The following is a 142,032-nucleotide window of genomic DNA, read 5'->3' on the forward strand; positions in this document are numbered from 1 at the left end:
GGGCTCAGGTGTTCCCCCCTGCTCCCCTAGGATTTAGCTCCAGTTTTTCATTAGCTCCAGCTCTCCATGCTGGTATCTGAAGTCATGCAGGAACTGGCTCATGTCGGACCGTGTGTTCCAGCACCAGGGTCTGACTGCATCCATGAGAGTGGTGCGACAGGCCACTGGAGGTCTTATGTTAACTTGGAGCCATGCTTGTCAGAGCCCTTTTCTGAAACCCAGGTGATGCCCATGCTGAGCACATCCATTGTGGCCAACTTCTACCAGCATTGTTCTACCTGCCTTTCAGTGACACTGACGTTAAGATGCTTGTCCTTGGTGACTGTGGAGAACTGTGACTCCTGGCCTCCCAACACACATTGGGCAAATATGGACAACAGAAATAACCCTGAGCATCTCCAAAGGAGTTTGATCTGAATGGCTCACTATTTTCAAAGAGCTGAGATAAGCGTTACTGAGAACTCAATTTCCACTTCAGCTTGCTCTTCTACTTGTTCAGGGCAGAGTATGGAAGCAAGACTTGGGCACTTCACAGCCATCATCTGGATCAATATTTTCCAATGTGCACAAGTTTCCAAGAGTTTAAACCGCTGAGTTTTGCAGAACTTTAATTGTATCAAATGCTAAAAGAAAGGGATACTCTATCAAACTAACACATAGCTATGCACATAAAGAATTTAGAGGTTGAATTAACAGAAAATAATTCATATGCTGCAAGAATAAATTGCTGAGTCCAGTAGAAGGAACCCCCATTTCTTCTTCATCTTTTTTTTTTTTTTAATGATGCACAAGTCCTTGGAGATACAAAATCTCAGGAGAAATCTGATGGAAAGGCCATGCGGAGGTGCCATTCCTCAACACTACTCTTTAAATTATGTAGAATGTTGCAATAAATTTGAAAAACATCAAAGAACTTCTTAACTCCAACCACCTGAAACAGCTGAAGCAAGCTGAGAAGTCCACTTCACCTTGCTGAATTAAGGTGCCAAGAGCTGAGCTGCAAACACAGCTGTCACTGGAGAGCTTAGGGTGACAGTAAATCAAGCCCTTCCCGCTTGATTGTGAGGCAGACATTCATCCTTTCTCAAATTATTTAAAGCAATTAGAGGCAACAGATCCTCAGGTGGTCCACACTGTTGCATACTCCTGAAAGTCAGCATCAGCTGAGAGTGTTTCTCCTCAATGACCTGGCATATAGGAAGAGCTGCCTCTAATTAGCAGACTCTTGGTGGCAAAGCCTAGTGAGGTCTCCTGATTGTTGGTAAAGCTGCTTTTCTAAGAGGCTGTGCTGGGTGTTTGTGCCCTTCTCAGCATGGGTCCAGGAGCTGAGCTGGTTGTTTTGCAGGGGTGAGTGGTAGGGTGAAGGTCCTGCAGCGTCAGCTAAGGCTGCCTTTCTGCTTTTTGTCTTAAGCCAGTGTTTCTGCCTTGCTGCATAACTCTGGGCTTGGGATTGCTGAGGTGAAGGATGAGGCTGTCCTGATGTTAATAGGAAGTGGTTGTGATGGGATCAACCCCTTCTGTATTGCTCAGGTAGCAGGGTGAAAGCACCCCAAGGGTGAGCGTGCTGTGGGGTGGCACAGAGGATGGGAGGTGGGCATGCCGTGTCCCCATCAGTAGCCCAGCTCTTGGGCGCTCCAAGGCTATGCTAGCTTGCCCTGAGATACTATTGCCCCACACCCCCAAATTGAGCCTGCTGGCTGTTCCTGGACTGTGCAGGGCAGAGCCAGCCTGAGACCTGAACCCCTCCTTGCATCCAGCACGTGGAGAAATAAAACTGAAGGATCCACCCTCGTAAGTGAGACTTTTTGCTCAGCTCTTTGAACCTAGAAACTGCTCCTCTTTCTGCTAGTCTCAGTTGGCTGAAACAAAGATTAAAAGCCTGAATTCCTGTAAAGGTACTTCAGTGGCAGCCCAGACGGGCTCCCTAGAGAAGATTAACTATCCCCTGGACTGAGGGGAGTTTGAGCTGTAGCAAAACGGACCAATGAGAAGAACACAGCTAGTCCTGTGGAGATGAATTTGATGAAGGTGGGCAGAGCATGGCGAAGGCACGAGATGCTGATTAAGTGTTAGCTTTTACATGTAGCTGAGTTCTAGGTCTTTAGACAAGACTTAATCTTTTCTATAAACAAATAACACATTCATTTACATGAATAATCCATATTTCTTATGCAAATCACTTCCCTGCTGCTGTTTCTACTGAGGATAATATTCAGTATAATTACCACATTTATTTAGTGAATCTATTTACACAGGGTAGCTCTCTGTCCATGAGCGCTCTTCACCAGAGAAAGCCCCAAGAGCAACCTGGGAGCCCAAGCTGCCAGTCATGTGCACCCTCCGCTTTCTATTTTTGTTCTGATCAAGCATTTTGGGACAGTTTGAGATATCTTGGCAAAAGCAGAAGGATGCCAGCATCCTGCCTCCGTCCTGGGGAGAGCACCTGCTGCTAATGGAAGGCAGCTCTCCCCTGCTCGCTAGCCTGCTGTTTGAGCTCCAGCTAACTATAATGAGGCAAGGCACTTTGAATAATAACTTTCCTTTGGGTATAAGGCTATCTTAATTTTTTGTGTGTTTAAGTTGGTAATTGCCATGGAGTTTGAAAATCTTCCAGGTTTTACCACTCTTAATTACGTTCTCATGCATATGCATCGTCTGCTTGCGTGCTTGTTACTGCGAGGAGATCAGAACCCGAAATGTTGGAGCAGTTTCCTCCAATTATCTCCTGTACACAGAATTTCCTGTGAAACACCCCTCCCGCGTGGGATAGCCCAAGCTGTTTGGAGCATGTCTTGCTGTCCAGAGCATGTTCTGCTCTGTGCGGTCAAATCGAGAGGCGTCTCTTCCCTCGTGTGTCTCGCGTGGGTTGCTCCTACCTGGGATGTCCCCTTGCTGGTTGCACCAGCTGTTGAAATGCTTGTTCAGGGGAAGTGATTACGGTGCCCTAATGGGAAGTATTTCAACTTTCTAGGACCCTGATTGCCTCTTTACCTGCTCTGTTTGCATCTATTGATCATTCTGGTTCAACAAGAGCCTCTGGGACTAACAAATTCTATCAGGTTTGAATGCATTAATGAGGTGTTATGCAGGGAAGGCAAAATAATGCTGTTGGGCTTCTAACTTGTTCTTGCTCAATAACAGCAAAACAAATTGTGTGCAATTAAACATTACTTTGTTTTCTAAACAGCAGCCTTGAAATTTTGTCCTGCTAGTGGGGAAATCAAGCTGCTGCTTTGTTTTCTAACCAACAGCAATGATTTGGTGATGGGAAATGAGGTGTTAATCCCCCTGAGCATGTTCAGGATTGAGCATTATTCCCTGGTAGGTAGGCAGCATTTGTAGCACCGTGTGTTTTCCTGTGGGAGATCATAGTAGGTCCCATGGAAAGATCGATGTGGAGAAAGTATAGACCTTGAGGTTATGCCTGCTTTTAACACAGAATAACTGCTTGCTTTTAACTACTTTTCAAGCAGATATGGGGTTAGTTGTTAGCCCCTTGAAGCTTTTGCGTTGAGAGCAGGAGATTGTCTGATCAAATAGAAATCATACTGTCTTTATCATTAGAGCGTCCAATTGTATACGGAAGAAACGTCTATTCCTAGGCACTTCGCCTAAATAATGGGATTCAAATCTTAAGAAGTTAGGTGGTATGTGGCTCACTTTTCAGTTTTTTGGATCCCTCAAGAGAGAGGGGGGATGAATAGTCAAGAATTTTTTCTATGAAACATTTTCTAGGAGCAAGATGAGGGTAAAACTTTTCATCCAGCTGTGAAAGCACTCCTTGCCACAAAACGCCTGGTGCAATATTACATATTGCCAGCTGTGTTAATAGATGCCTAAATCCCAGCTGGCATTGGGCCACACTTATGTATCACAGAAGTAGAGATTTGGCTCCGAAGTCTGCTTAACACCTGCACACAAAAGGACAGAGGCATTAAAGGTGCTTTAAGGACAAAGCTTTATTTTGGCTCATGTGTTCTCTCACCCATCACCTGAGTTGTTCTTTATTCTGTTGAGTGCCACCTGTCCAAACTGCAGTATGTGCTTGAATGTGTCTAAGGGACATAGTCCTGCAGCTGGCTAAAAGGACTGATTTGGCATATTGAAAGTAACAAAAGAGTTTGGTCTAAATCCTGGTAGGGCTTTCCACTTTCTTAAAGGTGGATGGGGGTGCTCTGTTTCCCCCGTAGCGTTGCAGCAGAACTGGGGTCCCCTGGGAGTGTGGGTGCCTGCCAGAGGACTGCAGGGTGCCTAGGACCTCACAGACTCAGATGGTGCTGGTAAAGATTCATCTGCCCTGTGTTATATTTGCTTATTGATTGTTTGCTTCAACTTGGCCCATCAAGCTACCTGCTGCTTTTTGTCTCAAATATTCTTTTGTGGCTGTTTGCAGTGGCTGCCACTGGTTGCTGATGCAGTGACCCGGAGTTAGCTTCCGCCTGGCCAAAACACTGGGGGGAAAAAAAAGGCTGTGGGATCAGCAGCCGTCGCTTATCCATGGGCTTTTCCCAGAAAAAAAGCCTGTGCTGGGGATCATGAGGAAATACTATAAACCACTGGAGACAGACAGGACTCAGAGTATTGTGGCAATAAGCTACACAAAAGCAGGGCTGGTCAAAAAGCAACCGGTGAACAGTATTGAAGGTGGTTGCAGTGGAAGAGCACTGTCCAAGGGATCTGTTCTTGTGCTCCCTAATAAGTCCTACAGCCACATGCTGAAGTCAGTGTGTCTCCCTTCAAATCTCCCATTGCTCTGGCCCTTGCTCCCACACCTGCTTGTACTGGCATCACTGGGAACCTGGAAATGCTGGGAGCTAGCAGAAAGGCTGCATCTAATCCAGAAAAACCTGTGCTCCATCAAATGGAGATAAAGACTGGGGAGGATGTGAATTAAACACAGTGCAAGTGAGTGGCTGTTTGATTGCAGTTGCTAAAGATGCAAGACACAATACCTTGTGGCAGGCAAGAATTGTCCCAGCCCTCCTCCAGTCCTACTATGGAGAAGTCTCTGGATTTGTCTCAACCGTGAGGGAGCTCAGCACTGCCTCATCCATAAGTGCCACACAAGCTAGGCTGAAGGTGAGAGCTTGACTTGTAGAAACTGCAGGTGATGGTCTGGATGTGTGCTGATCCCCATCTACTCAGAGACAGCTTGTGTTCCTGCAGCTGACTTGATGAGAACTTCAATTAACAAATGCTATTAAAGGAGCTCTCCTCTTTGTTTTATTTTTTTTAATGCATAGCATTTCCTGACAGCTTAAACCCTTAATTAACTGGAGATGCCATTGAAGAAAGTTTGCTAGAGAAGAACGCTTATTGAAGAATGCTTTTGATTAAAAAGAAAGATATCCTTTACAGTTACTGAAAAGGATTTGCTTGCAACTCCAACAGTGGCAAAAAGCCTGCAGGAATTCCTCCATTTCCCTTTCTGGTTGCAGCAGTAGGTGAGGAGGTGCAGAACGATATCATCGCCCAAGTGGAGAAGGTGAGTGCTTCACAGCTTCATGTTTGACCCTCCAGGTTAGGTCTCAGATGTAGGACAAGCTACAGTTCTGTTATCTCAGTGAGGGAATGGAGACAGCCAACTATAAAGCTTTTACTTCTTCTAGAAGAAGAGCTTTAACTTAAAATTCTCCTGGTATTAGGCCAGAGCTGTCTCTAACATTTGTGGTCTTCTGTGAGGGCAGGAAGGGAGAACATTGTCCAGCATAAGCACTGCCTGTTACAGCACAAAAGCAAAGGCAAAGCTTACCTGCCACAAAAATATAGGATAATCTTCACATCATCTTCAATGGCCTTCATGGAAGCTGCTTTTTGAGACAGTAGGGGGTACCACCTGAGGTGGCAGAGAGCTCTCATTGCCATTCACAACTCTGAGGGCTGTGTGTGACAGTAGCCATGGCTAGGAGCCACTAGCTCAGGACCAAGGCACGGTGGTGATGAGTGCCGCAGAGCTGGTGGACCCCCATGGCAAAGTAACCATCTCCCCTTGCTCCTGTGCAAAGGACTTGCTGGCTTCTCCCCTTCTTCTGCCCACGTTGACTAGATTAGGAACAGACCAAGCGACCTGGAGGCTTTTTGAACAGCTGCAGATCCAAAAAGGGATTTTTGTTCCTGTATTAAATATAAACCTGGAAGAGTCACTGACGTGACTGTTCGCATTTTGAAGAACAACTCCACCTCTAGACAAGTAGTAGCACATGGTTTCTGAGTCATCCCCCGGGAGCAAGTCGGGGCTGTTGGGGTGGTTCCTGGTCCAGGGGCATGTGTTGGCTTCCTCTCCTGGAGGCCGTGCACCCAGGCTGGCACCTTGGCTGCTGGGTGACAAGGGACAGCTGGGCTTCTTGTGAAACATGCCAGTGCTCAGCACTTGCCAAACCAGCTATTTGAGAGCAGCTTGATGTGCTCTCCCTCCTCTCCTGGCCCTGTCCTCAGCGTGGTTAAATTCAGTAACTGCAGCACACCCTCTTCCATGGGTGGGAGAGAAACTTCTGTACTAGCTCCTTTCCTAAGCCTGGAGCAGGGACTACAAGGGTACTGTTGACCACTGAAAGAAATCCATCTCCCTGTGTACCCACATAGTACCGTGCTGACCCTTTCAAATGCTGATCTCTTATTTTTTGCAAACATATTCTTTATGATGTATCTGCTACTGCAAGCTGCACCTCTTCGTGGGGAAGCTGCACTTCCATAAACAGTGGTGAGAGTTGGGCTGCTCCAAACCCCTGGTTGTACCAAGCCCTCCCCTGGCAGCAGGACTTCGGGCCCTAGAACCTCCTTTTTAGCCAGAGCTCAGTGGGTTCCTCTATGTTACAATAACTTGTGATGTTCAGCTGGGACTCCCCAGCATCCCGAGTGAGGGGTAGATTTTGATCCTTTCCTCAGATCATTTTTCAAGGGTACCTGTTTATCCCCCTCCCAAATTTCCAGGAACAAACCACAAACTATTTGTGATCCTTTTGGAAAAGAAATGTGTTTTTTCTCTGTGGATGGGATCTCGGATGTGAAACAAACTCAAACCCAGGAGTAGTCTGAGTATAAACTGCACTGAAGCAGTGTCCAGCTGGTTTGTAGACCCAGTGAGATGAAATTCCTTTGGAAATGGTCTTGCTGTCCTTTACAAGTGCTCTTGAAATAGCGAGGTGAGCTACGCTTTCCCCTACCACCCTTCCTTAAAGGCAGGACCCTGAAGAGCCATTGCCTGAGGCTGTGATTGTGAAGAGTCCCCCTTCCAGTCAGAAATTATGTCCTATTTTTGCTCTCATAAAACAATTCCTTCATCAACTTTGCGAAGCTGATAGCAACAAATGCTAAATACCCACCTTCTAGACTTTTTTTCCCATCTCTGGCTGTACTGTTGGCCTTATGTTTTGCTCTCTTGGAAACAGGTAGTATGTTACTGGACCTCGCTGGCAGAGCATCTGAGATTGGCAGATGAAAAATTAGAAAAATGGGGAACATATGGGTATCAATAATACAACAGTAGTTTTTTTTTTTTATTGCCATGGTTTTAATGGAATTGCAGTAGGATTTTTGTACAAGTCTCTGAAAGTCTGTGACTTCAAATAACTCTGAACCTACGGATTTGTACTCTTGCCTCATTCTTGTTTAAATAGCTGTGACTATCACCTGCTGGATATATTATCTGTCCCAGCACACAGGCACACAGTCGGGAGGAACAGACTTTCTGGGAGATTGTATGCATCGCTAGAGCTCCTCGAATCTCCCGTCTCATCACCGGACCCCTGCAAAGAGCAGCTACGGGGCTTCAGCAGGCAGGGATTTGTACGGTGTCACTGTAGCACTGGTGGTGTCACCCTCCTCGCCGGTGTAATGGCAGTGCCAGCGGGGAAGAGTCAGGCCTTTGCCCGTTATCTCTGCTGGGCACAGCGGGTCGGGTTATGCATCACGGCGCCGGGCCCTGCCAATAAAGCTTTCCCTCAGCAGAGGGAGTTGTTTCTCAAGGTAATAAGATAGCATTATCTGATTGCATTTTTGTCAGCTCTGTCCTATTTATTACCTTACCTGTAATCTAATTTGTAATGTATTTCTCTGATATTTTCTGTATTTCCCCCCCTGTATTTTGTAATAACTTCCTCTGAAAGTCTGACCTACGAAAATGACAAGGTTTTTAATCCAGCTTTGAATGCTAACACCCAGGTGCCTTTATCTGGAAAAGCTCTCCTAGCATGGAACGAGGTCTGGTAGGAAAAGCTCAGCACCCTCTGCAAATGTATCAGGGAAACGCTTCATTACAGCAGCCGATGTTGCTTCATCCCTGCCAGGAAAACACCAGCACCTACTTTCTACTTATGGCAAGACGATCTTTTTGGTCAGAAAGCCACTCCTGTCCCAAAGGGGTTAGAGGGAGGTATGCAAGCGGCAGCAACCAGCCCATGCCAAGAAGACAACTATAAGCCATATGAAAAGCCACCATCGATGTGCCTCAGCTGCTGAAAGTTGCTCAGATGCTTCACCTTAGCTTTCAGGAGAAAGCATAAGCCAACAGTTGGAGTAAGAGAGCAACACCTGCATCCACCTGCAGGTCCTCTCTAGGTTGGTCCTCTCATGGTGGCAGAGCTGCGGTGTGATGGTTCAGCTACCCCAAGCATGGGGCTGAGGAAGGTTAATTGGTACAACAAATGATGCACACTATGGGAAGAGGTGGCATTTTTGGGCTGCCACAGGCTTTCCATGTGACGCTGGGCTGGTGGCTCACCAGGGCAAGAGGGCTTTCTGCTCTCTTCCCACCAGCTTAGTTCTGCTCCTGCTTGGCTGTGTTGCTGCCATTGTAAAAGAAAGTTCAACCTAAGCCTCCCTGCTGGACCTGGATTTCATCGTTCTGGTAAAGGCGTTTCAAAGTCAGACGGCCTTAAAACAAAGAAAGAGAAATGTCCCTTTTTGTGGATGCTAATGAATTTTTTATCTTGGCATCTTTCTGTGAATGTTGGGCCTGAGAGGCACGGATTATGTTAGGGGAGAAGGGCTTACTGAGCCCTGGAAATAAATCAGGGGAGGACAGAGGATGGAGATCACAAATGATAAATTAGCAAGTGACAGAAAACAACTGCAGGAAATAATAAAACCAGGAGGAGTGTGTGGGAAACGCATAGGAGAGGTTGTTTACAACATGTGCATCGGACTTTCCAGCATTTGACATCTTATCTCCGATTCGTTCCATATGTTACTTTATGCATGGATTCCTGTTTTTATGGGGTTTGTTCTATAGTTTTTGTACTAACATGAATGACTCACATCTGCTCCGATACTTAATTTATTCTCTAATGTCTTCTGCAAGGGATTGCTCAGCTCGTGCGATACTTGTCAGTGGCAGGATCAGAAGAGCAGTGGGGTGGGCAGGTGAGCAGGGACAGCTGGGCGAGGCAGCTCTTTTCCGAAGTCCTGTTCTGGTGTTTTTTTTCCTCCTTAGCAATGTCTGTAATTCCCACTTTGGCTGCCCTGAGTGGACGCGCACACTGTGCCAGGGCTGTGTGTGGAGCCAGCAGGGAACACCCCAGGGGACAGGGCTGATGGCTGAGGGCCTTTCCCCCAGGACCACAGCCTGGCAGCGAGCTGCTGCCAGCTTACCTAGAGCCAACCCTGCTCCGCGTTGATGATTATGATTTTATTTTTTAAGTGTTCTTGACAGCTCTGGAGACTCACATCTTCTTTTCCAAATCCAGTAATTAAATTCCACCTACCTGCATTTCCCCTGCTGTTTCAATCGGATAAATTAATCTTCCCTTCATGTCTGAGCCTCCTCTGTGTGTTGGTGAACGGTGGCCTCCCTTCGCCCCACGGCCGGACGGGGACCGGGACGGGCCAACTTCAAGGCGGCGCTGCCCGGCCCCGCGCGTCCTTCCGCGCTCGGCTCGGGGGGCGCCGGGAAGTGGCCCGGGCCCTCGGCGCGATGCGCGGGAAAGGAGAGGGATGGGCGTCCCCGGTTACACCCCTCCCTTCCCCGCGGTGTGCTCGGTGCCGCCGTCCCCGGGCGGCCGCATCCCCGCCGGCGCGGCGCGGTGCGGTCCCCGGCGGAGCGGGCAGGGCAGCGGCGCGGCCCCGCAGCTTCCCCCGCCGGGCCCGGGGTGCCAGCCCGGCTGCCTGCGCGTTAGCACCTTCTCCCGGCGAGCGGCTCCGGCACCGGCTCCAGCCCCCCCCTCCTCCCGGCGCCTCCTCCTCTTCCTCCTCCCCTCCCCTCCCCTGCAGAGCATGCACAGCCCGGGACTCGCATCGCCGGCTCCGAGGCGGGCTGGCGAGACCCTCCTCCCTGCCTAACCCCGCGCCCGCTGCCCTCGGAGGCGCCTCCCGCCTCCCCTACAGCCCTTCTGGCCCTTCACCCCCCCTTCCCCCCGGACTTTTCCCACCCCTCCCGAGGATGAGGCGGCCGACGCGGCGGCTGGCGCTGTCTCTGCTGGGGGTGCTCTGGCTCGCCGCCCTCCTCCTCTTCTTCTTCGGGGCGAGGAGGAAGTTGGAGGCGGCGGGAGCCGAGGGGCGCACGCCGGAGGTAAGGAACGGGCGCTGGGGTCGGGGCCGCCCCGGCGGGACGCGGGCGGCGGGCACGGCGCGCTGCCGCCCGGGGAAGAAGTTCCCGGCGGTTTTCGGGTCTCCCGGCCCATCGCGATCCCCTTAAAGTTTTGCACCGGCTCTGTGCCGGGGGGGGGCGCGGTCAAGCCCTTTCCTTACCCCCTCTCCCCGGTTAATTACCCCCGCTGTAGCCGTCCCGTCCCGTCGTCGCCGCCCCCTCCCCCCCCCCCGCCATACCGCCTCGGGCAGCGACAGTCCCAGCCGTCACCTCTCGCTCTGGTTCACCGGGGGCTGCAGCCGTCGGGGCTCCCCGAGCCGCAGGTGTCGCCGGGGTTGGCAGAGGCTCCGGTGGTCCCAGCCCTCTGCCCTGCCGCCAGCTTGGAGCATCCTTCACTTCGGGCCTGGGAGGTCCCCAGGAAGCGGGGGGACCGGCACACCCCAAGAAAACGAAGCACGTGTTTTGTGTCACGCATGGGGGGACGGGCGACTCCTTTCCCCCGTGGGTCATGCAGGGTTTCCGAGCCCTTTCCTAAACAAGAAGGGTTCGATCCTGTCCCCGGGGCGAGACGAGAGGGAAGTGTTTGGGTGGTGGTCTGTGGTTGGGGCACATGGACTGCCAGAGCTGCAGGTACATCGGCCGGGTTAAATCACTGGCGCTTTTAATGACTGGTTTTGTTTGGAGACATGGCAGGAGCGTTGCCCTGTCACACTCAGCCTGGGTGGAAGAAGGGCGCGTTTGCGATCGCCTATTTCTGTGTCATATTTGATTCCCCGGAGTTCACCGGTGTGACAGCACGGGAGAGATGCGAAGAGCATCCCTCTCGGCACAGGGAGTGAAACAGAGGAGCTGCCCTGCCCAAACGCTGCGAAAAGCTGGGGAGCTGTGAAGCAGCTGTGTTTGAACAAGGTCCTGTGTCCTCTCTAACGACTGAGAGCAGCCTGACCTTAGCTGAGGGTTAACTTTCCAAAGGACATGGATTAGATGCTGCTCTTAGTTATACTGTTGTAAATCTTGAATACATTAATTGGAATTAGAGCCCAGGTCCTGAAAATCTGCTGAGATTAAGGGTTGTCATGGCAGAGGAAAGGCGCGAGCCCTTGGCCCCTTTTTTGCACCAGTGACACCCAACTGAGCCTTTGGCCTGTGACATACGGCAACTATACGTGTTGGCCAGGTCTTTGGAGAGTCTCGTATATGTGTCACCTCTACAACTGAATTAACGACCCGATTGGGGGAAAAAAAAAAAAAGTCAGAACTCATAAAGCTTACTTTGATTTTTTTCATCCTGAGGAGTTATTGGTTTTCCATGTTTTTTTAAATAAAAATGATTGAGGAGGGTTTTTTTCAGGCTTTCAGAAATCCTTCAATCCTAGCAGAGGGGAATGAATCTATGCAATTTCAGGCCTCAAAATAAATAATTATATATACATTTATTTATTTATTTAAGCAGGGGAAGGTAATAAGTCACTGAAAACTGAGTTAGAAGACAGGTACTTTCTTAACCATAACTATGCTTTGGTGTCAGTCGGTTTCTATCGCAATTGCGTTCTTAAAAATCGCAAAATGAGACCTCCCCTGTTTGATGTGAGCTCCTGTATTCTCCTTGAAATGAACCTTGCTCCTCGCTTAGCACCAGCTGCAGCTGAGTTGCCACTGTTTTGTGGCGCGTTTCGCCTCTCCGCTCCCGTGCAAGGCTCCCCCCACCCCAAGGTGCAGGTTGCTGACGCTGTTAGGGGCGAGGCCGGGCTCCCACAGCTGGCGAAGCAAACTTCTCCCGTCAGGCAAGATCAGGCCCTGAGTTTTGAAGCTGCAACCACCAAGTTGCCATAACTCCAGCAATTTGACTGCTAAAATTGCCTCTCCTTCATTTCCTCTGAATTTTCCATCAAAACAGTTGCATCCCCTTGAGATCCATAGAGTGCAGATTCTTTTTTTTTTTTTTTAATGCATTCCATTTTTTGGCTTCGGAAACCACTTTTGAGCAGTATGAATTATAAGCCGGTTGTGAGCACAGGGACGTGGTGTCAATTCAGTTAACCCCTTTGAACGGCCGCAGAGCTGACTTAGGTAGCAGAGGCAGGGATGCTGCGGTCCAGAAAGCAGCCTAGCAGCGCGTCCCATTCCCTTGGCCAGTGGGACCGGCTGCCGATGACGAAAACTTGAGCAGCTAGAGTCATCCTCCCAAATTCCTCGAGAAACTGGAAGCAGTAGGTTGCCAACAGCAGTGCAAACTTTGTAGCGTAGCTGCAGTGGAGAAACGGAGCAAATCCACACAAGTTTCCTGGCAGTGTTTTCCGACGCAGTTTTTTTTTCTATCCTTCCCCGCTCCCTTCTGCCTCCTTTCTCAGTCGAGCTTTATGTCTGCAGCCATATGCACACCATATATCATGCCTCGTGTGGATTTAACCTTTAGACCCTTCTAGTTAGGCTCCAGCTGGTAATGCCTCCTCCTGCCTGTGCTTGTGTCCTGGCAGGGCTCGTGGCACGCATCCGATGCCGGAAGGCCACGGTGCCCAAGCTTGCCGGCTGGCTGGCCGTGGCACGTTGGTGGCTTGCCAAGGGCCAGTGGCAGAGCTGCTGCTCACAGAGCTGCTGCCCTCGGCTGCGCAGGGAGCTCGCCCATCCATTGCTTTTATTTTGGTCTGCACCCCCCTCCTTGCTCTTTATTCCAAATCCTGTGCCAGATCAAGCGCTCAGCTTCCCAAGGGAAGGCTCGTGATGTTTTTCCTACAGCTGGAGAATTCTGTGTTGGGATTGGCATGGTCTCTGAGGAGCAGGTCCTTGGTGCGAGGGGTCTGCCGTGGTCTTCGAGTCCTGCCTACCCCCAAAACACGCACCCGGTGGAGGCAGGTGGTCGGGGCTGGTCCAACGGTGGTAGCTGAGCTTTCCCGAGCCGCTCACTCCCGAAAAGGCAGGCACAGCCGTCTGTTGTCATTCACTTGGCTTCACCTCCTCTTTTGTTTTTTTTTCTTCCCCCCTGTTTTCCCCTGTAATCCCATCTCTGTGCATCTCTCACCGCTGCCCGGTGGCAGGCAGGATCAGAGGGCTCTCTTTCTTGCCAGCCCTTACTCCCCTCAATCCCTGTCACCTCCTTTCCCTCTTCCTCCTCCTCCTCCTCCCTGCTGCTTGCAGCCGCTGGCGGTACATGCTGGGGCAGCCGGAGCAGGCTGAGGCTGGATTTTAGGGTGTGGGACTCCCTCCCAGCTGTGGGGTGTAGTAATCTTGCAGGGCTGGTAGTGTGTAGAACAGCATAACTTGCTTCATTTAGGATCATGAAGTTGTTGCCAGGACAAACTCCCCTGTCCCTTTGGTGCTGTCACTCAGTTTTGGTTTTTTTTTTTCCCTTTTCCAAAGGGCTGATCAAGCCCTGTTAGCACAGTGAACGGAACTTGCCCTTCCCCTGCCCTTTTTTAAAAGTCCTATAAATCGGCTGTGAAGGGGAGCGTCGCGGCGTCCCTGCCTCTGCTGGGGCGCGTTGCCCACAGGAAAGCCGAGTCTGATGGATGAGGGTGGAAGGACGCGGAGCTGGTTGGGGTTATGGATCAACTGGGACTTGTGGATGTCTCCTGTCCTCCGTGCCTTTTGGCGGAGGGTTTTGAAATACTTTGCAACCGTTAATTAGTTCCAGCCTGTCTCCCTGCCCTGGCAGTTTTCCGGCTGGGTAAACTGGGATCCGGAGAGGTTAATTGAACTTTGTATCCTTCTGGCTCTCGGTGACTCCAGAGGAACTGGAATCTCTCAACCCTCTTGGCAAACCAGGCTGCCAGTGGCCCACCTGAAGTCGTGCCGGGAGGCTGGCGTCGGGGCTTGGCACGTGCCTCAGTAATCCAGGCTGATGGCTCCGTACTACTGCCTGGCATCTCCCCTGCCTCCCTCAGATCCGGCCCTTTGCTTTGCTTTGGGAAGAATGGGACACACACACACACGTGTAAATTAATAACTTAATTACATTAAGAAATAATGAGAGAAACTGATACGCAGGATTAATTACAAGCGAATTCCCAAATTGATTTGTGAGGAGTACGTGTAGCTGGCTCTGCAGGGGCGTTTTGTGAGTGTGCTGGCTCGCCGGGCTCGTGCTGGTGCCCAGTGCCCGGCTGCAGCTGCGCAGCCCGGAGGGTTGCTAAGGAGGGAGCAGGAGAGGGGTAGGTGACAACCCCGTGGTCATCTCATCTTTTCCACCTGGTGAATCCGTATTAGATCAAAGTGGGGAGGGAGCTGGCTGTGGCCAGAGCCCTGCTGCAGTGAGGGGCTGCCCGGGGGTCTGGGCTCCGGTGCTCGGGGCCAGCGGTGTGTGCAGGAGGGGCAGGAAGGTGGTTTTTTTGTTGGGTTTGGGCGGGGTTTTTTCCTCTTCTGCAATGAGGCACTGGAACAGGTTGCCCAGAGAAGTTGTAGATGCCCCATCTCTGAAAGTGTTCAAGGCGAGGCTGGATGAGGCTTTGAGCGACCTGATGTAGTGGAGGGTGTCCCTGCCCATGGCAGGGGGGTTGGAACTAGATGATCTTTGAGGTCCCTTCCAACCCTAACCATTCTATGATTCATTCCCTCCTCCCTCATCATCCCTCTGACGAATGGCTGAAGCACAGCTGTCAGCTTCTGAGTGAGTCTGTCGTGGGCTGGATTGCAGGAGAAAAGCTATGGAGGAAAAGTTCCTTTTATTTAAAAAAAAAAAGTGACCTGATACACTTGACTTGTACTAGTACTTGTACTAGTGTTTGCGACGCGACGACTCCTTTCCGAGTGTGTTTAAACGCAGCTGGGGGGGAAGGGCTCCTGGGAGGGAGGTGATGAGAGCCTCAGCGCCCTCGCTGCCTGCTCGAAGTGCTCTGGGGTGCTCAGCACCCTGCTGGATTGGACCTCAGCACGAAGGGATGCTTGCCAGCTTTGTGCTTGTCTGCCTCGCACCAGCCCGCGCTTCCTTCTGCAGCATCACAAGCTAGAAAGCCTCAGCACCTGGAGCTCAACTGACGGTCTCCAGATATTAAATTCCTGTCAGTTTTATAGCAGCAGAGCCACTTAACAGATTAAAATAACTGTGTATCCCGCAAAAATTCCAATCTTGACAATTAAGGGATTGAAGTGGCAAAGCTGTCAGGAATGTAAACGCAGAGCATTTAATACCAGGGAAGCTTGTATCAGCTGGAGGCTTGGCTGGGGGCATGGGGAGCTCCAGGATGGGGGAGAAGAGGAAATTTCTGCCATACTTTGCCAGTGAAATCTTTAGGAGCAAACCCAGGCTTTCAAGGACATCCAAAGCTTTGATGGTGCAGGAGATGGGGTGGGATCCAGTTGCTGTCTACTGCCAGTGTAATTAGCAATGGAGCTGGAAGTATAAACCACGAGCCCACGCCCAAGCCCTCCTCGTCTGTGGGACCAGACGGGGCAGGTCTGGTGTGGCAATGGGTGCAGTTTCTCAGGTGCCTGCCTTCCTTCTGGCAAGTTTGGGAAAGATGTTTTCTTGGAACGGCCGCCTCTATGTACAAACACCTGCATCCTCACAGAGCGGGAGCGAGGTGAGGGGTCCTGTCGAAGTCAGCTCCCAGGCACCTTAGCTACTAAACATTTGTCCAGCTGTGGACAAAAGATTCGTCTCTAACTCATCTACCCACTGTGCATCAAGGTGCTCTCTGAGATACCTGTGAAACAATAAGCAGTCAATGAAAAATCTGTTAATTTTTCACTGGTAAGTGCCATGAATGGATTTTACCCCCATTATGTTCTGGTAGAACTCTGTGTTGCGGCCGTGACCGATGGAGGCATAAATATTGATTGAACAAGACCTGTTTGCTGTGCAAAACAGTGAGCATCGGGATGTCCAGGTACCTTTCCGAGCTTGGTGCTTTAAAAATAAAAAAAAAATCAGGGAAGGGGGGAGAGGATGCAAGGATTCTGCTTCTTTGCTGGTAAGACACTACCTAAATTTCTACAGAGCTGGCATGTGTCTTGTTGACAGGAGGTGTTGAGAAGGAGAAAAATACTTTTTATTCGGCTCTGGAAGGATAGAAGGAGCTGGAAAAGTCCCACTACTGAGCTCCGGAGGAGGTTGTGGTGCTCCTGGAGTGAGCTGAGCTCAGGAGCATCACGGTCTCTCTTGTGATCCACTTCTCCTGGCAGAGTCCCTGTGGAGCATGCTGCACGCTGCCAGCAGCATCGCTGCAGGCTGCAGTGTCCCTTGCCAGCTGGCGTGACATGGCGTACTGGTATCCCCTCAGTACGGGACAGGGAAGGGCCCTTGCCCTTGTCCCTGCAGCTGGATGTTTAGGAGGGCTTAGTTCTGGCTCGTGGTGCTGAGCCCTTGGTGACCCTTAGGGGTGGGCTTGACAAAAGAGTCCTGCTTTTGAGCAGGGAGGTCTGCGATGTCAGCTCTGTGTCTGGATGCCAAGGTGTCAAAGGCACAGCACGTATGTTGGAAGTGTCTCCACGCTTGAGAAAGGTGCTGGCTATGAGGGAAGATGTTTTTTCCCATTTATCCTTCTGCCACCTCGGATATGTACAGAGATGGATTATTTACTCAGAAACCCAGGCTGTCTTTCTCACTCTTCCTTTCCACGATAAGAGAAAGGGGGCCTACAAGAAAGCTGGAGAGGGACTTTTTACAAGGGCGTGGAGGGATAGGACAAGGGGCAATGACTTTAAACTGAAAGAGGGGAGGTTTAGATTAGATATAAGGAAGAAATTTTTTTACAGTGAGAGTGGTGAAGCACTGGAACTGATTGCCCAGAGAAGTTGTGTCTGCCTCATCCCTGGAGGTGTTCAAGGCCAGGTTGGATGAGGCTTTGAGTAGCCTGATGTATTGGAAGGTGTCCGTGCCCATGGTAGGAGGGTTGGAACTAGATGATATTTAAGATCCCTTCCAACTCAAACGATTCTATGATTCTATGATTTATTTTGATGTGCTCATGGCCCAGGGCCTATCTTGGCTGAGTTTGCCTCCTCTCGCTCTGCCAAGGCGTCTCTTGACCCTAGCTCTGTGGCGTGATCCCTGCGTCCCCATGGGCAGATGGGACCTGGCACACGGGTTGTCTGCGGGGTGAGGGCTATGAATGGCTGTGCCTGGGGAAGGCAGGTCTGCGGAGCATTTTACAGTACCGGGACTAGAGTTTTTCTTTCCCTCCCAAAGCTGAGGCATTGGCTGTAGGGGTAGAGACCAGGGCAGACCATGGTCTGCTGAACCGCTGTGGTTCAGCAGGCACAGACTGGGCAAGCACAGATGCTGGGAGAGGCAGCCTTGGTAAATAGCACCAGCTTATAAGTTCATATAAGCACAGGCGCAGCATTATTGTCCCTAGCTGGCAAATCCCTGGATAGCTGAATACAGGGTTTGAGCAGAGGTGTTGCGAGCTGAGTGTTTTCACTTGGATCTGTGGACGCGCGCATCTGGCGCGTGCAGCCCGCAGGATGCCGGATCGGTGCCTCTCCCTGCTCGAGTCTCTTCCCGGTGGAAAAAGCAAGCTCCGGAGAAGCCATGGAAATGCAAAAGCAACCTACTGCAGCTGGCAGAGAGAAAGGCAGTTCTAAGTGTTACCCTTCCGTGAGGGCAGCCCAGCGTTTGGTGCAATAAAACCAATTATGGGGAATGTATCCGCAGAGAAAGCAAAAGGAGGATCTGTTTAAGAAAGACGTTTGCGTGAAGGGGTAATTACGTGTAGCCTAACGACAAAGGACGCTGCGGATTGACTATTAATTGGAGTAGCGCGAGCGGGAGATTGCTGGCGTTGGCTGTGTGTTTCTTGCTGGCTTCCTCCTGTTTAAAGAAGGAAGGGGTGAGGAGGATCAGATGATGGGGGGGGGGTTTTGCTCTGAATCCACTTTCCCATGCAATGAAAAAGCCATTTTCCCCCCCTTTCTCTCACAGTGAAATGTGCAGATTTTGCCAGCAACACTTAGCACAGTTGCTTACTAAGCTGCAATTAAATTGATTTCCCACCCTCTTTCCCCTTTTTGGTTCCAAAATCTCAGCAGGAGTCAGCGTTACAGGAAGAGTGAGCCAAGGAGGAGATCTTGAGGCCCCATCTTCTGCTCATCTAAATCACTATTGCTCCGTTCTTCCTATGTAATTCCAGAGGAGCTGAGGAAGCTGGGCTCCCTATAGGTTTTCCCGTATACACACTGCTCTCTCTGGTGGGGAGGGCAACCCTAGGTCAGGCTAGATCTGTCTATAGGGTACCTGGGAAGCCACCCACAGTAGGATGGGTGTTGGGTGTCCCAGAGGGGCTCAGGCTGTGGATGCCTGTGACACAAGGATGCTGGGAGGAGGATGATTTCTCATCCTTAACATGTGCCTTTGGAAAATGATCAGTGGTGACAGGTTCAGTAGGAGTTCACCGCTTTGTTTATGGAGGCGGCATTAGTAGCACTAATAGTTTGCCTTCGATTGTGTTTGGAAGCTCCTTATGAGCTTTAATTGACTCTTACTGCAGCCCTGAGGGAACAAAAGAGGTGCAGTGGTCCTTTGCATGTCACAGAGAAGCGTTTTTGGAAGACAATGTGTCAGCTTCATTTCTTCATGGTGGGGACGCATTGGATTGGGGACTGTCCTCAGTCAGATGGGACAGAGACATTGGTGGTGGCACCCATGGGACTGGCTGGGGACCTCGTGTGCCCCACCAAACCCTGCCTTGCTGCACATACGCAAAAATTAGTGATTTACCGCAAAGCAGCTCGAGCTTTGGCTTTGTGGTGTTATTTGGAGGAGCAAGTGAGCTAATGATTGCATCTCGTCTCGGAAAGAACTATGGGAAGTGCAGTGCCAGAAAAGAATTGATCCAGCAACCGAACAGGTTCATTTTCAGATCAGCCTGAAAGACAAGGGAAAGATAGATTATTTTTTTTTTATTATTTTTTTTCCTCCTCCTCTGTCTCAAGCATGACTGAGGGTTTTAGTCCTTCCCCCTCCTTGGTTTTCTAGTGGAAATACCAACAATAAACCTGATTAGAGAGTGATATGAGGAGAACAGGGTTCGTGTGGTGCAAAACTAAACGAGCTCTGAAATCACCTTCTATTCTCTAAATATTGTTCGCAGAGCCAAGGAAATTGAGACGAATTTTTTTTTTTTTTTTTTTTTTCCTGAAGGCACTGAAGGAATAAGTCCAAAGGATGTAATTTGTCCCAAGTAAGGAGAGCAAGACTGCTTCGTCCTGGCTTTCTAAATAGCTTTGCCTGCATTTAGACACACACCGTTGCCTCCTCAAGGACCGCTGTCGGCACCCGCTGGTTACAAACACCCCTCATAACGCGTTACGGAGACATGCGGCTCACAAATGAGACACGAGTATGTTCGGTGGCGCCGGCCCCACTCGCAGCCCCCCCGGGCCAGGGAGAGTTCGTGTGCGTCTTTTATTTCTTGTGCATTGAATTTTTAGTTGCTTGCGTTAGGTGAGACACAGAAAAGATGGGAGGGAGGAGTTACAGGTGACAGCAGGCTCATGTTCAGTGGCTTGGCTCACTTCTTTTAATAAACATTCATTCTTTTATGTATTGTTATTTATTTTTTTTAAAAGATGTTTTTTCGTCTGAGTCAGGGTAATCTGCTCTACCCCATGGGTTGATTTGTGGTCCTTCAGGATGGAATAATGTTCCTCTAGTATCCTTTGGGATCTGCCTCAGTGATGGTTGGGATGCAGCCCCTTTGCGCTTTGACCTCACCCAGCTGAAATGCGAAACTTGGGGTCTGGTTGGGGAAGGTGTGTTTTTTTTTTCCGGTGGGAAGGTGCAGGGGAGGTGCTGGAGCTGTGTCCCGGAGCAGAGCTGGGAGAGAAGATATTGTGTCCCACGCTCCTGCCTTTCAGCAAGAGTGGAGCTGGATGGGGAGGGAGCAGGGAAGAGCCGTGGCGTTTATAATGCCCGTTGTGTTTTCTTGGCGTGATAATACGGTGTAATTTGGAGAGAGAGAGAGACTCGAATATGCATTAACCAGCCATCTGCTCCTGCGACTGGGATCAAAACGGATGAATATCCATATAATGCTCAGAGTTAAACCGTGTACGGCGTGTAGGCTGCATATGGTGTGCTCCTCGTGATATTGCGAAACGCTGCGTGAAGAGCCTTCCCGTTCTGCCTTCCTATCCTGCAGGAAGGTCTCTGGTTTAGATCTCTTAAAAAAAGAAAAAAAACCCAACCACCCTGCAAGCCCCTGGGGATGAGGGCTCAGCCCAGCCATCCTGTCTGCTGGCCGTGGCATGGGAGGAGCCGATTTTGGGGTGAAGGAGGTGACAAGCATTGCCTGGGGCCGGCCAGCACCAGCTCTCCCTTCCCTGCTGCCATGGCATGGAGCAAGGGAGGGGTGGACGAACGGACAGATGGACAGCTTGCTGTGGCAGAGGAATGGCACGCGTCTTGAGACGCCCTTATCAGCGATTTTGCTGTGGGGTTGAAATTCTGGGAAGCGAGAAGGAAAATCAATTTGACTTTTTTTTTCCTTAAGTTTTGACATTTTTTCCATATAATTAAGTATCCACAAAAATACTGTTCTGGGTGTTTGAAATCTAGAGGAAGGTGTCCCTGCCCATGGCAGGGGGGGTTGGTAGTAGATGATCTTTGAGGTCCCTTCCAACCCAAAACTTTCTGTGATTCTACGAGGAGCCGGACTGAGGTTTTAAAGTGGAGCGTGCTGCCGTACCCATCACCGCTTTTATTTAGCCCCTTGAAGTGCGTCTAGTTCGAATCCTCTCTGATGCGATGATGTACAAGAGTACCCACGCAGCGTGCTGGATGGCCTCTGCTCCCTTTTCAAGCAACTGTTTTGTTTTATTCCTCACTGTTCCCTGCTGATTGCGGAGACTGTAGATGGAGGATAACATGGAGGATACTTCCACGCAGACTTTTCTGTCATGCTCGATACTCGTGAAGCCCTCGGCTTAATAACTGTATTTGCACAGCTCCTGGAGAAATAAGGATGTATGTCCTCCTTGCAGAGGTGTTACGTGAAGGATTTGATCATCTCTAGAAACTGTTAGAAGGTCAAGCCTACAAACAGCCTGAAATGTGCTGAGACTTCAGCTACTGTGGTCTTAGGGAGCATTGGGTGATTGTGTAAAATCAGGCTTTGCAAAGGCTTCTCGCTTTGCCTGGTTTGGTGGCATTCCCGGGGGAAAAGTGAAATATCTAAGCCCATTAGAGAGGCCGTCACCGGCCCGATTTGAAGTCCCAGCCCCAGAGATTGGAGAAGGAAGGATGTCTCAAAACAGACATCACCAGGATTTTGTAACAGGACCGAAACTTTTTCTTCCCTCATTTTGTTATTTGAAAGAGAGTCTGGTTCTCCCTGCCCTAACCTCAGTCCCCCTGCAGTAGAAAACCAGCCAGGACATTTTTGAATGAAATAGCCAAAATGTGAAATTAGACTTGCAAGTGGCAAAAAAAAGAGAATCAGATGATGAGGAGAGCGATATGTTGGTGGTTGCTGCGGCTGCTGGTGACGTGGCCTGCGTTACTGCATGGAGATATGGATGTATCTCCTCAACAAGGACCTCCTGGATGCACCTGTGCTTTCAAGAAACACGACATTTCCAAAAATCAAACGTAAAATACAAACACAATCTACCTTGCAATGTGAGAGTGAGCTGTGGCAGGCATCTGAACGCTGGGGAAGGTGGTTCAGATGTTCTTCGCTTGGGGCACCACAGGCCTTGGGGAGGTGAGGACACCTTCCCTTCTGGAGGCAGCATCAGTGAGGGAAAGTCAGCTCCAATGTGGCCTTTGCAAGCAGCAGAAGCTCTGCTTGTGTGAGCGAGGCAGGAGGAAAACGTGTCGGCACTCGAGGGCACCGGCTGCTGGGAGGTGAAGCGCAGTTGACCTTCCCCAACGGGCAGAAGCGGTGTTCCGTAAAACAGGATTTCTTTGCTTCTTGGTGCTTTATCGCATCCTTTGGAGATCAGGTCCCGCTGCTGGCATTGTGGCCAAGTCCTGACACTGGATGCGTCCTAGACGTGAAGAACACTTTCCGTGTTTCTGTGATAAAAATAGTGTGATGCCAGAGCAGATTACCCTGACTCCAAGGAAAAAAGATGATTCTATGACCTCTACCGTTTACCCAGACCCCTGTACGTCTGCCGTTTAAGCAGAGCGGTGAACTTGGACCGCAGTTGTAGAGCTGGGGCAGGAGCTGGTATAAAGGCACTTGCCGTAGATGAAGCAGCATATACAGGTCCAGCACAGGGGTTTGCCTGTGCGATAGCTGGAAATGAGCTCATTATTTTAAATAAAGTGTAATTTACACCTTTTAATCTTAGTGGTGCCTGCGTGCAGGCACCCACATATGGAGTGAAAGCTTACTCTGCTTCAATTAATGTTGTGTCAATAGAAGCTGAATAGTTAAAGGTCTGGATGAAAGGCCAGGTGGTTATTTCCCTTCCCTCTGGGTCACAGGCTGCCTTGAGATAACTGTGGAGGTGGGAGCACCTGGCAATGTGGGTGTTAGTCCAGCCGAAACATGCCTGCGCCCTCTCACAGCCAAACAATTCTGAGTTTCTATAGGTAAATATCAACTGGAATTGACTAATTTTTGATGCAGATCTCCTGGTATTACCACTGGTTTGGGCGTTAGCACCAGATGTGTGTATGGCCTTGGGCAAGCCAGCATCTCTCTTTCTGAATGCAAGCTTGGGGCTGGAGATGTTCTCCCCATCTTCGGGCAGAACTAGCAGCCATTGCTGTATCTGAAAGATAAAGCAGATGAATTCCCACTTTTTTTTCTCCTTATTTCCAGAAACTGTGTTTCAAGTCCGTAGGCCAGGACCGACTGTACTTCACAGGCGTTTCATTCCGGTAGGCTGCAATAGATAACTGGCCGTTTCTGCATCAAAAATGCAGGAAATTTTTTCTGAATGATATTAGTCTAATAAAAAAGTAAAAGTTTTGAAAGCTTAAAAGCTGGGGATCTCTTTCCCTTGAGAACGGACTAATGCTTGACCTGAGAAGTGTGATACGTCTCTATTTCCAAGGTGCAGCTAAACTCATGCCTTCCTCAGGATTTTGTTTTTCCCTCCCGCGGTAATCCCTTCCCAGTGCATCAAACACAGGTGCAAGAGATTAATTGGCTGAGGGTCTCAATGTTTGCTCCGTGTTACAGGGACCCAAATTCCACGCGGGGCCGGCTTGGACTGAAGGAGGCTTTAAAGCCACCTGGTCGATCCCAGCACGTGCTTAAGGGCTTTCGCCGTGTGGGATTAGATTTGAGAGAAAGCAAAAGCGGGGGGCCGACACTCGCTTTTCTGTAACTGGGGCTGGTTTCGGATGCCGTACGGAGTACAGCAACGTCTGCTAAGCCGGCAGTATGGTTTAGTGCCTTCCATCGCGCTGCCTGGCTGCGCTCCTGCGAGGAGCCGCGGTGTGATGACAAGGGCCGTTAAATGCCGTTCATATTCCTGCTGTTAGAGAGCGCGGTACTGCTGCGGGCTCCGCTGTCTGCTGCTGTTTGCAATAGCGTCCCACCGACCATTAAATCACCGATGCTGCCTCGAATAGTGCGTGAAGCCCCTCCAGCCAGGAGATTCAAAGGCAGAGTTACATCTCTCCCCTTCTCCCACCTCCTTTTCTCTCCATCTCTTAAACGACGGCGTCGTTTAAGTGAATGAAAGCAGAGGGAATGGTTCAGAGCTGTGGGGTGAGACGGGAAACGAGCCTCTTGCGAGGAGGTTAAGAGAACAGGGCACCGTGAGGGAGAGGAGCTGGGGGATGTCAGGACAACGTGGGGTGTCCACACTGCTTCTCCTCGTGTCCTTTTCAGGTGTGGATGGGAAAAGCAGCAAACAATTTTTTTTTGAGACAGAGAGATGTTGATATATACTTGGTAGTGCAGCAAATGGAGGAGTGACAGGGGTGCTACGGTGGTGATGTGGGGAGGCATCTGGAGCTGAAGCCAGCAGCTGCTGGTGGTGAAAGGGCCCCACTCCATCTGAACCTCTCCAGATGCTGAGGGGAAGCTGCTCCCTGTTGTTTATGTGTTTTTTTTTTCCTCTTCACATTGGTCAGTGTTGTTTTGGGGGAGTGTCTGTTCCCCGCCATGCCTGGGCCGTCATCCCAGCTCCTGACTTTCCTTGGCTTGCACCGGGACACGACCATTTCCCCGTCAATGCCTTGTCCCTCGTGCGCAGCCTCAGCTGCTGCAAGGGGAGGCTTCAGCCTGCCAGGTGTCTTCAGGAAAAGAGCCAAAAGCAGTTTCTTGGTACCCTGCTTCACTCGTGAAAGCACTCATACCTGCTTTCACTTGGTACCCTGCCCCCACTCTTGATCCCCTGTCGCCATGTCCTCTCTCCGCTGCCTGTTTCCGCACTCAGCCACAGGTATCGTGAGTGGGTGGCTTGTCTTGGAGGTGTCCTGCTGCTTCCCGTTCAGCCCCAAAATATGCTGCATCCATCTGGCCATAAAGACTCAGATTTTTAGCTTATGGGGCTTTGGAAGGCTTTGAGGTGCTAAGCCCAACATGCTTGTCCATGGGGAAATGCTGGGGACTTTCCTGAGGCCAGTTCCCGGAGATGCCACTACAGCCTCAGCAGCTCCTCTCTTCTGCACTGGCACTGCCAGGGAGAAGGCTGACGCCTCCATGAACACCTTGTTTACGTGGCTTGTTTTCATGGGGTCTCAGTGAGAGGAGTCCTGATGGGGTGGCTGTTAACGAACCTGTCGGTTATTTGCTCCGCTGTCGGTTTTGGTTAGAGAGAGCAGCGCGGTGGGGACGCCTGGCTGGGCGCTGGCGGGAGGCTTCGCTCAGGGTTCGCTGAGCCTCCATCGATTTTTTTTTTTTTTTGAGCTTGTCACACTGTTCGTTAGGAGAGGGGAGAGCAAATTAGGTTCTTAGCAGAAATGCTTTGAGTTGATCCTGATGGAGCAACCTGATCTGGTGGAAGGTGTCCCTGCCCATCGCAGGGGAATTGGAACTAGATGATCTTTAAGGTCTCTTCCAACCCAAACCATTCTATGATTCTATGATTCTCCGCTGCCTGATTAGGGGGGAAAAAAAAAAATCCTCTTGCCCAAATCTGTTCCGCTCTTAGAATGCTCAACCTCAAACCTCCTGTCTTCCAGGAGTGCTTGGCAGGATGTCTGTTCGTCTGTCCCGGTATTGCCATGTCCTTGCAGATTTGCCACAATGAGGGAGAATGAAGAAAATTGTGCTGTTGGTTCTCTTGGCTCACGGGATAATTTTCTGCCCTGTCACTCCCTCTCGTCCTGCCAGGCTCCCATGGCCGGGTCCCTGTTTTGTGTTGGGCTCGATGCTTGCCTTTTTCACACAGCTCATGCCAGAGCTGCGTTGATCGAGGCAATAAATCAGCTTTCTGGTGCTGTGAAGATAAATGATGGCTGTAATGTGAACTGAGGGGGAGTAGATAAAAAAAGGAGGAAAAAAAAAAAGCGGAAACAAAAAAAAGGGAAAAATGGGAAAAAAAAAAAACGGGAAGAAGTGTACTCGACAACAGATGGGCTATGAAATTAAATACATACCTTGACCAAGGCCCCTTGACAGAGCAGTGTGCTCCTAGTGAAGACTCCAGGTGCTGCAATGGGACCTGCTTGGTGAAGGAAAAGGGGGTTCCCACGTGTGCGGAGCTGCTGGCACCCCGCTGCCCCCCTCGCTTGCTGACAGCAGCTAATGGGTGGTGGAGATAAGGTTGAAAGCCGGTATCTGCAGCGTGTGCTGAGGTGTGGGGCTGAATCGAGGGCACCAAATGGAGCTAAATCATAGGCCAATTTATAGTCTTGCCATCTACAGCTGCGAGGAAGGTTTGAGCTGACATACTATTGTTTGAATGTCTCTGCAGCTCTTAAGGTTGCAACCTCTCCGTTTGCTGCCTGCCTTAGCTGGATTTCCCTTTTTTTTTTTTGTTTAATTTTAAAGCACTTTCCTACTGATGAAAAGCTGACAGCCCCCACGGCTTAAGTCTTCTACTGATTTCTGCGGGCAGCAGCGGTGTTTGGTTTCTGGGTCCCTGGGCTGCCCAGACCTTGTCCCTCAGCCCTGGCCCATGCGTTGGGGATGGAGAAGGGTGTGTGGAGCTGAGTCCGTGGCATCTCCACCAGTGGGTAATTATCCCCTCGGAGCTGAAGGGAGCCCGGTGGCTCCCTGTGGGCCGCAAACCAGATGTCAGGTGGCAGTGATTTAAAGCCTCTGTCATCTGGAGACGAACTGGTGTTAACGATTCTCTTTTTATAGAAAGGGACTTGGAGGCCCGGGAAGATTTAACGGGGGGATGCTTTGTAAAATTAGCTACTTAGCTATATTTAGCAAAATCTTAGCCAGTTTAACTAAAAATGAACTAAATTCAGCTGAAGTCATTGGAGAACTGTCGTTCTCGATGGGGGAAAAAGTAGAAATCAGAGGGGAAAGCCAAGAGTTTGTAACGTTAATGAGATTGTGACACTGGTTGGTCGTTCTGGAGCATGTCCCCGTCTTGAGTATGCTGCTGAGTTTTGGACATCTCACTGGGATGGGTCCTGGCCTGGAAGAAACTAAAGTGGGTCATGGAAGGTTTTCTGCAGGGAGAGAGGGGGATTTCAGCAGTGGACCTCACTGCTCTAGTCCCACGCCCTTGGAAGTGAAACGCGAGGTAAGAGAGATGAAGAAAAGCCTCTGTGGCTGAAGGAGGAGGTGAAAGGGGGTGAGACGAAATTCAATTCTGCGAGCCTGGCTGTTGGCCAGGAGGCTGTGGTGAACTTCTGCTGTGTGCCTCGGGATCTGTCATGACCGGCAGCACTTAGGAGATATTTTTCCCTACAGCAGAGCTACATCTTCCTGAAGATTTTAAATTGCCAGCGACAAGACAGATCGCTGCCGATGTGCAAAGGGCTGGGATGTACGTTTTTTGCCCTTTATCCCAATTTATGTTCTCATTAGTTGTAAGCCCTGTGGAAAATTATTCCTGGTAGAGGATCTGGTGATGTGCTAGTAGCCTTCTGCCTTTTGGCTTTTCCCAGGGGCGATCCCAGCAAACTAACCAAGGGGTTAGTCCTCTTTATGTCAACGTTACTGGCTGGTCTGTGGCGTCACCATCTCCTCCTCCTCTGCTGCAGAAAGCTGGGGGAGCTCATGTCCCCTGTGGATCAGGTGGGATTGGAGACGTGGTTTTATGGACCGTGTGTGCCTCACCTGGCTCTTGTCCACCCATCTATTTTCAGCCCTCAGTGCTGGCAGAGTTGTTGTGTCTGGGCGGTACCCATGAAATCAGAGTTGGGGGGGGGGGGGGGGGGGGGGGGGGGGGGGGGGGGGGGGGCTGATGCTGGGGGGTGTCGCATGGCAGTGTCCCTGCCTGCAGAAGGGGGACGCCAAACTGGGACTTAGGGCCAACCCCAAAGCCTGTGCCACTTGGGAGGTGAGAAGGGGATGCAGAGCTGCTTTGGTGAGCAATGCAGGGCTTTGCCCGGCATCCCTATCTCGCTTCCAGGGCAGGAATTACTGCGACACTTTCAGGAAAGTGGTCTTGGAAGAAATATCCTCATGGAGGCAGAAATCTGAATAATCTCTCCACTTTTCAGGCTGCTCTGATAAACTTTTGTTTTCAGGAGCGAGAAACAGGTCACGCAGTCTTTTTGCCTCCTCCAAAAACACCCAACCCCCAAACCCTGCCATTAACACAGTGGGTAGGGCGAGGAAGAAATATTTCATTTTTTTCCATTTGCTTTCATTGAACGTTTTATCAAGTAACGTTCACCTTGGCCTGCCCAAAAGCACTCAGTCCCAGTTAATGAATTTATTTCTCCCCTCTGGGAACCCTCCACCGACACAGCCCCTCCCAACAGGGCAGACTGGTGCTGTGGCTTTCTTGGGGTCCCTGGGGACAAGCCTGGGCAGCATTTTACCATCAGCAGTGTTCTTTTGCAGGTGTGGCGGCTGCTTCCGAAGGGACAGGGATGCTGTTGGATGACGGCATGGCAAGTCGTTTCAGTTTGATAGCTCCTGTGTTGCGCATGGAGCTCGGTGTCTTTCCTAACCTTGAGCTTGTTTTTCCCCCTGTGGCTCCTGGGTGCCTGGTGGAAACACAGAGCAGTCGGGGCAGCTCTCACGAATGTCGCTCGTTTAGGTTTGTGGGTAATAACGAGCTGTGGTGTGAAATAGCAGTTTCTTTTAAAGTAGTCTTCTCTACAAAAATCCCCTTGAACTTAATGAAGGCCTAGAAAAGTTGTTCCTGAAATTTTTACGCTCGCATATAGATATCCATAAAAGAGCCCTCCCTTAAGCTGGAGAGAAAGGAAACCATTCATCTTAGCGTCTGTGCATTTATGGATTGATTTTTACAGAATCCTATTAGTTTCACTGCCGGTAAATGGCACTAGGACTCTGTTTCAATCCAGACAATGTCAAGGGAAAGAGGTGGGCATTAAATACCATCCTACTTGTTGCTGTTCAGATATAGCTCCTGCTTGTGTCTGAGCAGAATGTAATTGCAGAGACCAGGAATGCCAAGTTGATCTGCTTCCAGCTCTTTGGTTAATGAAATCATTAGGAACCAGGATAGCATAAGAGGCTGACGTTATACTATTTCAACAGCCCATTGAATAGATCTGATAATTTCTGTGCAATACTTGCTTAAAAGCAGAGAAATACTCTCCTCTAGCCGTTACTTGGTGCCCACTTTTGAGAAAGCGATGACTTATAAAACTCTTCCTAAATAAACAAGTTACATACAGTAAAAAAAACCAAAACAACACCCTATGAACTGCGGATTCGTACTACTTCATACATTCATTCATACATGCTACTTCTGGCCATAATGCAAACAATTTCTGGATTTTTTTCGCCTCCCCCACTGCCAGGGGGAGGATGGAACACCCTCCTGCCCAGCTCTAGCCTGCCTGCAGCTGGCACAGCACTGCGGCCGTTCGCGCTTTCCCTTCGCGTGGTGTTGGAGCAGCTGACAGCCAGATGGTTTCATAAACAGCCGTGTCTTCTCAGGCTGAGGGCACCTCACCTTCCGCTGTCATTACCAGCCTCTCTCACGTTATGAGGAATGAAAATATGCTATTAATGTAATTTCCGTTTCCCCTCCTCCTAACTTAAGCTCCTTGCTTTGTGCGTCTCGCTTAGTTTTGGCAGTGAGGTGCTTTGATTTTCATTGATAGGTGGTTTTACTTTCCGGTTGCGATTCCAGCGACGTTTGGTTTGCAGGATGTGGGGGCTTTGCCATTAAAACCAAAATCAAGCTGCACACCTTGAAGTGAGGCAGGAAAAGCAACGGGCCAGCCCTTTCAGTATTACTAGATTTTCTAAGGGTCACTCTACAGCACAGGGAAGAGGGGGCAAATTTGATGATTCGGATTGAGTATGGCCACCCTGGGAGCTGAGGAGGTGCTTCAGGGGGCACCTGCAGTGGTTGGTGTGCCTTGGGGTGCAGAGTGGCATCCCAATGCTTCACACTCCTCGGAAGGGACCGACTGATGTCACCCAGCATCACCTCCTCCTCCCCATGGTCCTACTGCAAGCATGGTACATAACGGACATGTTGAAGGAGACATTAGTAGCACTGGTGGCTACGACAGGGGTGTGGAGCCCATTGTCAGCAAGAGACATCACTCACGACCAAGGAAAGTGCAAGCCCGTGCATAACCACAACCCTGTTATTAACTGCTTGTATTTGTCCCTGCCATTTGGGTGACTGTGCCTTTTGTGGCCTGGCAGCCCTAGGCATGTACTTATAGAATCATAGAATGGTTTGGGTTGGAAGGGACCTTAAAGATCATCTAGTTCCAACCCCCCCTGCCATGGGCAGAAACACCTTCTACTAGATCAGGTTGCTCAAAGCCTCATCCAGCCTGGCCTTGAACACTTCCGGGGATGGGGCATCCCTCTGGGCAACCTGTTCCAGTGCCTCACCACCCTCAGAGTGAAGAATTTCTTCCTTTTGTCTAATCTAAATCTCCCTTCTTTCAGTTTAAAGCCATTGCCCCTTGTCCTATCACTACACACCCTTGTAAAAAGTCCCTCTCCAGCTTTCTTGTAGACCTGCTTTTAGGGACTGGAAGGCTGCTTGACGATCTCCGCAGAGCCTCCTCTTCTCCAGGCTGAACAACCCCAACTCTCTCAGCCTGTCTTCATAGCAGAGGTGTTCCAGCCCTCAAATAATCTTTGTGGCCCTCCTCTGGACCCACTCCAACAGCTCCATGTCCTTATGTTAGGGAGCCCAGAGCTGAACATGATACTGCAGGTGGGGTCTCACGAGAGCAGAGTAGAGAGGCGGAATCACCTCCCTCGACCTGCTGGCCACACTTCTTTTGATGCAGCCCAGGACACAGTTGGCTTTCTGGGCTGCCAGTGCACATTGCCGGCTCATGTTGAGCTTCTCCTCAACCAACACCCCAAGTCCTTCTCCTCAGAGCTGCTCTCAATCCATTCTCCGCCCAGCCTGTATTTGTGCTTGGGATTGCCCCCACCCGTGTGCAGGACCTTGCACTTAGCCTTGTTGAATATCATGAGGTTCACCTGGGCTCACGTCTCCAGTCTGTCAAGGTCCCTCTGGATGACATCCCTTCCCTCCAGTGTGTCAACCACACCACATAGCTTGGTGTCATCAGCAAACTTGCTGAGGGAAGCAAGTTCTTCTCTCTTCCATCCCTGTAAAGCTGATACCGGGATAAATATAAAGAAAGTGGCCTGACAAAGATTAGGAATATTTCAGATCTGTTTCAATTACTTTTGCCATAGTGATTTAATCCTCCTCTCCGTGACTTCCAGCAGCACTGATAGAGAGAGAAGAGAAGGTGCCTGGGGCTCAGGACGGAGAGGAGAGTGGCATGGCGAGCGGGGGACGCTGCTTAGCTGTGGACATGTTGGTCTCCTGCTTGGGAAAAGTGAATCCGTGATGCTTTACTGGACTGTTTAGAAAAGGCAAAATACTAGGAAAATCATGTATATATATGTGTGTGTATATATATATAAATGTATGTATGTTTTCTTATATATAGGTTTTCTGTAGCTGAGAGGGAGGGGTTGTTGCCAAGATGAGCCGTGTAGCCTCAGGCACTGCGTATTATCGAGGGAGCTGATGCTGCTGGTTCTCAGCCTCCTGATCGCAGACATCGAAACACATTTTAAAGTCATTTCTCCTGTTTCACCTCTGTGGGCTGCCCAGGTTGCCCCTGTGTCGAGGCAGCGGAGGCTCTGAGGATGCCACTCCAGAAAGCGGAAGGGACCTTTTTTTGAGGGCGAGTTGGTGGAAGAAAAGGGAGGGATGTTAGTGAAAGAGCCTGGATCTGAGTTTGTCCTCTCCGTAGCTATTTCCCTACTGCTCGCATCCTCCGCCTGCTGCACCTTGCAGGCCGTGGAAGGAGAGAGCCGTTGGGATGGATGGCAAAGTGTGACTGACAGCCTGGCTGTTCCCCCAGCCACAGGAGGCACCTGCCAGCACAGCCTGACCACAAGTTTTTCCTGCTTCAATATTGGGGACTAATTTCTACGAGCGGAGGAGCATGCGGTTCTCTGATTCCTGGGTAGCCTTGGACTTTCCCGCCGGTCTGAGCCTGCAGCATCCCTGCTCTGCCTGGGGACCGGTGGAAGCCTTGGTACACTGGATCAGCACTGAGCTCCTGAAAGCGATGCAGATGCTTGGAGCTTGCCCTTTTCGCCTGGTGTAATTTATGAGCGCGACAGAGGCCGGGAGCCGCGTTTGGGATGGGTTAGTGCCAGGGCACCTTTAAATTGCAGGGCTTGGCTCCTGGCAGTAACAGCATCTGGCCGTAACGTCTGTAGCCTGAATTTCAGCCTGTCCTAAGATCTTTGAGTCTATTTAGAGCTTGGATTTTTTTTTTTTTTTAAAAGCTTGCATTGCACTGTACCCAAAGAGCTGCCACATATACCTACAGCTCTGGGAGAGCCCAGCGGTTGAGCTAACAGCTTATAGCATGTTTCCGGTGGGTTTATATCCCATGGAGATTTTCTGGGCGGCTAAGGGCAAAGCAGTTACTGTCTCTGCACTTCAGGTGTCATATTGTGACATGGAGAAGGCATGGGGAGCCCTGGGTGAGGCTATGCTGCGCCCCAGGGGTGTGGGGCAGTGGTCAAGGGCATGGTCCCGCACCAGCCCCAATGCTCCGTGCTTCCCAACGGAGAGGAAATATGGCCTGGGAGCATGGCAAGAGCTCGCTTTGCCACCTGCTTCACCCACTCCAAGAGTTAAAAGCAGCTTGGTAGCTCCCCACGTAAGACTGTAATGGAAATTATGCTCAAAGCAGGGCTAAAATCCCATTTCTTTTGCCCTTTAATTATTTCATTTATTTTCTACATTTAACGCGCTTGCTCTTCGTGAGTCAACTGGATTTTTCTGTAGTATTTTTTGCTCAAATATTTATCCGTGTTGGCGGAGGGAACATTTTAAAATGAGCCTCACAGACCTTGCCCTAGATGCCCTGGTGTTTCTTTTGGCTTCTCCTGCTATTGAGCCAGAGCGACTACTCTTCACATTTCCCACGTGTTTTCCCTGCTGCTTCCAATACGGATAAAATGTTAAATCGAAACACAAAGAAGAATTTTAATTTTATTCCCTGTGTTCACTACTTTTGTCTCAGAAAGTAAGAGGACAGTGGGATTAGCCCGGTGCCAGCGGCAGAGCCCCGCTCCAGTAGCCTTGGCTGCCCATTCCTGTTCGGCAGGTGCCGGGCAGGGGATGAGGGATAAGCCAAATCGAGCCTGCCACAGCTCAGCTGTGGCGCTGGAAATAGCAGAGCCCCCGTAGAATGCCTTGTGGTTTTGATTCCCATCTCGATGGGGAAGAACATCTTGTCCTGATGTACCCTGCTCCCACAACCCCCGTGCCTTTTAGCATCCTGGACTCTTAGAATAACGAGGCTTCTGCTGCTTGTGATTTGGTAGATATTCAAGTAGAGAAGCAGAGGATGGGACTGTTGAACAGCCTCTCCCAGGTGACTTGTGTGTGGGTTTTTCCATGCTGCTGGTGGAGGTGAGTGATGCTCGGGGAACGCAGCCGGCCCTGTAGCAAGCCCCGAGGGCTGGAGTGTGGTGGGCAGGGTGGTTGCATTGCTGGTGAACCATGGACGGTCAAGAAGGAAGGGCAGGCAGGCCATGTGAATCCTTCCTGCCGTTTGCTCCCTGCCGACTCGGGGAAGAGGGCTGTACAACTGGGAATGGTGCAGAGAGGGAGGACATGGGGTGATCAAGGCTTTGGGATGGCTTCTCTGCAAGAAGTAGGCTAACTGGGGATGGAGGAGAGTGGGTTGTGTTGGTGTCCTGGTTTCGGCTGGGACAGAGTTAGTTGTTCTTCCTAGCAGCTAGAAGAGCCCTGTGTTTTGGTTTTAGTCTGAGATTTGTTATGAGAAGAAAGTTGATAGCGCACTGGTGTTTATAGTTGGCACTGAGACCTCAGGGACCTTTCAGCTTCCCGTGTTCTTGCCAGTGTGCAGGAGCACAACAGGATAGGGAGGAACATGACCAGGACAGAGGGTCCACGACTCCCCTTATGATTTGAATTTAGATTTAGGATTAAGGGCCAAATTGGCCAATGGAGTATTCCACATTATGCAGCGTTATGTCCAGTACAAAATGGGTTAACTGGAAAGAAGGGTTTTTTGCTTTTCTGGGAGCTCTCACTTTTGGACTCCCAGAGTGCACTCTCGCTTTCTCACTCTCTTTTGGGCCGCTTCCTCATCTGGGATTGCGATGTTGGGACTTACCTGTTTCGGGATCATTAGCCGGGCTAGGCTGGGCCTTGGTCACCAGGAGGTGAGCAATTACACTGTGCATCGCTTTTTTGTATATATTATTATCATTATACATATATTTATTCATTATATATATGTTATATTATAATTAGTAGCGTTAAATTGTTCTTATCTCAATACCTGGGTCTCCTTCCCTTTTTGCCTTTAATTCTCTTCCCCATCCCCTGGGGGTGGGGGAGGGTGAGCGAGCAGTTGTGTGGCATTTAGTTGCCAGCCTGGTTAAACCACAACAGTTGGAAGCCGGGAAGATAGTTAATGGCCGAGAAAGAGCGGATAGGAAACACCTCCCGTCTTTCCCGGACAAAAGCTGAAGGTCATCAAAGGAAGCTGGCAGGGGGCAAGTTCAATGCGGGCGGACATAAGGTTGCGACAGCATCTTCTCGGCGCTGAGAGCCTGAGTGAGCTCAGTAGGGACTGGACAGACGCGTGGGAGAAGGGTCCGTGCAGGCGTTAAAGGAGAAGATGGGAGCATGCAGGGAGCAGCAGGGTACCAGAAGAGATGTCCATGTGCTCACTCACCTGTAGTTTTCCCCAGGTCTTTACCATCAGGACTCCCATCAGGGATGGAACATTTAGTGACGCAGCGCTGCTGCTGTTCTGGGCAGCCCTGCTGTGTGTAGCTGTCATGCTACTCCCTCCGGGCCGGATTTCCCACTCCATGCCCCCAGCGTATCCCTGCGGCAGCTGTAGCAATTCAACTTGGAGGCTTTTTGTGGGGAAGGGTGTGTAAATGAGGAGAACCGTGGTGTGCATGCGTATACATGGATATACATGGATAGATTTAATTTACCGCATCCCTGCAAGGAAACTGGGCTGTGGAAAGCTGGGGCTGGATGTGAGAAGGAGAAGGTTGGCAGGAAGGGAGCTGTGGGCACACTGGTCCTTTGCACTGGGGGTTCGGACCCCTTTCCACCATGGGGCTGGGTGGGGACCAAAACCCTCATCCCTGCTGCTGCCACTCTGTGCTCCTCCGCTTGCTGTGGTACGCTGCACTGGCCTTCACCTGGGGAATACCAACCCCTGCACTGTGCCCTGCCCGCACCGTGCCCTGCCTGATGCTGCTTGCTGGGCAGAGGGACCAGGAGGAGGTCAGAAGGTGGCAGAGAGGAGAAAGCCTTTTATCATAGAATCATAGAATGGTTTGAGTTGGAAGGGACCTTAAAGATGATCTAGTTCCAACCCCCCTGCCATGGGCAGGGACACCTTCCACTACACCACGTTGCTCAAAGCCTCATCCAACCTGGCTTTGAACACTTCCAGGGATGGGGCATCTACAGCTTCTCTGGGCAACCTGTTCCACTGCCTCACCACCCTCAGAGTGAAGAATTTCTTAGGTCTAATCTAAACCTACTCTCTTTCAATTTAAAGCCATTGCCCCTTGTCCTATTCCTACACGCCCTTGTAAAAAATCCCTCTCCAGCTTTCTTGTAGGCTCCCTTTAGGTACTGGAAGGCTGCTATAAGGTCTCTCTGGAGCGTTCTCTTCTCCAGGCTGAACAACCCCAACTCTCTCAGCCTGTCTACATAGGAGATGCAGATTAAAATACCTTGTTTCCTTCAGCATCACTAAATTTATTTTTTTTTGCCCCTCTTTCTTTTTCTTCGGGTCTCTGAACACCATGTTCACCTGCTCAGCAGGATTAGGGCCGGATGGTACAACAGGGTACAACCCCAGCGATTGTGCCCAGCTGGGACGAGACCCCCTGCCAACGCAGGGAGCTGGGCAGATGCTGTGAGTGCTTGTATGGGGCAAGACAGAGAGTGCACCCCTGCCACCAGGGCTGCTGTGTATCCTCCTCTGAAGCATTAAGCGGCGTTAGAGACAGCTCACCGGGGACCGTAGCACAGCACAGTCTTGCTGAGAATGGCTGCCATCATACCTAGCGCTGCCTTCCTGTCTCTCCTTGCTGAACCGTAGAGCGCTTTGCAATGATTAATTTGGCATGAGACTCTAAGTGGGCATTATTGCCCCTGTTTTAGAGCAGATGTAAGGGTCCATGACAAACCAAGAGCAGAAACTCTGCCACATGGACGTTCACCAACCTGGCTGTCACAAGCCACTGGTACCTCTTGCTGGCCTCCTTTTGTCTCGGCACTTTTTTAGGTCCATTTCATTGCCCTCGAGATGTCATTTCTTCTGCTGCAAAAAGGAGGGATGCATTTAGATTCTTGGCCGTACCTGGTAGTTTGGGATGAAAACTCTCTTTGCTTGTGTAGGAGAAAAAGTGTTGGCTTGTGCAACCAGTTATTTCTGGTGCAGCTCCCCAAACGTCCATGTTGACGTGGGCAGCAGTGGCATACGCTGCCGGCTGTGGAGGGACCGGTCCCGTTGCCATCTGCGCACAGGGTTGCTGGGGCAGCGGTGGACGGCGCAGACCGGGGCTCTGCATCCCGGCCTTTCCCAAGGCTGTGCACGAGCCAGTGGGAGGTCATTCTGCTCAGACCTGGGGACTTGTGGTGGTCTGTCCAGAGCTTTTCACCTCTCATAAGCATTTCTTCTCCTTTGGGCTCCGATGAGAGCAGGAAGAGTATGAAAATGCTCAGCTGGAGCTCGTGATGCTCAGCTGGAGCTTCTACTCTGGAGGTGTCTTTACAAGCAGTGAATCAAATGAAAAAGCAGTCAGATGGGAATGTTTTAGAGCCATGAGGACCAGTGCTGGTTGAGATGCTCAAACCTTCCTGCCTTGTGGCTGGTAGAATGTCTGCACTGACTACTGTGTTTTCGGGAAGGATCTGTAGAGTAGCACATCCGCTCCTCGGCAGGTCTTCTGTATCCGCAGGCTTTCTGCTCCCCACCCTTCCTTCCACGAGGTGTTGCAGCTTTTGCTTGCTCTGGTGTGCCTGTCAAAGCCTGAACATACCCCCAAGCCTTCTGTATGGCCATCTTCTCCGCTTGTTTGAAGGCACACTGGGGCTAGTGCCAAGGACTCGGGGAGCGAGGGGGCATAGAGGCATACTTGTGGCTGGGAGGAGGGACCTGCTGAGGGATGCAGGAGGTGAGGATGGAGAAATGAGCCAGTGGATGCCCGGCATTAAGGGAAGCAGCATCACCAATTTGGGGCTCAACTCCGCGTGCTCCCAGGACCATCTCCAGTTATGCAGACCCTTGCAAGGGTCGTATGACGGGCTTGCCTCCCTGCTGCTTCCTGTCCTCACCTCCCCTGCTTTCCACTGGGAAGCCCAGCTGGAGACATGGCTCCTCTGCAAGGACAGTCCCTTCCCCATGTAGCTGTGGGCCATTGGGTGCTGCAGTGGTATATCCAAACCTGGGGGCAGAAAAGCTGTATCAGCTGGGTCTCAGCCATACCTCTGCTTTCTGGAAGGGACCCTCTCCTGCCTGGCTGGAGTTTAATAGCATCTTGTTTCCCTCCGGCTGGGTAGGCTGGCTCCTTGTTTCTTTGCAGCTACTGTCAGCAGCAAACATGATCTCATTTGTATTATCCTGCCTCTGATCCCACCTAATCCTTAAGGCAGGGCGCTGCTGGCAAGGGGAGCATGTCGCTGCAGGGACAAGGGAGATCAAAGGCGTGTGGGACGGGCTTTGGCCCAGACAGGTGGTGGGGCTGCCTGAAAGTGAGTCCAGCCTCTGCTCTCTGCTCCTTGCATTGCGTGGGGTGCTTCCCTTCTCACCGCCATGGCTTTCTGAGAGCAGGGACCTTCACCTTTGGTAGACATGGCACAGCTTCTGGTGGAGCTGATGTGTTCACCCGGCACAGAATGCTCTTTGTTGAAGAGAGCGTCGGGCTGTTTCGGTGCTGACTCTTCAAGTTTTGAGGTCCTGGAGGTGTTGCCTATCAACTTGTTTCTGGTAGAGGGGTGGGCAAGCCTTGGGCGATGACACCTCTGTGCTGCTATGGCCTACAAGTGGGACATGCATTGACTCACCACCCAACTGTGCTGCAAGGAGCTGTACCATGCCTGCAGCTACCAGCCTCTCCGAGGTTGGTGCCACTGAAGCATCAGGAGCCGACAGAGTTAGGTGGGCTAATTTCTGTCCTGATTTGAGCCCTGCCACTGGCTTGTATCGTGCTGTTTCTGCTTGCCCACATTCACGGTGCCTCCTCACATCACATGCAAATACAAAATGCCCTCTACAGCAGTGCTTTGCTGTCTTCATTGAAGAGGATGAGGTTTTGAGTTTTTATGCATTGAGGTACATGGCAAGTCTCGCTGCCTCCAGACGTGAGTTAGTCAAGGAGTGTGGAATCATGGTGGGGCTAGGCAGGAGTGTGCCTGGAGCCGTTAGCTGTACGGCCTCACTGCGGTGGAGGAAACATCTTCCTGTGTCAGCCAAGGGGACTGGTGCATGCCCCAGCAGGGGCTGCCCATCAAGACTTCCGTGCTACGTTTTCATGACTGATGACTCCAGAAATGCTCTTTTCCTTATTGCAGTGAAACGTGTGTGTACATGTGTGAGAGAGAATCAGTGCCAAATGCAGATTTTAATTTTTTTCTGATAATAACAATAAAGCTTAGTGTCTGGTTGCTGGTTTCCATCCAGATCACCATGCTCTCGAGATGGGTTTTGAGGTTACTGCATCAGGTGACTTAGCAGTGGGTTTGTTTTTTATTTTTATTTTGAGTTTTTTTTTTTTAATTTATTATTTTTTTGGCTTCTAGAGATGTGCAGAAATATTGATCAGATGTTGCTGAAGTGTTAGGGAAAGAGGGAAGGTTGTCCTGTGTCTCTGGGCTGTGACATAGCAGTGCTTTTTGAACCACTTTCCTTCTGGGTGTGAGAGCTCCAATGATGGGCCCTTGATGGTAACACAGCTGTCCTCTAAATTACAGATATCCTTTGCTACAAGCCCAATTACAGCTTTGGTTGTTTTTTAGTGGTTTTTTGTGGTTTTTTTTTTTTTTTTTCTCCATTCTCCTGCTGTTTTTCTTTTGCATCTCTGATCTTCCTGGCTATGTGAGGAACTGTGCTGGTGTCTTCGCATGAGCACAGCAGGAGGGGATGGTGGGGGGTATGTCTCCGTGCTTGTTTGCCTGCTTCTCTTTTTGGGAAGGATATTGCTGCTTAAGCCTGTCTCTCAAGTGAAGCAGACAGCTTTTGTGGTGGAAGAAAGGGGTCTTTGCTCTGGGAAAAGCTGTGATTTTTTTTTTTCCCAGCACCATTTCTTTTCTCCCTGTGGGCATGACTTTTGGGGCAAATTTACCCTAAAAGATTGGTCAGGCCTCTCGATACGAGCTTTGGCCCCTGCTGTCCACTCTGTATTGTCCTCAGGCTGTCCCTGCTGCCTGGACCTGCCGTGTCTCATGCCCCGGCTCCCATGCCTGCTCGCAGCTCTGCTCAGGCTTTGCTCGTGTGAGCAGCAGTACCGTGCTGCTGGAAGGCGGCCAGACCCTGGCAATGTGCCCGTGATCTGCCTGGCCAGGTCACACCAACCATGCCCTACCTCTGATCTCCTCCATCCCCAGCTACAGCCGCAGCATCCCAAGTCGCAGCACCTTCCTGAGGCTACGGCAGTGCCTGTGCTTGCGGCTGGCAGGGACCCGCAGTCCTTCCTCAACAGCTTTATTTATTTTCTAACTCACCATACCTTGCTGCGGTGTACTTCTCGCTAGCTGGGGTTGTTTGGGTTTTTTTATTCCTATTACTGAGCTGAGATAGGAGAAGGTTGGGCTGACACAAACGCTCTAAATTATGCTGCTGTATCTCTGGTGCTGTCAGTCATGTTGCTCCCAGGCCCTGGATCTCGCAGACACTCTGGCAGCGGATACCTAAGGATCAAAGGTTTAGATCAGTTCTTGCCGTCACAAATGTTTTATATCTAATTTCTCCTTGAGGAAAGTTGAGGAGGAGGATGGGCTGGCAGCTGGGGAGTACACATGCCCTGGAGCATTGTCACCGTTGTCACCTGAGCTTCATCTCCCTCTGCTTGTGTGTGGAGGACCAGCCCTGGGTGACAGAAACACCTGCCTCTCTTAAAACGCCTGTGTGTGAGATGAGGCGGTGGGTCACATCGAAGCCCTGGTGCTTTTTGTTGGTGGGATGGCATATGACAGGTGGGTCCCATGCTCCGGCTGCGCATTGAGGGTTTGTGGGATGCCCCCCAGGTGCAGAAAATCCACCCTTGGCTCCTCCATCCTCTCAACATGGGGTAGGACAGCCCATGTGTTTGCTGGTGATGCTTTTAAATACATTGGAGAGGTTGTGCTCTGACTGAGATTTTTCTCTGCCGGTGCCAGGGTAGCTGCTTGGTGTGGTTTGGGCTGGGCTGGTCCACAGCACACTCCTGCACGGTGTGCATCTACCATCCGAGAGGACTTGGGGTGTTTCGGTTAGTTACCAGCAAGGGTTTTCTTCCACTCTTCCCACTCTGCAAAGAGTGAGAGATGGGAAGAAGAGGGGGGAAAAAAAAAACAAGCCCTTGTGCTGGAGCTGCTCAGCGCAGGTGATGCTCCCTGGGGAACCTTGGGAGCTAATTGTGGAAGTGGGGAAACTGAGGCACGGCTGTGGTGAGTCCGGGGCTTTTCCAGAGCTGGAAATCGAGAGAAGGAGTGAGGAGTTTTGACTGATGGCATTTCTTGTCCTTGCTGAGCAACTTCCTTGGAGCAGCTCATGCCTTGGTGCCTGCTTGGTAAAGCTCTGCTCCTCAAAAGCGGTTAGCTGGCAAGAGGGAGGGGCAAAGGCAAGCTGGTGGCTTCCCAAAGACGGCTAAAGCCATGCATGTAAGTGCCTTGTGTGTTTGCAATTCTTTTATTTTGCTTGAAGATCTATGTTTCTAATGTCCGGGTATCCCGCCCCCCCCTCCCCCCCCGCCCCGTTAGAATAAGCGAAGGTAAAATTAAAGCTGAGCTTTCCCTCCCTCGGAGGCACCCTTCCCTTCACAGCAGTACGCTGCTGTTACCCATCGCCCCTCGTTACTGCTCGGTTTGGAAGGGCGGCCGCGCGGGGAAGGATAGTAGCATTAGTTTCTAAAGCCGTGTAAAGATCCCCATGGAAGCAATTACCAGAGGGATTACCCCTGGCTCTGCTGCTGTGAAAAGGCCGTGTCAGGTCGAGGATGCCGAGTATATTAACGGCATGATCCCTTCCTTGCTCGAGAGGTGAGGTTCGAATTAGCCACCTGCTTTTTCCAGGGCTGGGTTCAGAGCAGGACTCGGGCTGCCACCTCCTTCCCCATCCCTCCCTGCTCCCCTTTCCCTGCCGATGCACCCCATCCCGGGCTGTCCCTCCAGCACGTGGGACCCGCAGCTCCGTGGGGAAGCAGGGAGACCTTCTCTGACCTCCGGGATGCTAAGCTCCGTGGTTCAGTGGGAGCTTTGGCTTTTACGCAGAAGGATCGAGCAAAGCTCAGCTGGAGACCGGGTACAGCTGTGGGCTCCTAAGTACTAAATGATCTGCTGCTCCTGCTGAAGCTTGGGAAGGCTGGTTTGACCTTCATGGCTGGGAAGCAGCTCACGTCTGTCCTGAAAAGGCACAGAAGGGAAACAAAACACCGTCTGTCCGCACAGGAGCTCCCTTTCGCCACTCTATGTATCCTCTGTGGGTCTGGGCTCTTCCCAAATGTGTTTGACCTCTGATGATCCTGGCTGGCATGGAGGGGACACAGCGTGCTGCCTTAATTTCTTTCCCAGTTTTTTTTTTATTTGAACCTGAAATCTTAAAAAAAAAAGTAAATCTCGGTGGAAGCAGAGACTCTTTTAGACCCTTAAAACCTATTTGGTCTTGTTTGCCATCCAGAATTAGTTTGCAGACCTATTAGAAGAGTTCAGAGGTGCCAACGGACTTGGGCTGGCCTTGCTTATCCTTTCTTGGGGGACTGTGGAGGAGCCCAAAAGACCTTTTTTGATGGATGCTTCGGAGGACTGATGCAACCCAAGCACAAGGAGTTGAGAGCGAGTGGTTGAAAGGAGCAATCCTGCGACATCTCGGGGGAACTGCAGGCAGGAGCAGGAGGAGATGACCAAAAATCCTCTCCATCCTTCTGCTTGGCTCCTGGCACAGACAGAGCTGGGTCTTCTCTTTTCTCCAGTCAGCAGCTCGGTTTGTGCTGACCTCCTAAATATTCAGCTCATTATACAGTATAACGTATAAATAAAACAGAAGCAGGCAGCAATATTCTCCGAGAGGATATAATCGGCTTCCTTTCCTTTTTAATTATACAGGATTTGTCTTCATGTGTCAGGCTATCCTACGGGCTAATTTATTATTTTAACGAATTAAAGTCTGTGTTCTTTACCTAGCGAAGCACTTCTGTACGCACTCGATTTTGGGGGTCTGAGAAGGAAGAGCATCTTTCCAAGTGGGAACGCAGGGAATTTTGTAACTGGATGTTGTTCCTAGAGGTCAGTAGCTTGCGTCCTGCACTCCTCCCCATCGTCGCAGGGAGGCAGGAGAAGATGATGGAGGTTACCACGGGAATTCCCTGGGACCCGGCTGGGGCGTGCGATGCTGGCCAGTGGTGTACGTTGCCTCTCCCTCCACAGAGGCAGGATGGTGGCCTGATGCTACAGCCCGCAGATAGTAGCGTCATCCATGTGTGAAGCTAAGGCCCAGGCTGCCTGCAGGAGGTGGGGGAATATTTTAACCTGGCACCACTGCTGGCACGGTGAGTGCTCGCTGATAAGCATGGTGTGAACTCTGAGCTGACTTGCTTCTCCTCAGGGAAGCCCTGGAAACAAAATCTGGCCTTTCATCAAAGCAGTGAATCTGTCATCTTTCCGTCTGTGCAACTCCAGGGTCCTCTGCTCCTGATTTGCGAATAAATCCCCCATTTTGGTGGCTGTCCCGGCCATCCATTTTAAAATTAAACCTTTGGTGCCCTTACTGGAGAAAGCGTCAATAATTCTCTGGTGACTTTTCACGCCTTTGTATTTGACCAGAGACTTTAGTAGATTTAAGTCTCTGGAGAGTGTTGTAGACCCTGCGTATCGTTTACCACAGACAAGAAGATACACAAAGAGCTGGTTCTAGCTGTGATCAACTTAATGATGGTTCAGCTGCCCTATTCCTGGGATGGCTCCTTGCACCAAATCAGCAGCCAACAACCTGTGCTGATGCTAGTCAAGTGTGAGGACGATCAGAGGATGACACTGTGGAGCCTTGTCCAGAGCCTAAATGGGAATGTTTCCATCCAGGCAGTGGTTGCAGCCATAGTTGTTGAAGGTCAGGTCTCCTTCCAGTTCTTGAAGGTCAAGTCTTCTTCCACTTACTGTCAAATCTTCCATGGCCACTTTCCAGCCTGTCAGTCCTGTTGCCTGAGCCAGTAGGTGTCTTAATTGCATAAATGTGTGTGTGCAACATGGGAGAGAGATGAGGTTGTTCAGCCTGGAGAAGAGAAGGCTCTGGGAAGACTTTAGAGCAGCCTTCCAGTACCTAAAGGGGGCCTGCAAGAAAGCTCTAGAGAGACTTTTTACAAGGGCATGTAGTGACAGAAGAGGTGATGGCTTTAAACTGAAGGAAGGTAGATTAGATATAAGGAAGAAAATCTTCACTCTGAGGGTGGCGAGGCACTGGAACAGGTTGCCCGGAGAAGCTGTGGCTGCCCCATCCCTAGAAGTGTTCAAGGCCAGGTTGGAGGAGGCTTTGCACAATCTGATGTAGTGGAAGGTGTCCCTGCCTGTGGCAGGGGGTTGGAAATACATGATCTTTAAGGTCTCTTCCAACCCAAACCATTCTATGCTTCTATGACCCAGATGCTGCCTGTGCAGGAGTGGGCATTAGAGGGTGGATTGGAGAGAGACGGGTAAAGGACACTAAGGAGTGGGCAGGGAAGGCAGCAAGGATGGTGAGAGCATGGCCTTGGCCTCAGGGCCAAGTGAGAAAGTCAGACGCTTGCTGGAAGGTCCTCAGGGACTTGTGTGCCTTGCTGAGCTAGCAGAGGAGGAGGCGATGCTCCGTCCTTTGAAGATGAAGCAGCGTGCCTGTAGATGTGCGTGAGCAGGGAAAGGTCATTGGCAGCGAGAAGCTTAATGGTGAATGCTCAGAACTTCTCCAGGGACCACAGCTACAGGACAGGCTTTGCTGGAGAAGTGCTTTTCTTTAATTAGATAGCTGTATTAATATTTTATTGGAATTTTTTTTTTTGTTCTATTCTTTCTTCCTCCAGCAAGTGGGGTCAGAGCAGACTTAGATCTGCCAGTCTCTCTGGAGAGGCAGTAAATCACCTCCAAGCAGTGGGAGATGCCAGTCCTCCTTGAGGCAGGGTGAGATCCTGGCAGACGTGGGTCTGCTGTGCCATCCCCATAGGGTCCTGGAGGAGCTGCCGCCAGGGTGCACCTGGATGTTGTGCCCACCTGTTGGTGCAAGAGGAAGAGGAGCTTCACAGCCTTCAAATAAAATAACTGGAGCTCAAATTCCTACGAAGTAGAAGACTAATTAAGGGCGAATGGTAGGCTGGGTCCAGAGTTACCTCTATTTCCCATGCGTGGTTGGTATCAGCACAAAGCTGGAGGAGATGACACTGAGCCAATGAAACGCTTAAGCAAGTACTTAACTTCAAGTATTTAAACAGGGATTTCTGTGGCCTCCTTCAAATGCCTGGAGTCACTTAAGTTCATATTTAAGGGCTTGATTGGTTTGGGGGCTGTGCGGTTTAGGGTAGGGGAATAACAGAAATGAGGTGTGGGACGTGACCCTTCCAGGGTCCGTGCTAGTTTACTGCTGAGCAGTGTCCGTAGCACTGGAAGACGTACTGTGGGGCGGGTATGAAGCCCACTCTCCAGAGACCCACAGCCCAATTTTGGCACCGCCACGTGCTTGTCAGACAGAGCAAAAAGCGTGGCTGTGGTGCTCTGCCTCTCTCCCCCTTGTACCTCAGGGATGAGGCCATCAGGATGCACTCGTGTGATACTTGGCCTCAAACCAAGCCGCTGGGCTCTGACATTGGGAAAATGACACCAAAACTTGACTGAAGGATCTTGTACCTTGATGCTCCATCTGGGCTATTTGGGGAGACAGGGAAGAGGATGGACGTAGTGTGATGCTCCCCAGCTTCTTTCACCTCTGGTGCTGCTGACCCTCTTAGTGCATGTACTGGCACCAGAGGACAAGGAGGGATGAGTCCTACCCTGTTTGAAGTGTTATAATCCTTTCAGATGGCATTAGTGCCTTGGCCAGTAACAGCTCTATAATTGAACCTCCTGCTTGCAGGGGCCCTGTGCTTCACCGAGACGTTTAAATCTCATTTGTGTAATGCCTGGTTGCAATTCCCGCTGAAAGGCTCCCCTCCGCCTCCAGTGCCTGCTAGCTGCGGTGAGCACACGCGCGTGCTCCAACCGCCTGCGAGCAGAGCAGCAACCGAGTGCGGCAGGGCATCCCAGTTTCTGGAGTTTTTGCTTGTTTGTTGGAACTTGTGCTAGGCTGATGTGTTTTTTATTTCTTCCACTTCTCTTTTTTTTCTGTGCCCAAGTCCCTAGAAAGGCAGGGTGGAGGCTCAGTGGCAAACGCTTGGTAAGGGATTGTGTGGAGATGAGATTTTCTTGGGAAAGTGAGGGGGGCCGTAGAGGCATGTTTGGCCACTGCCAGACCCCCTCGGGGTTATTATTGCACCTGCACAGGCAAAACCCCTTCGCCTGGGCAAAGCCTGGGGCTCCCTGGCAAAGGCCAGCAGCTCTGTCGGGTGCTAGGCTGGTTTGGTTTTGCTGCCTCCAGAAAGGATGCATGGTCCGATTCACCTTGGTCTAACAACAACACTCAGCAGCCCCAAAAGGAAAATCATAGAATCACAGAATGGTTTGTGTTGGAAGGGACCTTAAAGATCATCCAGTTCCAACCCCCCTGCCGTGGGCAGGAACACCTTCCACTTGATCAGGTTGCTCAAAGCCTCATCCAACCTGGCCTGCAACACCTCCAGGGATGAGGCAGCCACACCTTCTCTGGGCAACCTGTTCCAGTGCCTCACCACCCTCTGAGTGAAGAATTTCTTCCTTTGATCCAATCAAAATCTACTTTCTTTCAGTTTAAAGCTGTTGCCCCTTGTCCTATCACTACACACCCTTGTAAAAAGTCCCTCTCCAGCTTTCTCTTGTAGGCCCTTTAGGTACTGGAAGGCTGCTCGAAGGTGTCCCTGGAGCCTTCTCTTCTCCAGACTGAACAACCCCAACTCTCTCAGCCTGTCTTCATAGCAGAGGTGCTCCAGCCCTCGGATCATCTTCATGGCCCTCCTCTGGACCCGCTCCATATCCTTCTTATGTTGGGGACCCCAGAGCTGAAGGCAGTACTGCAGGTGAAGTCTCACAAGAGCAGAGTAGAGGGGCAGAAGCACCTCCCTCGACCTGCTGTCTTTTATCTTGGCAAAGGCTTAAGTTCTCTATTTTAAAACAGTGCCACGAAAGAAGAAAGTGAGTCAGTGTCTGCGTTTTGCTCATACCGCCCACTCCTTTTCTTCCCGGCCAGCTGGAGGCTGGCCCTGGGGACCAGCGTGACCTGTCCATCACCGGTCATTGCCAGCTCCACTTGGCCAGGCTTTTCACCCAGAATGCCCTTTCCCCCATGGCTGAGGTGGTGCCACAACACACCGGCTCCCTGCCCGGCGTCCAGCCTGCTATGGTGTCCTGTGCCGGTGAGGGGTGCCGGGGACTGCCCGCGAGTGCAGGCAGGTTTGGGGAGAGCATCCCGTGGGGATGCTGCGGGCCGGCAGCAGCAGCCAGCTGGGTTGCCCGTTCCTCCTTCCCGCTCCAGCGATCCCTGCTGTACTGTAATCACACAATTATTATGCCATTAAAATGTCATATTCGCAGAAATCCACATAAACAAGGCATTAGCAATTGCCAGAAAATTGTAGTTTTACTGCTAATGACCCGCTCTCCCTTCGCAGCACCACTGCTATTTTTTTTTAGTATGATTTTTTCCCTTTTTTTTTTTGTTTCTGAGCCATGATTTAAGAGGCAGATGATGAATTATGTCTTTGCACTGAGAGGCTTTCGTTCTTTAATGCACAGTTGCGGTGAAAAGCTGCCTCTGTGCTTGCTCCGGGGGTTTGCCTGCGCTGGCGAGGCGGCGGGCGCTTTTAGGGGGGTGCCTTTAGCGGGTGCTTTTGGGGGGATGCTTTTAGCAAGCCCTGCTCTTGGCTGGGTGCTGGTGTGAGATGGAAGCTCCTCTCTGCAATGAGTTTTGTCCATGTCTCTGGGGGGGGGTCACTCTCATCCCCCCTCATGGGGATCACCCAATGCAGTGTCGGAAGGGGTGGCACTTGTTTGCTGAGAGTGGCCGGTTACCCCCTTAGATACTTTTTTCCACTCTTTCCTGCAGGCTCGTTGAATCTCTCAAACTCTTTTAAGCATTGACTGTGTTTCCTATAATTAATTCCAGCCATTAAACGGCGATGTTGAAAGAGAAAGTACCTAATTCCAAGAAAAAAAATGAAAATTTATGACTAGTACATGAGAGAAAATGAATATGAAACTTGGAGAGAGGAGCCCTGTAGAAGATAAATAGAAAGGCAAGTGGAGTATTGACTTGATCCTTTTCTAGTGCGGGGTAATTTGGCTTCTAAAGTGAGTTAGATCATAATAAATTAAATTTAGATTTCTGCGCATCAGTTAAATAACTCCCAAGACAGAATTCTGGTGCGAGGGAAGAGGTGATAACACATAGCGGAAATATTATAATGAAGACCTTATCCAGTAACCTGTAACTGATGTCCTGTCCCTGGGTGAGCGAAGGGGATTTCTCCTTTCGTTTTACCTTGCTTTCCCTGTCCCTGATCCAGCACTGAGAAACAGGCGGGTCCCTGTGTGCAGGCTGGGGGCGGTCTCCTGCCTCCCACCGCTTGCGTGGCAGGGAGCTCTTCATCTGAGAAGGCTGCCTCACCTTCCCCGCAACTTTGCGCAGGTGTGGGGTTTTTTTTGCGGAGGTTGGTGCATGCGTGTGTCCGAGCATCCTGCTCCGATTGCAGTTAGCCTTGCAGAGACCTCTGGATGGAAAGCTGAAGAATGCCCAGAAGGTTTGGACAGGAGATGTGGATTGAAAGTAAATGGCCAAACCTGGGCATCTACTTCTGGCTGAGAAAGTTAACCTAATCCCTGGGCTTGTTTTGTGGCCAGGTAGTGGTTAAAATAACTCTTTAATCTCTATTTGGCATCTGTTTACTCTTGATCTCAGATGATGTGTGTTTAGCAACCCAATATTTAGGAACCATCCTACTGATAGCTTTCCTGCACCCAAAAAGGAAAGCCTGGGTGCGTCAAGGTGGGCTGATGCCTTTCAGGTGGAGATTTCTTGGGGATATTAGTTACTGTGGTGTGAACCAAGAATGCAACCCTTAATGCAAGGTATATCCAGGGCAGTATGAGAAGAAGCAAATGCCATGGGATAGGGTGCTGCGATTTGTCCATATATCCGTTTACCACTGTGATCCCCTAGTAGCAGGGATAGATGGATGCTGGGGAAATGCCATCCCAGACCTTGAAGCGTGTGTCAGGACCCTCCCGCACGCTGACTCCCTGCTTCTGCTGGCCTGGCCAGAGCCTTGCTGCCCTTGCAGTACGTGCAGAAGCTCCAGTTTTCCTGAAGCTGCAGCTCCCCATGGGAACCCGCCAGCCCTCCTGCTTGAACCATCGGATGCTTGCCCAGCTGCACCCTTCTAGCTGATCCAAGGCTATTGGGTTTAACTGCCGTTAAAAAAATATATATATATATATATATACACATCCAACAGCCTTAAGTGCTGTTTGGCCGCTTTAAAAAGCCATTTCTCTTCTTATTAAGCTTGATAAAACCAACTTTTACTTTTCTTCACGGCATTAAAATTTAGGGACTGCAACTGCATGGAGGTTGTTTTAATGGCGCCAGGTCCTCCGGGGTCATCATGAAATCTTATAAACGTCAGGCTGTTGGTGGCTCCGCGATACAATGGGCTCACTTTTCCCTGATCTTTTACTGTGGTGGTAAATCATGTTTTGCAAGATGCTTTAGAAAAAACATAAACAATATTTATCACCCTGTGTGCGTCGGTCCTCCCGAAAGCCCGCAGGCGGGTTATCTACATCCTCCTCATAAACTTCCTGCAATGACCTTACTGGTTTCATAACTTTCTCCCAGCCTTGAATAACTTTCTCCTGGTGCTGAATAACTTTCTTCCAGTACGGCTGCTGGCTCAGGGGTTTCTTCTGATCTTCCCTGCACTTGGCTAAGTGCTGGAGGAGCTCTTGAGAAGGCCATGGCATCACACTGGGGGAGGATGAAAACGACCCTGTATCTGGAAACACCTGCAGACCTGTGGTCTGTTGGCTTTTTGGAAGTGCTCGTGTCACTGTGACCCGGGGTGTGTGGGGCATTGCGTGGCTGGTGATGCCCGGCTTGGTCCTGCCACGGTTCACTTGCAAGAGCCTGGTGCTCCCTCCTCCCTTTCCTACAATGAGAGAAAACACGCTGCCAGATACAAGTAAAATCAATTATGGGATAAAAATCACCCGTTTCAAAAGCTTCATTTTGCACTATTAGCAGGCAAAATCGGCTTTGAGATGGTGTGAACTGAGGAGGAAAAAAAAAAAAAGAAAAGAAGAAGAAAAGATCAATTATTGGATAAGATCACAATTTTCTTTGGGGCTGAGATGTCTGCAAATGTTTGCATCTCTCTGTGTTACATGGAGGCTGAGATCAAAGAGGTTGTGCTGCTGTAACGATGAGATCTTATCGGTGCCGCATTGTGCTCGCCAGCTCCGGCACCGGTGCCATGCCGCTAAGGGATGCTTAAACCCTCTGACGGCATCACGCTGCTGAGGGATGCTTAAATCCCCTGATGGCACCAAGCTGCCAAGGGATGCTTAAACACCCTGACTGCGGTTGGAGCTGTCGGGTAACCCCAAAATATAGCTCCTCCATCCCTTTGGGTGGGAGGGATCTCACGGGCACATGCATGCCCACTCTTCTCCCTGTGGTAGGGCTGAAGTCCTCGGTAGGAGAATGTGGCAAAGACAGACTGAAATTGGGCTGGGAGGACCACAGTGCCCTTCAGCCAGGATCCCATTGCTAGAGCTGGCCCTGGGGTCAGCATACAGCCATGGAAATGTGGGATTGTGCTTGTTGAAACCGCTTCTGTCTGATGGCCCTTTCCTGCCTGAAGGGTTATGGAGGTGAGGGGGCATGTGGTGCAAAATACCTTTGTTTTTTTTCTGGAAAGAAATTTAAACCCTAACAAGACCTTAGTGCTTTTATATTTCTTGAGACCGCGTTGTTTGAGAGGGGGATCCACCAGAGACCTGGATTTGGTTTCAAATTAGTCATTTTGAATTCAAATTGGCAGGCTGTCTTTGACAAGCTGTTTCAAGACCTAGGAAAACCTGAAGACCTAATGAGGCTCCTTGTTAGCCTGCTCTTGGGCAGCTTGCCCATGGCATGGGGCTGACCACCCTCCAGCGGGGTTAGGGAGGACCTGCGCAGTGGGGTCAGGTGTCTTCTGGTCTCTCCTCTCTCTAATGGGGCTGACTTTGTGCGCGCAGGGCTCGGACGTGGACTGGGACGACCTTTGGGATCAGTTTGAAGAGCGGAGGTACCTGAGCGCCCGGAGGTGGAAGGGCGGTGAGGACCCGTACCGGCTCCACGCCTTTAACCAGCGGGAGAGCGAGAGGATCCCCAGTGACCGCGCCGTCCGCGACACCCGCCATCACAGGTTCTGCCTCCCCCCTGGTTTCTCCTGATCTTCCTCATGAAACTTCATTATATGGGTGGATAGTCCCGTTCCTCTTCAGGGCCGTGGTTTGGGGATGCTAGGTGGGTCTGGGCCCTTCACCCACACCCAGTGGGTGCGCTTGGGATTGGTTTTGCCTGGGTTGCGTTTTTAGGATTGAATCTTTCAGTTTGCTTGATCTCTTGGCATGTCTGAGAGTCATTAAAACCTATGTAAATTATTCCAAGACTATAGGGAAAGAAAGGAAAAGCCTTTTTTTTTTCCTTCAGAAAAGCAATGAGTGTGCGAGAGCGCGTCTCCACAATGGGTGAAGTCTTCACTGGGGCTGGGGACTCTTGCTCTGCAGAGGATGCAAGAGGGATAAAATAACTGTTGAGCTCTTGCTTTGCTCTGCAGAGAGGAGATAACATGGGGAATAAGGGACTATTTCTGAGTGAAGGGGAGAGGAAGGTAAGAACTTGTTGGGTTAATAGCAGCTCCAGCACCATCGGAGTCAAAAATATCCTTTGGCTCCCAAAGGACTTCTTGAGGGAGGCAGAGAGGGTTGCAGCAAGGGTTGCTTTGTGGGACCTGCACTCCCTTGCTGCTGTCAGCGTGAGACAGGCAGGGTGGGAGTATTGGTACACCCTTGCTCCTCGGCCGTGAGCGCAGATGTAGCCTTCCTCTGGTCGCCTCTCCAAGCTCATTGGGAAAAAGCTACCTTTCGTGGCTGCAGGTTGTTGACGGTCAGTGGTGTTAATTGTTTAGTCTGCTGGATGGGAGCGATGCTGGGGTGGCCTGCTGGGGTAGGAAACACCCCCGAGGTTTTCGTGATGCCGGCAATGTGTGCTTGCAGCCCAGAAAGCCAACCGTGTCCTGGGCTGCATTGAAAGAAGCGTGGCCAGCAGGTCGAGGGAGGTGATTCTGCCCCTCTGCTCTTGTGAGAACTCACCTGGAGTACTGTGTTCAGCTCTATCCCAGAAGAAGGACAACACAAGAAGGACATGGAGCTGTTGGAGCAGCTCCAGAGGAGGGCCATGAAGATGATCTGAGAGCTGGAGCACCTCTCCTATGAAGACAGGCTGAGAGAGTTGGGGCTGTTCAGTCTGGAGAACAGAAGGCTCCAGGGACACCTTCGAGCAGCCTTCCAGTACCTAAAGGGGGCCTACAAGAAAGCTGGAGAGGGACTTTTTACAAGGGGGTGTAATGGTAAGACAGGGGGCAATGGCTTTACAATGAAAGAGGGCAGATTTAGATTAGATATAAGGAAGGAATTCTTCACTCAGAGGGTGGTAAAGCACTGGAACAGGTTGCCCAGAGAAGTTGTGGCTGCCTCATCCCTGGAAGTGTTCAAGGCCAGGTTGGATGAGGCTTTGAGCAACCTGGTGTAGTGGAAGGTGTCCCTGCCCATGGCAGGAACTAGATGATCTTTAAGGTCTCTTCCAACTCAAACCATTCTATGATTCTATGATGCACTTTTATTCTTTCTCCTCTGAGGGAACAGCATATGCCTGGTCCCCACTGGTGGTTCCCAGCCCACAGCTGGCGCAAGCCCTTCCCAAGGAGCTGTGCCTGGCTTTAATGTCCCATCCCACTGGCAGCAGCTGTCCTCTCCTGCCTTCTCTTGGGAGCCCTTTGAGGGGAAGCCCTCCTTTGGTGGAAGCCCTGTACTAGACCTGGCCATGGCACCTTGCTGCCTGTGCTATCCCAGGTGGCACCTTGTTCCTGGGTCAGAGCGACTCAACTCCTAGGATCTGACCCGACGCTGAATTTCCCTTATTCCAGTCCAAATGCAGCACTTGGGCTGGAAAGCTCAAACAGCACCAGTTCTCCAGCCCTATAGCAAGCGACCTGCTTATTTATTTATTTATTCTTTTAGCTTCTTTTTGTAGTAAGGACCAGATGCTCCTTTCTCTGGAGAGGAGCTGTCAGCCCTGACGAGACGCCTGTTATAGCTGAGCAGAGAGCTGGCGTGCTATTCCTGGAGAGAATTAATGCCAGGGATATTAACCATCTGCCCTATTAAAAGGGAAGATCAACTCGGCTGCCCCCTCGCCGTACTCCTGCGGCGCAGTGGCAGCCACCTCGTTCCCGGGCGGGTGGATGTGGTGCTGAGTGCTCCTGCCATAGAAAAGTTCTCATTAAGGAGGAAGCGAGGGCACAGCGCGTGGGAGGGGCTGGGGCTAATTGCATTTGCTTCCAATTTCCTTAACCCAGTAATTGGATTCTGATTTATTGAATATGTCTGAACAATGCTGCGGATGATGCACCATTAGCCGAGCATTAGAGCGACCACAGAGGAAACGGGGCTGCCTGGAGATCTGGGGGAGGCAGGCACTGGTGGGTGGGATGGAGGAGGGAGAAGGGTCTGGGCATGGTGGCTGAGGGGGAGAGGAGCAGAGCTCTCTCTGGAAAGATAATCCTTGCTCCACAGGTGTCCCAAGAGCTGCCACAAGTGATGCTCGGGCACTGCCATGCAACCTGGAGCTGGTCTTGAGCTGCCTAGCGGAGCTGGGTGGGAAAGCGTGAATGAGCGTGGCCTGCTCTTAGAGCAGGGAGAAGTTGCTGATGGCTGTGCAAGAATGTGTAAAGAGAGTCCAGCATGGGGTTGACTAGGAGAGGTCCCTCCAGTGAAGGGGAGAGCAGAGTACTGTGGACTGGACTATGATGAGATATGGGAACCCCCCCGGGCTCCTGCTGGAGGCTGCACTTAGCGTCTGGGATTCACTGGCAAACCTGGCATAGGCTGCTTTGTGCAAACCAGGCTGAAAGTGCTCAGGCTTGCTTGTTTGAGAGCGAACCCAAAGAGCTGGACCTCGATTCTGCTCCAGCTGATTTTGAGGGAAGGTACGTCTGAGCATGGGCCCTGCACCGAGGGGCACCGCCGTGCCAAGGGGCTCCCGCCCAGCTCACACCAGGGGTTAGGAGGCTTTGGAGAGGGTCTCACCCACCTCTTCAGCTCATCCCCATGGGCAAGCAGGTTCTCCTTCAGCCTCTCAGCCAGATGTTGTTGCTTGTTCTGCTTTGCAATCTGGTTTTCAGCATGTTTGCTTTCCATCTTTTGTCCACTCTGTATGACGCATGGCATCACAGAGACTCACAGACCTGCAGACCACAGCAGTTCCCCGAGACCAGCACCTCGTAGTCCTGATCCTAGGGCCCGGGATGTGGGAGTGCTGCTCCTTACGGCTTCTCTGTGGGGTGTTTTTCGCCAAAATGGTTGCAGAAGATTTCCTGGTGTTTTCTTTGTTAATCCAGCCAGGCATCTGGACTTGCCAATGATAGCTGAATATACAAAATCTGGCAAGGGCTGAGCAGCGAGCTTCTTGCCAGAAGGTCGTGGAGAGGGCAAATACTTTCGGCAGGGTGGGTGTACTGACAGCCAGTTGCTTAGCAATGTTTGCTGGATTGATTTTGTTTTTAAATTGCAGCCAGTGGAATAGTTTCAGATGGAGAAGAATCGCAATGCACTGAGGAGTTGGAGCTGAAGAAGCCATGGTGGCTGTCTTTGCCTGCCTCTGGCTTGTGGGTGATTTCAGTCAAAGAAACATCATGGCTTCTGTGGACTCATCATGTCCCTCAGCTTGGGCAATCTCACAGCTGGGCCATCGCTCCCGGTGACCTGCCTGTGTTTCACTGCCGTTAACTGTGTTCCTGGTTGCGTGTTGACTAAGCCCTTGGACCATGTAAAGGGATGCCTTTCTCCAGGAGAGGACCTTATATGGTCCTGTGGTGGTATATCCCCACCCCGATCAAGATTAAAAAATCCGCATGACCACAGCAGCAGGCTGGACCGGATCTAGGTGGCACATCCACGTCACACGCAGCCAGCTCATGCCGCTGGAATGAGTGGCTAGTCCCACTCCGCCATGGTAGCCGCACACCGTTGAGATTACCTCATCGCCACATCCCACCTTCTGCGACTCCCACCAGCAAACTGCCGGCCCGAAATGGCAGCGAAGTGAGTCAGTGCCAGGCAGGCGCGTGGGGAGAGGAGCTGAGGTTTCCAGTACTGCTCAGCGGCTTGGAAAGCTGGCTGGGAGGATGTGTCGCCCCCAGCCAGAAAATTTCATCGTGATGGCTCCTGGGCTTTTTCCATCTGCGGCAGACAGCTCCTGGGGAGGCCGGTATCCGCCGCGCGGTCGCTCCATATGCTGCTTAGGCTGACCTCCGCCTCCCAAACGCTCCGTTGGGTTTAATGGATGTGCAGATGCTGTTGTGGCTGCCAGGCTAGGCTGGGACCACGAGTCGGGGCTGGCACCAGCCTGAGCTGGGCTTTGTGCTCGCCGATGGCAGCGAAGCAGGGAGGTGACATGGGGGATGAGGAGAGTACCTGAGAGGGTGATGGCTGGAGGAGAGGTCAGGGCCTCCAGCGAACTTCTCTCACTGTGGCAAATCACGTCAGCTAGCATCAGGAATTACCCAATGCCTCTTTTCCTCTGTTCTTCTTGCTTTTATCCTGGAATCCCAGCAGCCTCGTTGCACCAACTTATGTCCCCTAGCAAAACTGTGCCCTTATAGTCTGTCCTATTCCCTTTGTGGGGATCAGCACACAGCGTAAGATTTCCTGCAGGTTTCTTCACTCAAAGCCCCATGTGGTGGCAGCTGGTGAGCATCCGTTGGGTAGGAGAGCTGCCTGGGGCTGGTTGCTCTGCTCATAGGGACTGTTCATGGAAGGATGGGAAGAAGGTGACACCTGTGACATTCTCCTGGGGCAGAGAGCTACTCTCTTGAGTTCTCAAGGTCCAGAAATGTCATGACTTCAGGCCTGGAGCAGAAGCACTACACGCTGCAGTGTTATTTTGACCAATTAATTGCAATGTGCATGCCAAGGGTGCAGAGGCTGCAGGTTCAGCATTATGTTGGAGCAGCTCCAGTTGGGGTAGACAAAAATATCTCACTGGCGGTGACTGGGAGGAACACATGATCTCAAGGGTGGTCCCACCTCTGCCAGATGTGGTATGTCCATACACAGGCACGTGGGGCTAAGCATGCATCTCTGCTGCTGCACACCTTCCACCTGTCTCCGTGTGCCATGCGAACATGTTTGGTGTGGAGCACGTGAAAGATTGCCTGAGGGCAGCTGTATCGCATGCAAGTTTTGAAGCAGCCCCATTTTTGGCTGAGTTCATGATTGCATCCCAGGAGTGGCAAGCAGTCAAGTGCACTGAGGATATTGTAATACCATCTTGGAAGTGAAGAGTCTAAGAGGAGAAAAGTAAATTTCAACAACATTGCCTTTGGCTTAGCGTGTTTATGATCCCCTTGGGCTTCTCATGTTGCTTTGTCTTCCTTCAACTTCCTTGCCCACTGAACCAAAACCACTTTGAGAGGAATTGAGGTGAACGCTGGGTCTCAGCAGCTAGAAATGCTTTTTGTACTCCACACAGGGATTTAGGCACCTTATCTTTCTTGCCTGATTTCTTGAGAGTCCCTAAAGGAGGAACTTAATGTCTGGAGAATATATGTGGAAAAGCCCATCTTCTTTCACAAGCAGGACAGAGGTGGGCCTCTGCGCTCCTCTGATGCTCTCAGCAGTACCTGATCTTTAGACCTGCAGCAGTAGGTAGATACCTAGCAGGTGGCCAGACCCACTTTGAATTCAAGGGAAGGTTTGCAGGAACGTTGCGCAGATGGACTTTGAACAGTTGAGAGCGCACTTGAACCTAGAGGTTTTCCTGGGCTACTGTTGCCTTTCCCTTTGCTGACTCCATACATTTCTCACTGTGGCCTCTGGATCATGGCTGAGCTAATCCAGTTCCCTGCGTAATGCAGACCAAGTCCCGAGAGATTCTGTTATTTTTAAAATTTGCTTATCCAGGCAGTGTCTTGCGAGTTGCTGACTCTGGATGCGCTGTGCCGCAGACCGGGGCGAGAAGTGGTGTGGATACAGGGGTGTGTGCACGTGGTCTCCCTGTGCCTGATGCTGCTGGGTGCATCTCCTCAGGGCAGAGAGACGGTGGGACAGCAGGGAGCGGGGCGTGTCTGAGCAGAGGTGCCATGAGTGCGGTGGGGGCTGATAGACCTCTGTCCGTGAGGACGGATGAAGCTGTACAGTCTAAGGTGTGAAGGAGAGAGCCAGGTGAGGAGGATGGGGAGCTCACAGGCTGCCACATTTCCGGACTCAACATTGGTGAAAGCTGGAGGATATGTCCTCCTGTGGCTGTGTCTGCGTGCTGCTGGCTTTGCTCTGTCCTTCTCCCTTTTGCGTGGGCTGGGAGTCCCTGTGTGGATGCTTCTCCGTCAGAAGTGTGTGATGCCCCGGGGAAAGCAGGATGGCAGCACCTTGCGTGGGCTGGAGGTGGCTGGATGCAAGGGATATGGGCCTCTTCTTGCTTTTCGGGTTTGTTACTGGCTCCTGTGTGACTGCCAGCAATATCCCGACGAGTTTTTCTATCCCTTGATCTGTTATTCCAGCTGTTACACTGTTCTCTGGGCAGAGCCAGGGCATTTGTGATTTCATTACAAAATAAGATTTATCTCATTTGAGCAAAGTCCTCTACGTGCGAGGACTGTCCATGGATCTCTAGCTAGCAGAGCATTCTCTGATGCTGAATTAGGTGGGTAAGAGAAGACCTGGGATCCTTCTGCCTTTGGTCTTGGTCTCCTTATTTCCAATGACAGGCAAGAGCACAACAGTTACACAAATGAACAGTGGAAAACACATTTCAGACAAAAGTACCTCCATTAGGAGGCAGTGTGATTGCTTTCATCTCTTGGACACCAGACCTCAAGAGGTTAGTGCTGGACACTGTTTTTCCATCACCTCCTGCAGTCTCTGGGGATGAATATATGAGAAGAGTCTGTCAAGTAGAACAGGAGTTCTAGACTGTTCAAGAACGTGTGTCTTGGGCATAAGCTGGAGCGACCTGAAGTGGCCAAGATTTTGTTTCTGCTGTTAATCAGCTGGCTTTTGTGGCTGAAGTTTGAAACTTTCACAGGCTGGGCAATGTCTTAAGAGAGAATTGGTTGTGCCTCTTCTTCTGTGCAACCTGGTAACCCTTTGGCAGTGGTAGAAATATCTAGTACAGGTTGATCACGTCAGGGAAAGTGTCTTAACATATTTTGTGGCTTCTCTTAATGCAGTTCAGTAGCTGAAAGTCAGTGAAAGGGCTGACTTTGGGCATCCAGCTGTACCATCTATGTAAGAAGGGATTGTCATGTGCTGGGATTTATTTTATTCTTTAGGAAACTGTCATTATTATCTCTTCCTGGTCATAGTTACGCTGCTTTCAAGCTCTTCAGCCCTCCAGGAATTCAGACCTTTGCTCTACAGGTTGGTTACAAGCACAGTCAGTTCCCTTAGCTGGGAAAATTCTCTGTTTGCTGACAAAATACACAGTATGGAGCTTCTTTTATCAAAACCCACAACCTATAGCTTTGCGCTAGAGTTTATACCCGCTGTCACTCGTAGTTGGGACCTATGTGTTGCTGGAGAGCTGAGGCTTTTGAATGAACTGAGATGTGAAGCCCAAAGTGCAATTTAAAGGATGCAAACTGGGAAGGTCGCATCTGGCCAAAGACTTAAGGGTGAGGCGTAGTTTGAGTAAGGGTGTGCGCTGTGTCCCCAGACTACCACACGCTCATTATTTTGGCCTCCCAGTCCCTGTCAAACAGCTGTACCAGCATCTCGTGGTTGTGATTGCCTGTTTGTTGCCCGTTGCTCCTGGGCCAGCACTGGCTTTTGCGTGCCTGTGGCTAAACCTATGACTATATGTCATGATGATGATTATGACTATGAGCACCTATGACTATAGTTGGGCCCAAATCTGCTTCTTTCACTCAAAAGAGCTCAGTTCTGCACTTTGTAGATTCGGTCCATCTGGAGTGCCTACCACACATAGTGGCATTTTGCACTTGGTGTTCTGGGAGAATTTGAACTTGAAACTCCAAGTAGATTTGAGGAGCAGGTATGTGATCAAAACCCAGAGATATTGTTTTCAGGGAGCACACAGGACAAGGAGTACTGAGATGTGCATTTTTTGGCAACTAAGCAAGGAAAGCAAGACAGCTATTAATCAGAAACAGGCACTTCTTAAAATCATAGAATAATTGAGGTTGGAAAAGGCCACAGGAGGTCTCTGATCCTGCCTCCTGCTCGAAGGAGGGTCAGCTATGAAATCAGCCCGGGTTTCTCTTGTTGCAGAAACCACTGGGCCATGTGAGCCTCTGGCCTCTCAGGTTTGGCCCAGCGTTTTGTAAGAGCTGACATAATTTACAAACCTGGATTGCAGCACACATAATTTGTGGTTCTTCTCCCCCAACTGCCTGTGTTTGTGTAACAACCTTTGAAGTTGCTTGAAGCGCTTGCGTTGCCCGTATCTTTCTTATCTTGCAGACACTATGAGTCTAATTCTCCAGTCATTTATAGTGAGTGCATTTAAATGGGAGGAGGGGTAGGTGCACATTGAAGCATGCTTGCTAAACCCTCCCGTCCGCATCTTTTCCAGGATTGTCAGTAGCAGATCTGTGTTTCAAATCTGTGTACCACTGTGTGGTAGCCCTGATGGAGGACTGCTGACGTGCCTGGAGACCTTCATCCATGTGATTGACAAGCTGCTACTTGGGTGATGTTGATATGTTTGGTGGCCTGAGGTCATTCTTGGTGGGACAGTGTCGTGGGTTAGGCCGATCCGGCAACTAAACCCCACGCAGCTCTCCCATTCCAGTAAAATGGAGAGGAGAAAAATGTAATAAAAGAGCTGAGGGTCGAGACGAGAACAGAGGAGCACCCACCAACCACGGTCCCGGGCAAAAGAGGCTGTTTTCTTAAAGCAAAACAGTTTATTAACAGCTACCTACAAAGAGAAAAGCAAACAAAAACGGTTACTTGAGAGGGTAACAAGAAAACAAGGCCAGGTCTTAAAAACAACACTACTCCCCCCCTTTGCCTTTTCTTCCCGGCTCTACCTCCTTCCTCCAGCGGCGCAGGGGGCAGGGAATGGGGGAGTGCAGGTCATTCATTCCATGCTGTTACTGCCGCTTCTCTTAAAGGAGAAGGAGTCCTTACACCATTGTCCCTTGCTCCAGTGGATCCCCTACTCACGGGGAAAGCGTGAGGTCCTACCCGCTGGGAGGCAATCCTTACCTCATCGGATTGCCCCAAGTGCAGGCTTTACCAGTCCTGGACTTCTAAGGAGTTGTTGCCACTCGCTCTGACGTGGGTCATCATACAGACTTTAAATGCGCTCCGGCGTGGGTCGTCATATCGACCTTAAATGCGTCTCCGTACAGACTTAAAATGCGTAAATGTGCCTCAACTTGTGCTCATGATTCACAATAGTCTGCAGGCTCAGGCATCTCCTTTAAAGAAACACCTCCCCATCGGCGGGGGTCATCCCACGGACTCTAGATGCGTACCGTACTCAGGCTCTGGCATCTCTTCTCGACGTGGGTCCTCCACGGGCTGCGAGTGGGTCTCTGCTTGCTCCACTGAGGACTGGTTGCAAAGGGGCGGCTGGCAAGGGGGACTCAGCTGCGGCACACATTGTTCCATTCTGTCTTCACTGACCTGGTGTCTCTGTGGCCGTTTGTCTCAGATCTCAGTCCTTTCTGGGTGAACTCGGCCCGGCGGGCATCCCAGGAGCGGGACTGTCCCCAATTTCCCCGAGTGTCTCTGTCGGGGCCATCCTCAACAGGGTGGGCACTGGCCCGGCCAGGCGCCAGGAGCGGGGGCCGTGCCCCCCTCCCTTCTCCTTGCTCCTGGGCAAAGGCACACCTTTCCGGTTCCTTTGTCCAGACGTAAATAGGGCAATTCGCAGAGGCGCTGATTGGCTCAAGCCCCGAGGGGGATGGGAGTCCGGTCTGGTGGGCAGCTTCTGCCACCTGGACCTCCCCCCACACCGCCCACCCCCCCCCCCCCGCTTCAAACCATGACAGACAGCAGTGAAAGGAGTTCTCCTGTCTCCTCTTTCGAGTTCCATCACTGCATCCAGTGCACTTAACTACTGCACTCATGTATCTTTTCTGGCTTGATATTGCAAGGCTTTGCCAGTGGTGGGGTTACTTAGACTCCAGCGTGGTCCCCACAGCATTTCACTATCAGCTTCTCTTGCTGCTCGGGCTTGGCAGATGTTTTCATGCCCTGCTTTCCACTGTGCATCCTCTGCAGTGTGTTCTGTGTGAGATGTGGTGGCCTTAGCACTGCATCCATCCAAGACTGCCATAAAGACACAGGCTCCTCATGTCAGCTGGTCAGAGCCATCTTACAGTTCACATCAGCAAAGGAGAAAGCCATAATGGCTGGGCTGTAGGCAGCATCCTATGTTTTCCCTACATTTCTATGCACTTTTTAGTCCCTGGTATTTCAGAGTACTCTGTGCACACAGAACTCCACATTTTTTTCCTTTACATTTGTGTAAATCCCAAACCACTTCACTTCTTCCAGTAGAGAGGTTCTTGGTTTATGCGCATTTCTCTGAGAGAATAGGACCCATAATTTGAATTCCTGCTAGGGATGCCTGAACTCACTGAAGGACTGACCGTGACCATCTGCTTTGCATTTCCTCGTAGAAGAGAAGAAGGTCTTGTCTAAATACTACCTAGGTTGCAGGGCTGTGATCTGTCCAGATCTCTGCTCAGATCTCTGCTCAGAGAACATCAGGGAAAAAATTGGGAAAAAAGCGAGTTACCCTGACTTGTCATTTCAAGCTGGAACTGGCCTCTTAAATTTTTTTCTTTCCTAAGGCTTGAGAAAACTTGGTCAGAGACAAAAATCCCACTCCCACGCAGAGATAAAAATCCCATGGAGTCTCCACTCCATGACATTGCCTGAAAGTGAAGAAAAGTATTCATTGGACCATTTTAGCACTGCAAAACCAGTGTTTCATGTTCTTCTGCTTCTGCTGGAGCTGGTGTCTTGCATAGACGTGAGGACGCTTGGCAAACAGTTAGTAAAGCGCTCTTTCCGATAGCTGCACCTACTGCTTCTGCAGAGCTCACGCAAGAAGCATGACAGGTCTTTCTGGGTACTCACCTGCTGCAAACTGGGCTGGAAATGCAGTCCTGGGAAATGTCTGGTGTGTGCCCAAGTCCTCATCCTGGCAATGGCTGTGGCCACCCCAATGTGTGACAGCATCTGCAATGTTTGCTGCCCCATGTTTATTGTCTGGTGGCCCATGGGGCAGCTTGCCAGGAGGTGGAGGGCTTGAGGAGCAGGGCAGCTAGACCTGATGGCTTCTGAGACAGGTGGCTTCAGAGGGCAAAAGTTGATGAATGCAATGATCCTTTTCAAATATTTCTTTCTATTTAAGGCACTCTTCTGAAGCTTTTTGGGTTTTTTTAATGGGAGGGGAAGGAAGTAGTGGTGAAAAGGGGCTGCATGAGGTTGAGAGAGGGCTGAGAGAAGTTGCATCTCTCCTGAGATGGCTGCCTGTGTCTGGGCTGGGGACTGTCCTTGGCCAATGCTGCTCGCCAGACCATCAGCAGATGAAGAGCCTGTTCTTTCCTCCTCAAATGTGATGAGGCTTCTACCACGGTCCTGTTGGCTCTGTCGGTGCTTGTCCCGGGGGTTAGTGTGCTCCCCAGGCCTCATCGACATCCGAACCATCCAGCGTGACTTGCGTAGACCTTCCTGGGGAGGAGAGAGTCTTCTGAGTGCCAAGATCCCAACCCAATCCTGGCTTTTGCTCTGACGTCTGAGGCAGCCTGCAGTGCTGCTCTGCCCTCCAGCCCCTGCCTGATCGCTCCCTGGAGCTGGAGGTGGTGGGTCAGGTCAGTCAACCTCACGACCTTGGCAGAGATGCCAGGTAATCGTTCCCTCTGGGCTACCTGCATCACAGTGAAAGGACAGCCACGCTGTTGATTTCGGAGGTGCTATGCCTTCCCCACCCTGGCAGGGCACTGGCTCCGCTCAGGTTTTTGGACCACAGCTCAACCAATACCAGATTACAAACTGTGCCCTGGAGTCATGGGCTCTGGTGCTGGATCTTCACAGCCACTTTGGATTGCGGCCAGGTCTGAAGTGCCGGGAGGTGCCATGGTTTTGTATCTCCAGGGGCTGCCTAGAGAAAAGCAGGCTGAGGAGCTTCAATTAAAAATGGTATTGTGAAGGGACGCTGGGACAGGGGCAGGGGGAGGGTGGTGTTTCTTCAGGAGCAGGGTTGGTTGCGTCTTGATCGTGGGCGCTGTAGGGAAATGACAAATGATGGTGCTTATCCTGCAGTGGTAGATTTGCAGTCCTATTCCCCCCCCTCCTTTTCTTTTTCTTGAGTGAGAAGGATGAGGGCGACTCTTGGGAAGGAGTTGAGGAGTGAGCTAGACTGTATGAGGAGGTGATGGAAATGCATAGGCAGGTGTTTTGAATGCAGGAGGACATGTCAGTTAAGTGGCTGTGTTACTCATTTTTATTTTTTTTCTGGAGGGCAAAGCTAGTTATATCTGAAAGAGCTGTGCCAGAGTGTTGAGTTATGGCACCTGTCTGCACAGTGAGCAGAAACAATTCCTGAGCTGTGTTCTCGGCTAAAAGGTGTCTGCAGGACTAAAGGGATCGGCAGCACCCATACTGCGGGAGCTCATAGGACCTCGGTGTCTCCCAGCCCTGCTCCTGGCAGCTGGGCTCTTCCAGCAAACACCATAGTGTAGGATTACATTTCCTACGTGCTGTGTTTTGTTTCTCCAAGTTCCTTGTCCCAGCCCCACAGTGCCTAGCTGAGAAGGAAGAGCCTTCGCATGGAACAAGCATCCTCCCTAGAAGAGCCCAAAGAGCTCACTCAAGTGGAGACACAGCCGCCATCCCAGCTGTCTCTTCCCTGGAGATCACCTTTATTTTGTTTGGAGTAATATTTACTTGCCAAAAATTGCTGTTTCGGAGAGAAAAAAAGCTGAAAAGAGTTTCTTCTCCTGCTCCAAGTGATAGATTTCGTTCACCTAAGTTATTTTGGTTTTGTTTCCCTGTGAGACAATTTTAATTTCCTTTTGGAAATTCCCCACCCACCTGTCCATTGCATTTTACCAAGAAAAATGCAGGCACAAAGTAGTTCTGGGGTGATCTGAAATGAGAGGGACTTTTTACAAGGGCATGTAGTGATAGGATACGGGGCAATGGCTTTAAACTGAAAGAGGGTAGATTTCTATTGGATCTAAGGAAGAAATTCTTCACTCTGAGGGTGGTGAGGTACTGGAACATGTTACCCAGAGGAGTTGTGGCCGCCCCATCCCTGGAAGTGTTCAAGGCCAGGTTGGATGGGGCTTTGAGCAGCCTGAGGTAGTTGAGGATGTCCCTGCCAGTGGCAGGGGAGTTGGAACTAGATGATCTTTAAGGTCCCTTCCAACTCAAACCATTCTATGATTCTGCGATTCCCTCATCTTTCACAATACCTCCGTTTACCCTGCTTGCATCCCAGCCCTGTTCTTAGCAGCCTCGTGGAGAGACGTTGTGTGCTGTATCCCCCAATGAGCACTGCTGTGCAAGCACTGGGGGGACCACCTTCTCTGCAATCCCTGTGGGAATTTGCTTCAGCAAATTCAGTTCCCCGCAGGAGAAAAGGTTTGTTGTGGGGATGAAGGAGTTGAGGAGCCCTTGGGGGTTTCCCTCTTGTTCTGCAGACCCAAGCATCAGAGCAACCATGGAAGAGACTGTCCCAGAGCTGGCACCCGTGGTGGAACCTGGGGAGAAGGGACGTGGACTGGTGCTCTGGTGCTGCAAGTGCAGCCGTGCAGCTCTTGGCTGAGTCGCAGTGCCTCGCTTTGAAGCATCCTCTGTACCTGAGGGCATAGAATAGGACGAGCAGAATACGTAGAACCTTTGGAGCAGGGTTTTGCCTCTGTTAATATTCTACGGCAGGTTAGTTTGTGTTGAGAAGTAACCACTGGTTAGATGTACTGTTAGCTCTGTGTTGAAGTGCTGTCTATCCATCAATACCACGTGTCTCTCTCCAGCCCCCGGTCTCTCGCGCAGTCCCTTGGGAAACGGCAGAGCTGGTACTGCCAGGGCTAATTATTCCTCAAGACAGAAGACGTGATAAAATATTAACCTTTTTCAAAAACAGAGCCCCAGTTAATTAGCTCCACTTCTGTGACACATTCACCTGGAGATAAAAGCTCGTTCCCCAGATATCTGGCTGTGGCACGGTGATCTTTTTGCATGTCCCTGTCACAATGGGAGATGGAGAGAGGGGAGAGCTGGGAATTCAATAAAAGACAGTGACCTGCCAGTTGCAGTGCCCTGAGGACGAGCTGCTCTCTTTCAAGGTGAGCAGCGTCCAGGCACAGACTTGCTGCTTTTGTTCAAGAGGCTGAAGCTGGAAATGGAGACCAAGCAGGTGGTGGGACCTGCTCTGCTCCCTACACCTGCGTTACATCCGTGTTGTCAGTGCCACATCTCCAGAGCCTGAATCTGGGGGCTGTGCAAGTGGACAGGGCTTGGTAGAGCCGAGTGAATAACCGTGTTTCGATTCTTTGGCCGTTTAAGAAAAAGAAAAGCCAGGCGTTAGCAATTTCAGGATAAACCAGAAGCAAAACTCTCAGTGAATCTAAACGTAAAAATACAGGAAAACTGAAGGCCAAAGGGGTCTGTTTTTCTCCTCCTGAAAAGGAAAAAATTTCATTTAGATCTCAAATGTTTTTGACACTTCTAGTCATCTAAAAATGACAAGCTGTATTTAAAAGCAAGTGATTTCGAGTATCAGATGAGAAGTACACGTTGGGCTCCTCTGGAACAAACGATGTGCTGGAGTGGAAGTGATGCTGTGACGCGCGTCAGTGCCTGCCGGAGTCACTGGTGAGACGGCGTGCCACTGCTGGGGGAGGGCTTCCTCCCACCGGAGGGAGCGATGGGGGTCTCTGATAGACCAGGATCAACCGCAGCCCCCACTGTGGCCCTCAGGATGAGTGTGTCAACACTGGTCGATCCATGGAGGCATTGGGTCTCCTCTTTGAACTGCACGTACCTGTTTTCCTCCAGTGGAGAGAGAGTCCTATGGTTTTTATAGGGAAGAGAAAGCCTTGTTTTACTCAGCGTCCTTTGCAGGGAGTGATGCAGTGCCCACCTGAACCTTACCAGGGCCTGCTGGTGACTTCATGATGGACATCGCTTCATCAAGTACGTTGGCGTTCCCAGAGTGCCATTGATCACTCTCTGCTGGAGCCATCCTCTGCCTTTGACTGCTATAACGTATTGACCATTTGTCTTATGGTTATTACATGCCATTGATTACTTTGATAACTTGCTCCAAGTAATTCTGACAGAATGAAGTTGTTTGTTTAACTTTTGTGCTTGTCTTGGTATTTGTATTGACTCAAGATGTTTGTGTAGGCTGAAATCGAAGTCGAGTATTAGTAAGTGATGGAACTAATTCTCCGAGGCTCGCTACTATTGATAATTAAAGCCATGAGACAGTTTCTTCCATCAAAATCTCGTTTGTTTGGTTTTTTTCAGCTACCCAGTGCCTTAAAGTCCTACTCCATCAACTGTAGCAAAAGGGCCATCACAGGCAATGTTTTTGGGCCATTTGACTGGATTTCTGCTTTAAGCACTGCAGATCCCTGCACGCTTAAAGTGGTTTTTGAGCTATGGCAGCGTGGATTTGGGTTTGCGCTTCTCCACTTGTGACTAAGGAGGTGCTGTGGGAATGGGGACTTTCTCTACTTTGATTTGCCACATGGTGCCAGGAAGCTTTGGTCAGAAAGCGTCCTCTCTAATGAATCTTTACATCCGTGGTTCTGACCCTCTGATATGTAATTTGAGGTTGTCCTGGCTTCTAAAGATCTTTAATAGAGGATTGATGCCTTTCCAGGAAGGTGCAAGGTGCCAGGTTTTGCTTTTACTTTCATGAGGTGAAAAGCTTTGATGTCAGCTCTGGTATTCCAGTAAAACTAGCATCAGAAATTTGGCCATGATTTAAAATTCTACTGAAAACAGAAAAGGTTCTTTTTTTTGTTGTTGTCTTTTTTTTTTTTTCACTTTTGTTGGCTCCTTTTTTCTTTTTGCCTCAGTTCTGAGGAAGGAAGGGTGGAGGGAGTCAAGAAGCAAGACAGACCCCAAGTCTGTGTGGAGGGCCCTGGAAGTCTGAATTATGCATGAGCTACTTTGAAAATCAAGACACACAATCTAGTTTAACTTGTTTTTAAATGCAGCCGTGCTATTCTCTCCTTCCTTTTTAGTAGTTCCCCCCCCGCCCCTTTTCCAAAGACAAAAATCCAGCAAATTTTTAATAAATTATAAATGCATCATCTCATCAGTTTTGAGGTTCACAGGCAGCAGCACATCATGTGCACAGAAGATTATTTTTGCCTTCTTGCATTTCCCCCTTTCTTCAAATTTAGCTGTTTGATTAATTTTTTAGATATCTATCTTGCAGGGAAAAGAAAGAAAGAGACTGAAAGAGGCAGTGAGTTAGAGGAAATATTAATTGTGCACTAGCCAAATATAGCACAGTTTCAAATTTCCAGAAACTGTGTAGGAAAATGTCCTTCTTGGTCAACACAAGGAGGTTGAGTTGAACAGTCGAGTTGAACCCAGGTTCCCGTTTGCAGGTCCCTGTCCTGGTGGCCAGTGTGCGTGGTGGTCCTCTGCCAGGGCTGGAGCTGCTTGCCTTCAGACAACACACTCATGCTAGCACATCAACTTCAGAAAATCACAGAGGCTGAGAAGACCTCTTTCATTGGTGGCTGCATCTTCTGCCCTCAGGAGGGCTGTTCTCTTTTGCCCATTTTCTAGCAGTTTTGCAATAGTGTGTGCTGAGAAAGGGAGAGGTTGGGACTTGGACAGGTTCCTCTGGGAGTCTAATCTACAGCCAGAACCGGTTCAGCGCCCTGGCAATGTTTTCCTGATGGTCTTACTTTCAGTTTTATCCAATTACATCTAGTTAAAGCCTGCTAAATAATTTCTTGTCAGCTCTGACGCTAACAACCACCATTGAATATTTGTCACAGATGTGCCTCCTCACCCTCACTCGAGCCCGTGCACACCCCCAAGTTGTCTGCTCAACCGAGGATTCTTCTCTTTGTATCACCCCTGTTCCTCCTGGCCCCAGCAGCCACTGAGGCTGTTGCATGCCACCTTGGGGATTTGTCAGTCCCTTTTCGGGAATGAGAACCTGGGGTGTGTGCCAGTGCAGCACAGAGGAATCCTACCGACCTTTCTCAAGGGTATTTTTTCACTTTGGCAAGCCAAACTTGAGCTGGCGTTCCCTGCAATCACGTGGCATCGCCAGCTGACATCTGACTCCTTGTCCCTTATTTTTTCCATTTGGCACAGCTGCTCTCCAGAGTGCTCCACCTTCCAGGTGGTTTTTCAGCCTCTCTTTACTCAAAGCCTTTTGGTGTTTTGGTAGCACCAACCCACCCATGGTCATGGCCAGCCCGAGGTGGACCTGCAGGACCAGGATAGACATAAGAGGGTCTGTAGCTGGTGTCAGTCCCCGCAGTCAGTGCTCTTCCTTCCTATTGTGCTACAAAAGTCACATCTGTGCTCTGAGCAGCAACGTTCACACTCAAATTGTGGTGTGTCCTGGTGGAGTTGTCGGCATCAAAACTCTTGGCGTTATGGAGGAATCCCCAGAGCTTTCTCAGTAAGTCTTTGTCCCAGACCTGACCCCAAGTGCAGGATGTGCAAGCAGCTTGCTTGCTGCTAGCAGCCGTCCTCTGGCATGGCCCCATGTGCTGGCAAGCGCACACAGTGCATAGTAGCGCTGGAGATGTGCTGCAAGGTGGACCACGGTCAGCCCTCCCTTTGACAGCCGTGTCCTGATTGAGAGGGGGTGAAGCGTACCCATAGAAAGAGGAGGAGCAGCATATCTCAGGAAGACAAAGTAAGATTTTGAAGGTCTCTCGAAGCTGAGTGACAAAATATTTCAAGATAGTGTGCAGGAAGGATCGCTCAGGGAGAGCTGAGAAGAACTGAGGGTCTTGACAGGAGATGAATATCATGAAGAAGGCCATGGACCCCTCTGTGTGCTCCGGTCTTGCAAATACTGAATCGTTGTATCCCGTTTATACTGTTGTATAAGACTGACGCATTGACTGTCATGTGAACAGCGCTTCTGGGATTTTCCATCTCTGGAGAGCATGAAGTAAGGATTTTTTGAAAGGTGCTCTGCAATCAGACACAAGTCACTCGGCTTAATGCATGGATAACTGAGAAATGCCCAGATAACTGGGAAAAATGCCAGAGACCGTCTTGCCCAGAGGTCAGGTGAGACAGTGCCATGGTCTTGTCCAGCAGTGAGCTCGGTGAACTTCCATACGGGTTGACACATAGGTTGCTATATAGCTCTAAATCGCGATATGTCCCGGGTCCCTATTTTTAGAGTATTTTTGCAGAAGTTGCCTGTAATTTTGCCTCATCTCGAAGACAGGGTTTAGGCACAATAGTTTCCCACTGGCTGGGGACTGTGCCCTCTGAGAGGTTGTTCTGAGAGGTATGACCAAGGTGCCTGCATGTCCCGCCATCCCTGCATCCCACGTTTGCTGCTGGCCGGGGCAAGGCAGCTGGCGCTCTCATCTCTTCCTTCCCAGCAATGACTGCTTTCCAACAGTGGGTGGCTTCCTCACTCTCTCCCTCCCTAGGGCAGTCATTTTCATTTTCCTCCAAGGGAGTGATTTTTCACACCTGGTTGGTTGTGAAGACTTGCTCCAGTTTCCTCTGGGGTCCTGGAGGGAGGAATTGCAGTGACTACACTGAGGACACCCAGCCTCAATAGTTAGGTGAAGCAGCTCAGAACAGAGAGAGTTGAGCTGGTTTTTCATAATAAGAAAGAAAAACGATAAAAGAAAGCTCTCCTTGTTTTTCTTTCCTGGACTGCCACCGGTTTCCAAAAGCAGGCTGGCTCCTGTCCCTTTGGTAAGGCACAGATGTGTTTTCAGCATCTCTGGTCCTTCTCCTTCACGTTCCCTGCCACTGTGTCTGTCTGTCTCTCTGGGTGTGGAGTCATAGCAAGGTCCCTGGGAGGTAGATGCTGACTGGCTGGTGTGTAGACTGAGCAAAGCTGTAGAGATTTCTCCCAGGCATGGATGACTTGGTGCAGCCCAAGGCCAGGCTGGAGCAGAGGCTTGCTCCAGTCCTGACTGGCTGAGTCCCTTCAGAGGTGTGCACCAGGCTGGCAAGATCTCTTCTTCTGGCATGGATGTGAGCTGAGAGCTTTGACATTAGTATTAACTCTTCCTCGAAGTTGCTGTGGGGATTTGTGTAATCTAGTTCACTTTTTCTGTGAGCTAAAAGGCCTTTTTTTTTGTTTTCCCCTTTCTCCGCCAAGTTCTCTGCTTCTCATGGAGTGTCCAAGTCTATAACGTGCAGCTCATGGTAGTTGCACTGCTGTGATGTGATTCTTACACACGTCTTCACTTGACAGAGCCATCAAGCTTGGAGAGCTAGTCAGACTCAAGGAACGTCATCTGAAACCCAGAGTGCTTGTAGATTTGTCCATCGGTGGTGGTGTGAATCATTGCTATTTCTGATGGCAGGTCTCTGTCCTCTATGTTGATGTGAGAGGGAGAGCCCTGTGAGCACACAGTGTGGAGACAAACTTACAATACTCATCATTTAGTTGTGTAGTGATGAGACTGCTCTCCCACGTGTTTCCAAGGAGAAGAGAGGAGCCAGGAGGGAGTTGAAAGATGGTGTAGCTTTGTCTGATGTGGCTGGCTGTTTGAAATAAATACACAGAGAGCACTTTGGTAGTGGTGAGCTGTGTTCAGGGAGAGTTTGGACTTCACGGAAAATGTTAAAAATTTCATAACATTCTGAAACTATTTCGAATTTGAATGGGAAATAACCTTAAAACAGAAAAGCGAAACTTCCCATCAAATGAAAGCTTGACTTCTGGGTTTGCAGGAGAAAAGAAAAATTGTTTCTCCAGCTGGATGACCTCTCTGGGGTTTTTAGGGCAGGCCAGCCTGGCTTCTGTCTTCTTCTGGCCCCCTAGATGCTGCGAGCTGGTGGAGCAGCCCACGTTGCAGGCAGTTCAGCCTGGCAGCATTCCTGCTCCCCAGTCCTGCTGCAAGGTTTCAAAGCAGGAAACTTTAAATGACTTTAGCCAGTGAGTTTCAACACACTGCAAATATAAGCAATGCAGTTATTGCTTCCTTTTTTACATTTTTTTTGGAACAGTCTAAAAAAAGAACCCTCAGACTTTCATTGGTTTCCTGAAAATGTTGTGGGTGTTATTTTTGGTTGGTTTTTTTTCTTTTTTTGTTGGCAATTGAATGACCTATGAAATACCATAAGCAGCACAAAACGTTTATCCAGTGTCAGCCTGAGGTAGCACAGGCAGCTCTTAGCAGGTTTATTTTCATTATTACAGCAATTTTAGGGCTGCATGCTGCAATTTTCACTTGCAGTGAGGTATTAAATTGAAATTACCCCAGATGTAATTGTCACACAAAATAATTCTGGACATGCTGGATTTAATGCTTTTCCAAGCTGTGGTTTTTATTACCCGAGCAAGTGCCAAAAAAACACTTGTAGTCAACAACTTAAACTGAAATCTGCCTTCTGGGGAGCCAGGATGTTTAGCTGCAGTTACACTGGGGAAGGAAAAAAAAAAATAAATAAGGGACTAACTGGAGGAAACTTTGGGAAGGCTCCTGAAAGAAGGGCCCAGGGCTGCCCAGAGAAGTTGTGGCTGCCCCATCCCTGGAAGTGTTCAAGGCCAGGTTGGATGAGGCTTTGAGCAACCTGGTGTAGTGGAAATTTTCCCTGCCCATGGCAGGGGGGATTGGAACTAGATGATCTTTAAGGTCCCTTCCAACCCTAACCACTCTATGATTCTATAAAATCCTGAGCAAGGGCAGAGTCAAGACTACCTAGGGACCCCAGAGGAGCCGTGGCAGATGCAGCAGCTCAGCCTAACCCTTTTAGGGCTGTTTTTTTGGGGGGAGGCAAGTCTCACTATCACAGAGGCTGGAGGTGCTGCCACGTCCCTGCCTGCTCCGTGGTGGCAGTGCAGTCGTCAATCCCGTCTTTGGGATGCGACGAGCCTTGTTAGACCGGAGTGAGGGGTGAGTCACAGAGCCAGCCACCAAGCTCTGGAGGTGCTCGGATATGACATTTTGGTGCTTCCCGTGCGTGCGGGATCTAGTTAGGCTGATCTGGTGCATAGACAGATATCTGGAGTTTTAAAAGTGAGATGTTGTCAGGCACGAGGAGCCTTCATCGCACTGCTGGCTGGCAGTATCCCCGGCACTCCCACTGCTGGGTGATACAGCACCCACCCGCCATGGCTTTTATTTATTAGCTCCTTAACTCTTGTAATAACATAAGTAAAGTATTAATGACTTTGTGTTTTTCACCCTTTTCCATTCTTTTCCAGAAATAGCTTCCCCTTGTTTGTTCCACAGGACCCCTCCTGATGCCACGCTGGAAGTGGGTAGAAGGAGGCACATCTGGGGACGGTTAGGGGATCATGGTGTATAAATAGCATGGGGAGAGCAACTGTCGTAGCCTGTCCCTGCAGCTCTGCAAAGCAAGCGAGAGCTGAGCCTGAGCATGGCAAAAAATGTGCCGAGCAGCAGCAGCAGGAGCTTCTTTCTCATCGTATCAGGTTGGGAAAGCTCAGTTGAAGTTGGTTCCTGAATGATGCGAGGGGCCACAGTGACCCAGTGATCATCTTGGGGCATGACCCAGTGCTGTTCAGTAATTCAGAAATCCTCTGCTTTTGGCATCCCTGAGATGTAACGTTGATGAACGAGGGTGTCGTCACACGTGGCAATGTTTACTGAATTTTCTCCTGCACGCAGAGTAGCCGTGCAACTTTGGTGTCCTTTGAGGATGGACCTGGAGTTAGAATTGGTTCAGTGATGAATTTCTGCGATTGGTGACTATGCTGAAAGAACAGGGTAATAATGAGAAATCAAGCTTTGCTCAAGTTGAGGCAGGATTTGGGAAAGGTTTTGAGCGCAAAAATGAGAGAAAGCAGCAACCGATTTAGTGTGAGCTTGTCAATATTTTGTCCCACCCAATATGTCATTTTTTTCTTATCTTTGGCGTTATTTCACCTGTTGCACGCTCTTTTTTCCTTTCATATAGTTCACTTTGTAAATAATCAGAAATGCAGTTTCAAAATGAAAAGATGAAAAACCTTGTTAAAAAGAATATCTCAAGAATATTGGCATTTCTGAGGTGCAACCTACTGTGCTGATACTATAAACCAGCAGTGTCTGGCTACTCTTACTTGCTTTCTCCTCTCCATCTCCAACTTAATTTTTCTATTCGTTTTTACTTCGCCTTGCAGATACTGTGGTCCAGAACTTTGAGGGTGCAAACTGATGGTTCGTTGAGTGGTTGCTCAGTCCTCTTTCTTGTTTCATCTGAGGATGGTAGTGGTAGCACCTAGGCAGTGGCACTAAGAGAAGACACCATGGCTGTGATGGGGAGCTCCTCAGGCTGGGCATGGAGTGCCCTTCTGCCACTGGTGTGTCATCTTAAGACCATCTCAGGGGCTGACAGGGACCTGGAAGAAGCAGCACAGATGCAAGAGGTGTATCTGGATTTCCTGAGATAGGAACATGTTGGCGTCAGCCTATAAAAGCCACAAATTTCGTCAGCTAAAGGTCAGAGTAATTACAGATTCCACGATGTTTCCTCCTGGGAAGGAGACAGTGGGGGCTGTGGGTGCAGTTGTGGGTTTTCACCTTCTGCAGGCTGGCTTGGAAAGCGTTAAATCCCAGTCTTGCCCATAGTCAAGTTATGCCGTTAAGGAAGAATGAATAAGGAAACAATTAATTTAGAAAGAGGACTTGGCTCACCTTGCAGGCGGTGGGTGGAAATTGCAGCCTGGGGAGGTGGGAGTGAGGTGGCTTGGAGCTGGAGCTGGCTCGGAGCTAGAGCTGCAGCGATGCTCTCACCTCTGCTGGTGCCACCAGCCGGATGGGTGCGAGAGTGCTTTGGTCCCTGCCTCAGTTTAAGAAAGAAAAAAAACCTCATGGCGATAACCCAGTGCTGCTGGGACCACACCGAAAGCCCCGCGTGAAGCTCACAAAGCCACCACGGCAGCGTCGGACTCGCGGCTGACCTCCTGCAGGCACCTCACCTCTGCCTTACTTTTGTCGTGAAGGACTTGTTTCTGATCCCGTCACACTAATGTCAGCAAGGAGCATCTTTGCTGAAGGTGGTGTTGCCCTGACTGGTGTAAAAAGGGAGGACCTGTATCTTCCCACTGCCTGTTGGCAGGGAAGGCTGGTGGCACCAAGAGAGTGTGCTGGCTGGCTCTAGCTGGGGAGCAACGGGTAGAGAAAAAGGCTGCAAGCTGGGTGCCTCCTTTTTCATCCCTTCCTATTAATGACAGTTAAGCTCCTTTTGCTGCTTTAATCCTCAGTGACTTACTTAGCACTTTCTGTACTTCTTCAGAAAGGATTCACACAGAAAAGCTCTTCTTTTTTTTTTTTTTTTTTTTTAAAAAATAGCGGCTGGAGGACCATCTACTGATGGACTCCGCTCCCTGTGTTAATGAAGTGAGCTCCCACTTTGAATTCCAGCGCCTGAATGGCCTTTTCCCTCTTTCTCCCTCCCCAGGTGTACGACTTTGCACTATCGCCAGGACCTTCCGCCAACCAGCGTCATCATCACCTTCCACAACGAGGCCAGGTCGACCCTGCTGAGGACGATTCGGAGGTAAGAGCTCCTGGGTTGCTGGAAGTGCTCTTTATTTAAAAGCTCTTAAAAAAGAGTGAGTGGGTTAGAGGTTTTCATGGATAAAGGCGGAATCCGTTTGCACTCCCCACAGCAACGGGACTGGACCTACCAGATATGGCCAAATACGGTCTCAAACGATTACCGGGAGAAGTTAGCCTGAAAGCTGGTCTCTGAGAAGCGGGTTTTATGGTAAAAAAGGAAAGTAAGAAGCTGTGCTCCCTTTGCAGGGTCTAGCATGGGCAGCTCTTGGCAAAGCGGTGGAAATTAGATGGAGTCTGGGACAAGAGGTTTTACATGGAGCTGGGTATTAGTGCTCAGCTGTATTTTGTCCCAGTCCTCTAAGGACAGCTGTTATTCTGCAGATATCTGCTCCAGTACTGCTGTTTGAGCTTCTCCAGTGATCCATCGAATGCCAGAAAGGCTTGGCTAATTGAGAAGCCTTAATGGTGTGCCTGCAGGCTGGATTTTCAAGGGTGGTTTCTGTTCTCCTCCGGAAATGCGGTGGAGCTCTCTGGGCACGCGGCCATTCCTTCATTTGTTGGTTTGTTCTTGGCTGTGTTTTGCTGTAGTGGGTAAAGACTTAATTTTCATTTCAGGTTTTTTAAAAGGGCGTTTAATCCCTTTGTGCACCTTGGATCCGCAAGTTCTCGTGTAGGAAGATTTAAGTGATCTTTGAGGGCTCTGTCTGCAGCTCTCAGCTGGTGGGTTCCTCTGTAGCGAGCTTGGGTGTTCTCTGCTCTGTGCCAGTGTTTTGCAGGTGTGCTTTGTGCCCACTTAGTGGAGGTTTTTGCCCTGCTGCAAGCCTTGTCAGTTACACCCTGGCATCTCTAGGACCCCTTGCTGTCATTGGTACTGGTCAGACTGGGGCTGCTGGCTGAGGGGAAGGCTTCAGCTGAGCCCTGTTCACCAGCACGTTCTCGCTGGGTTCTTTTCTGCAAACACCGTCCTTCCTTAGGTGAACGCACCCAGTGAGTTTGACAGTCCCAAAATTGAATTCCTGCTTTGCTTTATGGTTTCATGCCCAATCCCATCTCCTTTGCTTCACACTCAATAATCTATCACTGCTTTTTCTCTCTGGTGTGTGGATTTTGGGTGTCAGAGTGCTGACACTCGGTGCTGTGTACCAGCTCCTTGATCCTGGACCTTCTCCTTTATCTTTACAGTGCCTTGCATGGGTTTACCATCCTCCAGAATCCATTGTAACAGAGATGGCAAGGCAAAGCCAAGTGCAGTCCTCCAACCCCTGAGATATAGGATGCTCATAACATGTAAAGTGCAGGATGGACTTTAATCTTATTTCTTCCTGTAAGTCATGAGTGATGCTGTCACATGACAGATGTTAGACCCATGATATGGCTCTTATGCTTGGATCCCCTGTGTCTGGCTTCATTAGGGAGCTGTCCATTGCAATGATAGCATGGTTAGAAATACAGGTAGGTAGAATTTTGCTTCAACCTCCAGGATATTGTCCTCTGAAGTTTCTGACTTCCAGATATAAAAAGACTTTCTTCCTTATTCCTCTTGTTTTCTTTGTTTGACTTCATTAGTTGGCTTTACTGCCTTCCTTACCTGTTTTTGTGTGATTTCCACCACACCTCCCACCCTGTGCATCACTCCTCCCCACTCATGTGTCCTGGTGCTTGTGTTTTGTCTGTGGGAAGGTTTTCCCCAGTGCTGGGGTCACTTCTGAGCCCTCTTTCCTGGAGAGTGATCTCCAAATGGATCCACAGCCCTGCAGAACATCCTGCTGAGCCACACCACAGAGGCAAACCTGGGCAGTGAGGAACTGAGACAACAGCCTCGGTCTTCATCTCCCCTGCTTCTCCCTGGGCTGAGATCCTGAGCTCACCCTCCTTTTTCTGGTCCCCATGGTTTGGAAGTGGCCTCCTGGCACCAGGGTTCACTGTTTTCTCCTAGATGTAGCACTTAGAAGCTTGCTTTGATCCTACTGGCCCTAGGGGTACCAGCTCTTGGTAGCAAGTTGTGCTGGTGACATGGCACCTGCCCTGCTCCTTTCCAGCTGTGATTGTGCATGGACTCCGATCTCCTGCCTGGTTTTGGACCCAGCTGAGAGCTCATCAAGCTCATCTGCCTCTTCAGCCTCTGTAGGTTAATTTGCTGTGCCTTCTGACTGCTCTGTTTTTTCCCTCCCTTGCTCAGCAAATGCTTAGTTTAATTAGATCTTCCTGATAACTCCATCACATGGTGGCTGTAACAACATGGAGTGTTATCCGTGGCTCGTCACAACAGACTGTCCTCCTGACACTGCCTTGTGCCTTTTGGAGCAGTCTGTGGCCAAGTGCCTCCAAGCACTTTGAGCACGGGCGGTGAGTAGAACGGGCACCTCTTCTACGCTGTTCTCAACGGTGTGTCTTCACAATGAGCTCAGGTAACCCAGGTGACAGATGGACAAACCGAGAGGTGATTTATCTATGGACAAGATGGTGGAAGATTTTGGGTTACAGACTTGGTTTCCTGAGTTCCAGCAAGTTGACTTGTCCAGCCTCATTGCAAAACAAGCATTCTCTGTTAACCACTGTGCAAGAAGCAGGGCAAAGGGATGTTGCTTGGCTTGTCCAAAGCCATGGGTGATGGGAAACTGTACCCCTAAAGGGAGCACTTCTTATAGGACCCCACATAAGCACGGAGGAGTGGCAGAAGGATACGCTGGGGAAGGTGTCCTCTAGCAGGGGAAGAAATGAGCTCGTGGAGGAGGGACCACATATGTGACGCGCACGAGGGATTTTGCTCTTCCTACGCTTTTCCCAGGTGCTGAAGAGTTTTAACGCTCACTGAGTGCTGAGGCTGAGCTGTGTTGCAGGCTTGGTGCGTTTCATGTGGCTCTTGGTGAGGGTGCGAGTGCTCTGACCTGTGGCGCAGAGGCACCCACACGTGGCCTCCACAGCTCCTGTTCTGCAAGTCACATTCCGAACAGTTGGGATGGTTCGTTTATGAACAGTTCGCATCGTCAGAGCTGTTGAGAAAAGCTAGCGGACTGTCTTGAATAATGAATTAATTTAAAAGTTTCATGATCTTTTCTCTGTCTGTTTGCCAGCTGGAAGAAAAGGAGGAAGAAAAAACAAAACCAGAAAAGCTAAATTAATCGAGCTCCTGAATCTGTGCAAATGATGTAGTCAGTGTTTGTAAATGCATATGTAGCTATGCTTGTGAATACATACGAGTGTCCAAGTAGTAGGGGATGAGTGTCATGAGGAAGGGAAATAGAGAAGGAGAGAAGAGGCCAGAAAGGCAGAGGTGGGGAATAGCAAAGTAGTTCTAACTGTGCAGACAGTGAAGAAACTGCCATTGGGTTGTTGGTTTTTGTTTCAGCCACTCCCTTTTCCAGTGACCTTGGGCAAGTTTCTTATCCCCCCACGGTTTGGTTTCCTGTATTTCAAGCTCCAGGGCTCAGTGCATGAAAGATGGGAAGAGTCTCCACAGTACAGGAATGGGACCATGTGAATATATTCAAGAAAGGTAGGCAGGAGCAAGGGAGAAAGTAAGCAATATAGAGGCATTTAAAAAAAAAATAATGCAATTTCTACTTTCTTCCATTTCCATCCTGTGCTAGCCTGGATTCAGGAAGAGAATCCACCTCATTGCCCAGCTCTAGCTGCCTGACTCCTCCAGCGAGAGGGCTTTAGAATGTCCCCAAAGCCACAGCAGTCACTGGAGGGGAAGGAGCTGCGTGGCCAGGAAAGATGTGCTCCTCATCACCTGGGACTGGGCTGGATGCTGGGGCTCTTGACAGTGATGGGTAATAATGCCTCCCCATCATGTAACCCCATGTGGTTAGGGGGACCTGCTCCATAGCTTGCTTATGAGAATATCATCCCCTTTCCTTTGCTGATCCTTCTCCATGATGCTCACACGTTGAGATGTGGCCACCGCTGGGACGACACTCGTGCATTCAGGGCTCGATGCAGTGTGCCATCCCCTGCTGAGGTCCATGGGGAGCAAGGTTTGGTGTGTGCCCCATCCCTAGAAGCGGCAGGGAGAGGAACGCTGCCTGCCCTGGAGTGATGCTCTGCTCCTGGACCATCAATGACCACCAGGGCTTTCTCCATTGGAGTGGTTTTGGGAGCTCAATGGCCAGTCAGTGCTGGCACAGGCTGGGCAGGAGAGGAGCATAGAAGGCTGTTGTGCCAGCGACCTGGCAGGCAGGGAGTGAGACGGTCCCGTTTACTCTGCTGAGTGATCTTTATTTATTTATTCTTCGAACGTGCAGCCTGGGGAGCTCAGAACAGGAATAAGGAAGCTTAATTATTTACCTCTCGCTGGCAAACCAAAACACATCCTTTGGCAAGTCCTGATGCGAGTGCTGTGAATACCACATCAAATATTTAGATTGTTAATTAGCAGAGAGAATATCGTGCCTTTCATTTTCCGGCGCTCGTAAGTAAGAAAAGTGATGTCCTGGACAGGCGGCACCTCGCACCTTCCCCTTGTGCCGCTCCCTTGTCTGCATCCAGACACATCTGAGACAGGGAAATGACAAAGCCGCGCGCCTCCTTCCTTAGGAAGCGACGGCACCATATAGAGTCTGTGCCATATATGAAACGAGCCTGATTAAAGAAGCGAAAACAAGCCAGGTGTTGCACAGAAACTGTATAATTAGCACTTTGTGCTGACTATTTTTTTATTTCTTTTTTTTCTCCCTGCTTTTTGCTTAAACCCTGGCCTTTTTTTTTTTTTTCCCCTTAATTTGCTAATCATCTCTCGCGGTGACTAAGTACACGGCCCTCCATGCGCTTTTACCTTTTGATGTTAACATAAGAGAACTCTTGAATTTCAAAGAGCTTGGTGGGTATTTGAAAAAATAAAATGCGAAAGCCGCAGTGTAATCAAAGCTCATTATTGTCATTCTTGGTGTGATGTCTCCCTTCCTACATAATTAGCCATTTTGAGTTGTTGAAGCAGTTCATTTTTCTGGGCATTTTCTCTCCGCGCTCTCACTCTGATTTTGATAATTGTGACCTTTGGCCCTTTTGACACTTTATTATACTCCCAAAGGTGTTTTTTGCTCCCCCTAACAAGTCCCAATATGTTGCCATGGAGAGAATTAATGGGTTCATGATTTCTTGAGGACCAATGTCTACAGTCACCTCTCCAAAGTGACTGGTTTTCTGGGTGATGACCAAAACCATACTACCCTTTGGTCAGAAGATCTGAACTCCTCCCTGCAAACATTTTCTGTGTCTTACGTGTCAAGGTGACTTTTGCACTGGTATTTATTTGGAGGCGGAATTGTTGGATCCAGTGCTTACCTCAGGGTACGTGGAAAAGGATCCACATAAATTGTTAAGGAGGATGAAAGAAGAACCTTATGATGAAAATTTATGGTGAAATTCTCTGTGGTTAAATCTGCATAACGTCTGCTAAATCCGTTGAAACAACAAAAATTTCAGCATTACCTTTTCAAGATAATTCAGCAGTGAATCTTGTCTTACGGCGTTCAATAAGCATAAGCACTTTCTGGAGTAGAGGCGTGAGTTTTCATTTTGATGGTAACAGGTCTTTCGGCGATTTAACGGAGAAAGTGTTGTGATCTCTGGCTCAACAGAACTTAAAAGCTGTTTTGATTTGTTAAAGTATGCCCATCACTGCAGTATATCTACCTATGTTTGATTTCAGGGAAAAAAAATCTATAAATAACAGGGGTACTTCAAAGCACTATAGTATTCTTTGTCTTCTGATTTTACCCATATAAAAGAGAAAAAAAGCCATGCACGCACGTAAAGAATGAAAAGAAAGTATTAAAAAAAGAAATCAAAGCTGAGCAAAGGCACAAGTAATAGAAAAGCTGGCTTTGAATTTTTAAAAGCAATTTTATAGTCTATCTGAAAAAAAAATAATCCCTGCAACGTTGCAAGCATGCCCTATTTGGTGCCTCTGTTTCCCGTCCTCCCTGAGGAGCGCACCGCAGGAGGGGTGTTGATAATCTCCTGTGTTTCCAGCGGCATCGGTGTGTTATCGCGTGATTAATAGAGCACAGGTAGAAAAATGCGTTGGAGGCGTGAATTTGGCTTGGCTGAAAAGCCGGCGCGCTTGCTCTCAGCTGCAGCGTTGCAGCCTTTGCTGCGGAGCCCTTCGTGCCTGTGTCAAGTGGCCCTTAGCTTAGTGGAGATTTTGGGGCTCGCGGGTGTCTGTGCACAGGTTCGCAAGAGCAATAATGATCTCGAAGCCTGCTGAGATTGGTGGATGTCAGGTCCCTTGGAGCCGTGGTAGACCCACCCAGCCTTTGGGCCACCCTCACCAGGGCTTTTTTCGCTCAGGATTTGGGAAAGCGTCGCGCGGTGGGTGAGTCCCACAGGGGAAGTGACGGGCGATGGCGCGGGGTGAGGCTGTTCGCGGTGCCAGGGGATGCTGTGTCAGCTGCGGTGGTGTCTGGCATTAACTCCATGGAAGGATGACAGTTCCTGGAGCCAGAGCAGCCCCTGGGGATGTCCTTCCCTTGTCGGACAGCGTGCCGACTTTTTCCCCCTTGCTCTGATCAACCCTCTACGTCCCACAAATGGCCATCGTTGGCATTCAGGGGACATCGTCCCTGGTTTACGGGGTGGCAAGCTGAGTCACAGAGTTGGCAGCAAACCACTTGACTTGGGAACAGTGGGAGCCGGTAGCTGAGCAGAGACCAGGCAGTGCATCTCCCCACCCAGCACCTCAAAAACAGTCCATGCTGGGTTTTCTTCCATAAGAGATGCCCCGGGGGCAGTTCCTCTGAGGCACCAAGTACTGCTCGGGGCCCAGGTCTGAGTCTACAGCCCAGTGCAGCGGTTTTGGTTGAGTTATATTCTCTCTCTGGTACCAGCAAAAGCAGAATTGAGCCCTTTGTGACCGCCTTCCTGTGGAGTTAAGACCTGCATCGCACTTCTGGCAGCCAAATCTATAGGGGAGACACGGGGCGGAGGCAGGCTTTGAATATTCAAGTTACCCGCTGCCTCCCCCTGCTCTCGGCGGGTTATTTATTTATTTTAGTGGCTTTTTTACAAGTCTGCTTCTTTCCTGCAGGTTTCACCGAGTTAGGTTTCCAGGCAATCAGCGCTTGTTAAATATTCCGCTGAGCGTGATATTGCTCTCCTGTCTCCCTGTACTGACGCTCAGCTGCGGTGCTGTGCTGAACTCAGCTCTCGCAGATGGGGATTTTTTAAAAATAACAAACCTATTAATAATAATAATAATTAAAAAAACCCCACTTGACAGGTGGGAACAGCACATCTAAATTGCGCTGTGTGCCCTAGGGGGAGGAGGGGCGTTCAGCTGCTTTTTCTAGTATTTTGTGCAGGCTGCGGGCATTGGTGAGGTGGTGTTACCTAACCTTGCTTGATCCAAGCCGTAGCGATGTTGGGGTGGCCACAGCAGCTCCTGGCTGTCAGGTCTCCCACTGTGCCTGTTGCTTAGGGGATGAAGGCTTTCTCTTCCTTCTCACCTCAGCCTTAACATTCAAGACATCTAAAGTGGGGGGAAAATCATGGCTTTTGCCAAAATCCTGAAACTGGAGGAGGGAGGGATCGTGTTTCCAGGGAAAGTAATTTTTGGAAGTGATTTTTAAGGAGCCCCATGAGGGAGGTGCCAGCCTTACCCACTCTGCTCTGAGATAAAACTCCCTTTTCTTCAGGATTTCTGCTGGAGGGAGAAAAAAAAAAACACAACCAACCATGGAGGGAGGATCCATTTAAAGCATCTGCCTTGGGATGTCCTATTCTCCTTCCGAAAAGATCCAGCTCAACTCTTTCTCTCTGGGCCTGTCTTAATTTCAGCCCTTGATGGGGTGGAGGTACACCGGTGCAGGCAGCAGGCACCTGGTGATAGCCATAGATACTCTAAGATACCTCCTGGGTGGGATGGGCTTGCGATTTCTCATCAAGAAGGCTTTGTCAGAGAAATGCAGCCCTTTGACTGAACGTCATTAAATATCCATGGGTGATGCCATCAGATCCCTCTAGGTCCTGGCCAGCTGGGCTGGTGGCTCCCGAGCACCCAGGTTTCCTGGGGATCCTGCCCTTGACTAGAGTCAGAGCCCTCTTGACGAGGGTCTGGGCCAGGGATCACAGAATCACAATGTTAGGGATTGGAAGGGACCTCAAAGGATCATCTAGTCCAATCCCCCTGCCAGAGCAGGACCCCCTAGATCAGATCACACAAGATGTGGTTTTCCAGACTTCCAGGCTTTTTGCTGGAGCTTTGGGAGCCCGAGAGACTAGGGAAACCTGTCAACAAGGATCTAGAGGTATCAGGGACTTTAAGGTTGTTAGCCGGTAGGATGTCTGCCCTTTTATGCTGGTGGGAGTTTTGAAGGTTTTTTCTAAGCCAGACCAGAAGACAGTCAGGTGTGGAATTTGGGGGGATTTTAAAACCCTTGTGTGAAAAAAGAATCACTCTCAGGATGAAGGCAAAGAAGTTTAAATGCTGGAAAAAAAACATACAACTCAACTGGCATTATCAAAGCCCAAGTCAAGCACTTAAGAGATTTTTGGGATGCCCTGGGGTTTTGGCTTCAAGAAGTCAGCCTTGACCCTTTGCTGGGGCACGTGTAATTCTGCTGACCTCTGCGCCATGCAGGAAAGAGGAAGAACAGGTCTAGACTTTTTAATAATAATAATAATAATAAAAAAAACCTTGGTGGCATAATTAAGGGAAGATTGTAGCTTTCAGCCACATTTCACAGGGTCTGCCCACCTGGAGGGAGCTGTGAACCACATCCTCCAGCCTCTCACTTTCATTAAATAGGCGGTCTCCAACTCCACTCTTATCCTCTCGGCAGCCTCTGAAACACAATCAGCTCACGGATAAAAACAGGAGTCATCCTGCCGCGGCTGTGAGCTCTATAAAGATGGGTTTGAGCTGGGTAATTTTCTCTGTGTTGTCGTCCTTGCTGTCGGTGGACACCGTATCATTAGCCCCGGGAGAGGTGGCGAGGTGACAGCAGCGGTGCTGTAAGCCTTGTTAGGAACCTTGGTGAGATGTGCGCGCTGCTGAAAAGCCGCGTTCTCCTGGCTGTACGTAGCGCCTGGCTTTTGCTCACAAGGTGGTAAGGATGAACCTCAGCTTTTCCCAGGAATACTGAGTGCTCGGCTCTTAGGTCAGGCTACAGGGAGCTGATAGCTGGGCACGGTAGATTACTAGGGGGTGGGGGGTGGTGGTTTCTGGGTCTTATCTGCTATAGCCCTTCTGAAAATCCAAGCCTGGTCTTCTGTGCTTTGGCAGGGATCAGTTCCTAGGCTTTCTCAGCCCGTTTGCTGAGTTGTTGAGTTGGTCAAGCGCTGTCATGGATTTTCTCTCTTCATTCTTTAGCGTGCTGAACCGCACCCCCGTGCACCTCGTCCATGAAATCATACTGGTGGATGACTTCAGTGATGATCGTAAGTGACCCTTTCTATGTTAAAAGCAAGGGGCCAAACCAAAAGAGACTGTAAGAGGCTGGGATTTATGCAGAGGCGGGGTAAGAGTTTATAAAAGTGGAAGGAAATTTAAAGCTCCGTAGGTGTGGAGAGCACACCCTGCTGTGCTGGGTTTGCATCGCCGCATGGAGAATTCAAATTCCGAATGATCAAACCTCTTCTCATGAAAATAATACAAGAAAAGCGTGTGGCAAATAATTTTTACGCCCAGTAGACATGAATCCAATCTTACTCAGTGGTATCCTGCCTCAGCTGTGGTGTATTTAATCTGGCTTTCAGCTGCAGCCAGGAGCAATTCTGGGTTGACACCACTGGAATTGCACATGATAATGATAATCCGACCCTCCTCATGTATGCATATGTTCTGAATACATTTATGTAGATGGGCAGCAACTCTTGATTGAAATTTTTTTTTTTTACCCTGTTTTTAACCCATGTAAAGAGACTTTCCTGCATGGGTTGCCTAATTCTGAGATGCACCATAAATAGCGCAGTACACCACAGACAGCCCACGTCCTTCTGCCATTATCTCCCAGTTAATAGTGTGACTCAAGTGAAATCAGTAGGTCTGATCTCCAGCAGAAGTCGGTAGCCGAAGCCCCAGGGGCTCCCAGGGAACCACCCCATCTAAAGATCTTGGCCAGGGAGATGAGTGAGTGGAAGATCCGGGTGCTGAGAGCAAGTGCTCAAAAACACTGTCTCAGGCGTAAAAACGATGATAAAATACACCTAGGCTGAGTGGTCCGCGGCACTTACATTTCAAGGAGCTGCAAGATGTAGCCATTTACTAGGAAATGTGAAAACTAAGCCAGAGAGGTTAAAAAAAAAAAAAAGATCATAGAATTATAGAATGGTTTGGGTTGGAAGGGACCTTGAAGTCTGGTTCCAACCCCTGTGCCATGTCCAGGAACACCTTCCACTACACCAGGTTGCTCAAAGCCTCGTCCAGCCTGGTCTTGAACACCTCTAGGGATGGGACAGCCACAGCTTCTCTGGGCAACGTGTTCCAGTGTTTCACCACCCTCAGAGTGAACAATTTCTTACTTAGGTCAAATCTAAATCTACCCTCTTTCAGTTTAAAGCCATTGCCCCTTGTCCTACCTATCACATGCCCTTGTAAAAAGTCCCTCTCCAGCTTTCTTGTAGGACCCCTTTAGGTACTGGAAGGCTGCTAGAAGGTCTCCACAGAGGCTTCTCTTCTCCAGGCTGAACAGCTTCAACTCTCTCAGCCTGTCTTCATAAGAGAGAGGTGCTCCAGCCCTCAGATCATCTTCACGGCTCTCCTCTGGACCCACTCCAACAGCTCCCTGTCCTTCTCATGTTGGAGACCCCAGAGCTGAACGTAGTACTGCAGATGGGATCTCACAAGAGCAGAGTAGAGGGGCAGAATCACCTCCCTCGACCTGCTTCCCACACTTCTATTGATGCAGCCCAGGATACGGTTGGCCCTTGGATATTATAAATAGGCACTGCCTCAGAGATCATTAGGGACAGGTTTCACAAGACCCGCTCCTCAGCATCGATGCCTCCCTGGGGAGCTGCTGAAGCTGGAAGAAGGGGTTGTAGTGGTTATGATGAGCTTTGGAGCAATGCCCATGCACGGGAGGCCAGGCTAGGCAAGCCCGGGGACCGGCAGAGCGGCTGTGACAGAGCAAAGGATCAGGTGCGAGGACTCAAGCTGCCCTGGCATAGAGCAGAGCAGGCTTTTTGAAGGGGCAAGAAACAAAACACCCTTTATATGGCTAAAGAGACCAAGCATTTGCCTTCCTGAAAGGAAGAAGGTTTATAGATACACACGTGCCCAGTGGCCTGAGCCAGGGGGGAACCAGGCTTCAGCTGGGCTGGGTTTCAACTCATCCCAGGGCACCAAAGAGGAGCCCATTGTTGCTCACCAGCCTAGGCTGCAGATCCAAGGATGTCATTACATCTTCCACAGCCAGGAGGAAATGGCCCACCTTTTGTAGGCAGGGCCTAAACCTTAATTAGGTAACTACAAGCCGGCTGGGTGATAGCCATAGCCCGTTGCTGTGTAACTTAGAGCAGCCTCTTGGCTACTCAAAATCAGCACTTCTCAGCTGTCTTACATCTCCTTTCCTGTGATAGTCTGAGCCTGCTGGCACCTAGTCTGCATGTATTTACATAAAATACATCTATTTGCATAATACACTATAGACACACGGTCAGTTTTTTTTCCCCGGCAGCCCACCCCAGGCGATTGGTGCTTTTGGCTCATGCCTGGTTGTGTCTCATTTCTCACTTCTGCTTGCCCACTCATCTTTTATTCGCTGGGATGCTGTGGTTTTGTACGTGGGTTCACGCTCTTTCCAGCAGATTTCCAGCCACTGCCACTTCTGCTCCCCCAATGTGCACGGAGCCATCCAGCTCTGTACCCAGGTTATTAGGGGTAGCAGAAGGGTGATGTCTGCTGTCAGCTGGAGGGGATGAAAGTGCTCAGAGGTGCGTGTGGGTGGCAGGGATGGGGCAGGCATATGTGTTGTTTTAGTGCTGAGGAAGAAGAGGCAGAGAGGTGAAAGGCGCAAAGGGGTTGCGGAGACAGAGGAGAAGCCGTGCTGGGTGTACCTCCCTGCAGACTGAGCTCTTGCTGGGAGAAATCATAGAATCCTGGAATCATAGAATGGTTTGCGTTGGAAGGGACCTCAAAGATCATCTAGTTCTAACCCTCCTGCCATGGACAGAGACATCTTCCACTACACCAGGTTGCTCAAAGCCTCATCCAACCTGGCCTGCAACACTTCCAGAGAGGAAGCAGCCACAACTTCTCTGGGCAACCTGTTCCAGTGCCTCGCCACCCTCTGAGTGAAGAATTTCTTCCTTATATCTAATGGAAATCTCCCCTCTTTCAGTTTAAAGCCATTGCCCCTTGCCCTATGACTACATGCCCTTGCAAAAAGTCCCTCTCCACCTTTCCTGTAGGCCCCCTTTAGATACTGGAAGGCTGCAATAAGACCTCCCCGGAGCCTTCTCTTCTCCAGGCTGATCAGCCCCAACTTTCTCAGCCTGTCTTCATAGGAGAGGTGCTCCAGCCCTTGGATCATCTTTGTGGCCCTCCTCTGGACCCACTCCAACAGGCCCATGTCCTTCTTATGTTGGGGACTCCAGAGATGAATGCAGTAGTGCAGGTGGGGTTTCACGACAGTAGAGTAGAGGAACAGAATCACCTCCCTCGACCTGCTGGCCATGCATCTTTGGATGCAGCCCATGATAAATCTGGGTAAGGAGGGATGCTGGGGCTGCAGGCAGCACCAGAGCAAGAGCAATGGCAGCAATATGTGTGCAGGACCTCCTAGCTTGGGGAGTGGTCTAGGTGGCCATGGGGCCTCTGCCTCATGGAGCTGCTTCCCAGGGCATGAGGAGCCCCCAGGTGCTCCACAGGGGACTCTCTTTGACCATCCCTTTCTCCTCAGTCAGGGCTCCCAAGCAACCTCAGGCGACTCCTGTCCCACCAAGCAGACATGCACCAAACAGCTGATATGTTGCTTTGCAGCTACCAAACCAGTCATTTGCATTAATGCGCAAAAAGTCAGATTCTGACCCCAACCGCGGCTCTTCTACGCTGACTTTATGGTGGGATTCAGCTGCTCTCAGTGTGAAACTGCTGAGTTTACACTAGTTTCATGCAAACTGCTGCCCTGCCAGTCCTTCTTAACACTGCATGAGCTGAGGGCTAAAACCCTTGTGCCCCAGCAGTGCCATCGCCCTACCCAAGCCATCAGCCAGTCAACGGCAGGGTCCTTTCCCTGCTCCAAATTTCCCCTGGCACCATTTCTGCTACTGGAGCCACCGTGAGGGCTGAGGGTGACCTGTCCTTCCCTTTGTGTTTCCCAAGCCGACGACTGCCGCTTGCTGGGCAAGCTACCCAAGGTGAAGTGCTTGAGGAACGGACGGCGAGAAGGTAAGAGCTGCCTGCCCAGAACCCAGGTGGGAAACTCAAATGTGGGGAAGGAGTGAGAGCGATGGAGCTGGGGTGGAGGGAACCTCAGTGGAGCAGTCAATGAGGGAGGACAGCAGCTCCTGGGGATGGGGGGCCCTGATAAAAGGAGACGTGATAAAGGGCTGGGAGTTGAAGTGGATCACCCCCTTTTTGCTGAAAAAGATGGGACTATTAAGATATCCAGCGAGGCTCAGCTGTAGCTTATTAGCCAGAAAATTAGAACAGGCAAAACAAAGCCCCGGGTCTTATTTTTAAAGATGTTTGCTCTAATGAAAGAGAGGAGATCTCCTCTGGCTGCTTCTGTGGGAATTTTTTTTTGAAAAATTAATTATATTTGAAAGATTTAGAAGGGCTGTATGAAGGATGAACATATGCCTTTCTGGGCTGCCTCTGGCAACTTTTTGAGACATTTTCCAGCTCCTCATGGTCTGAATGGGCGTTTTCAAGTCCTACTTTGCAATATGAGGAAAACAAAAAACAAAGGATTTTTTTTCATGCTGAAAATCAAAGGCATGAGTCCAGGTGTGTATCAGGTTGGGGAGGCTGAGGAGCTGAGAGGGTTTGGCTGTGGATTCTTTCTGCAAAGGTTTCGGCTGTGCAGGTCTGCTGTCAGGGTGGCATCACCCTCCTCTGCATGTAAGAGACATACCTGTCTTGGCAGGAGAGTAGGGGAGGTCTCCATAGGTCTACACCTCCTTCTTGCCCTTCTCTCCTGTGTTGTTGGGGTACATATATGCTCGCCCCTAGCACTGGATGGACCTGGAGGTGTCAGTACTCTATAAAGCAGTCAGGATTTGGGAATCCAGCCTGAAGGGCTTACCTTACTTAACACATCACTGAAGCTGTGTTCCTCAGGACCTGCTAGGGTTTGGGGAAATCTGGGGTGGATACAGCAGACCGTGCCTACCAACAAGATCTTACAAGTTGCAGAAGGAGATACAGGGATAAACTGCTTTGCAGGAGGCAACCTCAGCAAATGCAAGATTGCTCCAGACTTCATTCTCTTGTCCCTTTCCCTCCTGCTCAGCGGCTGTTCCTTGGCCCCTTTCCTCTAAGGGGTTTTAATATGAAACCAGTGATCTGCTTCTACATGGACCCGTGATCTGCTTCTACATGGACCCAACGCATGGCTGCTCCCTGAAACCCTTCTGTCTGTATCTGCCCTTATCTCCTCTCGTCTTACCACTGTTTCTCCTTCATCAAAAAGCTCTGCTCCTCTTGAGCAACCTGCATATCCTCCTGGTGGCCAATAGACTGTCTCCTTTCTTATGCTGTGGTTCACTTGAGCATCGGCTGCAGGTGGGAAGGGTCTTGGAAAGCCGGTTGACTCTTGTCTAAATAGGCATTTTCCCACAGAAAACCACCCTCGACTCTCCTGTCCTGTTCCCTGCCATCTACGTTAGATTTATGACCTGCAGGGGGTTATGGAAGCATTTCAAGTCCTGTTTTGCCCCAGAGGGCGACAGCATAAATAATTGCACAAATTAGGTGTTGGCATAAATCCCATAAATCGTTAATCTAGGTGGAGCCATTTATTTGCTTTAGTGACCTTGGGAGATGGCTGACATGCCTTGCAGCGCTGGGAAGGAGGCAACGAACCCAAGCCATGTTTTATCCCAATGGGATTTAGATGGATCAAATCCCAGGGGATGCACGAGTGCGGGAGACCACGCTGGAGGAGCCCAGGGATGTTGCCCAGCCATCTGGGCGGCAGCTGACGTGGTGTGTCCTGCAACAGGTCTGATCCGGTCCCGAATCCGAGGGGCAGATGTGGCGCAAGCGGGAGTCCTGACCTTCCTCGACAGTCACTGTGAGGTGAATAAGGACTGGCTGCTTCCTCTGCTGCACAGAATCAAAGAGGTGAGTGCTCCTGAGAGACCAGGGCCACCCTTGGGGAACATGTCGCTGATGTCCACCTCCTTTTCCTTCTCAGTGGGCACGCGTGCAGGCATCCGAGTAAGAAAGTGATGAGGTTTTGGGGTGCAAAGCGGCCTTTTCTGGTCTTCCTCTACCCAACAAGCAGGCAGGATTATCTCCGTGACTGGGAAGAGCGCATGGGTGGGTGGGATGAGGTGCCTTCTGGGGCGGTGGGGCTCTAACCAGCAAGCACGGGTTGAGTGGTGAAAGGGGAATAGGTGGGCAGTGCTCCAGCAGAGTTTTTAATTAGGCTCATGTAAAACGCTCAGTGCTGATGGTTTAAGGGAGTGACGGCTCCTTGAATAGGGGCCGAATTTAATTTCATGCAAATTAAGTGCTAATAAATTGATTTAATAGGATTTAAATTCTGCTGATTTCGGAGCAGACAATGACATTCTTCTTTCGCCGGCAGCGACTCTGTCACCAGATGTGCACACGGAGGCTCCCAGCGCCTTGTCACTCGAGTCAGAGGGGGCTCTCTTGCTGGTGACCCACTGACACGGTGCAGGGGATGAAGCCTTCAGCTCCATCGTGGACGCACGATCCTTTCCCTTCGCTGTGCCTCATTCCCCCATCCTTGCTACACCCCTGATTGCTAGTATTTGTTACTCAGTGATTTTAAAAGTACTTATTTATGTTGTACACGGCACTGATGAGGCCACACCTGGAATACTGTGTTCAGTTTTGAGCCCCTCGCTACAAGAAGGACATTGAAGTGCTGGAGCGTGTCCAAAGAAGGGCAACAAAGCTGGTGAAGGGTCTAGAGCACAAGTCTTATGAGGAGTGGCTGAGGGAGCTGGGGTTGTTTAGCCTGGAGACAAGGAGGCTCAGGGGAGACCTATTGCACTCTACAACTATCCGAAAGGAGGTTGTAGTGAGGTTGGTGTTGGTTGCTTCTCCCGGACAGTTAGCAATAGGACAAGAGGAAACGGCATCAAGTTGCACCGGGGAAGTTTAGATTAGATATTACGAAAAATTTCTTGACTGAAAGAGTGATCAAACATTGGAACAGGTTGCCCAGGGAAGTGGTGGATTCACCATGCCTGGAAGCATTCAAAAAACGTGTAGATGTAGCACTTCAGGACATGGTCGTATTGGGTTGACAGTGGACTTGATGGTCTTAGAGGTCCTTTCCAACCTTAATGATTCTATGATTCTATAAATAAGGGCAGCTGAGGAGCAAGGGGAAGCCAAAGCAGTGGGTTAAGGAGAAACCTTCTTGGTTGGTGTTCACAGTGCCCCTTACCCAAGATATCCTGCTTTTATACATGATAGCTGTGCTGGCTGGGCTGTGCATCCCCTGTGCACAGCAGCGATGGGACAGGGGAACAGAGACACAGCAGCAGGTCAGGTCCCTCTGCAGTGGGTGAGGACAGCTGGTGCTGCTGGCACTTGTAGTGCAGCCAGTGCTAGAGAGGTCCCCACCTCGGTTTGCAGGCTGTGTCACGGTGCTGCTGATAAATGGTAATATAATGAAAATGGCCTTTTTATATTATCGATCGCAGCTCCAGTGGAATTACGAGACCACATGCTATGAAACCCCACTCGAGCCTCGTAGCTGGCCTGCCCCAGGATGGGATTCGCCACTAAACTTTACTGCATCGCTTGTTTCTCTGAGCTTTTTTAAGGCAGGCATTCTTCATCCTCTGCCGAAGCCCTGCTGTATTTCGGTGAGGAATATCCAGAGCGGTTGCCTCTTTCCCAGGCGGAGCTTTCCATGTGCTTTGGCAGGAGAAGGGCAGCGGTGGCGGTGGGAGGGGGATAGGTAGAGCTGCTTTCCCACGCAGCTCCAGGACTGTGCCCCGCGTTCGGCACCTGTGAGGCAGGTGACTGTGAGTGTCACGTGTAGCATCGCCGATGGGGTTTCACTGCATCATGGTCTGAATACAGCATGAAACGCACGCATCACCTCTGTGAACTTCCATTTATTTGCTTTTCTGGGTTAAATCTTTCCCTGGCTGGAAGTTAAGGCAGTCTCTAGGCTCGCACTGCTGCTCACGCTGCTCTTACCTGTCCCAGCATCTTGCAGCCCAGCCGAGCGGCAGCGACAGAGACATACAATGAAGGATGTGGAAGGACTTGCAAACTTGCCTGCTTTTTTATGGCTGGCAAAAACTGCAGGATAAGGGCAGCAGGTCCTCGGTTTCCTTCTTCCCAAGCCCACCGTACCCAGCCTTTCCATCAGGGTTAAAATATCGATCGATGAAGTGTTTGAAATGTTATTGCTGCCACCTTCAGGCTGTGCCAACGAGACGGCTTCTCCCTTCCACCGCTGCGCTGAGGATTAGCCGCCTAGAAAGAGCGTTTTCTTACCGTGTTACTCTTTGGAACAGCCTTGCTTTGAGCTAACGTGATTTAAGTTGGAAGCAAAGGAGCGGTGAGTGCCTCGAAGCACACCGGGCACTTTCATGGCCACCAGCCACCCTGCCACCTCACTTCTCTTTTTTTCTTTTTTTTTCTTGGCCAGAGCAGCTACTCCTGCAGCTGGAAAACTGGTGGGAAATGCCAGATCCCATGTGTGCCACCATGCACCCGTGTGAAGGTGCCCCTAGAGCCCCACGTCGAGCTTTCCCAGCAACCAATGACGTCCTCCTCTCAGGCCCATGCTCACTTTTGGGTGCAGGCAGCACGTGCCCAGCATGTGGGTTTGGAAACAAGCAGAACTAGAGAGTCTAAGAGCAAGTGAAGGGGTGTGGGTGGAGTAGAGGGGGTCCAGGGTGCCCAGGAGGATGCATGTCCCACAGAGCAGAAGCAACAGTGGGCGTTTTGCACCAGCATGTTTGTGAGCATATGACTGTGAGCGCGTGGGCACGGGCTCTTGTTTTTACTTATGGAACAGATATCTCTAAAGCCATTAACGGTGCATTTCGACTGAATACCTATCTTTTCTAGAAATGTAATTATCCAGTTCAAGGCATCTTACAGTACAACTCAACGAGCTCACCTCAAAGCTGGATTTGTGAAAGACACTGGGATGAACCAGTGGATGGTGACCCCCACTTCCAGCTCAAGCATCACCCCTGGTTTGATGCTCACCTGCGGCAGTGGGAGGCAGATGAGGGGCAGCCTGGCCCTCTTGCCTTGCCTGATGCTGCTGTGGGCCAAAGAAGCAACTGTGGTCCTTTTAGTTGACTGTTACAAGGTCGTGACGTCGAGGTTGGCAGATAAGCTGCAGTCAAGGTCTTTTAACAACGTTGAAAAGTATCTGATGTCTTCAGGACCATTTTCAGAGTTTTTTCTTGTTGATTTAGTTCCATAATTTGGTTTGTTTGAGAAGTGTATTGAAGAAATGCGTTCTCAGGTTTTTGGAGAATATCATGTGAAAGAGAATTGAAGATTTGAGTATTGTTAATATTAACATGCCCTGGCATGGGAGGATATCAAAAGACCAGACAGGTGAAGCTGCCTGTAACAGGATCTGGTACTCAACCCAAAATAAATCATAGCAAGAGCGCTGTGCTCTTGACCATGCTGTGCTTTTCTATGGAGGGTCAGAGAGACCTTCATGAAAGCTGAGTAAATATAAATGTCCCCATGACACGACAGGGAAAGCGAGGCAGGGAGAAGGTTGCGCTGCTGGGAGCTGCCAGCACTCTGCAGTACTGCACTGAGCCAAGAGGTAAAGGGGATTTTCTTGCAAGAAGTTGTGCTGTGGAATGGGTATAAGTGTGGAATTGAAACTGGAGACAAGTGTGGGCTAGTTAGAAGTGCTCACCAGTTAGATGCTTGAGCAGCAAGTTTTAAATGACTAGATCCGATCCTTTCCCTGCTGTGTTCAGCATGCAAAGCACATGCTTTGCTTAAAACCTCTCCCCTACCCTCAGGCAACTAAAGGACGCTCAGATATATTGAGCTGTGGCAGTTTGGGGGCACTATGCAGCAGCTACGATGGGTTTGAAAGGCTCATCACGCTGGGATGTGACGAGTTTCTCCGTGCGGTACATAGGTACTGTAGACCTTGCCCTTTCAGTGGGATGTTTGACTCGCAGAAAGTCACGTGAAGACTTCTGGTTTGATGTTGTTACGGAAATACCAGGAATTTGTCGTGCTCATTTGGAAAACCTGAGCTCCAGTCCAGCTCCCGGCTCATGGCCTTTGGTTGCTTCTTCCTACAGCTGCGTTTGAATACTTCTTTGTTAGAATTGATTTCTAAAACAAAGTCTTTTCTAAGCGAGAGCGCAAGCCTGTGTGTGCTCAGATGCTTTCCTTTGCATGGCTGTGAAAAATAATTTGATCTGGTGAGAGTAAAAGCTTGAAGTTTGAGCTATAATTGGAGTCTGGGATTTTTGAAAATAAAAAGGGAGATAAGAGACCAGTCAAAGCCGTCAGAGTTGCTTCCTCCTGTAGATATTTTCATTCATAACTGTTTGTATAATCTCTTTGCCCATAACAAGATGTTAATTAAATCACCAACAACTATTTAAAATAATTCGGGTCTTTCTTTTAACCCTTTTGCGCCTTTGGCAAAACCCTAACTGTATCCCTATAGTTTGTTCGTTTAAAAATTGCCCGTGTTTAAGCTGCTTGACTGCCTGTGTTTTTCCTTTGTTTGTCACCTGACTTCTGAAATCCAGTTAAAAAATACCTAAGGGAGGTGAAAGGGGAGTACATCAGTGAATTTGCAAAAGGCAGACCGGAGCTTTGCGTCCGGCCGAGTTCGGTGCCGAGTACACACAAGGCCTGCGGAGGGAGAGACTGCAGGTGAAGGCAAAGCTGGTGAGATGCTAGCTCAGTGGCCCGGCAGCACGTAGTCCTCTTTCCCAGGAGAGATGGTGCCTGCCGTCCCAGACACCCGGCAATACCTCTGCTGCTCGGTGCTGCTGCCGTTAATCCCTCGGTTGAACCGGTGCGATGCCTGAGAAGGAGAAGGCAGTGATGGGCGCTTGTCCTTGGCAAAGCTGAATGACACCAAGACTTCCAGGCACCTGGTGCCTCCAGAAGTTTAGAGCATCCCTTGACTGGTTTGAGCAGTGTGATCTGAAGTCATGGTTCCTTTTGCTTCTGCTTTCCAGGATCCCAGCCGAGTGGTCAGCCCCGTTATTGACATCATCAACTTGGACACTTTTGCCTATGTGGCGGCTTCCTCAGACCTCAGAGGAGGTAAGTCCAAGCCGCGCGTGTGTCCCATGGGGTGAACGTGCACTGGCCCAAGGAGCTGGTGGCTCTGCAGCATATCTCTGGCTCCTGCTACCTTGCAAAAAGCACATTAGCACTGTTCAGTGCTCCCCACTGGCTGTTTTCAGGCTATTTTAGAGACAGGTAAGCATGGCGTGAGGAATGGTGTTTGCTACAGTGGATAAGGCGGTCAAGCAGAAAAGAAGGGTCATGTCAAAGCCACCCTTGGCAGCACTGAAAGCCGGGCTGCCGACAAGAGCAGATGGGGGATGTCTAGGCAACAAATGGAGGATGCGACTGTAGCGCTTATTAGTATGCCTGTGCTATTTGTAGCGCACAATATCCATCAGACCGTGTATCTGTGTGCACAAGGGGACAAAGCGAGGTTTCGGCAGCAGCTTTCATTCTGACTTTTCCTGCCTTTGCAGTGCTTGACTTTGCAATTGTAATGCAATGTGTCGTTTCTTGTTCATATGCAGCAGTAAAATGTGTTTGTCATTGGACTCTTCTCCCAAGAGCTGCGTCTCCATGGCTTAAGTCATTTGAAAGCAGGGAAAATACTCCATCAAACACAGCTTCTGCAGCCTGCATTGCCTCCTAATCCATACCCATTTCAAATTTCCCCATGGTACTCCTCTACTTTGGTTTTAGGTTTCGACTGGAGTCTGCATTTCAAATGGGAGCAGCTTTCCCCAGAGCAGAAAGCCAAACGACTTGATCCCACCGAACCCATTAAGTAAGTCAAGAGGGGGAAGGAGGCACCTGAGGAACATGGGGCAGGACAGGCATCTCGCCTCTCCTCATGTGTGTCACCATGCCCTATAGCAGTGTGATACTCCTTCCAGCACAACTCTCAACTAATAGTTATAGCGAGCTCCTGGCTAGCTTGGGTTTTGCAGTACAGCTTCACCTCCCAACACTGAAGCCTGAAAGTGCTACAGAGGTAGAAGAGGTATATTTATGGTTATTTGTGGTTTGGTAGTGCTAAAGAAGCTGAATATGGTTAGGGGAAAAACCTAGTGCACTAGACTCCTGCTTCTCTCAGCTTGGCTATCACTTAAAAATAAGGCAGTGTCCTTGGCCAACTTGATAAAACGTGGTGTCTAGTCCAGCCTTTCCAGATCAGCACTGCTCTTCTGGACCTCGCTGAAGGCTCCTCAGAAAGTCAGGATGCACTGACTGAGAGAGCAAGACTGAACGGGAGAGATTGCCATCTGTCCTCATGCCGCGGGATGGAGGGACTCCCTCGTTCTGCTGAAGATCTCTCCTGGCAGCCAGCCAAGTGCTGGTGTTTGTGTCCCCAGCCATGAAGTGCTGGGGTGTGCGGCATGGAGGAGACTAGGTGCTGGGGAAGTTCAGCGCCTCGGAGAGCTTGCAGGGGAGCAAAGCACTGTTTCTCCTTAGGAAGTCGTTGTAACAGGAGCTCTCGCTGGCTTCCTGAAGGCTCGCGTTCCTTGTCATCCTGCCATGGAGGGCACTGCGGAGACTCGCCCCAGCGCAGCAGTCACCCCAGCTCCTCCCAAGCCCACGCTAAGGCATCTGTGCTCTCTGCAATTGAATGGGGACAGGACTTGTGCTGATAAATGATGTGTCTCCTCGAGCCATCTTCTTGGTCTGCCCTCCCCTCCTCCATGAACCTTCTCTGTGCTGCTTTCTTTGCTAATCCAAAGAATGAAAAATAACCCTGCTTTGAAATCAAGATCACGCAGCTAGTGATGGCTTTTAAAAAGCCCTTCTGAATTGGCTCTGCCTTCCCCTCCCCAGTGGAATGGTGCTCTTAATAGGCTGGCTCCAGACAAAAAGCCCAGCTGAGTGAATAACCCCCCGAGCACTAAGCGCATTTTTGATGCCGAAGCCTACAATCAGGGCTGTGAACTTCAGGCTTGTAGGAGTTGTGCTGACGGGTACATTAGCCAGTCATTAAGTGCCAGGCAATTTATGATTGACAGTGAAATACCAAGGCAGCTGAAAGAAAGGCACAGATGCTTTTTGAGGTGCATTGTCCTTGTTTGGTGAGAAGGAGATACATAGGTAAAGTCCTGATGATGGAAGAGGAGGCAAAGGGAAGGGCTGCTTCTGTGCATCCAGGTGCTGCAGCAGTGTTTGAGAGTGTGTCCCCTCTTTCCTTACCCATTCTGCAGGACTCCCATCATTGCCGGGGGGCTGTTTGTGATCGACAAAGCCTGGTTCAACCACCTGGGGAAGTACGACAGTGCCATGGACATCTGGGGCGGGGAGAACTTCGGTGAGTCACTCTTCTTCTTCCTGTGCCTTGCTATGTTGGCTTCTCTTCCTGAGTGTTGTGGTTTTAGGCTGATCCAGCAACTAAAACTCACACAGTCTCTCCTTCTTCAGTAAAGTGGAGAGGAGAAAAATATAATAAAGGGACTGAGGGATGAGACAAGAACAGAGGGAGCACCCACCAACCATGGTCCCGGGCAAAACAAACTGGGCTTTCTCAAAGCAAAACAGTTTATTAATGATTACTTAGAAGGACAAAGGGAAACAAAACCGGTTACTCGAGAGGACAGAAAGAAACAAAACCAGATCTTAAAACCGACACCTTCCCCCCTCTCCTTTTCCTCCCGGCTCTACCTCCTCCCCCCAGCAGCACAGGGGGCAGGGACTGGGGAGTGCAGGTCAGTTCATTCCGTGCTGTTACTGCTGCTTCTTTCTTAAAGGAGGAGGAGTCCTTACACCCTTTTCCCCTGCTCCAGTGGATCCCCTACCCACGAGGAAAAATCCACAAACTTCTCCAGCATGAGTCCAGCCCACTGGAAACAATCCTTCCCCACAGGTTGCTCCAGTGTGGGCTTTACCACAGTCTCGGGTACTTAGGGAGTTGTAGCCACTCGCTCCGGCGTGGGTCGTCACGCAGACTCCAGATGCCTCTCTGCCTTGTCGTGCGTCGCAACACGACCATCCTCAGGCTCAGGCATCTTCCCTCCACGGGCTGCGAGTGGGTCTCTGCTCCACCGAGGCCGTCCTGGTTGCAGGGGGGCCGCCTGCTATCTCACCATCAGCCACAGGGGAAACTCGGCTCCGGCACACCTCCTCCCGCTCCATCCTCACTGACCTGGTGTCGATGCAGCTGTTTCTCTCAGATCTCAGTCCTCTCCAGGTGAACTCAGCCCAGTGGGCACCCCGGGAGTGGGGTGCCCCCAAGTTCCCCAGCCGGCTCCACCGCCGCCATTCTCCATGGGCGGCGCCGGCCCGACGCAGGCAGCCGCCCAGCCGGGAGCCAAGGAGCGGGGGCAGTGCCCTCCTCCCTTCTCTCCTCGCTCCTGGGCAAAAGCACCTTTTCTGGTTCCTTTGTCCCAACTTAAATAGGGCAATTCGCAGAGGCCCCCTATTGGCTCAACCCCGAGGGGGATGGCAGTCTGATCTGGTGGCCAGAACTAAGCCTAACCCGGTTCCAAAACCGGGGAGGTCACAGGGACCAAAACCCCTCTCCTGCCACCAGAACCCCCACCCCCTCCACATCAAACCATGACACTGAGTCATGCCAGATGACTACGAGGTCATTTGGGACTTCGCTTTGAATGCTCTGCATGGTTTCCCCTACTTACATTCATTGGTTACAGTCTCAGGTGAGTAAAGGATCCAACAACCGTCAACGATGGGGAGTGAGCAATTGTTACTTGGGACTCCTTGCCTTCCTTTCTGCTTTGATTTTCTAGAGGTAAATGCCCTAAACCAGAGAGTTTTCAGCTTTGGTGTAACCAACAGATGAGCGAACACTTTGCACACCTTCCTATTCCTTCCTGGTCTTATTTTCTCATTAACAAAGCAAAGCCGTGTCTCATTCCATTGTCTGATGACAGCATTTCGAAGCTATGAACTGAGGCATCAGCGCCTCCCTGAATTTGCAGAGTGCCTGAAACAGTAGCTCCATCAGCATGCTGCATGCAGGTGACAAAGTAACATGGCTGCTTGTCCATCCCTGTATCACCAGAGAGCTGAGCGCTGCCAGGCTCTCCTTGACACTATTGTTTTTCCTACACGAAAAAAAAAGGTGAAGAGCTGACCTAAATTCAGTTACCTCTGCCCATTATCACGGGGCAAGATAGGCTTTAAGAAATCTCCTGCGTGCAAACTTGAGAGGGCGCAGGAAAGAGGTAACTGCCGGTCCCTTGTCCCCCACGTCAAGTGTAGCTGGATCAGGCTGGACTGTTCCCTCTGAGAAGCCGTAGCGATGCTGCAGATCAGAGCAATAGGCTGTCTCCGTGAAAGAAGTGGGAGGCACTCTGTGTCGGGGAGACAGATCAGAACCTGACTTTAATAGCTCCCACCTCTGGGGAGGACGACTAGCGAGGAAGGAAGGATCTTGTGTCTTAATGCATACAGCCATGCTGTCAGTCATCCAAGGGAACAGATGCTGCCGCCTTGCAGTAACCCATCCGCTGCCTGGCACTGTTGTTTCCTTCACATGCCTTTTTCCCTCTAGCATATTTTATTTATTTATATCTTGTTGTGCAGTAGGATCTCTCACCCTCGTGCTTTCTCTCTGCGGGTGGGTGTCTCGCCGCCGGTCTGACTCAAAGCATCCGCTCCTCTGAGCGGGGTGGCTTTGAGGAAACCCAGGAGGGAGCAGCAGTCCTCCCACCTTCCCGGCTGGATCAATGGCCCAAACAAAGCATTCAAGGAGGCGGCTAGACAGGAGAGGGACTGCCGCCCTGCACCTCACTGCTGTCTGTCTCCAGCACAAGCTGCTCCTGGGAGATGAACGTGTTCAGGGCAGCCTGGACAAGCTCCATCCCGGCAGCTTGTCCAATGCCCTGTGTTGCACTCCTTACACGTGGTTATGACCCATCCTACGGAGCACGACATTTCCCTTACTGGTGCTCTGCCCCGGGAGGCTGGTCCTGACCGAACGGGCACTGACTGTGCTATAGGGTGTAACGCTGCATCGAGGCATCGGCGTGACAAAGGCAGGTCAGGCAGGTTAACGCTGCAACAAAAAAAAGTACAGGGGAGCATTGCTGCTGCCTTTAATGTTATTGACTGGGCAGCTGGAGGGAGCTGGAGACTTGAGGCAAAACAAAAGCAAGCGCGTTTGTGTTAGAAGGAGGGCATTGTAGGTGTTTTACTTCTTAAATTTACTTAATCCCCTGCAGGCGAATCAATGAGTAAGGGTAGAAGGACTTGCAGGCCAGCAAGGAGCACTAATGTCTTTTGCCAGGCCCAGTGCACCCCAACGTGTACTGCTAACATCCCTCCTGAGGGTCGCTCAGAGGATCGGGTGAAGTGCGCTGTCAGTTCCTGCTCCTCTGAGCTGGCCCCGTGCTGTGCCTTTGCTGGTGCCTCGGTTTACCTCCTTCCTAGGCATTTAGCTCTTGGCTGCCTGTCTGGAGACCTTGTTCATTAGCTGCCGTGGATGGCTCTGTGGGTTGTCCCCACCTGCTGAAACCTGTGCTCTAATTGCCTCTGCTGGGACGGGAGCCGGGTCTGCAGGGTGCAACGCGTCTGAAGTGGAGAGCTCAGACTCCTCGCCATCTCCTGCATCCCCAACACTGTGTTCTCATTCTGGGTCACAGTGCACAGAGATCACCTCAGCCCACCTCTTCATTAGGCTCTCAATTAAGAGCCAGTGAGGACTGATGGGTGCAAGCTTTCCCCTTGTAACACTTCAGGGAGCTGCTCCTCTCCCAGGCAGAGCAGAAGGACCAGAGGAGGGGAAGGCAGAACGCAGCAGCCACGCCGCGGTTCACAGCTGCTGGGCTGGTTGTCCTCCTCCATTGGGCACCCTCCTGATGGACTCTACAGTGCTGGCAGCGTGGCCGGCACTGTGACATGCAGGCAAACGAGAGCAACAGCCACGTGCGAGGGGAAGCGAGTGCCGCAGCTGAGGGCAGCCGTGTCCGGCTGTAATCTCGTTCCCCTGCAGCTGTGATTAAGGTTGCTCCCGATATAGCACCAGGACGCAGCGCAAGGGCACGTTTTATAGGCCTGTTAATACCCAGTGCTGGGGAAAGCAGCGAGGCTCCAGCTGCTGTTGCAGCTCTTGCCTGTAAATAGCAGTGAAAGGAAAGGGAGGGGATTTCTGGAAAGAAATACTTTTCCTCACTCCTGTGGTTTCCCACCCCAGCCTTTGCTGGTCCCTGCTGCTAGGACCAGCTGTCGCGGATGGACTCAAGCCTTGAATTGTGGACCAGGACATCAAGGCAAGAGGGCTTTGCATCTGTGCCAGCCTCCTGTTTCCATCAGCTTGGGAGCAGGCAGACGTGCTGGGAGCGGAGACGGGAGCGACGTGAATCTGGCTCCCACCTCTGCAGCAACGTGTACCTCGTGACTGAGCCATGTCTGCTTGAGAGTGGGTGGCTTTGGAGGTCCAGGCTCTGATTCTTCTTTGCTCTCTGAAGCTGCGGGTTGCTTTTTGGAGGGATGGCAGCTTTGTGGGCTGGCAGTGGCTGCTGTTAGAGGAGGAGTCCTGTCCTCCTGTCTGCACTGCCCAAACGGCCTTCCCACCGCAGGCACTTGTCTTGCCAGCATCCGACCTGGGGACAAGTCATCCTTGTGCTGGCGTATGTGAGAGGACAGCTGGGTACGAGCTGGCAAAGACAATCGGTGACCTCCTGTATGACTTCTGTAGTTTAAATGTGGCTGGGAGCAGGGTGGAGTGAAAAAGAATTTGTTGTTTTGGAGTAGATATGTGCTACGTATAGCTTTAGACTGTCAACAGATGATAAAATGGAATGCAAAGAACTGCAGAAGCCTTTTCTTTTTAATTTCATGTATTTTCCAGGCTGGTTCTGTCTAAGCATGACTGTCTGACAATATAGCTGCAGATTCATAGCTTCACAGGCGTTAGGACCAGATGGACCCATTAGATCAGCCGTTCTGCTCACCCGTCCTACCTCACCAGCTAGGATGTCATGCAGCTCCCTGCCAAGAGCCCCGTAACTTCTGGTGTCAATTGTGCCACAGGCTCGTCTTCCTCCAGAAGGGCCCAGTGGACCAGCCAGAGAGCAGCTTGGGGCAATGAGGAGACACTTCCCATACTGACAGCTTATCCAGATTTTTGGAATAATCCCTCCCGCCACTGACCTTTGCTTGTGTGAAGATGTGTGTGCCTTGTTGGTTCACGACATTGACACTCAGGGCCTGAAGTACGTGCTGGGCAGGGTAAGCTCCTGTCCATTTCGAGACAGGTGATGGATGCACAGCTCTCTGTTTACTTTGCAGAATCAATGGTGGGTTCATAAAGATAACGACTGTGGTAGTCATTAGGAAACAGAATTCATGGCCTCTCCTGGTGAACTTGACAGCCCTTTGTAGGGAGGTGACTCTGAAATAGGCAGCGCAGAAGTAATTATGGGAGCACAAAACTGGCAAGATGATTCTGCCATGTAAGCGGGGCTGCATGAAAAGGGACCTACTTACCGTCTCGCTCTTGCTGTTGTGACAGCACCTGCTGTGCAACGGGCAGGTTTCGAGCGGGCCGACTTCAAACAGATCGCAGGAAGCTTTGAAACGCGCTTTTAAGGGAGTTGTGCCTGGGAAAGCCCCCATGGTAGTTGATTTACCCCAGTTTAATATGGAGGAGGATGAAGCGAGAGGTAACACTGGGATCCAGCCTGCTCTAGGACAGAAAGACAAAATGCTGAAGCTGCTTTTCTTGTAGAAATCTCTTTCCGTGTGTGGATGTGCGGAGGGAGTCTGGAAATCATCCCCTGCAGCCGCGTTGGACACGTCTTCCGGAAGAAACATCCATACGTCTTTCCAGAGGGAAACGCCAACACGTATATTAAGTAGGTGTTTTGTGCTTGCTTAGTTTTTGTGAGGTGGAATAAGATGCTGCCTGTCGGGAGGGGGGAAGCAGAGAAGGTGAGGAGGAAAGTTTGTTTGGAAAATTTTGAAATATCCCTGGGCAAGAATCTCCTGCGCCGAAGAAAATGCACGCCAGTGTGACTGTCTCCCTCAGGATTTCTACAGTGTCGAGAATATGACAGAAGTAGTACCTTTCATCAGCACAGAAGCAGAGGAACGGCCCCAGCATCTCCCTGATCACTAGCTGCCGTACCAGCAAATGGTTTAGACCCTAAAGTCACCAGAACGCATTTATAATGACCTGAAATCAGGCTGCCAGCAACGTCTGTCAGTGCCCAGCGACCTTAGCTGAGGGCTGAGCATGGCTCAGCTGAACCAGAAAATTTGGTTCCTGATGCCTCTCGGAGAGGTGAGCCGAGTGTCATGCCAGAGTGGGTGGCTTTGCCTCTGGACTGATGCTGTCTCTCCAGTAGGGGCAGCCATGGGCGGCACCTCGCTGGTGGGGGCACCGAGGGGGCTGCCAGGGCATCCCAGCTGAAGGGAATCTGTCCTTGCATGCAGGAACAGAGACTGATTCAGGTGCTGAAACATCTGGCTGAAATGGACCAAGGTCTCAGAAACAGCAGGCGAGGAAGGAGGTAGTCCAGAAGTGGGAATTAGCATGGGAAAGATGATGGGAGCAGCTAGTCAAGTCAGGAAGGATTTCCTCCTCTTGTAGAGCATAAGACTGAAGGTCATCCATTAAGTAAATGACAGAGAAAAACACCGGGGGCACTTATACTTAATGCAGGGTTGTTTCTCAGCTAAAGTATCTTTGTGTGTGTTTACACACCAGGCGTTCCTTTTAGTGTGGATTTCCCAGTGTTATTAAGAGGCAGCAGTGTTTGGGAAGACCCAGCCACCTGACCCGGGCTCTCTGCAGCTTCCCTGTGCTTTGCATGAAACGACGTCCTGGGGGAGTGTAAATGACACCTCGCAGTTATACCTAGTAGGTGATTTCCAGCCCCGTGGTGTGTGGGCCAGGAAGGGGACCTTGTCACCTTGCTTCAGAAGGATGGCGGTGAGGAGCACAGCGTGTTGCTGGCATCAAGGAGGAGGGCACAAATTTGAGTCAGGAGGAGGGCTCTTGCTTTTAGTAGTGAAATAAGACTCATAGAGAAGAGGTTGGGATGTGGCGAAATCTCCGCTGTCGGAGTCGCTACAAACCTGAGTGAAGAGGGATTGCATTGCAATGCAATCTGCATTGCATCATCTTTGGAGGGGCAAGGGAAGCTTGAATGGGTACAGCTCTTCTGGCTGCGCCCCACACACAGGTGCACAGGGAGTTTGGGGAGGTCTGGCTCCATCCAGGTGTGAGCCTTGGCATTTATCCCCATGTTTCATATAAACCCAAATAAGATCAAGAAGCCAGACAAAAAAAAAAACCTGCACTTTGGAGAAGGTTAGATACAGATGTAGACACCATGACTTGGGCATCTCTTGAGCAAAAGCACTTAGACTATTGCAGCGGCCTTAGAGAGAGAGGAAGGACCATAAATCAGCAAGGGACTGAAACACCATCTGGAGAAACATACCTGTAGGCATTAGGGGCTGGGATTTTATTAACCTTATGGTATCTATCAGCCTTAAACTTAATGTTGTAGTGTATAGACTGAGAGGAGAAGTAGCTTCTGGTAACCCGATGCTATGTGTACCTCTGTTTAAACAGAGACGTTAGCAAAAAATATCTCTGCCTTTCTGCCAGATATTGATTTTCTTCCACATAGCCTCTTCTTCAGTGCAAGAGACAGCTTAGGCTCCAGTGTTGTGCTGGGTTCACGTGCAGACTATCTCCTGTTCTGGCCATGTGAGATTTGGCTGGATCAGAGCCCGTCCTGTGGCACTCACAGCCCAGTGGTGTGATGGCAATAGCTTGGGAGCACTGGCCTGCCTTGGAGCAGGAGCTCGGAGGAGTCCCCTGACCTGGACAGGGATGGGCAGATAGGCATGGAGCAACAAAACCATGTGCGAGAGTTAGAGCCATCTGAAGTTAACAGAAGATTTCCTGAGGTTCATAAGCCTTCTGCAGACACCTGGCTGATGTGGAAGACTGACATTCATGCTACCACACTATTGCCAGGGTGTTTTCTCTTGAGCTTGGAGTGCTGAAATTTGCCCCAGCAAAATGCAGACGGGCAAAGCAGGAGAGTCCATACAGGATTGACACAAAGGAAATATTTGCATTCAATCTTTGGCAAATTTGGCATCACTTTTCAGCGCTCCATGCCAGCCATTAAATAAAAACCCAGGCATGCCTGCCAGGGAGGTGATGCTTAAGAGAAGTTCTGAGACTGGTGGATGCAAAGCATCCAGCTGAGTTTGACATGGTGAATTCTTCACCCAAATTTTGGCCTGTTGTGTTCGGTCCCTGGAGTAATGAGGAGGAGGAGTACTTTCTCTAGTAGTGAGGGTTAGGCTTGGCTCAAAGGTGGTTTGGGTGAAGCCAAAGACCAAATTGAGGATGGGAGGAGAGCAGGATGGGTTGGCCAATGCATTTTAGAAAACATCACCTCGGAGGCTGCCTTGGCTTCACCCGTCTTTCGTTGCCTTCTTCAGAAACACCAAGCGCACCGCGGAGGTGTGGATGGACGAATTCAAGCAGTACTACTACGCGGCTCGTCCCGCAGCCCAAGGGAGGCCTTACGGAGAGTAAGTGTCTTTCTCTGCTGCTCGTGCCCTGCCCGTGCCCTGACTGTGCCCTGCTTGCTGCGGCGGGTGCTCACGTTGGCGTCGCCTTGCCGCGTTGTTTCTGTAGTAACGCTCAATTACGTGCTAATGGTAGGCAGATGCTATGAGCACAGCAATGAAACGTATAAACAGCTAGTTTATATGCTGTGCTAGTTCAGCGCAGCGAGTGAACCGAATCGAGGTGGGGGGAGACCCCCTCTGCCTACGTCCTGCCCTTGGCAGGAGGTACAAGTACTTCTGGTCCCAGAGCGGAGTTTGAGGGGGAGAATCCAGAGGTCTCGCTGGCAGCTGAAGGGCAGGAAGATCAGCAAATTTGGGGCCCATGAAGGCTTTATTGGAAAGGAGACAGAGTTCTGTATTCAGGGAGTTTGCCATTCGTTCTGTGAACGGTCAGAAATGCCTCCCTGTCAGGAGGGCTGTACGTATTTGCATTAATTTCTCATTTTCATATGCTCTTCCTTTCCTTAGAAAGTTTCCTTTGGACTATAGCGGGTTCCAAATCCAGCCCTAAATTTCTTCTGGCTACTCTTCAATTTCTAAGATAAAGAAATTGAAATCCTGATAACTAACCTGTTTCCACTGAATTCATACCCTCTTCCTATCTGCCAGCATGGACTCAAATAACAGCTCTGTCCTGCTAAGTGTAGGAGGATGTAGAGAACGCAGGCTGTGTGAAGGGAAGGTATTGGAGGCTTCCTATCGCTCTGTAAGTGCCAGATCATAACTGCTCTATGGGTAGAGGCTGGCCCAGAGGGGAGATGGAGTTTGGAAAATGTCACTCTACAGCATGATCCCTCAGCAGAACTTTGACTCCAGTTAGTGAAAGAACAAAATATTTCACTGTGTGATTAACTTCTGCTGACTTAAGGCGTGTTTAGGTGCTCTCATGAATCAAGGCTTTCTGCAGTCCTGTAAACTAAAAGTAACTTATAATGGCATATATTAATTTCCTAGTACATTAATATATTAAATTAATGCTTATTGCACATAGTAGATAGCATACATTTTTTTTTACTAAAGATTTTTAAATTTTCCATATACCTTTTCATCCACCAAACTCCAGGCTCCTTGTTAAAATGGTGATATGCCATCATGCCATTTTACCAAGTGAGACCTCCAAAGAGACAGAGATCGAAACGACTGCTCAAGCTCGTGCAGAAGAGAGCAGAAAATAGAGCTGCTGATTCTCTTGTGTTTGCTGCCTGTTGCATATCTGTTGGGTTTCTCTCAGCCTCTCTTTTCAGTGTGTTGGGTCTCACCTTCATGATTTCTATTGCATCTCTATGATATTTTCTTCCCACAGCATCCAGAGCAGAGTGGAACTGCGGAAGAGGTTGAAATGCCACAGCTTCAAGTGGTACCTGGAAAACGTTTATCCCGAACTTCGGTATGGATGTGCCATCTCCAACTGTCTCTAGCAAGCCAGTGGGATGCCCCATCCCTCCTGCCCCACAGAGCTTTCCTCTATACCTCCAGTCCTCACGCCTCTCCCTGCCACAAAGACACAGGCACCCCCTCCCTTGGGCTTCACAGAAGGTCACAGTGAATTTTGTAGTGACTTTACACAGAGCTTGCTCACAGCATGACATGGTTCATTTGTGATCCTGCTTTCTCTAAGCAATCTTATGGATTCCATGGCTGTTTGCTGCAGGGCTGGTGAGGGGCAAAGCACCAGTTATTTCTCTTAGCTCTTGGGATATCTCAGGTATCCTTCTGCCCAGCTGCAGGACAGGTGGTATGGGGAAATAGCCAGTTTTCCTTACAAAAGTACCCCAAGGTGAAAAATCCACCATAGCCTCTGGTGGGTTGTTTCTGTATTTAATGACTCTTGCTTGCAAAAAAAGCATCTAATTTTGCAGCCCACAAAACCAAACATATACTGGGCTGCATCAAAAGAAGCGTGGCCAGCAGGTCGAGGGAGGTGATTCTGCCCCTCTCCTCAGCTCCTGCGAGACCCCACCTGCAGTACCACATTCAGCTCTGGGGTCCCCAACATAAGAATGATATGGAGCTGTTGGAGCGGGTCCAGAGGAGGGCCACAAAGATGATTCCAGGGCTGGAGCGACTCTCCTGTGAAGACAGGCTGAGAGAGTTGGGATTGCTCAGCCTGGAGAAGAGAAGCCTCTGTGGAGACCTTCTAGCAGCCTTGCAGTACCTGAAGGGAGCCTACAAGAAAGCTGGAGAGGGACTTTTTGCAAGGGTGTGTAGTGACAGGACAAGGGGCAATGGCTTTAAACTGAAAGAGGGGAGATTTCCATTAGATATAAGGAAGAAATTTTTTACACTGAGGGTGGTGAAACATTGGAACATGTTGCCCAGAGAAGCTGTGGATGCCCCCTCCCTGGAGGTGTTCAAGGCCAAGTTGGATGAGGCTTTGAGCAACCTGGTGTAGTGGAAGGTGTCCCTGCCCATGGCAGGAAGTTGGAACTAGATGATCTTTAAGGTCCCTTCCAACCTAAACCATTCTGTGATTCTATGATTCCAGTCCTTTTACACTGTTCTGTGATACTTAAGACTTCACTGTTGTGAAACCATCTACTCTAGGAGTTCAGGCTTTGTGTTCAGGTGGTTCTGCCTTACTCCTAGCCTAATGCTCTACTTAATGTGCACTTCCACAGCTGCTTTTGCGCAGATCCCTTTTAGTCACCAAAATTACTCCAGAAACCATTGCATCTGGTCTCTCAGTCACTGTCAAGAGCCATCCTCAGAAAGGGTGCAAAAATTTTGGAGATACTTCCAGGGATCTGCTGACGCAATGGCTGAGTGCAGAATCACAGTGTAAAAATGATTTATAGCTGTTTTCTTGCTTTTTTTGCCATGTGTGGCATTGCCCAGCAGCATTCACAGGGAATGCCAGGGCTCTGTGGCAGTTTCTTATAAAGTTCCCCGCTCCTGTAAGCTGAAGGCTGGCTGACCTTCAGCCTGCTCATAGTTTATTCCTTGCTCCTCCGTTTGCCTTGTGCAGTGTTATTTATTTTTTCGTCTTACAAAGGCCAGCCATCCATCTCTGAGCGCCGCCTCTCCAGCGTCCCTGTCCATGTACTGCTCTCAGTGGTTCAGGATTGTAATAGATCTTGCCACTCTCATTTTCTGAAGGTGAAATGTGCAACCGCACCCTCCTCACCCCACTGAGCCTCCCTTCTGAGTACCCTGTGTGCCTGGGGGAGCAGGGATGTTGTTTTCATGCTGTTCCCACAGGATTCCTGAGGAATCGCTCTATCAGACGGGGATGATCAGGCAAAGGCAGAGCTGCCTCGAGTCGCACAAGTCTGAAGCCCAAGAGTTGCCCGTCCTGAGCTTAAATCCTTGTATCAGCAGCAAAGGCACAGCAGCAACGGCACAGGTAAGATGTGTTGCCTATCCCTGTGATGCCAGCTGGAGAGAAGGCTCTGGGCCAGCTTCACAGTGATTTCCTAAGTTTGCTAAAGCTCTGTTGGAGCATTACCAGTTTTGCCAACCCCTTTCCTAAGGTACTATGTAGTTCAGCTCTGGTAAGTCCAGGGTTTACCTCGATGGACGCCCTGGGCAGCAGCAGGGACTGGTGCAGGAGCCACTGTATAGGGTGGACCACTTATCTCTGTGCTAGCCTGCGCTGAGCACTTACTGCTGCTCAGGAACGCCACGCACCATTCATCTGCAGAGATCAGAGAAAGACAAAGAGAACTATAATTTCCTCCCATCTTTCAGCCTTATTTCTTTCAAAATGCACTGAATCGCAATGGTATTTATAACTTCATAGTCTGCATTCTCTCAATATTAGATTGCCCATTAAACTAGTGAGAATTTAATGAGGATGATCTCATTTTTCTTCAGTCTCACTGAGACGAGAAAAAGCTGTATGAATCAGTCTTCTCAAAAGCATATTCTAGGAAATGTTAGAGCCAAGAGCAGGCACATGTGCCTTGTAGCAGTGTTGCTGGAGCAAGACCTTGAAGACACAACTTCAAAACCTGCCTTTGCTTCAGGCTCCCTTTGTGATTTTGGGCAAGTCACTAAGTTCTCTCACTGTTCCCATCTATAAAACAGGGAGGATAACAATCACTCTCTTCTTTGGGGTGCTGTGAAATAATTTAATAGGCAATGGTGTGCTTGCTTCCACTTGACTGTACATCCTTAACCCTCGTGGTTACACATTCAAACCAGGTAGCTACGCATATAAAAGGCCCAGCCTGGAGATGCTGCTGAAAATGTCCCTAATTTGTATGTGCAAACGAAGCATGTCATTATTTGCATCTCTTTTGCATGCAGTTGCATGCCTGCCTTTAGTCAAGAAAATAATATCTGTTTCACAGCCTGGTAAAATCAACAATAACTACTTGAATTTTAGTCAGATGAGAAAATATAGTGAATATAATTGTTATAGAAAATGTAGTTAATATAATAGGCTTATTTTAAAAAGGAAGCCTACAGAGGGTGGAAGCAAGGACAGGGAAGAATATAGAGAAATTGTCCGAGCAGCCAGGGGATCAGGTTAGGAAAGCTAAAGCCCTGATAAGAGTTAAATCTGGCCAGGGACATCAAGGGCAAGAAGAAAAACTTCTATAGGTACATCAGTGATAAAAGGAGGACTAGGGAAAATCTGAGCCCTCTCCAGAAGGAAACGGGAGACCTGGTTACACAGGATATGGAGAAGGCTGAGGTACTCAATGACTTCTTTGCCTCAGTCTTCACTGGCAAGAGCTCCAGCCGCACTGCCAAAGTCACAGAAGGCAAAGGCAGGGACTGGGAGAATGAAGAACCACCCACTGTAGGCAAAGATCAGGTTCAAGATCATCTAAGGAACCTGAAGGTGCACAAGTCCATGGGACCTGATGAGATGCATCCACGAGTCCTGAGGGAACTGTCAGATGAAGTTGCTAAGCTACTATCCATCATATTTGAGAAGTTGTGGCAGGCCGGTGAAGTTCCCACCAACTGGAAAAAAGGGAAACATAGCCCCCGTTTTTGAAAATGGCAAAAAAGAAGACCCAGGGAACTACAGGCCAGTCAGTCTTACCTCTGTGCCCACCAAGATTATGGAGCTGATCCTCCTGGTGACTATGCTAAGGCACATGAAAAATAAGGGGGTGATTGGTGGCAGCCAACATGACTTCACCAAGGGCAAATCCTGCGTGGCAAATTTGGTGACCTTCTATGATGCGGGAAGAGCAACTGACGTCATCTACCTGGACTTATCCAAAGCATTTGACACTGTCCCGCACAACATCCTTGTCTCTAAACTGGAGAGACATGGATTTGATGGATGGACCACTTGGTGGATAAGGAATTGGCTGGATGGTCACACTCAAAGAGTTGTGGTCAACAGCTCAATGTCCAAGTGGAGGCCAGTGACAAGTGGTGTTCCTCAGGGGTCAGTATTGGGACTGGTGTTGTATAACATTTTTGTTGGCAACATGGACAGTGGGATCAAGTGCACCCTCAGCAAGTTTGCAGATGACACCAAGCTGTGTGGCGTTGTGGACACGCTGGAGGGAAGGGATGCCAACCAGAGGGACCTTGGCAGGCTTGACAGTTGGGCCCAGGTGAACCTAATGAAGTTCAGCAAGGCCAAGAGCAAGGTCCTGCACATGGATCGGGGCAATCTCAAGCACAAGTACCGGCTGGGCAGAGAATGGATTGAGAGCAGCCCTGAGGAAACGGACTTGGGGGTGCTGGTTGATGAGAAGCTCAACATGAGCCATAAATGTGCGCCTGCAACCCAGAAAGCCAACCGTGTCGTGGGCTCCATCCAAAGAAGTGTGGCCAGCAGGTAGAGGGAGGGGATTCTGCCCCTCTACTCTGCTCTTGTGAGACCCCACCTGCAGTACTGCCTTCAGCTCTGGGGTCACCAACACAAGAAGGACATGGAGCTGTTAGAGCAGGTCCAGAGGAGGCCACGAAGATGCTCCAAGGGCTGGAGCACGTCTCCTGTGAAAACAGGCTGAGAGACTTTGGGTTGTTCAGCTTGGAGAAGAGAAGGCTCTGGGGAGACCTTCTAGCAGCCTTCCAGTACCTAAAGGGGGCCTACAAGAAAGCTGGAGAAGGACCTTTTACAAGGGCGTGTAGTGATAGGACAAGGGGCAATGGCTTTAAACTGAAAGAGGGGAGATTTAGATTAGATATAAGGAAGAAGATCTTCACTCTGAGGGTGGCGAGGCACTGGAACAGGTTGCCCGGAGAAGCTGTGGCTGCCCCATCCCTAGAAGTGTTCAAGGCCAGGTTGGAGGAGTCTTTGAGCAACCTGGTGTAGTGGAAGTTGTCCCTGCCCATGGCAGGGGGGTTGGAACTAGTTGATCTTTGAGATCACTTCCAACCCAAACTATTCTATGACTCTATGATAACTGCAAGTACTACATAGTTACAGTTCTTACAGTTTAGCTGGTTTCCAGGTTTTATAATTCTTTTTCTTTCTTCCACTGCTGCATGGACTTTTTACACAAACAGCAAGAGCAGCGAGCTGATGAGAGCAGGTCATCACGTTTTGCAGGGTCAACTCTGCTGAAGGAAAAAAGAAATGCTTTAGTGACAATTACAACTTTCAATGCATTGGATGTTTTTTTAAAAATCTGGGAAATCAGAATGAAAATGTTGCTGCAATCTAGTGTTTCAAAATGAAATGGCATTGGTCTTTCTGAAATATCAATTTGATGTGATATTTTAAAATAAGAAATGTCATGCCAGCAAGTTGAGTTGTTTCATTCCCATCAAACACGTTTTGTTTTGACATTTCCGTGCGGTAAATTTTTGGAATTTTTCATGCCACAAACTTTTCATCTTCCCATTCTGATTCTGCAGCAGTTTGCAATAGGTCAACACTTCCCACTGGATGGCAACTCCATTTCTTTTGCACATCCAGGTCCAACTCTGCAGGGGAACAGAAAAATGCGCTACAAACAGATTGCTGAACAGCTACACTCAGTACACAGGCAGGAATAGAGAAAAACCTTTTCCTTTTATCTTTCTCTATCTTTCTAGGATAGTTCTCTGCTACTCATACCCATGGAGAATATTTCAGATGAAGGCAGGATATTTAAATTTTCATTGTGAATAAGAATTTGTATTTTAATTACGCAGTTGTCACAAGACCACCTGAACTTGTGGTTGACAAGTCACCAGGCTGTGTAGGACAGATTATGCAGCAGTCCTCAATGCTACTTAGTTTTGTATTCGGTATGCCGGAATAGAGCAATATTCTTCACTTTTAACATACTGAAGTCATGTCTTGTTTACCCTAAGCTTCATTATTTGTAAAATAGGCTTAGCTAAATCAAAGCTATGCTTTCCTGGAATTCACTAAGTACTATGGAAATACCCTGGCTTTCCAGATCCTTTATCAGTGTTAGTAGCATTAATTTGGTTGCTTAATTGCCCTTCTGTAGCTGTCTTTCCTACTAGGCTCCCCAAGCCCTTTACTAGCACTGTATGCATGAAGTCCTGGGACCGGATGTGAGAAGATCTGAGCTGTAATACATCACCATGGTTTGAGGAGAGAGGAACAGGAGCTGTCAGATGGCAATCGGTTGCACTTTTATTTTTTTCTATCTGTAGTGCAGGGGAAGGGTGTTGTGAGCCCTCTGACCGCATCCATAGTTGGGGTAAATTGGGAAGAGTGACTGCAGTGAAGTCAGACAGGCTTTACACCCCAAGCAGATCTCACAGACCCTCCCTGGTGGTGTCTGGTGTTAGTCCTGAATTACTGAAAGGGGCACTGAGGCACAAGATGACCCCTCATCTTTGTATAGGAGAGCTCTCTCTTCTCATCCCTGGGATCCACTTGGCCCTTCCCTCTCCAAAAGGTCTGGTAGTAGTCAGGGCAGGCTCTGTCCCCTGGAGTGGCTCTCAGAGGGACCTGCTCTTCAGTTAATGACTGGCAAAGATCCTTGTGCAGTGCCGCCCATCTCCAGGGCACAGCGGGCTCTACCTGTGCTGCTGCCCACAGGAGCCTTGGTACTCTACGTCTTGTTGTGTCTCATTTGCTAAATGAACTGATTGATTTAGTTTGTCACGAGAGAAAGGCATCTGAGGGAAAATAATTGATCATAATTCTGTCCTGGCCTATCTAATGAAGACGTGAGAAATTGTGGTGTTTTTTTCAAACTAAGTGTCAGTTGATATTAGTCCATTCATCTTTGGAGTAGACGTCTGACTCTGGAGTTTATTTAAATCATTAGCAGTTTCAGGAAACCTGATATACTTCAGATAAAAGAGCAGAACACACTTTGGCCTGGGTGCTCACACACATGTAAGCAGTAGCTGCAAGATGAATGTAAAGATAGTCATCTAGACAAGCAAGGAAACAGTGGGAAGGTTGCACCATTCATTTCCCAGGCCTGTACCCCAAAAAATCTGGACCTTGGAGCTGAGTGGCTGCCATTGCATTTGGGTGGCATGTCCTTGACTCTTATTGTGGAGGAAACGCAATGTGATAATCTGCCTGATGTGGCATTGAAGCTTACCCCAGTTGGCTCTAGGACCTCTGTGGGCTGACTAGATCTGCACTTTCTTTGGAGAACATTTAATATCTATCCAGACTAACCTGACAGTGTCCCTCCTGAGACATCTCAACCATAAAAAATTCTTTTCTGACTTTCCTGCCCTCAAAAGTCTTCATTTTTCTTTTCCATGGGCATGTTCTGCCCCAGCTGTAGGCCAGCTGGAGCTGCGGGACCTGGGCTGAACTGGCAGAGCAGAGGGGCTGGCTGGCAGCAAGCAGTGTCACGGGCTGCTGTGGGCACCTTGTGTACTTTGCTTTCTGTCTCCTGAGATGTGTGGAAGAGCTAGTTGCCTTTTGACGAGTGAAGCACTTTGGTATCTTTAGGGGACCCACGCAGTCACGTGCCTTGGGAAGTCCTTCCCTGTGATTTTAGAAAGATAAGAATCGAGGGCTGAGGTTATTCCCAGCTTCTTCAGAAACATTTTTCTCTAGCTGCTACCCCAGCTTTAGGGTACGGCTGACCTCTTGCTCGGCAGCAGAGTGTGTACAGCTCTGACACGTAACATGGGGCTCCTGTCGGGCTGCTCCTTGCTAGGCTCCTTTCTCCTTCTGCCAGCCAGGCTACGTCAAGCCGAAGGTCATATTTTAAAATAATCTCGTCAATTCACAATGATGCTGAGGAACAGTGGCAGGTGCCTGCTCAAATGATGCTAGAGCCTTGGAAAATAGTCACAAGCCTCAGATGGGGGTTAGTGTTATTCAAGGTTTTGGAGGAAGGGGGATTGCTGGTTGCAGTGTACAGCTGGTAGCTCTGCTCTCGCAGTCCACCCTCTTCCTCTTTGTTCCACGACCAGTTCAGGAGCTGCTTTGCCTTTGAAAAGGCAGGAAATCTTGATCTCTGTTTCACCTGTGTGCCTGGTTTTACTTGGTGCCAAGGGTCAGCTCTCAACCCCGTTGGCCAACTTCAGGCCAGCCTGCAGCCCTGAAGCCGTGTTAGCTCCCTGAAGGTCTCTCTTCTTAGGAGTACCCTGGGCTGCCCCGATCACCACAACCGCTGGGGTGCAAAGCTCTGCTGTTGTTAATGCTGCGCTGGCCATGTGAGTGCTCGATGTGCCAGGGTTTAGAAGATAAAGTAGTTTCTCATGGGGAAAAAAAGCAGGAATTTTCATCCCAACTGATAGACATAAGGGAAGAGACGGAGTAAGATAAAAATTTGCATGGCCATTTGACTGTATTTTAACTCAAAGCTTTTCATGGATTCTGTGGCATTTAACTGACTTTTTTTTTCCCCCAGAATTTCATCTTCTGCATCATTTTCTCTGGCTTTCATCTAGGGCTGGAAAGAGACAAGGTGTGATTAGAACTGGATAAAACATTTTCAACAGGACTGGCTTCCATAAAAAGCCATTCTGCCAAAACAGAAGAGCCGTGTGAAATTCTGTCAGTTTAGATAAGTCAGTAGTAGGACAGCCTGGGGGCAAGAGGGGAGGATCCAATGTCAGCTATTGAATGGACACGTATATCTAGCTCTGAATTCTTATGATGAACAACAGCTTAGGAGGGAAGGTTACCACCTCCCTGTCTATCCCATGGCGCTTTGCTAAGTGAGAGGATGGTCCTGCCTTGAGAGAATGTGAGTATTGGGAAGGCTTGAACAGAGCCTAGCCTGGGTAAAAAAAAGCATGGAAAACCTCTGGGAGGAGCAGTCCTCCATCAGGTGCTTCAGTAAAGCAAGGAGGTTAAGAGGTCACAAAGTCCTACTCCCTGAGTTAGCTGGGGGATTCAACATATACACGAGTTACAGGATTAATTTGCTGTTGCTGAGGAGCCTCATGGGTGCAGCTCAGGCCTTGTCCTGAGCTAAAATGCCAAACAATCGGTTAAAGATGCAAAGCAGGTTTTCAAAGCAGCTTGTAGCAGCACGGGGACCAAGAACAGGTGTCGGAGCTTGCCCCGAAGGCCTTGAATCTTCACAGATGCAGGACTAATTTGGCAAATGATTTCCCAGGTTGGTGGTTTACGCAGCAACTGACAGCGTGCATAGTTGGGATGTGTGGACCGTGTTCACTGTAGGATCAGGAACACTCTGCTCCGTCTGACAAAGAAGTAGTTGCCAGAAGGCCCTTTGGGTGCAGACTGCAGCTTTGAAAATGAATGCTTGTTATGTGCCAAAATCCTGGGCAGGTCTTGCTGAGAAGCCCGTGGGCAGGCTGTTCAGAGAGCCAGGTTTGATTTCCATTAGCCGGTGGGGAGTTGTAGGCTAAGAAACCTGGGGCATGAGGATCACAGTGCGAAGTCCTGGTGGATCCAGGTCTGCTGTGCAAAAACGTGTTTTCCCTTCCAGGTGGCTAAGATCCTGAATTAAGTGGGATTTATATTCCCAGGAATTAAATGCCTGTAGCTATCTGTTTTGAAGTCGGGGAGAGGAGTTAGAGCCGCTGATGGTGACAAATACCAAAGGGATGGAAGCATTTCCCTGGTCTAATAACTCATGCTAATGCAACCCAAAACCTCCACCGTTCAAAGTCAGGGGGAGCTGCGGACGTCCCAGCTCTGAGAATATGGCAGCCATTCTTCATTTCCTCCACCAGCACTCCGAAAGGGTTGCAGTCTCCCAGGAGAACCTTCCTTTCTCCTTTCATTGTTCCAGACCCAGCCTAAACTGCAAAATGTTTGAGTGCTGCCTGCCTCTCCATTGCCAACACCCCTGCTTGCTTCTCTCCTCCTGGAGCTGTGACTCCTCCGTATCTGAGCTCTCAACTGGTTTGCTTTCTGTCTGCACCTTTTCTTTCAGAGCAGCTTTCCCAGTTCTTACAGCCTGTACCCTGTCAAAATGTTTTCCTTGGCTCTTGGGGCCTGTTGTGGAAATCCTCTTGCTCCCAGCCTTGCTCTCTCCAGTGTGGTTATTGCCCTCTGTAGTGAAGCCAGCCTGATGTTTGTCCTCCAGTCCTGCTCACCTGTCCTGCCGTGGCTCAGCAACCTGCTTTCGATTTGCTCTCGCTGCTGTTCGCCTGACTACTATCTCGGAGCTGTTTACACAGCAGGAGCTGATCCTGCTTTGCACCCTGGCTAGAGGCCTTCAGAAACCCCTTCAAGCCCTCATTTCAAAGTTAATATTCTCAAAAAGTTATAAGCAAAAAACTTGTTCCAGAAATCACTCTGGGGTTATGTGGAAGCATGGTTGTGGTTTCCCATAAGCCAAAGTAGCTTTTATCTGCTTGTGTCCATACACAAAGAGCAGGGAGACTTCCTTTCCCGGACAGTCTTAGATCCTCAGAAGGTGCTCTTGGGTAATGTGAGCACACGTGAAAGACAGAAAATTTTCAACTGGAATAAACATTGGAATAAACTTCTGTGAAATGCTACTGGGCTAAGCGGTGTATCTGTGCATACATGATGCTTTGTCTAGTACATTTGGAAATCCTAGTCAAACTATCAGCCTCCTCTCTTTTTCTCCCAAGGAAAACATCCATGGGTGGAAGAGCTGATAAACCAAGAGAGCCCCTGTTGTATGGTAAGCTCTACACAGGACAAAGAGTCTCTGCTTCTCCAAAGATTATTTCTTGGGCTGAGGAACTGATAAAGAGCAGGTGAACATGAAAAGCAGCATGAGAAAAAAAACCTCCAGGACAGCCCAGGGGAGCAGGAATAGCAGTGGTCAGAGCAAACCAGGAAAGCAAATGTTTGGAGTTTGCTCCCGCTCCTTTGATATAAAGGGGAGTTTACCCCTGATTTTTGTTGGGAACAAAATCCCAGGAATTGCAAATATGTGCTATATATCACCTCCTCTCTCCTGCTGCTAGTCGCAAAGCATTTCTGCTGCTCTTTCTCAGAAAAAGAGGCTTGCACATTGTGTGGTTGCATGTTTCTGCCTCTTTTGCCATTTTTTCATCCCCCTATTCCTCAACCACAGCCCAGTCCTGGCTATGAAATCCTTTATCTCATGAACCGTTTTCTTCCAGCAGCTTTTGTAGGTGTTTTCTTTGGTACATGCAGTCCCTCAGTGACAGCCACAGTTTTGGGTAGGCCTGAAACATCCAGTGACCTGTCCTGGTGCCTCTTGAACTCCGTGAGGTTTGTGCTTGGTTTCCAAGGGAGCAGGATCCAAGCCAAAGTGTTTGCTTTCCAGGTAGAATACCACCAAGAATCAGCCTTGATTCCTCACCTCCTCCTTTTTCCTTCCTCTTTGCAGGAATGGACATACACATACAACCACCAAGTCCGCCAGCAGCAGCTGTGCTTGTCTGTGTACACCCTCTTCCCAGGTTCCCAGGTGCTGCTGTCACCTTGCAAAGAAGGTGACAACAAGCAGGTGAGCCCTTTCACTGATCCTCCATTTTCTTTGAAATTCCCTTTCTTTCAGCATAGTATTACTGCACATCAAATCGCCCTTGGGCTCTGACTCCATCTGGGAAGCACAGTCTATCTGGGAGTACAGACTCTGGCCTGTTCAGCCCTTTGCCTCTTAAATGACTGTGTTGATAAGGTTGTCTATTAGTGTGGGTGGTGATCTGGATACTTATCTGCAGAAGTCAACTCAAAACTGGCAATTTAGTTCACATGGACTGCCAGTCAGCCAGCAGATGCTAGAAATTCTCTGCAGTTAATCATCGAGCTGGCATTTGAACCAGTGACCTGGGGGAAAAGCTGTTAGTAATATATTATCTTCCTAAAACCAGGCAGAGGCTGAGCTTAAATGAGTGTGCTTCTGATGGGAGAAATGCTCAGCGTGTGCTCTGCTGGGTGTGGGCTGGGGGACCCTGTACGTCCCAGCATCAGGCCACAAAGGCTTAGTGGCAACTGTCCTCTTGGTGCTGGAACTGTACCGTAAAAGCATAACGAGGAGGAAGCTTGTTGACTCCTGTTTCTCCTCTTGTGTGTTTCTCTCCTCAGCGATGGGGTAAAGTTGGGTCGCACATTGAACACATAGCTTCACGCTTTTGTTTGGACACTGAGACGATTGGGGACACGAATGAGAGCACCAAAGAGCTCGTCATCAACCCTTGCGAGAGCACAGCCATGAGTCAGCGCTGGGACATGGTGATGTCTTGACCTGATGGAGGACTTACACAGCAGGAATGGGCACTGAGACATTGCTACGTGCAGCCAAGATGCACCAGATGGAGCTCAAATGCAAAACCGTTGGGGTCCTTGTGTACCGTGGGACAGGAGAAGAGTAATTCAAATAAAAATAAGGACATGGCGCTCCAGGTTGAATGGATCTTGTCTGCAAGGCATGCAGTGGTATTGGCCTGTTGGCAGTCATACATTCAATGAGAAGGAACGGCAAAAAAAACAAACTTGAAATGTTTTAGCAGGATTCTGGGGCTCCTGTGATGGGCCCTACAGAAGTTCGGCATGCACAGTATTTATTAATCTCTCTGGAAACCCAGGTGGAAGAGCCTTGGAGACCAAAAGGAAACTTGGACTCAGCAAAACAAGTATTTCAATAGCTTTTGGGGGTGAGGCTGGTGCGCAAGGATGGTTTTGCCAAGGGATGCTAAGAAATGTCGCCTGGGATCAAGTGGAAAACACTGAATTATCTTTGCACTTTTCATTGCTGCGGATGAGCATGGGTGAAGCTGTGTTGCACATTTGGATTTGTATCTGATCCACGTACATGTTGTGTATGCGGAGGCAGGGTGGTCATTTATGGCTGTGACCAGGATCAAACCAGCAAGTAGTGGGAGAATCCTGCTTGGTGCTAACTGCACATGGGGGTTGCTGAAACTCCAAAGCCCAAGCAAACAAAGGATTCAGTGTGTGAGATTAAAGGGTATAAACTGCTGTGACGCTGGGAGGAAAGGCAGTAACATGATTATTTCTCCTCTCTGAAGGCCATGGGTGAGCCTCGGTCACTGAAAACTCCCCTATAATCTCACTGTGTGTCTCTCACTGCTTCAGATCTGGAATAAGTCAAATTTTCACTTTTCTTCCATAAAAGTAATATTTTTGGTATTTGAAGGTAATTGTGTCATATTTGTGTTTCCCAATTTCCTGACTACAGAACTGGGGCCTCCCATGAACTGCTGCTACTGAAAGAACAGAGGAGGTACTTAAAACTAGAGACTGCTCTGAGAAAGGAAAAGGGATATTACCTGGTTTTACTTCCCAGGTGTCTTGTAGCTCAAGATGTGAAGTACTGAAGAAAAGATTTGGGATTCCCCCAGTCACACCTGTGAGCAGGGAAGCCTAGGTCAGAAAGTACCTGTCTTACAAAGTCTTTCAGCATAGGCAGACTTGGCAGAAATTATTTCTTCAGGTTTTGGAGACAAGTGATCAACCACAGGTCATGTCCGGTGCTATTGCTATGTGGGAGTGAGGTGACTGCCAAAGAAGAATAGGAAGATGGCCTCAGAAGGGGTCTTAGGAATAGGAGAAGACTGGAAGGTCCTTTCCAGCCTGTCTTTCTGAGCAGATTCCACCTCAGCAACAGGTAGCAGGCAAGTGAATCACCAGGAGCTGCACACACAGCTCTTGGGTGGTAACAACTCTTGAAGAGAACTTTTGCAGGACCGTCAATGTGACTTGAAAAAGATACAGTTTATGTCTCTCAAAATGCTAGGCTTTAATGAAAATCCTATCCTTTGTTCCCTGTGCTGCAAACTATAGGTAAAAAAACACAAGCTTTGAGCCTGCAAGTGCTCTCAGCATCTCTTCTTGAATAAATTGCTGGCTTTCAGGATTTTACTGCCTCCATTTCTCCTCCCTTAGTGCTGGGAGAAAGCTGTATGTGTAAATCTCCCTGGCTTTAGAGGCAGAACCAGTGTAACTCTTTATTTACAAAAGGTCACAGGGTATAAATGCTTTCTGTGTGCTGCAGTGATTACTAACTTAATCAAGCTCCCTTGGTGCAAACCTCAAGGGCTTCTGTTATGAAAGGGCTGGAGTAAGCCGTCATTTCATGGTGGGAGATGGCATTGTTACCATGTCACCACTTTGCGCAGGAAACAAAGGGAAGTATTAAAATAGAATGGAGCCATTTCACAAAGAAGGGTAGTGACCTTGGGCTCCTTCTGTTTAATGGAACTAGGCAATATCACACCTACTTTTCACACTGGTGGTTACAGGCAAGTGGTAGTAATTCCCTGTCTAGTGCTGACAAAGGAAAGCAGCTCCCAAGAGTTTGCAGCTTCACATTTTCACACCTGTACCAAGCCTGCAGCCTAGGACTGCCCAGGTGCAGGCACTTCAATTCTGAAAACTTAAAGAAATGAACAACTTGGCATCAGTTTTGAAGTCCAGCACATGGGAGGTACACTCTGATCAGGACCTCAGACCCATCTAGCTTTGTTATTTTCCACCTAAGCCAAAAATACCTGTTCTACAAACAGCCAGAGCTCTCTGAACAGGTAATGCTCTTCTTTGTCTTACCAGAAACAGCGACCTCACTATGTGTGTATGTGTGTGTACTGGAGTACACAGACACGTGGGAGCTGCAGGGATGTATTCTAGGAGGAAGTTATTTGACCAGCTTTTCAGCTGTCTTGCATTTTGTGAAATCCAAAAGCTATACCAAACCCTTCCTGTTCCAAAACACACACTAAGATGATCACTGTGAACTCTTCTGGGCATGGTGGAAGGCGGGCAATGGGGAAGGTAACATCAGGCATAGTGTCCCCTACAAGAGAGCAGCATCATTCAGCTAAGTCTCTCGCAGGCCCAAAAGCCACCAGGTACCTAACAGACCTGGGGAGCAGCAGCCACTCAGCAAACTGGTGATTGTGTCTCTTGCATCCATCGACCATAAGCCTTAGACTGCAGCTTGTATTATGATCCAAGAAATTAGATTAGCCCTATGGATCAGCAGTGCGTTTCGAGAAGCCAGAGGGTATCAGCCTGACTCCAGGGAAACTTTATGTAAGCAGGCAATGGACTGGCAGTCTCCAAAGTTAGCCCAAATATGGCATTTAGCAAGTCTTCCGCTTGCATCACGTCATGGGAAAGGCTGACTGCTATTGAAATCCAACTCATACTTTTACGTTTATTTCACTTATTAAAATACGGTGGAGACAGATGAACCTTTTTTGCTTTGTATTTGTTTCTCACCTAGACATTTATCATCATGGTGTGCGCCGATCTACGTGACATCGATAGGTGTATCTAGATGGGCTCCTATGCTTTTACCTCTTAAGCCCTAATGTCATTTGGTAGTAATGCTTTTTGGTAACATTTTGTACTGACTTGAAAGAACAGAAAAGTAGGAAATATGGTTCTAATCCTTGCTGTTGAGCTTTGTGAAAGCCTTTATAATCTCCAGGTAAGTCACTTCTTGTGCCTTGGGAAAATTAGATCCAGAGCAGAAACTAGGGCTCGAACTACTACTGCCTTTTAAAGAGCCAACCAAGGCTATGCAAAAGAAAAGAAAAAACCCACAAAAAAAGCACCTTAAACTTCCCCTTCCATCCCGAAGGGGATCCATGTTCCAGTGAGAATAAATCTACTTGGTTTTAGTTGGGCTGGGGGAAGTCTTATTTTGTACTCATCCTCTCTCTGTACCATCAAAGTGCTATGAGATAACAACACAAAGCATCAATGCTTAGAACCTCGGCTTACAACATGTCAATGTAATAATTTGGTAGTAAAGAGAGAGAAACTGAATTCAAATATCCTTCATTATCCAGTGAGGCAACAGGAAAACAGGACTGGTGGATGAAGACTGGAGGACTGTGGTTCAAGAAAAGCATCAGCAGCACCAGCCCTGAGTGCTAATCCCTTCTACTGCTTCTAGGAGTGACTTGGGATAGCTTACTTCATTTCCCTGCCTCAGTTTGCCAAACTTTTAGTGAAGCCTGAATGTTTTGAACAGAGAGAAAGCCAAGTATTAGGTTTTGTTGAATGGAATACCAGCAGTACTGGACTGGCAATGGACTGGCAGCCTCTGGAGTTAGCCCCATGACCCTTATCATCTGCCTGTACAAGTTCTAGTTCAGATGGAGTTAATTTTCCGCATAGCAGCCTGTATGGTGCTGTGTTTTAGACTGGTGACCAAAACAGTATCAGTAACACACAACAGTGTTTTAGTTACTCGTGTGCTTGCACAGTGTCAAGGCCTTCTCCATCTCTCACTCTGCTGCCCCAGCAAGTAGGCTAGAGTTGGGCGAGAGGTTGGGAGGGGACACAGCCAGGACAGCTGACCCAAACTGACCAAAGAGATATCCCATATCGTATAACATCACACTTAGCAATAAAACAACTGGGGAGGAGTTTTTCCACAGTAGATGTTGCTCGGATACTAGCTGGGCATCAGTCTGCAGGTGGTGATGACTGCCTTTGCATCACTTGGTTGTTTTTTTTTCTTTCCTTTTCCTTCACTTATTAAAGTGAAGGACCCACATCTTGACCTACAACTTTTTCTCACTTTCGCCCTTCTGATTCTTTCTCCCATCCTGTTTGGCAGGGAGCGAGTGAGTGACTGGATAAGTAGGGGCTTAGCTGCCAGCCAGGGTCAACTCAGCACCCTGCCCTAAGCAAACCAAGGTCTATAGTGTAATGGGCTCGTATTCTTCATGGCTTGGACTCTGATACAACTGTGTAATAGGATCTGTGCTGCTCAAATTTCAGATCTTAAAAGCTTTAGTGAAAAGCTATGGGGTAGAATTGTTTGTAGAACTGGTGAAGGAAGCAAAATCAAGCAGATTACAAACTTTTGATAATCAGCATACAAGCAGCAGAAGAAGCTGTAGCTCTTAAGCATTCTCGCTAAATTAATTTTGAATTTTCAATCCAGCTCCAGTTTTAATATTACGTGGCTAGTTTAGGTGGCTGAAGAGTTTAAGGAAGACTGATACGGGCGTCCACCTTACACTGAGACTTAAGGGCTGAAATCCAGTGGAATTATGCCAGGTTTATGGATGTTTTCCATATGTCCACTGTTCTATTACTCACTGGAAGTGCCTTCAGAACCCTGTAAGAATAAAAACCTGTTACAAGCTACTACCTCTCCAATTGAGTCTAATTAAATTTTGAGTTGAGCTGCATTTTGACTTAGAGCTGATGAAAAGCAACATGTAAATTTGCAGGTAAGAATGCTGCTTTTGTGGTGTAGGGGACTGTTTTGTTTTCTCTGGTATTACTCGGGCACTAAGGAAATCCAGGCTGGTTGTGTGTGATGTACAAAAGAAAACATGACTGAATTTCAAGGTTGGGTTTTGTGTAAGCACTCTTCTAGCAGTTACTTATTAACTGCCCATCGCAATGACTGTCGTCTCTTATTTTCCTGTGGTTTATGTGAAAAAAGTGTCCAGACAAGACATTGCTATTGTATAGGGTTAAATTCAATTGTAAATTGAATTTATAAATTCAATTGTAAAACAAACCAATCAACCAACCAACCAAGGAGGAAAAAAAAAGATAAAGGGAAAGAAGCATTGAAAGCTTATATGTAACCTGATACATGTAATAAAAGGATATTGCAAAATCAGGACTGTTCCCAAGCTGAAAGGTTTTAGAGTCTGCCAGACAATAGAAATGTGTTTAAAGTTATTTTTAACAGAAGGTGGAAAAAAGAGATCTTCCGTGTGAACAAATTTACTGGTTGTAAACATACTTTTTCCTCCAGTTTCAGTGACCCGAGCTTTCCTACCTTGGGCTGCGACCTTATTGCAGACAGAAGTGTCCTGGCTAGCCTGTTCTCACTGCTCAGGCTGAGAGAAGTGGGAAGAAGCAGACTCCCGTCTAAAGGTCAAATTGATACAAGTCTTCCTAGTTTTAAAATTTTCGGTGTACCCTGTGTGAAGAAGAGGGTTGTTTTGCCTGTAGGGTAGCAGCTGCCTCTGCTACAGAAGGGAGCCCTCTGCCAGGACACTCAGAGCGCACGAGGGACCTTAATGCTGTGGCAGGGCCCTCTGCAAACTGGCAGCCTTACCTGGCCATGGGTGGAGTGGCTGTGCTTTGAGTGAGCTGCAAATTCAGCCCCAGAGACTCAGAGCTACACCATGAGATCAGGTTTGTAACACAGCACTAGAGCAAAGCCCCCCAGTCCTTGGTTTTCTAACCAAAAAGAGCATGCGACACTGCAGTGCTGCTGTGGTCCTTCAGAGCAGCCATGCTTGTGTCGGGTATTAAACACACACTACATGTGTAGAGTCCGACTAACTCTGACCATGGAGACGCATAACAGTCCACGTTTGTGCGTCTGTGCAGCAGAGAGATACAATGCCATGACTCCTTCTCTCAGCTTTGGAGAAGTTGCCTGAGCCTATTTTAGTGGAGGTCAGCATCCTGGTACGGTAATGCTGTTCTTGCATTTGAAGTGGATTTAGTTGAATCTGTGTTAGGTGCACTTTAAGCAGTTTTCATGAATTCTGATCCTGCTGACATTTCCTGGATCACCTCCACGAACATCCAGCCTATTCTCTCTAGCAGAGATGGTTGTTTACTCTAAACGCAGAGTAAGACCCAAAGACTATGTGCAGTCACAATCTGATCCAAGGGTATTGCTACCTTTAACTCTGACTCTCTTGGGCTAAGCTGACACAATTTAGATAGCTATTACGAGTTTTGCTGGACTTCAGCTGCCTGGGGCCACTGACAACAAGGACACACACAGCAATGGTCAGCTTACAAGAAGCAAAAGAGCATGTGGGATTGGAAGGGTGCCTAAACCTCATCCTGAGGTTGCTTGCACCTCCTTACTAATCCTTGGAGAGTTGATCTGGGGAGGGTTGTGCACAAGCTGAAGTGAAAGAGATTTTTCTTGAAGGCTTGGCAGTGGTGGAAAGCACAGGCATGGAGGCTGACTGACAGAGGGCAAGGGGGGTCGGTTCGCAAGATGCACAGTAAGTTGTGGAGATGTGATGCTGCTGCTGCTGCAGCAGGTCATGTGAGACTGAGGGGTAACCAGGGATGTTACAACTCATCTGAGCATGAAAACACCTTCTTCCAGGGCTGCAGAGAGCTTGGGTGGATGTCAGGCCAGCACTCTGCACCTTCAGGTTTTTTTATTTTGACTGACAACTGATCCAATGGCTAGAAATGGCTGCCCCAGAATGCCGTAGGGGTTAAAACAAATTTGCTTATCTGGTCACTACATATTTTTCTTGTGATAGTGAAGCTGTTGTTAGAGTGGCAGTGGATTATTCAGTGCTTTGGAAGTGAAACCTTGATTTGGATGCAGCACATATGTTGATAATGTGCATTACTTGTCCTGTCTCTGCAGCTTCGCGTTGCCGAACACTTGGTATGTTTGCAATGGATCCTTAGCTTGAAAGATCACAGCCATTGCATCTTGAAATTGATTTTCTTCTGCGGAGAGTTGTTTGAAGCAAAAACCAATTTGGTTTGTATAAACTACATTAGATATAAGAAGATATCCCTCAGATTGGGGATCACCTTTGAAGCCATTTTCACCCTACCATGAATAACAAGTTGCACAATAAAAAGAATTTCTTACAGCTGATCTGATCTCTACCCAGCCGTGAGTTGGCTCTGAAATGAGATAAACCTATCTACTCTAATTCAGGACAGGTGTATCATATTTCCCAATCATATTACAGAGACTGATGAGGCCCAGTGCTGTAACCCAGAGCCTCTTACCAGGGCAAGTGAGGCAGCTCTATCTGCTTTGAGGGACTTGTCTTGCAAGTAAGATGCCAGGCTGCTGCTACTGCCTTCAGGAAACAGCAAGCTGGCCTGTGAGGTTCTACCTGAGATGCCAGTTGGTAAGTGGTGGTTCTAGATGAAGTTGAAAGGGTTCTAGAGGTTCACTAACGCAGCTTGCTTTTCTCTCTGGGTAGGTTTGATGTCTTGTATCTCTCTTCCCCTCCTCTGGCTTATTCTGTCCTTCTAGTTTGGTCCTCAGCTGGTGCCTGTCTGTTCAGGTGCTCTAGCGCTAACCTTGGAAAACAACAAAACAGAAAGCATGCTTTAAAGGGAAAGAAAGTGAGGGGACAAAAAAAATTATGCCAGGCTTGTCCCTGCCCTGCCTGCCCCCCTTATCACTCTTGTTCTTTTGTGATAGATTTTCCTGATGTCTGCTAATATTTATTTCCAGGATGCCTAAGAGGTATCAGGACTTGGGACACTACTTTGGTACTGGAGATACAACAGGTGCATTTGCAACTCCTGTCTGGAGTCATCCCCTTCCCTCAGCACAAGGCTGCCAACTGCAGTTGTGCCCAGACCTGGTATGTTTTGTAGGTCCTGCATTGCCTTTTTCCCTTGGCAGCAGTGTCAGGGCTGGACTGAAGAGGTTGGTTCATGAACCCTGAGCAGTTATCTCCAAACAGGAGCAGATGGACTCCTAGCAATAGATGCCAACTCAGGTTGCCCCTGAGACAACAGGAAAAATGACCCTGGCTGACCAGACCTGAGGCAGGCACTGGTCCTTCTGCAGGGGACAGGGTGATGTTCACAGCTGAGCTTGTTGCTTTTGGTGGCAGAGAGCAAATCTTCTGTTGATTTGTCTGTATGTAGCTGTGGAAATGAAAGGTCCCATATTCATCTATCATGATAACTAATGGTAGTTGTCAAAAGGTTCCTGAGAGCATAAGCAATCAGAAGGGAAAGGAAGAATTCATGGTGCCCCAACTGGATTTGGTAAGAAGTAACTGGATTAGGGGAAGAAAAAGAACATGTCCTTAACCTGACTTCAACTTTTCCTGGCAAATAGTAATAGTAGCAGCTATGGGTGGATGGGTGTGAAGGGACTATGTGCTATCCAGTCTGTGATTTAAAAGGTCAGCCCTGAGCTGTTTTGATGTGAGGCAATGGGGAGTTAAAAGCTCTGCTTTTTCTAAACCTTGTGTCCTATGTATTCAAGTGTGCAGGGCTGTGCTGGGGCCTGGGGAGCCCTATCTGTCAGCCCAGGCTGATAGCGATAGCTTCTGGAGGATCACCAGTGGCGAGCTGTGTGTGCCCTGGGTATGCTATACCTTCCCGGTACAACATGCCTGCCCCTGGTGGGACCAATGCCAACCTCAGCAGAGCCAGGGGGAGCTTGATTACCTTTGGTGACACCTTGATAGAATGAGGAGCCAGGTCTGTTCAGCCAGTTGTGAGTTGTTCCTTGGAGGCTGCTCTTTCTAGGACACTTGGCTGTCTGGTGCATCCTGCAGCCTACTTGTCATCTTATTATCAGTTAATTTAAAATGATTCAAACAAGCCCTTATCAGCGCATGAGACCAAAGGGTATTAGTGGGCACGATGACAAGGATGGCTTTTATGAGTCATCTCATAAAGCCAAATCCTCAGGAGCTATTGAGGCCATAATTAGATTTGAGGATAATACAATTCCTTCCCCCACACACACTCCCCTTCCCTTTCTTTCTTTCTGGTAGCAAATTAAGGAAAAAAATTGGAGCACTCAGTTCAGTCTTGTGGAGTCAGAATGTGGCTGCAGGCTCTTTGCTCAGTAACACAAAGGGATTACAACTCGATACCAAGTAGCCTGGGAGAAGTGTGAACATGAAAGTATAGTGGTCTTTTGCTGTAGACCATGTGGATCCCTTATGTCCGTGCCTTGAAAAGGCCTTCCGAGCCTTAGGAGCGATTAATGGTAAAATCAACTAATAACAAGATCTGCAAAGCGGAGGGAAAACTAGCCGTTATTTTGTTATGCGGAGAAAATGAGCAAACCAGCAGGGGACATGCTGATCGTGTCTGATTCATGTTGTCTCTATAATCCCAGCTAAAGTTTTAACACCCCAGGAAGATGAATTACCCACTCTAACCAACACATGGATCAGCATGGGGTTTATTAGAAGCAAGCTATCATTTAACAATGTCAGGAGTGTATTTATTATTAAGCAGTAGAGTCCACAGTCTAAATGGAAAGCCATTACTCCTCCTTAGACACCAAACAAGGCATGTTCATAAAGCCAAATGGCCAATATATTGTATGCTTGCATGAACACAAATACTGGGGCCACTTTACTGGACCTCAGGGCTTTCTATATTTAGCTCGAGAGAAATCAACCAAAGCTACTGGAGGACAAAGCTCTACACCATATGCTAATTTTGATTCTCAAAACTCCCTAGTGACTTTGCCTCAGTGACTTGGTAAGAAACTAGAGAGAGGATTCTGGGTCCAGCACAGAAGGATTGGCTAAAAGTGATTGCATGTGGGCCATGGCACAAAAAAAGTCAAAGAAAACTCTACGCTGGTAACTCAGACTGCCTTCCAATGTAGAATCATGGAATAGTTTGGGTTGGAAGGGACCTTTAAAGGTCACCTAGTCCAACACCCCTGCAATAAGCAGGGACATCTTCAACTAGATCAGGTTGCTCAGAGCCCTGTCCAACCTGACCTTGAATGTTTCCAAGGATGGGGCATCTACCACCTCTCTAGGCAACCTGTTCCAGTGTTTCACCACACTTACTGTAAAAAAAGTCTTCTTTATATCTAGCCTAAATCTACCCTTTTTTAGTTTAAAACCAATACCCCTTGTCTTATCGCAACAGGCCTATTAAAATATTTGTCCCTGTCTTTCTGATAGGACCTTCTCTTCTTCAGCCTGAACAACCCCAACTATCTCAGTCTGTCTTCATAGCAGAGGTGTTCCATGCTTCTGATCATTTTTGTGGCCCGCCACTGGATCCGCTCCAACTGATTCATGTTTTTCCTGTTCTGAGGACTCCAGAGCTGGACTCCTCCCCTTTTTCTTGATACCCCTGTCCTTGTCCATAGGAAGACCAATCAGTAAAATGTATGGTAATACAAAGCAAATGTTTTGGTTTTATTTATTGCTATGTTAAGGTACCCAATATGGAAGCAAAAATAATATAGTTCCAGGAAACTTCCATTTAACGTAATAATATTTCACGCTGAATTTGTGGGAAAGGCTTGGTGTTGGCCACGTTTTCAGCGCAGTTTTGCAAATCCAAAGCTTTTCTGTAGGCCTGATGAACATACAACACCTGTGGACTGCTTCAATTGGCTTTGAACACCACCAAAAAAAAAGAAAAATATTCTTTGCAATTTATGAGGCCTTCTCAGCCATATTCTTAACATGTCCTCCTAATAGCCCTGATGGGAGATAGATACCTTGAAATATGACAAGATGGCCCTTCAAAATTTAGGAGCCAAACTGCAGAATGAGCTGAGAGCTGGGGCAGGCACAGAACAAACATGATAGACTACTTTTAACTTTCACCTTTTTTTTTTTTACCAGCTATCCGGGAGTACCTGGTTTAAGCAATATCATACAAATTTCTTCAAATTTCATAATATCACTTTCAGTTAATTTCTTTCATCTCTCAGATCAGGGATTTGTGATGGTACTAGACTGGAAATGCAGGATGTGGGTTATACAGAGTTAACGCTGGTCTTTAAACCTGGTCTTCATCAAATGTTGCTTTGTGAAAAGTAAAATGAACCAGTTGACTTTTCTGGTCCAGTTTCTTATCGTGCATTTGGAAGGGAATGTGCCAAACGTCCATTTGAATGTGTTAGAAATTGAAGCCAGTCTTTGCGTCTGGCTACATGGGGTATAATATCTCCTGCTGGTCTGGGGTATGGATCTGAAGGGTCTTGCTATAGCAAGACTTCTTCAGTCCTCCTCACCTTCAGTGCTCAATTTGTCCAATCAAAATTAAAGTCCTTTTGTGTTTCTGTCCCGTTCCCAGCAGCTACTTCTGCTGCTGAACATAGTGTGCCCCTGTTCCCTGAATTCCCTGTAATCATTATCCATAATCAAGTCATAAAAGCTGATTTGATACCATCTCAACAGGAATGATTTTCACCTAGGCGTGATGAATACTTCTTGCACTTCAATAGCTTGGATTTAAACCATGCATAATTTTTGCATTAATTATATCATTACTGTTTAACTGCTGCAATTAGCAGCATTGCTTTCTCTGAGCCATCACTATCATCATATGGCCTCCACATTATAGCAGGCTCTCACTTCTGCAGGGTCCCACCTGTAGGGGCAACCTATGCTGATTCTCATGTATGGGATGTCCACATAGAAAATAAATGCACAATACGTAAATACAAGTCCAATTGTCTGCTGCAATGTAACTGTAAGCAGGAAGACTTTCTTCTGAGGATATCAAAAAACTGTGTTCAATTGACCAAAAGAGAGTACCTGAGCTGCCTCCTCTTCTTTGTGAAGGCACCTAAACCCCTGCAAATCAAGTGCAGAACTGTACCTCTCTGAAATGGTCATTTTTGATGCCCTCTTTGTGTAGCTTCAGATGGCTACATAAAGTACAGGGAAGCTGGAATCAGGTCTCAACCTGAATTTTAAGGAGTCTCATAAACTCAATTTGTATGTCACCATGTCCACTTGTGAAATGCCAGGAAGTCCCACCTGGAAGTGATATGCAGGTTGTTTAGGCTAGGAAGTGAAGACTAGGCTGGGAGTGTGTATCAGAAGGCAGACTCATGCTCAGTTAAGAGTGCGACCACACTCTTCAAAAGCACTATAGCTGGTCATGTAATGCAGAAAGGAGTTCAGTTCATAGCTATTAGGATGATGCTTCTGGAAGACCTGTGTGCATCCTACTGTCTGGTGAAAATGTTAAATGGTGGACTAGTGACAGGAATGTCACCTAATAAGTAGCTAGCAACACTTCTGGGGTCATCTGTGAGTGCTTTAGAAATTTATCCTCATCTAACCCACTGCTGCGTTTGCAGCAGGGAGGCCATATGCAGAGCCAGTTACGGGTTTGTAAGACCTGGGGGAATCCTGTCATGATGAGCTAATGGAAGCATCTCATAGTCAGACACGAGACCCTTTGCTTCCACCTTACAGTAGGGCTGAGTGAAGCCCAAACTGTTAACTGCTGCAGGCTGCATCTTCACTGTTTCTGACTTTTTGAGCTAAACTTTTCAACATTACCTCTTGTCAGTCTTCTGCACTAAATTAAAATCTATTTTAGATAATGTCAGAAGGATGCTGGTACAACAGGTTATTAATCTTACAGCTATAACATCTGGAGAAAGCTACTGGGACTAGAGTATGCTCAAGATATTAGCCAAGTACCAAAGTCCATGCTTCCACTCTGTAGAGGGAAGGGCTTGTTTCTCTGAAGTAATCGCTCTTCCTGTAATCTGAGCATCCCTCAGAGATTATACAAATTAAAACTACACTCTAATACTCGGAAACAAGATTAGCTCTTTAAGGAGAGTCATACTTTATACTGTGGTTGCTGGGCTCAGGAGGCTTTTGACTGTCTGAATCTCCAGTCTCCCACTCAGCATTAAGCTATCTGCTAACAGCACCGTCATTACTTCACTGCACAATATCCATCAAGCAACAAACCTTAGTATTTATTTAGCAGCAGGAGATCATTATCCAGTAGAAGCGTCTTCATGCCTTTAGACATTCTGCCTTAAACAAGGGTCAGCCATCCTGCTGACTGCATAAAACTCGCTTTACCCTGAGTGTGAACACTTATTTTGAGTAAAATGCGATGAAATACAACTTTCTGAGCTGCTTTTAGTTCTCAGCAATTTTTTTTTTTTTTTTTTTGTGTGCACGATGAGAAGGCTGTGTGTGTGTGCTTCTGAAGCCGTTTTTTGGCAATGGTAATGGCTCTGCTGGGAGTTCTTATTGTTGTTGCATTCATTTGAATTTGCTTACACAGACAAAAATCACTCAAGCAAAATCACTGCTGATCACTTTGCAAGTGGGAATGATGTTGAGGTGACAGTTATATGGGCTCAGTTGTGTGGATATAAACCATCTTCATCGGCTGGAAAAGCTGCCTTGGGAGGGGCTCAATCTTTTTGTGTTTGCTTTCAAGCGCTTAGGAAGAAAGGCAGCAATTACAGAACGTGGCTTTGGGTCACTTTAAGTCACCCTGTGATGAACATTTATGCCACATATTACCAGCTTTTTACAAGGCACTGTTCTGTGCCAGTGGTTACCCGCTGTACAGATAATTGTAAAACAAACTCCATATTCCACTTGACACCCTTTCTAATTACATCTCACCTTCATTCGGCTATTAAAGTGATAAATGCTAGCAATTACATTGAACTCCACTGAAAACCCTCTGTCTGTGGCATGCACGGACTGTGGCGTGAGTGATTTGCCCAGGAACCCAGCAGAACTCTGCCAGTGCAGAGAAGCCCTGAACAAAACAACCACAAAAAGGAGAGAAAAAAAAACCCCTACAAAACCAGCTACAAAACAGCTCAGCTGGTTAGAGAATATCTGACAGTAAAGTCTATACCTGCCATCAAACTGCACGGCTGGCTGGGGCTGATCCGCTGGCCGTGAGCGGCAGCTTCTTTTCATTTTAATTAGCTCTGTGCAGAAGGGGAAAAAGTGAGTGGATCTGGCGTGTGCTTCGACAAGGAATAAGGTGTTGGGATCCAGCACTGGTGGCTGTGCCGTGGTCCTTGTGCGCTCGCACGTTTTGTCTCTCCCGTGTTCTTGCACGTGCCATCTCCCTCGTGCGGAGAGGCAGGTTGGCTGGCACTGGCGTAGAATCATAGACTCATAGAATTGTTGGGGTTGGAAGGGACTGCAAAGATCATCTAGTTCCAAACCCCTCTGCCGTGGGCAGGGACACCTTCCACTACACCAGGTTGCCCAAAGCCTCATCCAACTTGGCCTTGAACAATTCCAGGGATGGGGCATCCACAACTTCTCTGGGCAACCTGTTCCAGTGCCTCACCACCCTCAGAGTGAAAAATTTCTTCCTTATATCTAATCTAAATCTACTCTCTTTCAGTTTAAAGCACATCTATGCATCTGTAGGGTTTAGATGCACAGAGTCAGCCGTGCGTGTGTTCTCTCACGCATGAGATGGACACAGGTGGGTGAGCAAAAGGCACTTTCTGTCACCAGTGTCGGAGCTGGTTGCCCTGGGTGGAGGGGGAAGCCATGAGGAGGATTCCCGGGCACTGAGCTGCCCTGTGGCGGGGGTGCCTCAGCCTCCCTTCCTCTCAGAGACAGGAAAAGATCTGGTGAGATTTGAATTTTGGCTGATAAAAGACCTTCCCCCTGTGGACTGATCTGGGAGAGGAGCAGGGGAGCCAGGGAAGGGATGAGGCCTCTGTGATCCCCCTGAGCCTGGCTACCTTGGGATGGCTACTGCCATGAATCCAGCCCCCAGGCTGATCTAGGGGAAGACTACGGAGAACATCTGAACGTAAGCTCTTTTCCTGCCAGGGAACAGGGCTGAAGGTTTGGAGTCACCTTGCAGTGCCTGTGCTGTGACTGCCTGATGGCCGGCTGTTAATTGGGTGTGTATGGCTTTACAGCGACTGCTGCAGATCTGCCGGATTTCAATCTCATAGCAAATTTAATTTTAAAACCTCACAATACTTTGTTATTGCCGCGCGTGCGGTTCAGCAGAGAGATCAGCCAGCCACTGCAGTAGCAGATGTTTCTTCTCCTGATGGATTGAGCTGACACAGGAGATGGAGTGATAGAGACATTTTAATTTAAAAAAAAAAATAAATAAATATGATAGCTTCTGCAAACTTTTTCTTGAGGGTTTGTGTAGGACAACTGCTATTACTGCCAAGAGCGTGCCCTGAGCTGGGCCTAGGCTTGCCCAGCTCCTCAGGGGCAGTGCCTTGGGAGCCAAACAACCGGGTTTTCCTATGAGTAAATAATTTCCCCAAGAAGGGCAGCCAAAGTCATCTCTTCTTATAATTTCTGATCTTCCTATGGACAGATTGAGGGCTTCTCAAATGCATTCGCTGTCTGAAATTATTTGCTGAATATGACCATTAGTCATTTCTGATTTATGAATTTTTCAGTCTATGAGCAGCTCAAAGTAAGGTATTTGAGATTCACAATCCTGGCTGTACTGATGTGTTGATTAGCTGGTCTGAATGCATTAAGGTACTTGATGTGTTTCTATGTTCTGACTAAAATGAGTGTGACCTTTAAATGTTTTGTACTACTAAAAATAATAGGTCATTAAAATCCTTACTAGTTGGCCAATGCCTTAAAAATATGATCCATAGTTAGGAAGAAACAGCTGTGGGCTGCTTATTGACAAACGATACCAGTGGCCTCTCCTCCAGCTTCTTTCCACAGGGATAGCTTTTTGATCCGTGCATTGCCTTGCCATGTCTGAGTATTTTGCAGAAGTGCCCTCGGCAAAGTTATCAGCATCGGTCACACGGTGTTTCTTCCCTTTTACTGGAAAAAGAGCCAGGTGGAAGGGGATGATTTGTTTTGCTATGGATGCCTTCTCTAATAAGGACTGTTCTTAGCAAAGCTTTCTGCATCTTGTTAGCTACAAACTGGACACTGCACTAGTCTGTTGATGTGGAAATTCTGTGTTTTCGCCCAAATGATAGAAGCTCAGTCCATTTTCGGAGATGCTGTCTACACAAAACTGATCTATTATCTGTAACTTTTTCTGTCACTGAAAGGTTTCCTCAGAATACTATTTTTGAGTATATTCTTGCCAGTAAAATTATTTAGAAGCATTATTTGTAGAAAAGTAAAATGAAAGTAGCAGGAACCTGCAAAAAACCCCAAAGCCTTTGAAAAAGAGGAATGATAATTCTTCGGAAAAACAACAGGGGGATTATAAGGCACTTTCATTGAATGCCAGCACATTGACCTACCTTTCAAACAGGGATTTCCACAGCCTTGCTGAACTACCCTGCTGTTGCCGTTATGAAAGGCACTCTGACTGCCACTACCCAGTCACCTCCTGGCAATACATCCTCTTGGTCACTGGGAAAAGAGATAGAGAAATCAATGGGAGATGCCTGGTTATGTGCAAAGGTGGAGTTTAGACCTGGTGTAACTTTCTGTGAAATCAAAGGTGCTGATGTGACTCTGGGGCAGTACACCCTGTGGCCCTGCTCTGCCTCTCTAAGCCTCTCACAAGGCTGGTTGAAGGTGTTGGTAAGTGGTTTACTCAATCAAGAATAGACAGATCCATATGTGAGTCAAATCCAAGCTCAAGCTGAAGCCAGGTGTTTGGTTTGGTGCTAATGAGGCTTTCTGGTTGTTGCATTCACTATGATTCTTCTTTGGGCACCACAGTTCAGGCTCTAATGCCTACTGTAGATGATGACAGCAACAGGAGAGAGCTTCCCTGTACTTCAGTGACACCTGACTTGCTGTCCATGAGGAACGCAACCCCAGGTAACAGTCAGCATGTAGAGTCAAATTGCAAGTATTTAATTTTCATGCACTTTTGACACAAGCTTTAACAAACGGCTTTGCACAGATGGAGATGTGAGGGCAGGCATTAGGGATGTGATGGAGAATAATGGTGAATATGAAGAGCAAGGTCAGGCTGGTAGGGAGACGTAGCACCTTGTGTCAGACCTATTGATATAGATGGAGAAGAAAGGAAACAGGGAAATGTTCAGGCTTATGGGCCTTTCTTCAGGTCTGAAACTAAAGCCATCCTACCCAAAAAGGTTGTTTTTCCTGGCTAGCAAAACAGCATTATTATTTACCAGATAGCAGTTTGCAGATGCCCATCGCTTGCCAGCCTGGATCAGACTGATTTCTTTTGGGGAGAAAGTAAGTTTGTGGTGTGGGCACATGCCACATTGCCTTACAGCCAGATTTGGACCGTTGGCATCTCCTGTTGTATTTAACAGTTGGGATGAAGCCTCGGCGACTGTGGCTCATCCATGATGTGGCTGTTGACCACAGGCAGGGCTAAGGTGCTGCTGCCTTATCCCAAAAGATGTACTCCAAGGTACACCAAAGTTGCCAAATTGTTCTGTCAAAATCAGTGATGCTTGGGTTAGATCCTGAAGCCAGCAGGCAGTTGTGCATGGTTTTATTCAGAAATCCAGGCCTTGAGCTCATCTCTGGTTAGAGAAGCAAGAGTTTCAAGTGTGTTTCTGAGACGGACTCTTGAATTATAAACGGGAATTCATTTTCCAGCTAAATGCTTTCCGATTTCACTTTAGATTGTCTCTCTGTGGACATTTCACCAATAAAATTTTCCCTTTGGTGTTGTGACAGAGACAAAGGGGTACAAAGCGCAGAGCTCAAACTCCTTGCAGTGCCGAGGTGACAAACAGTGGGACGCAGCCCCGGCAGTCCCAGCCACCGGCTTCAGCGTTGTCCGCTGTGAGTAGTGACGAGCAGTTCTTGAACTCTGCTCTTCGCTTCAGTGCTGAAGGAGGTAACAGAGTCTAACCCACCTGTGAACTGCCACCAGTGGCAGTGGCAAAAAGGGCAAAGGGTGCGTACTTGAAAGGAGGAGTTAAAAAAGTGACTGTATATCCACACCGTAGCTCTGTGGCCCGTGTTGCATGCCTGGCAACACAGCAAGTAAAACAAAAGCATAGAAATCTTCATAAAACATAATTTTTATGATAATCACTTGGCTTTTCCACAGCATGTAACTGTGCTCATTAACAAAATGCCCAGAGATTTATTAAGCCAGTTTGGTTAATAAAAAAAACCCAAAACAATTAGAGATTGACTGTTTGAAACTTCCCAATTGATAAAACACAATAAAATGTTTTTAATCATTCATCATTCTGACACGGAGTAATTGTTTGTTATCACTGTTTGGATTACAGAGATCCTAGAAGCTCCAGTCAGGGATCAAAGTCTTACTGTATGAGGCACTGTACACACATAATAAATAGCAGCCTGCAGCCACAAAGAAGCTTCAGGATGGGGAATCTATACTATATAATTTTAAGTTTTTGTCTCCCAGCAATGCAGTATCATCTTCTCTGTCTCTGACAGTCTAGTTACTTAGTGTGAAGTCCGTCTTTGTGATTTCCTTGCGAGATGCTGCTATGTTCTCTGTAGCCCATGCTTAATAGGACCATCCCCAGTGCTTTGGCAGGAGGATATAAAGGAAGTAGAGAAGAGGAAGGTAATTCTTTGTTCCAGGAATCCGATCCATCACAGCCCACAGTATTTCCTCCTCAATACCATTCTCTGTCACTCACCAGGACATATATTGGGTCAAACACATTATAGTTTGATTCTCCAGCTAATGGCTACTGAGGCCTGGTCTCAGTATGCTGCAACAAGTACAGAAATTGAAATTCAGACTGCATAAGAGAAATAGTTTAGTCTTCGTTTTAGCACGTCACACACGTGCTTAGACAGAGTTTTCTCTGGGATGCAGTAAACAAGAGGCTTGATTCCGTGTTGCCTCATAGCCTTATTCCACATTAGTGAACAAAATGTGACAGTACAGAGAGGTCCCAGCATTGATTGTTTCTAAGTTCAAACTGTCTCATCTTCTTGCCCCAGAGAACAAACTTTGATGGTTCACTGTGGTGGAGTAAAAGTCTCTGATTTGTTCTTGGGAGCTGATAGGATGGTATTGCCTTTTTCTTTCCATTAGTGAGCCAGGAGAGCTGCTTTGCTGAGCTCTGCTCCATACTCACTCCCTTTCTGCATCTCTGCATGGCTCACCAGCATCAGAGTAGCTGGAGGAAATTAAATGACTGGGAGAAGGACGAGACCTTTCTCATCAGGTGGGCTATGGGGGATGTGACAGCTTCTCATCTAGCTCTTGCTCCATCTTAAACCCTCTTTTATATTAGTGCTGGTATAGGGAGATAAGTGATTTGGTCTGGGAGTTTCTAATAAGCTCACCAAATTTAAAATTAATGTTCTGTTCCAGAAAAAGTTAAAACTAAAAGTGCACTAGAAGTTGAGGCACTATCATATTGTTTTCCAATCTATTTTCAGACTCTCCTGTGGGCTTCCCAGCATGGTATTGTACCGGTTTTCTCACTTCAGTGGGAAGCAACCATTTCCAAGTCTGTCTCACTCTGGGGCCAGTCTTGCTGAGCCTTGTCCACTCCTACAGTGTCCATCTTCTCTTTCAGGCATTGCCTTGCATTTTATACTTTTTTACTGGATGGAATAATTTTCACAGAAGTGATCCTCTGTAAAATACATGAGACCTTGCCCTTCTATTTACATTCCTGTTCTATATTTTGGCTCTGATTCTATCCTCGTTTGTGACTGTTACACATAGCCTCCTGTGCGTGACTACGGAAGTTTTCTAGAGTTTAGACCTCTCCTTCCTCCTCCTCCAAGAAGAAGGAGGTGTTTAGAAGTATAGTGCAGTTTGGCTGGAAAAGTTAAAGGCAACCTGTGATGAGTTTCCTTAGTCCATTGTAGAATATAGGTAGCAGGGTAAGAAAATTAGTTGAAATGTCAATGAAAAGTGTCAGAAATGTTCACTATGGACCAGATGCTGTTCTCTGTGCTGTTATCTTGCTCTCCTTACACGCACCGAGCCCTAGCTAAATGGCTTATCTAGCTGTTTAAGGTATTAAATTAATGCCTCAGATATCATACCAATCCTCATTGTTCTGTGTACTGATAGAGCAGAGCTGAGAGAGCTGTCAAAGCATGTCGTGCAGCTCTGAGAGGGGACTTTCATCCTGACAAAAAGAGCTCAAGGCTGGAGCTTCTCATGCACATAGTAGGAGCCTGTTGCCAGCACAGAGTGGGAGAAGAGGTTATAGTAAAGGGCCAGTGTGGAAAATGGCACGCCTGACGCACCACAGGTGTGTGGCAACAGGATGGAAAATTACAGCAAACACATAAACTCTTTCTTTTCAGGGGTGTTGCAGTGACATGTGCTGATATATTTGTTCATGCAGGTAACAGATGGCCTCTCACAGTTTTTGGAAAGCAGAATTGAGGGAGGACAGTTTTCTCCATCAGGCATTTAGCCATTTTTATGTCTGAACCCAGGCTGAGCCCTGATGATGTGCTGCTCAGGATGACTGCCCCAGGGAGGGCATTGCTGGGCTCTGTGCCTTAAACTCTCCACTTGCTCTCTAGACCTTCACCACATGGTCTTTGCTTCTGTTTTGGCTCAGATGGGCTTGAGTCTTTCATGTGTCCTAGGCGTAAGAGCACCTACCAGAACCATACTGCAAGAGAACAAATACTCTTTCCTTCCAAGTCTATACTGGTATTAAAGTTCCAGGTAAATCCCTAAACTCTTTATATACAAAGTCATGTTGCTTTTTTCCTTCTCCCTTGACTGCAGCCCTCAGCAGCAAAACTGTCTCACTTACTGGAGGAGCCCACTTCTGTTTGGAGCTTTTCTCAATGACCACTCAGTGGATAAGGAATAGGCTGGATGGTTGCACTCAAAGAGTTGTGGTCAACGGTTCAATGTCCAAGTGGAGACCAGTAATGAGTGATATTCTTCAGGGGTCAGTACTGGGGCCGGTGCTGTTTAACATCTTTGTTGGTGACATGGACAGCAGGATCGAGTGCACCCTCAGCAAGTTTGCAGATGACACCAAGTTATGTGGTGTTGTGGATGCGCTGAAGGGAAGGGATGCCATCCAGAGGGACCTTGACAGGCTGGAGAAGTGGGCCTGCGAGAACCTCATAAAGTTCAACAAGGCCAAGTGCAAGGTCCTGCACGTGGGTGAGGGCAATCCCAAGCACAAGTACAGGCTGGGCAGAGAATGGATTGAGAGCAGCCCTGAGGAAAAGGTCTTGGGGGTGCTGGTGGATGAGAAGCTCAACATGAGCCAGCAATGTGCGCTGGCAGTCCAGAAAGCCAACCGTTGTCCTGGGCTGCATCCACAGAAGTGTGGCCAGCAGGTCGAGGGAGGTGATCCTGCCCCTCTACTCTGCCCTCGTGAGACCCCACCTGGAATACTGCATTCAGCTCTGGAGTCTCCAACACAAGGACATGGAGCTGCTGGAGTGAGTCCAGAGGAGGGCCAGGAAGATGATTCGAGGGCTGGAACACCTCTGCTATGAAGACAGGCTGAGAGAGCTGGGGCTGTTCAGCCTGGAGAAGAGAAGGCTCCGGGGTGATCTTATAGCAGCCTTCCAGTACTTAAAGGGGGCCTACAGGAAAGCTGGAGAGAGATGTTTTACAAGGGCGTATAGTGATAGGACAAGGGGCAATGGCTTTAAACTGAAAGAGGGGGGATTTAGATTAGATATAAGGAAGAAATGTTTCACTCAGAGGGTGGTGAGGCACTGGAACAGGTTGCCCAGAGAAGTTGTGGCTGCCCCATCCCTGGAAGTGTTCAAGGCCAGGTTGGATGAGGCTTTGGGCAACCTGGTGTAGTGGAGGGTTTCCCTGCCCATGGCAGGGGGCTTGGAACTAGATGATCTTTGAGGTACCTTCCAACCCAAACCATTCTATGATTCTATGACTTTGCCACCCTTCCTATGCCTTTCAAATAAGGGGTAATATTCTCCTTTGGCTTGAGCTGAAGCAACAACACTGAACAGCGTTGCACAGCTATAGCCTCAAGAATAATCTCAGCTGCCTTCTTTATGGGTCATATTTTGTTTTTTACTTACTATCAGTCAGACAAGCAAGCTCAGAGGTCACTGGCTACCAAGTCATTAGGATGAGAAAACATGACCGTACTCAGGCTGCAATGGTTTTTGGTTGGTTTGTTGTTTTGTTTTTTTTTTCAAACTACCCAACCCTGTGATGTTGGCAAGTGCTGATGCTGTTAGAAAAGCTGTGAGATGACTCTTCTCATGGCCAAGATTGTTCTTAGAGAGACATCAAATGGGTCTGTAATGAGAGGGATTACAGAGCATGGACTGTTTTTTTTCCACGGAAAGCTCTAGCAGCAGATGAATGCAGGGCAATGGCAGAAGCTGCACTCCACCTTGTGCTGCGATTCATTTTCTACTGAGAAGGAGATGCTGTGGGATGGGAGGGGGTTTAGGCTCAGTGCATGAGAGAGGAACTGTGGAGCATCACTTACAAAGAACAACGGTGGGTAACTCCTGGTTGCAGTGAGGCACATTCAGAATTTATCTAAATGCTACAAACGCCTGTTTTAGGCACTCCATGTATTCCAGGGAAACATAGCATGATTGCTCACTGAAGTTGAAAGGAGAACCGCCTGCTGCCCTGTTCTGGATGCAGAAAGACCTTTGCCTGTCTTACCTAACATGGTACCTGAGATTAACATGCTTTTTTCAGACATGACCAGCAAATTTCTGTCTCTTGGCATTTCCTTCATCCTCTTTCAAGATGCTTTGGCTTATTAAACTGCAAGTAACTTGCAAGTACGTCTTTTCGGGTATTATTGCTTCAGATGAAGTCACTTCTATTGGATCAAGAGAAGATGAAGCCAGAGTCATAAAAAACAGCTGCTTGCTGTTTTTTAATCTTTTAAGTTTCCAAGAATTTGCTGATGGGAGTGTTGGTCTGAGAAATTAATTCAGTTTCTTCTTCTCTCTCACTATTTGTATTTCACAGAACCAATATATTTGAACAACGACCAGCACCATCATCATACAACATGCTTACTGTGTGGTGGAGAAGCTCTGCAGGGGCTTCTTACAAGACAAGGCTAGGATATTATGTCTGTGACTTCCAGCCACCTCATGGTCTTAATTCAACTGCGGCAGTGTTAAGGTTTGCCATAATTAGCTTCAGATCCCTCTTCTCCCCGTGCCCTGATTTGTATAGTAACCCATGTTCAGTTTTGAATATATACTGAAGAACATAGAGTACCAGAGAGAGCAGCTATCTGGCGTGTCTCGAGTTGCAGCCTTTACTATCTCTAGGTGCTGGATGTCTTGTGGGAGCAAGG

General features: G+C 49.1%; 1 protein-coding gene across 1 annotated transcript; it reads left to right on the forward strand.

Moving 5' to 3' along the window:
- The first annotated feature begins 10,375 nt into the window (after window positions 1–10,375).
- GALNT14 (polypeptide N-acetylgalactosaminyltransferase 14) lies at window positions 10,376–118,664 on the forward strand. The gene is made up of 15 exons (XM_086629950.1): window positions 10,376–10,504; window positions 50,582–50,751; window positions 74,198–74,296; window positions 83,612–83,679; window positions 87,566–87,631; window positions 89,409–89,530; window positions 94,600–94,687; window positions 95,354–95,438; window positions 96,844–96,947; window positions 102,327–102,453; window positions 105,068–105,160; window positions 106,503–106,586; window positions 108,398–108,542; window positions 117,805–117,924; window positions 118,506–118,664. The coding sequence occupies exons 1-15, from the start codon at window positions 10,376–10,378 to the stop codon at window positions 118,662–118,664; spliced, it is 1,659 nt and encodes a 552-aa protein (XP_086486076.1).
- The last annotated feature ends 23,368 nt before the right edge of the window (window positions 118,665–142,032 follow it).

This window comes from Tauraco erythrolophus, chromosome 2, assembly GCF_009769465.1.
Source record: "Tauraco erythrolophus isolate bTauEry1 chromosome 2, bTauEry1.pri, whole genome shotgun sequence".
NCBI classification, from domain to species: Eukaryota; Metazoa; Chordata; class Aves; order Musophagiformes; family Musophagidae; genus Tauraco; species Tauraco erythrolophus.

Bases quoted from the DNA above. Each gene is read 5' to 3' on its own strand.
- GALNT14 (XM_086629950.1), top strand. From the start codon at position 10,376: ATGAGGCGGCCGACGCGGCGGCTGGCGCTGTCTCTGCTGGGGGTGCTC. The intron at 50,752-74,197 runs GTTCTGCCTCCC...CTCCCTCCCCAG, and splicing joins CGCGACACCCGCCATCACAG to GTGTACGACTTTGCACTATC. The intron at 117,925-118,505 runs GTGAGCCCTTTC...TTCTCTCCTCAG, and splicing joins AAGAAGGTGACAACAAGCAG to CGATGGGGTAAAGTTGGGTC.